The 101,035-nt window shown below is 54.7% G+C and overlaps 10 protein-coding genes across 17 annotated transcripts; 6 read left to right on the top strand and 4 right to left on the bottom strand.

Moving 5' to 3' along the window:
• Positions 1-9,393: 9,393 nt before the first annotated feature.
• On the top strand, positions 9,394-13,356 carry GRWD1 (glutamate rich WD repeat containing 1). Its single transcript, XM_090049394.1, has 7 exons — positions 9,394-9,625; positions 9,845-9,962; positions 10,338-10,488; positions 10,567-10,780; positions 10,885-11,027; positions 11,207-11,404; positions 11,549-13,356. The coding sequence occupies exons 1-7, from the start codon at positions 9,442-9,444 to the stop codon at positions 11,864-11,866; spliced, it is 1,326 nt and encodes a 441-aa protein (XP_089905520.1). The 5' UTR covers positions 9,394-9,441; the 3' UTR covers positions 11,867-13,356.
• Positions 13,357-13,429: 73 nt separating this feature from the next.
• Positions 13,430-15,705, bottom strand: TSEN34 (tRNA splicing endonuclease subunit 34). Its single transcript, XM_090049396.1, has 4 exons — positions 15,156-15,705; positions 14,852-15,011; positions 14,225-14,497; positions 13,430-13,956 (listed from the first exon to the last, which is right to left on the bottom strand). Exons 1-4 carry the CDS (start codon positions 15,399-15,401, stop codon positions 13,769-13,771), a joined length of 867 nt encoding a protein of 288 aa, XP_089905522.1. The 5' UTR covers positions 15,402-15,705; the 3' UTR covers positions 13,430-13,768.
• Positions 15,706-15,781: 76 nt separating this feature from the next.
• On the top strand, positions 15,782-21,477 carry MBOAT7 (membrane bound acylglycerophosphatidylinositol O-acyltransferase MBOAT7). 2 transcript variants are annotated; one of them, XM_090049393.1, is made up of 7 exons: positions 15,782-15,921; positions 16,167-16,296; positions 18,072-18,198; positions 18,487-18,643; positions 19,223-19,583; positions 19,750-19,926; positions 20,486-21,477. In XM_090049393.1, the coding sequence occupies exons 3-7, from the start codon at positions 18,127-18,129 to the stop codon at positions 20,883-20,885; spliced, it is 1,167 nt and encodes a 388-aa protein (XP_089905519.1). In that variant the 5' UTR covers positions 15,782-15,921; positions 16,167-16,296; positions 18,072-18,126; the 3' UTR covers positions 20,886-21,477. The 2 variants fall into 2 exon arrangements, with proteins under 2 accessions (XP_089905519.1, XP_089905518.1); XM_090049392.1 differs by lacking the exon at positions 15,782-15,921 and adding an exon at positions 15,932-16,086.
• A 61-nt stretch (positions 21,478-21,538) lies between these two features.
• Positions 21,539-30,276, top strand: TMC4 (transmembrane channel like 4). 2 transcript variants are annotated; one of them, XM_090049391.1, is made up of 16 exons: positions 21,545-22,687; positions 23,088-23,325; positions 23,589-23,725; positions 23,981-24,142; positions 24,548-24,633; positions 24,859-25,004; positions 26,204-26,351; positions 26,558-26,731; positions 26,987-27,150; positions 27,246-27,372; positions 27,489-27,586; positions 27,897-28,080; positions 28,303-28,433; positions 28,710-28,865; positions 29,143-29,221; positions 29,532-30,276. In XM_090049391.1, the coding sequence occupies exons 1-16, from the start codon at positions 22,645-22,647 to the stop codon at positions 29,580-29,582; spliced, it is 2,124 nt and encodes a 707-aa protein (XP_089905517.1). In that variant the 5' UTR covers positions 21,545-22,644; the 3' UTR covers positions 29,583-30,276. The 2 variants fall into 2 exon arrangements, 1 of the variants encoding a protein (XP_089905517.1); XR_016442629.1 differs by lacking the exon at positions 27,897-28,080 and having other exon boundaries at positions 21,539-22,687.
• An 866-nt stretch (positions 30,277-31,142) lies between these two features.
• Positions 31,143-34,569, top strand: LENG1 (leukocyte receptor cluster member 1). The gene is made up of 4 exons (XM_090049397.1): positions 31,143-31,619; positions 32,287-32,469; positions 33,342-33,613; positions 33,906-34,569. The coding sequence occupies exons 1-4, from the start codon at positions 31,488-31,490 to the stop codon at positions 34,144-34,146; spliced, it is 828 nt and encodes a 275-aa protein (XP_089905523.1). The 5' UTR covers positions 31,143-31,487; the 3' UTR covers positions 34,147-34,569.
• Positions 34,570-37,303: 2,734 nt separating this feature from the next.
• Positions 37,304-58,744, bottom strand: CNOT3 (CCR4-NOT transcription complex subunit 3). The gene is made up of 18 exons (XM_090049390.1): positions 58,584-58,744; positions 52,468-52,542; positions 52,049-52,116; positions 51,882-51,956; positions 51,074-51,163; positions 49,909-50,037; positions 48,722-48,817; positions 48,197-48,416; positions 43,025-43,158; positions 42,528-42,584; positions 41,979-42,294; positions 41,427-41,538; positions 41,154-41,349; positions 40,950-41,049; positions 40,300-40,498; positions 39,883-40,015; positions 38,602-38,727; positions 37,304-38,243 (listed from the first exon to the last, which is right to left on the bottom strand). Exons 2-18 carry the CDS (start codon positions 52,490-52,492, stop codon positions 38,145-38,147), a joined length of 2,175 nt encoding a protein of 724 aa, XP_089905516.1. The 5' UTR covers positions 52,493-52,542; positions 58,584-58,744; the 3' UTR covers positions 37,304-38,144.
• A 4,876-nt stretch (positions 58,745-63,620) lies between these two features.
• On the bottom strand, positions 63,621-73,997 carry PRPF31 (pre-mRNA processing factor 31). 3 transcript variants are annotated; one of them, XM_090048551.1, is made up of 14 exons: positions 73,860-73,997; positions 73,485-73,672; positions 73,131-73,191; positions 72,480-72,563; positions 70,570-70,667; positions 69,805-69,911; positions 69,210-69,379; positions 68,832-68,989; positions 68,631-68,720; positions 68,253-68,380; positions 67,497-67,569; positions 66,235-66,363; positions 65,322-65,420; positions 63,621-64,179 (listed from the first exon to the last, which is right to left on the bottom strand). In XM_090048551.1, exons 2-14 carry the CDS (start codon positions 73,656-73,658, stop codon positions 63,952-63,954), a joined length of 1,599 nt encoding a protein of 532 aa, XP_089904677.1. In that variant the 5' UTR covers positions 73,659-73,672; positions 73,860-73,997; the 3' UTR covers positions 63,621-63,951. The 3 variants fall into 3 exon arrangements, with proteins under 3 accessions (XP_089904677.1, XP_089904678.1, XP_089904679.1); XM_090048552.1 differs by having other exon boundaries at positions 73,856-73,966; XM_090048553.1 differs by having other exon boundaries at positions 64,037-64,357; positions 73,860-73,995.
• Positions 73,998-74,126: 129 nt separating this feature from the next.
• Positions 74,127-76,744, top strand: TFPT (TCF3 fusion partner). Of its 2 annotated transcripts, none has more exons than XM_090048555.1 (5): positions 74,127-74,510; positions 75,244-75,314; positions 75,626-75,695; positions 75,861-76,100; positions 76,290-76,744. In XM_090048555.1, the coding sequence occupies exons 1-5, from the start codon at positions 74,271-74,273 to the stop codon at positions 76,422-76,424; spliced, it is 756 nt and encodes a 251-aa protein (XP_089904681.1). In that variant the 5' UTR covers positions 74,127-74,270; the 3' UTR covers positions 76,425-76,744. The 2 variants fall into 2 exon arrangements, with proteins under 2 accessions (XP_089904681.1, XP_089904680.1); XM_090048554.1 differs by having other exon boundaries at positions 75,840-76,100.
• A 1,553-nt stretch (positions 76,745-78,297) lies between these two features.
• Positions 78,298-80,226, bottom strand: NDUFA3 (NADH:ubiquinone oxidoreductase subunit A3). 2 transcript variants are annotated; one of them, XM_090049175.1, is made up of 4 exons: positions 80,078-80,226; positions 79,902-79,976; positions 79,367-79,444; positions 78,298-78,545 (listed from the first exon to the last, which is right to left on the bottom strand). In XM_090049175.1, exons 1-4 carry the CDS (start codon positions 80,091-80,093, stop codon positions 78,454-78,456), a joined length of 261 nt encoding a protein of 86 aa, XP_089905301.1. In that variant the 5' UTR covers positions 80,094-80,226; the 3' UTR covers positions 78,298-78,453. The 2 variants fall into 2 exon arrangements, with proteins under 2 accessions (XP_089905301.1, XP_089905302.1); XM_090049176.1 differs by having other exon boundaries at positions 80,107-80,166.
• A 72-nt stretch (positions 80,227-80,298) lies between these two features.
• Positions 80,299-88,754, top strand: LOC149863747 (T-cell-interacting, activating receptor on myeloid cells protein 1-like). Of its 2 annotated transcripts, none has more exons than XM_090049173.1 (6): positions 80,299-81,233; positions 82,098-82,385; positions 84,214-84,501; positions 87,042-87,332; positions 87,708-87,843; positions 88,285-88,754. In XM_090049173.1, exons 1-5 carry the CDS (start codon positions 81,155-81,157, stop codon positions 87,836-87,838), a joined length of 1,077 nt encoding a protein of 358 aa, XP_089905299.1. In that variant the 5' UTR covers positions 80,299-81,154; the 3' UTR covers positions 87,839-87,843; positions 88,285-88,754. The 2 variants fall into 2 exon arrangements, with proteins under 2 accessions (XP_089905299.1, XP_089905300.1); XM_090049174.1 differs by having other exon boundaries at positions 80,300-81,554.
• The last annotated feature ends 12,281 nt before the right edge of the window (positions 88,755-101,035 follow it).

Genomic DNA, 101,035 nt, shown 5'->3' with positions numbered 1-101,035 from the left:
CATGTGTATGTATGCATGCACAAGACCCCCAGGCTTAGCTGTGACATGCAATGTGTGCGGTACCCCCCGCACAATCATGGCAGATCACCCCACCAGCTGCATCAGAGAATGGAACTAGCTGCATGTGCATGTGTGTGCACACACGCACACTTACATGCACACCAGCCAGGCCTTTGGTCTGGGCACCCTCAGAGTCAAGAACCTCCAAGCAGCTCCCTCCAGCCCAGGACCAAGAACCTGCCCAGAGACCCTCCCTTCCTACCATCCACAGGGGCACGTCCTCCCCACTCAGTGTCTCAGGGCACGCCATACCACGCTGCAACCTAGCGCACAGGCTTGGGCCCCGTGGATCCAGGATCCAGCAAGGCCTTGCCTCTGGTGTCTATAGCTACCTGGTGCCTACCTCTAAGATCCAGAGCAGCCAGGCAGGACCTCAGAACAGTGACTTCTCCCAGCCCCCTGCCCCTCACTGCATGGCCCTACCACTGAGGCCCCCCCCCACCACACAGCACAGCATATCCTGGCATCCACAGCCTGGGAGAGCAACCCCAGCCTGGCCTCTCACAGCACAGTGCCCCCGACCTGAGGAGAGGACCCCTCCCATCCCCCTGCACTCAGTACTCACAGCCAGGGAGAATGTCCCCCCACCCCCAGCGCCCCTATGCTGGCACACCCTTGCTTGCCTACAGCCTCCCTAGCTTCCCAGCTCTGTTGGCTCCCCTAGTGCCCCCTCCTTCACCTGGCACTGCACTGGGGGCCTGCCACCCCCGTTTGTCTCCCTTTATCAGCATCCCCCAGGGATGGCAGTGCAGGCAGCCTGACAGGAGGCGCTGGCCTCGCACCGCGCGTATCCTAATTAACAGGGTTTATTTATAACAACAAACAAACAAACATTGGCCACAGCACAGCGGGGCTGACAGGAGGCAGCTGCCTCTGGGGCATGACATGCGTGGGGTGGATATGTGGAGACCCCCATGGCCATGGATATGTGGGGACCACCCATGGCCTAGTGCCCACCTCTGCAGGGTTTAGTGGGGTTGGTTATACAGGATCTCTCTCTCTGTCTCTCTGAGTGGAGATGTAGCTGGCTCTGGGATGGGGCTGCAGGGGGGCCATGTACACAGGGCCCAATCTTGTGTACAGTCATTGAAAATGGTGATTTTCCAAGCCAGAGCTGTGGACTCGCTGGACTCCCAGGTGGCTCTAGGGGTCTTGGAAACTGCAGTCTCCTGCAGTGGGAGCTGATATGTGTGGATGGGGTAGGGGCCTTTTCCCCCTCTCAGGCACTTGCCCCAGTGCAGCCCCAGGCACTGGCTGGGGGTGGGGATGGGTCATGGCCTGTCCCCTCTAGGGGGCTCCAGCTGTGCCCAGTGGGTGCAGACATCAGTTCCTCCTTTCCTTCCTGCCCTGCCCCTCCCCTGTTCCCTCACTTTCCCATCTTCTAGTTCACTTCACTCCTGTCACATCGCATCCCCCCACAGGTGACAGCTCCACTCCCCAAGCCACCTATTCTATCTATCAACTCTGTCTCATCAGATGCTCCCCAGTGCACCAAAAAGAGCCTGCTGGCCCCAGTCCCAGGAGCTGGGGCGCAAAGGGGGCCCAGGGGGGAAAAGACAGGAGGGAGAGGTGGCATCCCCCTGTGGGCACTGTTGAGGGGAAGTTCACAGTTACTGGGTCCCCTAGGGACCTGGCAGGAGTCTGCCATTGAGGATATCATGTCCCAGCCAAGCCCCCTGCATCCCCCAGCATGGTGTCCCCTGCTGGGTCCCCACTCCACACAGCACAGCTGGTGGTAGCTATGCAATGCTGAAGACTGGGGCACTGCTGTGAGGAAGTTTGCAGCACCAAAACCACAGCAGGAGGAGAAGGAAGGGTCAGGGCTTCTGGTGTTCCTCTGCTCCAATCCACCAGGCCCCACTCCATGCCCCCCACCCCCAGATCTTCCTCTTTCATTCCTGCCCTGTCCTGTGACCCCTGTTCTGGCTCTGACCTGTTGGGGGGGAATGAACTGTTCCTGTCTCAGCCGCAGCACAGGTGCTACCTCATCCCCGGTTCAGTTTCAGCCCCAGTGTGAAGCAGCAGGACCTGTCAGCTCCAAGTGGTTAATGGGGACTGACAGGTGCCATGGCAACTGCTGGCACCTGGCAGCCAGTTTGCAGTGGGTCGGGGGACAGGTGGGAGCTCTGTGTGTGTTTGGAGATGTGGCTGGGTGGGTATTGATGTGTCTCAAGGTGTTTGTGCATCTTGGGGGTTTTCAGCATGTCTGGCTGGCTGTATGTGTATTTTGGTGTAGCAGGGATGGAGTATAGAGTCTGCATGTCTGGCCTAGAGTATCTGTATGTCAGCGTATCTGGGGGGAGTCAGCACATGTTGGCTGTATGTGCATATCAGCGTAGTAGGGACAGCGTCAACTTGAGCAGCAGGTCTGGCCAGGTGCACGCGTGCACATATGTGTGTGGGGTGTTTCTAGGCAGGTAGCAGTAGAATTGGAAGCAAGTAAGCATACACTTGCCCTGTCTGGGAGTGAGCTAGCATGTGATGAGCTGCCTGACTGTGCTGCTATATCAAGGGTGTGTCTGTGGGGTGTGCACTGATGTGCATTGACTTTGGGGCACCTTTGGGAAGTGTCAGTATTTCTGGGTAGCTGTGCGACTGCAGAGCCTGGGATCAGTGTATGCAGGACCTGACCTGGGCTCAGTCTAGATGTGTCAGTAGACTGCTGAGTGCAGGTGTGCAGAGCTGTCAGTGCAGTGGGGACCTAGTCAGTGTGTGTCTAGCCGGGTGTATCTGTATGTCAGCCTATCTAGGAGGAGCCAGCACGTGTCAGCTGTCCATGGTGTGTCTGTGTCAGTGTGCCTGGCAGGGTGTTGTGTATGCCAGTGGGGCTGACTGGCTCACAGCGGGCCTGACTGGCTCGGAGCAGGCCTGTGGGGCTGTGTGTTGGGGTATCTGAGTGCACATGTCAAGGTGTCAGCATGTGTCTGTGCCCCTGGAAACATGTGGGCCAGAAGCCAGAGCTGGTGTTTCAAGGTGTCTGGATGTAGCCAGGGCCTAAGAATCTGCCCGTGGGTCCAGGGGCCTGCCATTGGGGGTATCATGCCCCAGTCAAGCCCCCTGCAACCCCCAGCATGGTGCCTCCTGCTGGGTCCCCCCCTCCACACAGCATCTCCCCCACCACCCACTGGGTCCCTGCCCTGCTGCCTTCTGCCTGGCACTCCCTGCCCTGCCCCTGCCCAGTCCCCAACAGTACAGCCCCACCTAGTGCTCTGCCCATGCCCCAACCTGCTCCCTGCCCCCATGGTGCCCCCTGCTGGTTGTCTTCCCCGCTGTGTACAGCCTGCAGCCTTGCTGAGCTGGTAACTCAATGTCACCCCGTGGCAGGGGGGGGCTGGCGCAGTGCCGGCCGAGGGAACGTTGGTATGATGAGGCCATAAATCAAGCGCCGCAGGGCCCGGGTGTTTGTTTTGCTGTCACTCCCGGACAGAGGCGCCTGTAACAACAGTTGGCCACAAGCTGGGGATGAGGGCACTGTGACAGCTTTGTGCAACTGCAGGGGACCCCTCTCCCAGAGACCGTCTAGGCATCCACAGTCCTACCTGGGCCCTCCCATGTCCTGCATTAAGCAGGGGACAGCTCCTAACCGCTTGATATTCTGCACAGCAGTGAGAGGGACTGGGAGCCAGGACTCCTGGGTTCTGTCCCAGCTGTGGGGTGGGGGAGTGAGGACTGGTGGGTTAGTGCAAGGTGAGGCGGGTTAGGAGCCAGGAAGCATTCTCCCCCAGCTCCAGAAGAGGAGTGAGGGTCTGGTGTGCTGGACCAGAGAGGCCAGAAGCCAAGACTCCTGGGTTCTCTGTAGCTTGAGGGCAGTGGGGCCCAGTGGGCTGGCACAGGGTGTGCAAGTGTCTCTGTGTGCATCTGCTCCTTGCCAGTCTGCACCGACTGCTTGAGGCGCTGGGAGGAAGGTGACTTTGGGGTCCCTCGGGGGCTGCAGTGCTGGCAGCCCCTCCCCTGCACCACTCTGGAGAGCAACATTCATTCCCAATTATGACATCAGCCTAATGGGGGCTGGGGCCACACATGGAAAAGGTGCAGACTCACTCCCAGCAGGGGGGTGGCAGTGCGTGGTGACTCCCCCATGCCCCAGAGCCCCACCAGACACACACACCCCAACCCCATGCCCCTCAGGCAGCCTCTGGAGCAGGGCTCAGTCCTGTCCAACGGGCCCTAATCTGCCCCCTGCATGGAGGCACTGGCTGGGCGCCGGTGCCATAGACACTACTTGCCTGTGTGCCTGTCCATCCCTTCCCATATAGCCTCCTGTCTCTCCCATCCCAAGCCTATTCTGGCAATAATTCCCGCCCCCCCCCCCCCCCCCACCACCACCCAGTCCTGCTCCAAGGTGATCTTGCGCCTGTCTCTTAATGAATAATAAATTGCCAGGAACTCAAGGACTCCGGTGTCATGTCCAGCTGGCAGGGACAGATTGGGAGGGGATAGGGAGAGGCCGCAGCCCCCCCACAGGGCAACCCTCTCCAGCCACTGGGATGCAGTGTTCACCATGGGGTGGCCAGTTCTCAGTGTCTCTGCATGGAGTGGGGCAAGGCAGCCCCTGTGGGGAGCTGTGTGCCAGGGCTGAGACCCTGCAAACTCACCACATCCAGGTAACACACAATGAGCTTTATGGTACCTGCCAGTGAAGGACCAACACCCCTTAGGGACAGGCCCTTGGCCCCCTCCAGCCCCCTGAGACAGCCAGTGCCCCACCTTGAGGCTGGCTAGGGTCCAGTGCTCCCCAAAAGGAAAATGCCCCCACCTCATGTCCCAGTGTCAGAGCCCACCCTGGCTCTAGGAAGCCCCCAGCCCGGGGTCTGCCCTCCTGCAGAACTGTGTCTGTTGCCAGTCTGGCCCTGGGCACACGCGGTGGGTAATTACTTGTTCATTACCAGCCTAACAAGCTGAGCAGATGGTTAGGGAGAATCCATCACTGAGCACGGATGCTGGGGAAGGGGACAAGCAGCCACCAGGCCAGGCAGGGGGAGAACCCAGGCATCGGAGCTCCCAGTCATCACCCAGACCCCACACCTCTCCATAAGCCAGGAGAGACCCCAGGTGTCCTGATTCCCAGCTCTAATGCACCAGACCCCAGACCCCTCCCACACCTGGGGAGAAAACCCAGGAACCCTGCCTCCCCTCCCCGCAACTCTGCCAGTGCCCCCAACTCCTAGCTCATAGCCTCCTGCCAGCCCAGCTCCTGGTCCGGGTTCACAATGCCCTCATCACCCTGGGAAGAGTCCTGGGTTTTCAGGTTCTTCCCCAGCAGGGTAGAGACTCATCAGGAGTTCAACCCACCCTGGGCCAGCAGGACAGGCCTGTGTGTGTTCAGTGTGTAGCCACAGTGGGGAGCACAGAGGCCAGTTATACAAGGGCCCCATGCCCAACCCTGAGATGCAGCTGGCTCTGGGGTGGAGCATGTTGGAATCAGCTTATTCAGGGGCCCTTCACCCAGTGCTGAAATGTGGCTGGCTCTGGGGCAGGGTGTGTCAGGAGTGTTCCCCTTACCCAGCATGGGGGGTGTCTCAGCACTGAGGTAAGAGCTGAGTGGTTTCTGGTCTCGGAGCTGGAGGAACACAGCGTCTCGCAGCCTCAAACTGTCAAGACAGAGCGGAGCCGACCAGGAGGGAGAGGTAGATGGTGGTGGGGGACGGTGATAGGTGCTGATGAGATGGGGGTGCAATAGCTGTAGAGGAGAGAGAAGGCAGAGAGGAAGGCAGGGGGGCGGAGGGCAGGATGACAGCTGGCAGAGCCAGAATGGATGGATGGATGGAGGAACGGACGGACAGACACAGGGGGGAGGCAGACAGGTGAGGAGTGAGCAGAAGATAAATGAGGGAGAGAGCAGGCTGGGGGGAGGGTGGAGGAATAACTGACAGATCCAGGGACAGGCGAGGTTTGGAGATGGATGGATGGATGGATGGACAGATGCAGGGATCGATGGATGGGCAGATGGATGGATTGGGGCCATTTTGTGCCAAAGGCAAAACCCCTGTGGGAAACAGCCCCCGCTGCCCTGCCCCACCCCCTGCCCCAGCCTGTGCCCCTTTCCTGGGGCCAGATCGGGCCCAGCGCCCCTTGGAGGGGCCTGGCCATCTGCCTCCTGTCCCAGGCAGGTGGTGCTTGTCTGTGTCTCTGCCTTTCACCTTCATTTCTTCTTCACTCAAATCTAGGCCGACGCAACGCAGTCCCAGCCCCGCTGCCGGCAGCAATGCTTGGTTTAAGGCAAAGATTTGATCAGGAGTTACAAGCCCAGGGAATGTTTACGCTAAACACACACTTCTGAAGCGTGGCATGAAAGGGCAGTGGGGGACAGGGGCTGTGGGGCATGGGTGAAGGACACTGCCAGGACTCGTACCATTGTGGGCAGGGCTGCTTTGGGGTCCCTGTGTTTGACACCACAACCCCCCCGGTTACACACAGGCTCCATTCCCAGACCCCACAGGCCTCTGCGCTGTGCCCCCAGAGCTCTGGCAGGGCAGGGGCTGCCCTTGCTTGACCCTGACCCCTGGGAGTGGAGCTGGTAGAGCGAGATGGTGAGTCAACAGGGGGCTGGCAAGCACCAAGGACAGAGTTAGTGTCAGGGGCCCACTTGGGGACTGCAAAGAAAGCAGGTAACATGTCCCCACCACCCACCCCCTGTAGGGCCAATTCCCCACCCTTCCCCCATTCCTGCAAGTCGGTCAGTCCTCCCTCAAGCAGTGCAGGGACACAACCCCAGGAGGAGACCAGATGCCCCCAGCCCCCGCCTCACACTCTGCTGGAGGGGCAGGAGGGGCCCAGGTCCCCAGCCTGGTGCCAGGGGGCACCGTGCTATAGGCACAGCACAAGGAGTCGGGCACAGACATGGCAGGGAGCCTGGGCTGAGCTGGCAAGGGATGGGGATAGGATGGGGACAATCCAAAGCCACAGGCAGGGTTAAGGGGGGACAATGCAAAAGCCTGTCTGCCTCCCCCTCCCCTGCAACAAGCCTCCTCCTCTGCCCGTCTCAGTTGCTCTCTGCCCCCCCCCACAGAGCTGTCAGTTTCTGCTGACCTGCCCTCACATAAGCCCAGCAGGGTCCTGACAGATCAGCCTCCTCTCAGCCCCTCCCCAGGGAGCCCACAGACAGGCATCTCATTGAAATCCTGCTAGGACCAGTGCACCCAAGAGGAAGACTGGGGGGGCTTCCAGCAGAGTGGCTCTTAGCAGGGACCCCAAGGCTGGCAGTGCAGGGGTTCTCCGTAGGGGTGCTGCCCCCTTTGCCTGGCAGGGGTAGCAGCAAGGTGAGGTTTCTTCACCTGTAGGTGCCAGCTCTGGCAGGGCTAAGGGGTCTCTGTGGGCCCTGGTTGTGTGTGGGCTGTGCATGAGCTCCACAGACCTGCAGTCCATGGAGATGGAACCGGCTGCTGCATTTAGCTGAACTCTCAGAGCTGAGGTGGGGGTTGAGGGGATCGAATAGGGTAGAGCTTGTTTATATAGGTTCAAGCCCCTGGGAGACTGATGCCTTCATCCCTGCACTGCTGCAGGCACTGCCAGCCTGGATACAAGAGCAGTGGCAGGGCTGAGGGGGACTAGGCCTGGAGGGAGTAGCTCCTTGGGAAGGCCCTCTCCTCTCCCCAGTACTGCCTCCCTGGGGCTACCCAGAGGTCTTTCTGCCTTGGCCCAACCCTGAGTTCCCTGTGCCCACCTAGACACTGAGCTGCCCATCCTGGCCCAGACAGGGATATTTGTGCATCACCAGCGACACCTGGTGGACAGTCCCTGAAATGACCACTCTCAAGTCATCCTGCAGCCCAGGACTCCCCCCCCAAACAGCCCCTCCTGCCAATCCAGTCCTCTGCCCCCCACCACCACCCCAGGACCCCCCCAGCCCAGCTGACCCACAACCCCCTGATAGCCCAGCATTAACAGGGCTCTGAGGTAAGGACTGGGGCAGGGGCCACAGCAAAGCGCCAGGCTGCAGGGAGTGGGGTCAGGGCTCATTGGGGCATTCTCAGCAGGCAGCCCAGGGATGGGGGTGCCAGGGAGCTCAGCAGGGGGTGCTTTGGAGAACACCCTGCTAGAGTGGCTCAGTGGGGGAGCAGTGGGGCACTGCTGGGGAGGTAGGCTGGGGGGATCTGTCCTCAGGGGCCACTAAGAGGCTCTGTGCTGGGGGATTCAGCCTGGGTGCTGTGCTTGGGAGGGAGTCTGTAGGGAGCCCTATGCTGGGGGCATAGCAGGGGTCCCAGTGGAGGAAACTGTGCTGCATTGTTCCCAGCCCAGCTCAGCCCTGGCATGGGGGAGCCTTTCCCTGGCGTTTCCCTGCCTTCTGGCAGGGCCCATAAATCCCTACATGAGCACAGCCTGAAGGCCTCCAGCTGCAGCTGCTGTGCCATGAAATTCACTGTGTTCAGCCAAGCATGGGGGTCAACCCCGTGTTGGGGACTGGGTGCACGAGCCGTGAAGTGCCCGCCATGGGGAGCCCATTGCTCACATCACTTCATGTTTGGCAGGGCTAGTGCTGGCTCCAGGTACTGGCAGTGCCTTGGGAGGGCTGGCAGCCAGGGGTGCCCCCAGGCCCAGCCTTCTGGGAGCTGAGCTGCAGGGCAGGGGGCTCTGATGGGACCCTGTATTGGGCTGGTGGGGAGCCCAACAGAGAAGGGAGGGGGCTCTGCTCACACTTTGGAAGGGGAAGTCAATGAAGCCCCATCAGGTTGCTATGGAAACCAGAGGGGGCTGCAGGAGCCCTGGGAGAGCCTGGGACCCTGATGACGTCAACAGGGGCAGTGAAGTAACTTGGCCCCAAGTGATGACATCAAGCCCTGGGTTGACACAATGCCCTCTTCGTGAACCCAGCCCTGATGATGTCACCTGGGAACCTTTTTACATTACCCATCGCCTCTTGTTGCTACGGCAATGCCACTGACTTATATTAATTGCTTCTTGGCAATGGTACCATTGAAGCTTTCTTGTTGCTATGGCGATGAGCAGAGGGCAGAAAAGGCTCCCTCTAATATGGTGGCTTTCTACGCAACCACACCTGCCCGTAGTCAAGATGGCGTCTAGGGACGCCTGAAAACTACATTTCCCAAAATGGCGCTCGGCCACCCTTTCCCGTAGTCAGGATGGAGGCCTCTTCTCATTTCCCTTTTCAAAGATGGCGGCCCCAGGGCCAAGCTTTTCTCCAGGGCCTCCGGCCAGTACCTATGTCAAAATGGTGGCGGAACAGACAGCTATTGCCCACTTGTAAGATGGCGGCAGCCCCTTTCCCAGTCCTATTCAAACACGCAGGCCGCGGTTGTCCGCTTCCATCCCCAACATGGCGGACGTTGCCCCTTCTCAAGATGGCGCCTCCGCGCCTTCCGGTCTGAGGGCGGAAGTGGGGCAGACAACGTCTGCCCGGAAGCAGTGCTGCCCTGTTCCGCGATGGCGGACCCAACGTGGCTCGGCGACGACAATAGCAGCAGCACGGAGGAGATGGAGGAGGGCGGCGAACCGGAGACGCCCGCGCGGCGCGTGTATGTGCCGGGCCGCGCGCCACTGCCAGGGCAGGGCGAGGAGCTAGTCATGGACGAAGAGGCCTATGTGCTCTACCAGCGCGCGGGCACCGGTACGGAGCGGGGCTAGGCACATGCGGGGAGGGGCTTAGCACGTGGGAGCGGGGCCTCGATAAAAGGGGGTGGGGCTATGGTAGGGGCAGGGCAGGGCCGGAGTCCTGGAGATGAGGGTCAATGAGGCCCAAGGGCAGAGCTGGCTGGGAGTCACGGCCCCAAGGCAGTGGGGCAGAGGTGGCCTCGAAGCTGATCCCATCTCCCCCTCACCCCCGTAGGTGCCCCTTGCCTGAGCTTCGACGTGGTGCGGGACAGACTGGGCGAGGAGCGTGAGTGCTTCCCCCTGTCCCTACTGCTCTGTGCCGGCACGCAGGCTGAGACCGCCCAGGCCAACAGGTCAGACTGCGGGGGGGGAGGAACCGGTGCCAGAGTTGGCTCCAGCCCACACTCCCTTCTGCACCCAGCTAGGGGGCAGGGGTTGGAGCTGGGATACTGGGCTGGGACTCAGCAGAACTTATTGCACATCTAGGGCACCACGGTACATGGGGGAGAGGGTGAGGCCTGGATCAGGGGCAGCAGCTGCTGGAGACAACAGGCTGCCCACCCCATTTCCACTCCGTGCACCAGCCAGTGCTGCTGCCCCGGGGTTGGCCAAAGGTGGGAGCCACCTGGAAAAGAAAGGTCCCTGCCACCTCCCCACCCCTGGGAGCTGGTTGTCGACTGTGTTTCCTGGGTGTCTGTAGCCTCACCAAACCCCTCTCCTGTGGGCAGGCTGCTGGTGATGAAGATGCATAACCTTCATGGCACACGGAAGGTCTCTGAGTCTGAAAGCAGCGAGAGTGAAGAGGAGGAGGAGGAGGAGAAGAAACCCCAGCTGGAGCTGGCTATGGTCCCCCACTATGGAGGCATCAACCGTGTCAGGGTACTGCTGACTCCCTGCCCCACCATGTGCCTTCCTTTCAGCTGTCCCAGCCAGTGTTAATTCTTTTCTTCTTGGCAGGTGACCTCACTGGTCAGCACTGACATAGCAGCTGTGTGGTCCGAGAAGGGTCAAGTGGAGATCTATGACCTGCAGTGTCCCCTTGCAGCCCTGTCCAACCCACAGGCGATGGTCACTTTTCTGCGGGAGGAGCAGGCGAAGATCAAGCCTCTCTTTTCCTTCGCAGGACATATGACTGAAGGGTTTGCCCTGGACTGGTCTCCTAAAGTGGCAGGTGAGCAGGGGCCAGAGGTTGGGAGTACGGAGCACTGTCAGGGCTGGAAAAACCCAGTGAGGGGCATCTACAGAGCTGTAGCCACCACCTCTTCTGTTTTTTAGGCCGTCTCCTCACAGGTGATTGCAACAAGAACATTCACTTATGGACGCCCAAGGAGGGTGGGACATGGCATGTGGACCAGCGCCCTTTCACTGCACACACGGCCTCTGTAGAAGACCTGCAGTGGTCACCCACTGAAGCTACAGTAAGCAGGGACTTTAACTTAAAGCAGTGGTGAGACCAGGGTGAACAGCCTATGGGACTGATCTGGGGCAGGATACTCAACTAGATTGGCCTGTGGGCAGGGAAGGGAGTGGAAGACCAGGCTGGATGGTCGAGGGAGGCAGGTTGTGCAGTGCCCCTCACTCCTTGCACTCTGCCCAGGTGTTTGCCTCATGTTCGGCCGATGCCTCAGTGCGAATCTGGGATGTGCGGGCAGCACCGAGCCAAGCCTGCATGCTGACAGCCAGCCAGGCCCATGACAGTGACGTCAATGTGATCAGCTGGAACCGCCACGAGCCTTTTATTGTCAGTGGTGGCGATGATGGCACCATCCGCATTTGGGACCTGCGCCAGTTCCAGGTCAGCATTGTCCCCCTCATGCCTGACCCGCAGCCTAGCCCTGACCTTCCCCAAGCCTTGTCTCTCTCTCCTGACCCATAGACCACATCAGCCCAGCCCTGGCCTGCCCCTGCTTCTCTCACCCTCCTCCTCTTCCTTCTGCAGAAAGGCACTAGCGTGGCCACATTCAAGCAGCACACAGCACCTATCACCTCGGTGGAGTGGCATCCCACGGACAGTGGGGTGCTGGCAGCTGCAGGGGCTGACAACCAGGTGACACAGTGGGACCTGGCTGTGGAGCGGGACCAAGAGGCTGAGGGGGAGAGTGATGATCCGGCCTTGGCATCCATCCCCCCGCAGCTGCTATTCGTGCACCAGGGCGAGACTGACATCAAGGAACTGCACTGGCACCCACAGTGCCCCGGTGTCCTTATCACCACTGCCCTATCTGGCTTCAACATCTTCCGCACCATCAGTGTGTGACCCTGGGGAGGGGCAGCTAGGGCATAGGGGCAGCCCCACACAGCCTTGGGACTGGGCTGCTACAGCCAGGGAATGGCCAAGTGCCCCTCCATCAGCACCACGTTACCTTCTCTCCTTCCCAGGATTGTTTTGGCTGCTATTGCACAGGATACCTGCACACACACTCTTCAGCCAGCATCCACCTTGCAGATAACTCAACACCCCTTCTCCATGCAATGGTAGAAGCCACTATTGGAAATCAGTGTTGGGTCCCCCCCACCCCCACTTCCTTTTCTGTTGGTGCTGCTGGTAGATACTATTACACAGGTGGGGGGGGGTCTGTTTTTATAGTAGGTATATAACACCCTCCTTGTCGCTTTCAGGTGCCAGTCGCTACCATTATTCAGAGTGGAGTTGGGGTGGGAGGGACAGGCATAACCACATATACTGTCTGGAAAGAAGGGGTGGAGGGGGCTGTCTGGAGAGTCAGCAGCAGTTAGGAGAGGAGTATCTCTTCCCCACTCTCTTCTCTGGGCAGATGAAGTAGCCATGGATTGTACAAAGTAGCATCAGTAGTGTCTCTCCTCCCCCATGGGGAGTGGTTACTACCATTGTGTACAATAAGGGGATCAGCAAAACTGTCTTACTCCACCCCGCTTGCTTATGGATTGTGCCAGCTTCCACAGCACTGAATGGGGGAAATCTACTAGCCCAGCTGGGAGTGGAAACTTGTATTCAGCATCAGGGCTTCTGCATGGAACAGGAGCTGGGCTGCACCTCGTCCTGAAGAGCTGTGGCTTCAGGGTGATGCTGACCAGTAGTTTACCAACCATATGTTGCACATGGGTCATTCAGAATGGGGGGGAAGCAGCAGTGCAAGCCTCAGTTCCCTTCTTTATGCTGTGACGTGGGTCCTTCCAGACCTGGTTGCCACCACTCATATGGGGGTGGGGACAAACCCTCTCTCTGGTTTCAGTTTTCCCATTTAAAGAGGGAACACAATTTTATTCAAATTCCACCCCCACAGTTGCTCCAGAGCTGGTGAGAACAGGCACTACCACCTGCAGAATGGGTGTGGGGAAGGTATCCTCTTCCTGGCACTCCCTTGTCCTCTTTCCCCAAGGAAGTTGGTTTCATCCAACTCCCTTCTTGGGTACTACCATTTGGCACTTCCCTTGGATGGAGTGGGAGACTGACTCCCTTGAATGATAGGAAAGGCCCTGCTCAATGCCCATAGGAGGCATGGGCCCTAGGGCAGGACACTGGCCACATGAATGCCAATGAGGGTTCTGTGGCACAAGAGCAAGGACTGAACCTGCCTGGCCTCTGGGGAAGGGGGGTGCAGATATGCACCCCGACTCCAGCATGGTGGGAGGAGCTGTGCATGGCCCTCCAGGGAACCTTTGGAAACCAGGCCTGTCCCACTACCCATTCCCTGGCTGGAGGGCACAGACCAGCCCTGCTCAGCTACATGTCAACTGCCCTAGGGATGTAGAGAGGCTGCCTCAGGTGCTGGGGGGGGGGCGGGGGGGAGTATGGAAAGGGAGGTCACACAGGATGAGCCATGAGTGCACTGAAAGTTTTTTTTTTGGTCCAGATGTTTTAATTAAAATACAAAAATATTAATTCCCCTGGATTCCATCAGTGTAGGGGAACCCCGAGCCCTGCTGGTGCCCCTCGCTCCTGACCCCTACTCTTACTGTCAGTTCATCCCACACACCTGTCCTGTTCCCGCTTAGGAGACCAGACCCAGAGCCATTTCTTGTGGCATCAGTCCCTAACTGGCCACTGCAGATGCCACCACTGGGGTCCATGGATGGGCTTTTGGGAGGAAGGGCAGGGGCTGACTGAACCACAGCCCCAGCTTTGTCCAATCCTGGGCAGGGCTCTTTGTCCATTGGGCAGGGACACCCCCCACCCTGATCACTGCAGCCCACTCCATTGCAGGGAGGTATAAATCACGACCCCATCCTCACCAGCCGAGCACAGCAGTACTGTCTTCTTGACACTGGTGCCGAGGCGTGCAGCTGCCACAACATCACAGAGTGGGAGTGGTGCCCCTGGGGGGCAGCACAGGGCAATGTAATGGGCATGGAAGCGCATGGGGTCCCCTGGTAGGGAAGAAGTACAGAGGTTGGGGGGGGGGGCGCCTTGGCGCAGTGCCAGTCACCAGCCCCATGCCAGGAGCCTCCCTACCACCTTCCACCATTGGCTGCCTCACCCCTTCTCAGGGCCCACCACTGCCCTCTATGGGGTAATAGTGATACCTTGTCAGTCCCCTTTCTCCATCTATCCTTCAGTAGCCCCCACTCCTCTGCCCCTTCCTCAAAAGTTAGCCCCACCCCAAGCCTGGGCAGTAACCCCTGCCACAGAACTCACCTGGGTAGACAAGGAAATCCCCACCAAACTTGCTGCCACTGGTCACATAGTACCCTCTGCCCCACAGGTCCCGGAAGACGCAGTACCGGGTCTCATGCTCCTGGTGCCCAGCATGAGGCCAATGCCATGAGGGCTGGGTCCAGTCCACCTGTTCCTCTTGTCCAAGGCAGAGCCGTGCCATGGGCAGCTGCACCATCATGGACTCACGGGGGAAGACAAAAGCTGACTCCAAATGCTCCCGTTCCTCTGCAGGTCCTGGCAATGGGGCAGTGTCTGGGAACGCAGAGAGACTGAGGAGACTACGCCCAGCACAGAGATGCAGCTGCCTCTAGGGTGGCTACAGAGGGTGCTATGCAGAATACATACAATGGACATGAAAACTCATGGGGCTGAATAGGACCCCTCCTCACTTCACAGATCCCACTTGGCACTACACTAGGGCACCAAGGTCAGCACTGACTACCAGGGTGTCCCCTGCGCTTCTCCCTGCAGCATGGCACCAGCTCACTCCCCACAGCATGGTGCCCAAGACTTAGCACCCTGCCCTGTTGTCTGCACCCTCTGCTGCCCCACTCGCTGCCACGTGACCCCTGCCCCACTCCAGGCAAGTTTCCCCAGGGATCCCACCTGGCAGCTTCCCCTGCTGCTGCTGCTGCTTGCGGGCACGGCCCTGTGCGATGCGCTCTGCTAAGTTTGCCAGCTGGGCCCGGCGCTCCTGTGCAGCCAGGCACCGCTGTTCCTGGTAGCTCTCCTCCAGCCCCTGCTCATACAGCTGCCTCTCAGATGCCTGGGTTCAGGGAAAGAAGGTAGGGCCTGGATGGTAACAGCAGCTCAGCTAGTACCCCCACCCCAGGGTCAGCATCCCCTAGAGGAGTAAGGCCCCTGCCTTACCCCTACCACCAGGGGCTGGTACAGACCCTGGGTCGCTCACCTGGGCCAACTGCTCCTGGGGATGGGCATCAGTGCTCTTCACTAGCACGGCAGCCCCCATCTCAGCGAGCAGCCGGGCCTCCTCCGGGAGCAGCTGCAGGGGCAGCCCCAGCCGCACGTTCTGGCGCGGCGTCCGGGCCAACGCCCCCACCAGGGTCCCCACCAGCCGGTGCCGCTCCCGGATTTCCCGGGCGTCCTCGGAGCGCCACACCAGAGCCTGCCCCGCCAGCACGTGGATGCGGAGCATGGCCCCGGCGCCCCTGGGCAGGGCTGCAAGAAGCAAGCGGCCCCGAGATGCAGCCGGCTCCAGGGTGGGGGCAGGAACAGGGAACACAGGGCCGCCCCAGAACTGCCAAAGCAACACGTCGGGGGGAGCCCCGCCCAAGGGATCCCGTTACATCATCCCAGGGACGCGTCTTAGAAACACCCGCCCCCAAATCCCAGAAGATGCCGGGAAATCTTTTTTGAAGCACCCTCCACTACCAGGTCCTTCCCGCAAGGGGGTGTGGGGAAAACTTTCCTTAAAGGTCCACACACCCCATCCCACCCCCGGAAACCAGCTCCGCCTGGAAAGGAATTCTGGGAAACCTCTTCTTAAAGGGCTATACCCCCCACATCCGATCCCTCCCGCAAGAGGTTGTGGGAAGCCGGTTCTTAAAGAGCCGCCCGCACCCGGAGGAATCATAGGAAACCAGCTCTCAAAGGGCCACACCCACCAGCCTGCTCCGCCCGCCTGTGGCTACCCAGGCAGGGATGGGGGCTGCGTCGTGAGTGACAGCCCCGCTAGCCAATAGCAGAGTGGGGGCGCGGCTGGGGGGGCAGCAGACCCGGCCCCAGGCTCAGCGGTCGCGGCGCCATGAGCCCGGAGGAGCGCACGTATCTAGCCGCGCTGCTTGTCTCCGTGCCTGTCGGCTTCATCTTCAAGCGGGCGGGTGGGTGCGGGGCTAGTATAGGGGCAGGGGCGGGCCGGGCCGGGCCGGGCCGGGACTGAGGTGTCCGTTGCTCTCCGCAGGGCCGCGCGGGAAGCAGCTGGGCGCGGCAGGAGCGGGTCTGCTGCTGACGCTCCTCACCTGCCGCCTGCACGCGCTGCACTCGCTGCTCACTGTGCTTGGCACCGACCTGCTCCTGCGCCTCGCGCCAAGGTACGAGGGTCCAGGTGCAGCGGGGCCAGCGCCGGGCCCGGGTCTGCGGTTATGACCTTATCGGGGGAGTTGCTTCCCTCCCCCTGCCTGTAGCTCCTTCGCCTCCTCAAGCCCTCGGGGAGTTACTTCCCCCATAACAAGTACTGTGATGTAGTAACAACCCTCTCAAAAGATGGGGAGAAACCTCCGAGCAGTACGAGCGCCTACTCCGGCGCGCCTGCGTCCTGAGCTCGCTGGAACCGCGGGAGCTGGGAGCTGAAATGGGCCCGGGAGCGCGCAGGCGCAGTGCCACGTCTGGCCGGAGCCAAGGCCCAAGCGCGGTTGCTAAAACTTCCTGAGGGCCCGGGTGCAGGGCTTGAGGAAGTTGTCCTTCCCTCCGCCCTGGCTGCTGCCACAACACTGTGGCTCCTGTTTAACTCATTAGTATTCAGGGTGTTAGTTCACACTCAGGAGATCCCCAGTAGAGGCTGCCACCCCTGTTACAGAGAAAGGCAACAACCCCCTGAGCCCAACCAATCTCATCCAGGGTAAAACCCCTTCCTGACCCCAACTACAGTAGCCCTGAGTGGAGGGCATGACCCTCTGGCTGGGATCCACCAGGTTTCAGGCGCAGCAGGAGCAGGGCCCAGGCCAGTCTCAGTCCCCAGCCCTGGCTGCAGCCGACACTGGTTCTGAGAAACCCCCATGACTGCAGGCCATCTGATGTGCACAGAAAACATGGGCAGTGCCCACCAAGTAAAACTATAAGCCCTGGTTAGTCTAAGGGCACTAAGTCAAGTGATTACTGGGGCCAAATAGGGAAGAAAACAGGAACAGGGTGAAAGCCAGCCCACAGCAGCAGGAGGGGGAAGAAGTAAGAACATGAGACCTGCCACTGATGGTCTGGGGCTGAGATGCAGCTGCCTCTGGGGTGGGACATGTCAGGGCTGGTTCTACACAGACTCATCTTAGCTGCCAGTGACAGGGTCACCCCATGGGTCCATCTTGCCCAGCTTGTGTCTCACAGCAGTCACATCTCTGGGCAGAGTATCACTGGGCAACGCGGCAGCTCCTCGGACTCGTTCAGGGGCCCGTGGGTACTCTGGTGTGGTCTGCTCAGTGTCCCCCCTTGAGGCATGTGTTGTTAATGTGACCTCATGCCCAGCTTTCATTTTCCACTGGTCCCAAGGAGTCTGTTGCCATGCCTGTAGTGGCCTCCCTTTCACAAAGGAGGCTTATGGTTTGTCTTGGTGGGCCTAGGCCCATGTTCCCTGGCACATCAGATAGGCCTGTGTCACACAGGGGCAGACAGCAGGTGCTGGAAGGGAGAGCGGACCCGATGTGACCAAGGTTTTCCCACTATTCCTCTCTCACTTGCAGCCTCCAGCATTTAAGGTACAGGATGTTCTGATTCGAAGGCTGTGCCCCTCACTCCTGTACTCAATCGCTACCCATGCCCCTTTCCTCCAAGGGTTGGTTCAGTCCCTTTCTGAATCTGGCTCAGTTGCCAGCTTCCACCACCTCTGGTGGCAACAAGTTCCACACTTGAATCGCCCCCTGTCAAAGAGTTTCCTTTTGTTAGCTCCCCTTCCCCTGTCCCATAGGGCAACCAGCAAAGTCCAGGAGTGTGGGTAAAAGCAGAGGATCCTGGGGGCGGTGACATGGCCTGGGTGTGGCTGGAGGCGGTGGGAAGAAAGCAGGGGGTTGTGGGGTGGGGGAGCAGATGGCAGGAGTGAGGGGTTCTGGGGGCATGGCCAGTAACTGGGGTGACCATACCCCATCACCTCCATCCCCAGGTCATGCCACTACCTGACGCTGGGCTGGACCTTCTCCTACCTGCTCTTCTTCCGGATGGTGACAGTCTTTGGACTGCCGACTCCCACGCCCTACGCCAATGCTGTGCAGCTGCTGCTCACGCTCAAGGTGGGTTGGGGGGTGGGGGAAGGCATCCTCTAGGGCAGTGGTCTCCAAACTTTTTTGATTGTGCACCCCTAGCAGTAAAAAATTTTTGAGCACACACCCCCAATATATGTATATTTATATAAATATAAATAGAAGTTCTATTTTCTTCCCGCACCCCAGTGGATCATCTTGCACACCCCCTGGGGTGCGCACACTCCACTTCGGAGACCACTGCTCTAGGGGTCCGTGCTGCTGCACCGGGTGGCTCTAGGGAGGCACCTACTCCCTGGTTCTTTCTCGTTGTCCCAGATGGTGAGCTTGGCCCATGAGGTGCAGGAGTTCAGCCTGGCCAGGAAGCAGGAAGTGACATCGTTCTCCAAGAACCCTGTGATTGGTGTGATCCCAAGCAAGCCACAACTGATGGAGATTCTCTGCTACAGCTACTGCTATGTGGGACTCCTGACTGGTACGAGGGGCATCCCGTAGTGGGCTGGGAGCCAGGACGTCTGAGGTCCATCCCAGCTTCAGAGGGGAATGAGGTTTGGGTAGAGCAGGGGGCTGGAAGCCAGGACACCTGGGTTCTATCCAGGCTCAGGGAGCACGGAATCTACTAAGACAGAAAGCAGGATAGAGATGCGCCTTACAAAACAATTAAATAAGAGTGTAAGGTGTATTTCCACCCTGCCTTCTGCCACACTTCAGACTGATACAGCTAGTAACTTCCAGCTGCTAATGAAATCATTTTCCCACTTTCAGTCTCTTCTCTCTTATGATCCTGCTTAGGCAGGTCCCTTCCAGCCTGATTTCTTTATGATTCTACCACATGGTCCATCCCATCTCTTCCTTTCCTTTTTCTTTTTATCTCCCTTCAATTTCTTTCCTTCTTTCCTACTGTCTCTTTTCCTCATTTCCCCTCTCACCTTTCTCCTTTCTTCTTACCCTCTCTTTCTTGCCCCACAATCTACCCCCTTGCCACTAAACACACCTCACTCCTCCTGCCCCTGATAATTTCCCCTGTTTCCACCCTATGTGCTCCTCCCCCCAGGTCCTTTCTACCGTTACAGGACCCATTACGACTGGCTGCACCAGCCAAACTCCATGGCCATCCCCAGCTGGCGCCCCCTGCTGGCACGGGCACGTCTGGTGCCAGTGTTTGGGCTGCTCTTCCTGGGGGTGTCAGAGCTGTTCCCACTGGAGTATGTTCGCAGCGAGGCCTTCGAGACTCGGTCCCTGCTTTTCCGCCTCTTCTACATGACGCCTGTCTTCTTCGTCTTCCGCATGCGCTTCTATGTGGCCTGGCTGTGTGCCGAGTGCGCCTGCATTGCTGCTGCCTTTGGTGCCTACCCTACTACTGCCCGGGCCCGCTCTGGGGGTGGCCCCACAACCGACTACGCACCCCCAGAGAGGTGAGGGGCAGGGGCTTTTCCCCTCTAGGGGATGACTACCCTTACCCAGCTCCAGGGCAAGGCTCTGGTTGGCTTGAGGAGTGGAATAGGGGCAAAGAGTGTTCCCCCTCCAGGGCATTCTAGCCCTGATCCAGCTCCACAGCCAGGTGCTGTTCCCCTCCCCCAGCTCAGAGGATGGGGCACCCTGTGAGTATGACTATGAGACCATCAAAAACATTGACCCACATGGCACCGACTTCTGTGTGCGTGTCAAGGATGGGATGAGGTACTGGAACATGACGGTGCAGTGGTGGCTGGCCCAGTACATCTACAAGAGTGCCCCCTTTGGGTCCTATGTGCTGCGGTGAGTCTGGGGTGTGGAGGGGTCACAGGACTGGGGGGCCATATTGTGGGGAGGCTAAGGCCTATGGGAAGAAGGATCTTGGGGTGGGAGGGGGAAGAGGCTATGGGGGGGTCACCTCATGGAGGAGTGAATAGCTCCAAGAACGGGTATTTGTAGGGAGGCTTATGGACTGATGGGGGGTGGGGGTTTCTGGGAGGTTAAGATGGCTGCCTTGGGTGCATGGAGTTGTGGGGAGGGTCACTGAGATGGGGGTGGTTGTGATGACTGTCAGAAGGACATTAGGGGTGAGTGATCAGGGACTCTCAGATCTGCCACATCAGTAAATCAGTTACGTGCTACATGGACCAGGGGCCAACTAATTTCTGAGGGTATCTGCTAGTATTGCAGGGAGGGTGCTGAGAGCGGGGGTGGGAGAAATGAGGCATCTCAGGACTCAGGTGGTAGGGACCGTAAGGGGTAGCTCAGAGCAGAGGTGTCAGATCAAGGCCTCCAGGGGGTTGGTGCATGGAGTGGGATGCTTAGGGCTCCTCAGAACTAGCCCTGTGCCCCCCACCCCCAGGAGTGCCTGGACCATGCTGATCTCAGCCTACTGGCACGGCATCCACCCTGGCTACTACCTGAGCTTCCTGACCATCCCACTGTGCCTGGCAGCAGAGGGTGCCATGGAGGCAGCACTGCGGGGGCGCCTGTCAACCCGGGGACGCCTGGGCAGCGACTGGGTCCAGTGGTTCTTCAAGATGCGGGCCTACGATTACATGTGCATGGGTTTTGTGCTCCTCTCCTTCCAGGACACTGTGCACTACTGGCACTCTGTCTACTTTTGCATCCATGGGCTAGCCGTGGCCCTCTTGCTCCTGGCCAAGGTGCTGGGCAGGGGCCCCCGTGCCACAAGTCCCCATGGCAAGGAGGATGTGTCCAGAAAAGGCCCTTCTGCTCCAGAGTGGCAGCACCAGGAGTGAGAGGCGGTGGGCAGCTCCTGGAGGGAGAGGGTGGCAGACAGGGTCCCCTTCCATCATGAGTCTCCCCCTCTTCCCATGGGTCCCCACTCCCCCAGCTGGCTGGCTGCAGTGAGGAGATACTGCCCCTCCTATGTTGGGGTGGAGGGACACCTCTGAAAGCAGGGCCTCACTCCATGGGAGGGGCATCACCTCTCTTTGGAAGGGCTTTTGCCTCCAAACTGCTTCTCAGTTGGGAGTGAAGCTGCGCCAATACACTTTATTTCTGTCCCCTGCTTAAATGCCCATCCATCCCTCAGATGCCGATGTTAGGGGTGTCCTGGGCTGCAGCATCCACTGCTCCTGCTTCCTCCCTTTCAGGGGCGTTTGTGGGGGGGGGGAAGGGAAGGGATGCTGTGGCCTTCCCCTCCTGGCTCAAGGTTGTAGGGAGAGGGGGAGCATTTCCCAGGGTGGGGCCTGGAGGCAGCTGGCCTGTGTGTGCCTGGGGGCTGCTAAAGAGTGCCTGGGGTCTTCTGGGGCTGGGGAAGGCTGCCCCGACCTGTGATCTCCCCTTTTCCTCTTTTTTTTTTTAAACGCTTAACCTGGTTTAAATTAATGCTGCATTTTTTACAAACTGGGGTACAAGGGAGGGAAGGGAGGGTTGGGAGGGAATAGGGGGCAAGCAAGGCACAAGGCAGGGGCTTGGGTGGAGAGGAGGTAGCTGGTTGAGAGTGGGAGTGAGGGGTGCTGGGGGCCTTTCACCAGGATCCCCCCACCTTGGGGGTCTGTGTTTCCCGTGGTAGCGGTGGCTGGTCCAATAAAACACTGAGCCCCTTCTGTGGTGCTGTGAGTTATTTGCATCATGGAGTCCTTGGGAGGTTGGGATTTGGGGGCCATCTATTTGGGAAGGCTGTAGCTTTGTTTGGTCTCTGGTGTCCTGCAAGGTCAGCATAGATGTGATCTCTAGACCCCAACCTGTGGGTTGCCCCACATTCACTGTGGCTTGGCTCCCAGCATCCAGCTTCACTCCTGAGAGAAAGATTTCAGATTTTACCAGAGGGAACAAGCATAACCTGAAGTCCCAAGCAGCAAAGAGATGCCTTTGCCTCAGTAGAGGTGCTGGGTGGAGGGGGTCCAGCTAGAGGTTTCCCTGCTCCCACAGGATTAGGTTGTCCCCAGTCCAGCCCACAAACTCCAGAGTCCCTGGAATATCTTCAGGTCCCTCTCGGCTCTGCCCAGTTCCTGGCCCCAAAGTATTTCTGTCAGTTCCTCCCTGCACCCCCCTGCCCAGCCAGCACCCGTTTGTCCCGCCTCCAGGCCACAAGCCTCCTGAGTGCTCCCAGCTGTGCCAGCATGAGACAGGGTAACAGCACTACCATGGTTGTCCTGTCCCAACGCAACCCAAGCTACACTGCCCTTTTAGCCCATGCTTTCCCCACTGTAGGAGGAAACAGAAGTATGTACAACACAGACACACCTGCCTAGCATAGCAACGACTGCTAAAGCCCACAGCTGCCTGATCCCCGCCCTCCCTTAGCATCCTGGGGTGTGACCTGCTGGGGGAACAGGGTCTCAAAAGAAGCAGGGGGGCAGTCCCAGTCCCTGCCCCAGGAAGGATCCTGCTCCCTGCCCCCCCTCCCCCCATTCCTTGTCTCCAGGTGTGGCTCAGCTGACAATAATTAAGCCCTGGTTGGGCCTTGGCCCCGTGCCCAGCACTGCCCGCACTTCCTCCTTCTAGGCTCCTGGCAGGGCCAGGACAGGGACAGGACCACAGGTCTCTGACATGGACCAGCATTGGAAAGAGGAGACAGGATCCAAGTGGGCAGGTAGGGGTGGGGAAGGAAAGGGGGCTGGGAGCCTCCCTCTCCCCTTGGGTGGGGGGGGGCACTGGCTTTGATATATGACCCCCATGGTAATGGAGGCAAGACAGCCTTCCTGCCCATCCTCCACTCCTGGATTCCTGGGTCCTGCCTCCAGCAGGTGGGCAGTACCTCTCATCATCCCCCCCATCCCCTGCAACAACAAAACTCCTTGGGGACAGTAATGCAAGTCTCTGAGGACTCAGCTCTGGCAAACAGATTCAAACCCCCCAAACCAGCACCCTGGACTCCTGGGTCCAATCCCATAGCTGAACCCCAATGACTTTGGGGGGGGGGCATAGCTAGCTGTATTTTCTCTCCTCCCTCAACTCAACTACACTCTCAGCTCCTCTCCTGCCTTCTCCAGTTGAGACTTGGGGGCAGCAGCCCCCCTCAGCCCTCTTCCGCCAGCTGCCAAGCAATGCCACCCTGCGCTTTCGTGGGGACAAGGCCTCGGCCTGGGGGGCTGTGCTGGGGGAGGGGGCACCCCAGGGGATCCCCCAGGCCTGGGGGAGTGACGGCTTCAAGGAGGAAGTGGCAGCAGACATGGAGACAATCGCCCTGCAGCAGCTGCCCCTGTGCATGGCAGAGAAACGGAGACACAGGTACCTATAAGCACCCTTTGCCAGGCCAGACACCTTGGGCAGTGGTAGCCCAGCTGTGGTGGGGAAGCTGTGTGGGAAAGCTAACAGACAAGCACTGCGGGGTGGGGGCAGTTCTGGGAGCCAGAATGCCTGGGTTCTAGCCCAGCTCTGGATGGGGACTGGCATCTGGTGGGTTACAGCACCAGGGAGCGGTGGGGTGCTGGGAGCCTAGGTGGGATGTGGGGTGTAGGGCCTGCATGGGGTAACACTGCCTCCTGCCCTAGGCTGCAGGCACAGCAACAGGCTGGGCAGCACACACGCTGGCAGCAGTGGCAGGCAGGGCAGCAGCGCCTGCGGAGAAAGGTGGGCAGCATCCTGCTCCACACCCAGCTCTGGAGGAGCTCCCTGACCTGCATTCAAGGTAGGAAAAACACGTCCCCTACCCCACACGGGAGCCCCCTCCCCAAGCCACAGTGTGCCTTGTCTCCACCAAAGGCCCCAACCCCCGCACAGACCATCTTCTCCCAGCCTGGGGCACCCCCTGCTGGTCATCTCCTCCCCGCCCACACACATCATCCCCAGAGCACCCTCTGCTGGTCACCCCCTGCTCCCTCAGCCTGAGATGTCCCTGCTGGGGTGGGTGTGCTGGGAGCTACTGCCCATGTCCTCCACCCAGGCCACTTCGGGACTGGTATCGAGACCTACTTCAACTTCCTGCGCTTCCTGGTGCTGCTGAACCTGGTGGGTGCCCTTCTCATCGGGGGCTTTGTCGTGGCCCCCAGCATCACCTTTGAAGCACTCGGGCTGAACCAGACTGAGCAGGCTACCAACCTCACAAGTACATCCAAGAGGGTACCCTGGACACCTGGATCCTCTCGGAAGGGTGGCACCAGAGAGTTTATAGCAGTCTGGACACCTGGGTTTTTTCACTGGCAAGAGTGTGGGATTAAGGGCCCTGATCCTCTCCCTGGTGTGATTTGGGAGTGGAGCACCAAGGAGCCCAGCACTTGGCTTCACACCAGTGTGGTGTCAGGGACACAGCCTGAGTCCTCCCCCTAGTGAGTTCAGGAAGCAGGGATGGGATCTATCCCTAGTGTGTGAGGGACCAGAGACTGCACCATGGACTGGGAGCTTGAATGCCGGGATCCCAGCCCCATGGCACAGGCTGTGGTCTGGAATGGCAGACTGGACACCTAAGTCTTCTCTTAAGCAAAGGGGGATTTCTCTCTCTCCCTCTGCCCAGAAAACAGCCCCTGTATGGGATATGACCCCAACCCCCGGGGCCTAGTCAGCTACTTCACCTACGTCATGGACCTGCTCTCAGGCACAGTAAGTGCAGGGCCCCCAGAGCAGTCGCTGTGGCCTTCAGAGTGGGTGTAGGAAGGGAGGGTCTAGCTGTGGGCCCATTCTCTGGACCAGTCCCAACACTGCCCATTCCAGCATCAACCACCTCCCAATAGAAACTACAGTCCCCCGGATGGGAAAGACCCCCTAGCCTGCCCTTCCCCCCCAGGGAAGCCAGGCCCCAAGTCCAAGCTCAGTGCCTTCCTGCAGGGGTTCATGGAACTCACATACCTGTTCTATGGTTACTACCGAAACTCTGCGGTGGATTTCATTGGCTTCTCCTACAACATCCCCCTAGCCTACCTACTCACTGTGCTCTGCTACTTCCTGCTCTGCTTGGCCTGGATTGTCCACAGGTGAGGACCCCCTTGCTCTTGTGGGGACAGCCTTCCCACATGCCCCACCCCAGAAGTGGCTGCACCTTGGCGCTGTGTTGGAGACACTAGAGCAGGGTTAACCAAGATAAGGTCTGCAGGCCAGAACTGGAGCTGCATCTGGGCCATGGGGCTGCCCCAGAGACCACTGGCCACCAGTACACTAGAGACTCTGTGCCCCTGACACTGTCTGGCTTCAGTGAAAACTTGGTTTAGCAAGGTGTCAGCTTCTAGCAGGCCTCCCTCCCCCTTCTCCTTAGTTCAATGAGGCTTCTGCTTTTAACCAAGTTTCCTGCTTCCTGGAAGATACAACAGGCTCAGTTGGGAGCCTCCTGGGAGTTTCAAGTCTGGGAGATGATAAATTAAGCATCATGTCTATGACAAAACCCTGGGGTATCAGGGTGATTCCAGAGATACACCCTGGATTTGTATAAGCCTGCTGATCCCCCACTGTGCTGAATGGGTATGCCCAAGTCATGAATTTTCCCAGAAATCACAATGTACCACAAGCAGTTTGGTGATGTAACAGAAATACAAAAGGGTTCACTACATGGAAGAACAAATGGCATTAAAAAAAGGGAGGGGGGAAGGGATCAGATACTTTGACAACAGAGTGACGTATAAAACTGACCAAACCCTTTTCCTATGTTCAGGCTGCCACTTCACCCACATAGCATTCCCTGAAAAATCCCCTGAGGTCAACCACCCCTCAGTCACAGTCCACCGGGGTCCTCCATTCCCCCGTTGTGGCAGGGAGTCCTCTCCTTACAGTCACTGCCCTAGGAACGCTCCACACAGCCTTCCCCTGACCTACCTTCAGAGGGGCCAGAGCATCCTCTACAGCACTTCTATTAGTGGATCTGTGACATCTTCCACGGCTTGTTTCCCCTGGCAGCCATTAGGATCTGGTTGGTTCATACAGTTATTCTGTGCATAGCAGGTGCAGAAGATGGAACGGTCCTATCACACTTTGGCCGTGTAACCCCTGAGCACTTTCCCTCTGCTGCCAAATCTGATCAGCCAGCCATCAGTGATTAAAGCCTCTAGTTATACTCACCTAAGGTGGCTGCAACTCAGCCAGGCCGCAACCCCTACTGTGGCCCACCCCAGAGGCAGCTGTGCTCGTGATGGGCAAGGGTGCCTGCCCCAAGCCTCTCTCCACAGCCCCACTCTGCCCCCAGATCTGTGCATCTCCTCAAGCGTGGCCTGGTGAGTGAGGACGGGGTCCTGAGCACCTACAGCATCAAGGTCTTTGCTGGCTGGGACTTTGGCTTGACACAGCTACCTGCTGCCATCTGGAAGCACAACAGCATCCGCTATGAGCTGAAGGTGAGGCCAGGCACAGCTGGAGCAGAATGTGGGGAGGGGCTGGTGTATGGACCAGGGTCTGCAGAGCTCTGCTGTACAGACCAAGAGGTGGGGAGGGCTGGTGCATAGACCCATGGGTAGACAGTAGCTGGGGCATGTTGGAGGGGGATCCAGGGTGGCCTAGCACAGGGGCTTGGGTGATTCTGCGCCGAGCCGTATGTGTCCAGCTGGACCTGGAAGAGGAGGCTTCTCGCCGCACCATGGCCCAGCGCAGCCCAGCCCAGCGTGCCTGGCTCTATACCCTGCGCGGCCTCATCAACCTACTGGTGGTTGCCCTGCTGGTAGCGGCTTTCTACTGCATCTACCTGGCCACCGAGTACTCACAGAGGATGCTCAGCCAGGTAACACCCCACCACAATGCCTGATGCATAGCTCCCAGCCTTTCACGTCTTTAGCTCTCCCTGCCCTGCTGGTGCCCCTCACTCCCAACCCAAAGCTCCCGGCCCTGCTCTGGGCTCCCCTAGCCCACTGGTACCCCTCACTGCCATGGACAGGGCTGGTGTCCGCTACCCAGGGCACTGCAGCTGTCAGGGGGTATGGGAGGGGCCTGCTCTCGCTGAGGCCTGTAGTTACCTCCCCCCATTTCTCCCCTGCAGGAGAGTGCTCAGCCCAAGAGCAAGTCTTTCTGGGAGCTGATGGTCTCATACCTGCCCTCCATCGTCATCACGGGAGCCAACCTGGTGGTGCCTATGGCCTTTGGGGTCCTGGTGCGCCTGGAGCAATACCCATTCAGCCAAGAAATCAAATTAACCCTTGTCAGGTACCAGGGATGGGAGAAGCCCTGCCGCATCCTGCCTCATTTTGCCATTCCACGACCACTCTAACCGCCTCTGTCTTCCTCCTCTGTCTGGACAGGAGCGTCTTCCTGCGCCTTGCCAGCCTTGTGGTCCTGCTTGTCTCCCTCTGGATACAGATCACCTGCCGTGGGCAGACTGAGGCCCCTGACTGCCGCACCTGTGGCTACAACCACCAGCAGTTCCGGGTGAGGCCAGGGCGCCTGGGTTGTCTCCCAGCTGGAGAAGGGGAGTGGGTTAGAATAGAGAGGCTGGAGGGAGCAGACCTGACGGCAAGGCAATGCCATGATGTGTCTCCCCACAGTGCTGGGAGACTCGGGTGGGGCAGGAGATGTACAAGCTTCTGGTGTTTGACCTGCTGACCATGCTGCTGGTGACACTGCTGGTGGAATTCCCCCGCAAGTGAGAGGGGGTGGGACCTAGCAGGACAGAGGCTGGTGGGGGCAGGAGTGGGGGATGGGCTGTGGGCTGGAAAGGCTGTGGGGAGTGTCCAGGGTGGGGTGAAAATGACTGGGGGAGCTTGTAGGGGACAGCTGGAAGTGGGGACTGGAGAACCTTGTAAGGGATGAGCAGTCGGGTGTGGGGGGAGGCTGGGCTGGCCCAGGCTGGGCAGGGAGGGTGTAGGGGGTTCTGGGGAGTCAGGGCAAGGAGCCCATGGGGCTGACTCAGAGAACAGAGGGCCAGGCCCTGTCACCTCGTCTCCCTCCCCCAGGATCCTGGTAAGCCACGGCCCTGCATTGCTTGCCCAGCTTTGGGGGCAACAGGAGTTCCTGGTGCCCGCCAATGTGCTGGACCTGGTGTACAGCCAGACTGTGTGCTGGGTTGGTGCCCCCTTCTGCCCGCTTCTGCCCCTGCTCAACACCCTCAAGTACATCCTCCTCTTCTACCTCAAGAAGGTGTGCCCCAGATGCCTGGGTCCTCTCCTGGCCCTGGGAGGAACGGAGGGGTCTGGTGGGTTGGAGCAGGGGCAGTGGGGCCTAGAACCCTGGTGTCCTGGCTCCCATCTCAGCTGTGAGAGATGAGTGGGGCTTGGTGGGTTAGAACAGGGGGCTCCAGGAGCCAGCACCCCTGGGTTCTCTCCTCCCCTGTGGACCCATCCCTTTCTCCCCTCCCCACAGCTCACCCTTTTCTCCAACTGCCGTCCTGGCGACCGGACCTTCCGCGCCTCCAGCTCCAACTTCTTCTTCCTGCTGGTCCTGCTGCTGGGCCTGGCCATCTCCTGGGTGCCGGTGCTATACAGCATCTTTGTGTGAGTCCACCCCCCATACGGACAGTCCCACCCTGTCCCTGCTCCCCTCTCCGATCTTCCTGTGCCAGGGGAGCAGGGGTGGGTCTGTGGCATCACTCAGTGCCTGGCTTATTGCTCAGGGGCTGAGTCCTGTCACCCACCCCTACCTCTGGTTGTTACAGCCCCAGTCCTTTCCGCTCCTTGCCTAAGGGCCGAGGTCCTACTCTCTCCCATGTCCAAGGTTTCCTCTCCTCTCCCTGACCAGTCTCCCCTCTCCTTTCTCTCTCTCTCACACAGCCTCCCGCCATCCCAAGCCTGTGGCCCCTTCCGGGCTGAGCCATCTATGTGGAATGCTGCCTTGCTGGCCATTGACAGGCTGCCTGAGCTGGCCAGGGGCTTCTTCTACTTTGTGGGCTCACTGGGCTTCATCGTGCCGCTCTTCCTGCTCCTGTGGTGAGAATTTAGGCTGGGCTGAGGGGGGCTGAGAAGGCTGGGGAATCTCCCTCAGCTGAGACTGCACAGAGAGCAGGGATGCTGTGGGGATGGTGAAGGAGTCACATATGCATATGCACAGGTGCATACCCACACACATGCACAGCAGCGCCTCTCTCCCAGTCCATGGAGCTCCCTTTCCCTCCTCTCAGTACCCCCTGCCAGGCTTCTGCCCCAGCCATCACTAGATGAGAACCCTTAATTCACTCCTCCCTGCCGGTCCCCTCCACCCCCACAGCATCTTCCTGTTCTACCTGATGGCTCTCGCTGACTCCTACAGTCGCCTGGTCAAGGAGCTCAAGATGCAGCTCCAGCTGGTGAGTCACATCCTGGGGTTAGGGCAGGGTTCTGGCTGCCTGGGATGGGGATGGAGAGGGGTACTTTCCCCTCTACTGGCTCCGATCTGGGATCTAAGCCCAGGAACAGCACTAACCAGCAGGACACCCTAAAGAGTGAAGACAAAAGCTTCATCTTCTTGCTGCTGACAAGGAACCTTCCCCCATGGGCACAACTGTGCCTGCTTTGACCAGTAGCCAGGTGCCTGGACCTGGCATATCAGGGAAGGTGGGCCCCTGAGGAAACTGAAGGCAGCAGTACTGACCCAGCTGGGTTTCGCTCCCCTTGCAGGAGGGCAGAGACAAAGTCTTCCTGGTGAACCAGATCACAGAGCTGAGCTGAGGAGGCACCATTTGCTTCTCTGCTCCTCCCCACCCCCACCTCGCCGAGGGAAACTCTCCTCCAGTTGATTTCATGATGATTCTGCCCCTGCCCTGGATCTGCACTTGCCAAAGCGATTGCACTTCTCCATGCCAAACCCTGGCCCCGGTGGATGGAAGCTGCAGTCACTGGGATGGCACCAAAGTTTTTGAGGCTGTACATAGAAATCTCTCAGCTGATCCCAAGCTGCAACCATCTCTGGGGTGGAGCATGGAGACCTGCTAAGAAGCACACAGTGACACTGCTCAGTTTAGTCCTGGAACCCAAGGAAAAGGCTATAAGTCAGTGGTGCTCAACCTATGGCCTATGAAGCTCCCCACAGGTTTGGGAATTTGGCAACAGGGAAGTGATGGCAGCATTAAGGGCTGTAGCTCCAGCTGCCACCATTCCTCCTGGTGCCAAATATCTAGATCCATGGGGACCCCCCCTGGCACTGGATGATATGGATCGCACCCATGGACTGCCCCTGTGCTGGATCAGCCCCACAGACAGACCACATGTGTGGGATCCAACCCATGAACTGGCCCTGTGCCACTCATCCTACCCATCACAGAATCACCAAAAGCCATAGAAAAGTTGGGTTAGACAAGACAGGCTGAGCTCCGCTGCTGTAAGTGCCTGGAATGGCAGGGTGAATAAACAAGGTGAAATTCAACAGCTGGGAACCGGAAACAATCAAACCTCCATCCATACCCAGGTGAAGCCCATTGGCCTCCAGATATTATGGGTCTCCCCTGACAGGCCGTTAGCAGGGACTGTGGACCACAGTTCCAGGCCACAGCTCCGCTCCGCTCCTCCCCTGTGGCTCTTTGCAGAAAATGGTCCCCAGGATTTTTTTCCTTGGACTCTATACCCTGCCTTTCCTTCCCCATGGATAGCATTGCCCCAGCTTCACCAATCACGACAGCTTTCTCTCTCTCTCTCTCTCTCAACTGAAATGTTTTTCCACCCCCTACAGTTGGCCATGGGGTATGAGAGCATCCCTGGCTCTCTGTGGGCTCCTGAGCTGCTGGGGGCCGAACGTCACCAGCAGAGATGGGTGGTGGGGGAGCAGTGAGAGAAGGGGGGAAAAGGACGCTAGTGCCCTGGGGCTGCTGCAGGTTGCGCTACTGGGCTGCCATACGATGGGATATGCCATGGTGCTGCCACACTGAAACTCAGCCTTCATGCCTCTGGGAGAGAAGGACACTGAAGGGGAGGTTTGGTGGGCACAGGCACATGTGTGCACATATGTACATGACCCGGCTCTAGTAGGGAGTGAGTGATCATCCACAGCAGCGGTGTCAGGCAGGAACATAGGACCCCCCTGTCCCCTAGGCACCCACCCCAGAGCAGACGGGGGCTCAGGTAGGGGCAGGGCCAGGAAGGTGTGAAGAGGCAGAACTAGTAGGATCCAATCAGAAATTACATGGCTCTGGGTGGGGTTTTGTCTTATGGTTCCAATCAAGGGGCTCAGCGTCAGGGGGCGTGGCTCTGGTGCACCAATCAGGGATGAGGAGGCTGGGCAGGGAGGTAAGGAAGCTAATCAGACTCTAGGGAGGTCAGTTAAGTGGGTGTGAGGGGAGAAGGGGCAGTGTCCCGGTGGGAGTGACGAGGATGCAGCAGGCCGATCAGCACGCCCGGCTGCGGCAGTCACGAATTTCGTGGGGGGAGGCGGGACAAACATGCACCAATCAAGGAGCGCACAGTTCTGAGCTCCAATCAGAGCCAGGGAAGAATCGCTTGTAGCCAATCAGACACCGCGCCGAGGGGGTGGGTCTTTAGTGCACCAATGAGATAAAGAAAAGGAACACAACAAACCAATCAGTAAGCGGACTCGTGACCCAGAAGCGGAAGTGGCGAGAGAAGCCTGGCTGCGGCACAGCCATGAATATCCTCCCCAAGAAGTCGTGGCACGTGCGAAACAAAGACAATGTGGCCCGGGTGCGGCGGGACGAGGCCCAGGCTGAGGATGAGCGTCGGAGGCGGGAGGCTCGGGCCTTGCTGGCTGAGCAGGAGGTGAGTCACTGCTCAGGCGCGGAGCTCGGCCCTGGCGCAAGTCGATTGGTCACGTGACTCAGATGGCTGTTGCCTTAAACCATTTTGGAGGGGTGTTAGGAGCAGAAATCTGAGCCAAACCATTTGCCAAGGGGTCGGGGCATAGAAAATCCCTGGGGAGTAAACTATTTCCAAAGTGCGGGGAGGGGGAGAGGAGGGAGCTGGGTTGAACCACTTATGAATTGCGTGGAGGATGAAAGAAAAGTGGAAAAGGGGGGGAGGAGGAAAAAGAAGCTAGACTGTACTACTTCCAGCTGGGGGAGGAGAGGGCAAGGAAGAGATCCTTCCTCAAGAAATGCCCCCCTGGGGTTGGAGGGGGAGGCCCTTGGGCCACATTTCTTCTTCCAGCAGTGTGGGTTTCTGCTCCTCCCTTGGACAAGGAGAACCCCAGGGACCTGTGGGCTCCACCCTGCCTCCTCTGTCTTTAACTACCCTTGCCCTTAGGTGACAAATTTGTGGAATCTCAGCCCAGATCCCCACTGGCTTTATTATGCATAGTAGCAGCACCCTCCACCTGCCCTGGGGCTGGCCCCCTTCCCCAAGACCAGGCACTGAATAAGCCACAGAGTTCAGCAAGTCCTGGCCCTGAACCCCCATCCTTCCCCTAATGGCCACATCCCCCCTGCAGGCACGGACTAAGTTCCTGAGGAAGAAGGCACGGCTCTTGGCCCTGCCGGAGACCAGTGGCAGCTTGGAGCTGGCCCTGTGCAGCGAGCAGCCACATCACATTGACCTCTTCCGGGACCTGGAGGATGGCAAGGGCAGCAAAGCAGGGAACAAGGAGTATGAGGAGGAGAAGCGCAAAGAGAAGGTAATGGAAGAAGGCTTGCACATCTGAGGTCCCAGGGGACCTGATTGGACACCTGTGGGGATGGGATGCCCCCCCACTCATAAGAGCTGTCACTGACTGGGTCACCCCATAGGTCCATCATACCCAGTCCCCTGCATCATGTGGGCAGAGTGCGGATGCTGAAAGAGTGAACAGGGTATGACCAGGGCTTTTCCTGCTGTTCCTCTGTCACTTGCAGCCTCCCAGCATTTAAGGTCCAGGAAGCTCTGATTCACAGGCTATATTGTTAACTCCCAAGCTCTATAGCTACTGCTGCCCTTTTCCTCCAAGAATTTGTCCAGTCCCTTTTTTAAATCTGGCTGTCAGCTTCGGCCACATCTGGTGGCAATGGGTTCCACACTTGAGTTGCACACTGTGTGAAAAAGGTTCCTTTAAACTTACTGCCTGCCACTTACATTTTGTGACCCCTAGTTCTTGTCTTGTGAGTGACAGCAAATAATAAATCCATGTCTACTTTCTTTTGACCATTTAATATTTTGTAAATCCTTCACGTGTCCTCTCTCATGCAGCTCTTTAAGTTGAACAGGCCTAGCTCTTTAGTCCTCATATGGAAGCCCTTCCATATTACTATACCACTCTGGGGCTCTTATGGGGCAGGGATGTGACTCTACTGTCCATCCGCACTGCCCCAGTTACGGCTGTGCTTGGTAGTAGCCCCAAAGCATTTGCACCCTGCTGTATCCATCCCCTGTCCCTCAAAATCTTAAGAGCTGTATCTCTTGAGTACAGGCCTGTGGCCTTCAAGCCAGTGGAGGGAGTATCCACCCCCGTGGGCCTCAGTTGAAGGAACTACCCCTCCATTCAGACTCCTATCATACCCCTGCCATGCACAGGAGCGCCAGGAGAAGGCTGTCGGGCTGCTGACATATCTGGGACAGAGTGCAGCCGAGGCCCAGACCAACCCACCCTGGTACCAGGAGGCCCCAGACCGCAGCAAGGAGGCAGCTGACATGGTCAGGGATGAGAAGCTGAAGGGGAAGCTGGACCCCCTCAGGGAGATGGAAAAGTACCTGCGGAAGAAGAAAGGGGAACAAAAGAAACGCAAGAAAGAAAAGGAGAGGCACAAGGAGAAGGACAGGCGCAAAGAGGAAAGGAAGGGAGTGGGGTGAGTAGGACATGAGCAGGGCTGGATCCTGGTATTCTCTGTACTGGAGCAGGGCTGGGCCTGTGCTGTAGACTTCTTCCTACATATCCCAGCATACCAGCAACTTCAGGCCACAGGGACTACAGCCCACAGCCTGTCACTCCTTTCTCTTGTCCCTATGAAGGTTGGGAGGCCAAGTGGGAAGTCTTGTACCTCTTTCCCCTCCCCTCCATATCCTGCATACCGTTTCTGCTCCCAGCCAGCCCTCACTCCAGCTGCCAGGAGGATGTTAACACCTTGCTCTTTGTCCCAGGACTTCTGGCCCCACTTCCCTGGAGGAGCTGAGGCGGGAGCAGCTGCAGCGAGAGAAAGCAGAGCAAGCCAAGGCAGAAGCCCTGCTGGCAGGGATGCAGGGAGAAGGGTCAGCCGGCTGCAGGGAGGAAGAAGAGATGGACGACAGGAGACGCTGCTACAATTCCCAGTTCAACCCACAGCTGGCCCGGAAACCCCGGGGCCGGGAGGAGCAGTGCAGAATGAGTGCTTTGGAGCTCTAGACATGGAACTGCCTGAATAGGCACTATAGCAGGCCAAGGGCTCTGAGGACAGAGAATGAGGCAGCTCTGGCTCTTTGAACCACAAGGCTGTTTCTGTTTCAAGGACACAGGATGTCCTTTTTGTTACACCTCCCCTTAGCAATGCCCCCTGGACTGGCATGTGGTAGAGTGGTGCAGTCCCTCTAGTCCTCCATGGACTGTGAAGCCCCTTCTTAGTTGCATGTAGGACTTGCAGGGGTACTATGTATTAGACACAGACCTCATGTTTTAGCAGGCAATTGGAAGGAGGGAGGGGAAAATAAACCCCTTGGTGGTACAGCTGAAGCAGATGAGTTTCAGCTGCCACCTCCAAGCCCTGGCAGTACAGGAGGTGTCAGGGTTGTAGCTATAGACCTGTGCACCAATAAAGGCTGTGTCCAATTTGATTTGGTTTCTGGCTGGCATTGGAGGGAAAAATCAGGCTGGAGCAGTGAGAACCAGGAACTGGCAAGGGGGCCAGTGAATGGAGACAAGGGTCTATTTGCAGCTAGCAAAGGGGAATGGGGTTTGATGGGCCCTGCTGCTCCCTGCTGCTTAATTCCAAATGAAAGGGACCAGCCCTCCCTAGGCAGGGCAGTAGCAGGCCTCTACTCCCATCCAGAAGTCCTGAAAACCTGCTGACACTAGCCCTTCCACCCCCTGGGCAAGGCTAGTGCCTACAACCTCAGAGGACCCATGGCAAGTCCCTCAGCCAGGTGGGGCTGCAAGAACAGGCACCTGCCTGGGATGTAGCACCCCACCCCACCCCTTCATGGAACACACCAGGCAGCCACCAGGGCAAGGGAAGGGAAGAGATGCTCTGGAACATACTAGCTTGCCACCTGTCATGGGGATGCAGCATGCAACCCCCAACCCAGGAATGTACCTTGTCACCTGCAAAGTAGAGGTTGTCAAGGCCTCCTCTCCTAGCATGTACTACCTTTGTCACCTGTAGCACAGAATCCCTCAGGTATTTTCAGGACCAAAATAAGCTCTGCCCCCGACTAGGCTTGACAGCCCAGCAACTGACTGCACTCATGGAAGTGGGGTGAAGGTAGAATCTCTATTTCTCTCACAGCTTGAAGAGGCAGCAAACAGAGAACCCAGGTGTCCTGGCTCTCCTCCCCTCCCATGATCACCTCTTGGCCAAACTGGCCAGTTGTGGCCTTGGCTCCACCACGATCCGCTGGCTGGGAAATTGGCTTCGTGGTCAGACCCAGAGGGTTGTGATTGATGGCAGTCACTCATCATGGTGCCCTGTGACCAGTGGGGTCCCTCAAGGCTTTGTCCTGGGACCCATCCTGTTCAACATCTTCATTAATGATGTGGACATTAGAGTCAGGAGTGGACTGGCCAAGTTCGCCGATGACATCAAACTTTGGGGCAAAGTATCCACGCCAGAAGATAGGCGGGTGATCTAGGCTGACCTGGACAAGCTCAGCAAATGGGCAGATGAGAACCTGATGGTGTTTAACACCGAAAAATGCAAGGTTCTCCACCTTGGGAGGAAAAACCTGCAGCTTCCTTATAGGCTCGGCAGTGCTACGTGGGATAGCACTACAGAAGAAAGAGACTTGGGGGTCATCATTGACCACAAGTTGAACATGAGCCTGCAATGCGATGCTGCAGCTAGTAAAGTGACCAAAACGCTGGCTTGCATCCATAGATGCTTCTCGAGCAAATCCCGGGACGTCATTCTCCCCTTGTACTCGGCCTTGGTGAGGCCGCAGCTGGAGTACTGCGTCCAGTTTTGGGCTCAACAATTCAAAAAGGATGTGGAGAGGCTTGAGAGAGTCTAGAGGAGAGCCACATGCATAATCAGGGGTCAGGAAAACAGATCTTACCATGACAGGCTGAGAGCCATGGGACTCTTTAGCCTGGAAAAGCGCAGGCTCAGGGGTGATCTGATGGCCATCTATAAGTTTATCAAAGGTGACCACCAGGATCTGGGGGAACGTTTGTTCACCAAAGCACCCCAAGGGATGATGAGGTCAAACAGTCACAAACTCCTGCAAGACCATTTCAGGCTGGACATAAGAATTTCTTTACTGTCCGAGCCCCCAAGGTCTGGAACAGTCTGCCAGCAGAGGTGGTTCAAGCACCTACACTGAACACCTTCAAGAGTAAATTGGATGCTTATCTTGCTGGGATCCTATGACCCCAGCTGACTTCCTGCCCTTTGGGCAGGGGGCTGGACTCGATGATCAAGAAGGCCAATCTGGCAGTCAAGAAGGCCAATCGTACCCTGTCATGCATCCACAGATGCATCTCGAGCAGGTCCAGGGAGGTGATCCTCCCCCTCTATGCAGCACTGGTCAGGCCGCAGCTGGAGTACTGCGTCCAGTTCTGGGCGCCACACTTCAAGAGGGACGTGGACAATATGGAAAGAGTTCAGAGGAGGGCCACTCGTATGATCAGGGGTCAGCAGGGCAGGCCTTATGAGGAGAGGCTACGGGACCTGAACCTGTTTAGCCTCCACAAGAGAAGGTTAAGGGGGGACCTTGTGGCCTGCTACAAACTGGTCAGGGGGGGATCAGCAGGTATTGGGGGAGTCCCTGTTCCCCCGTGCGCTGCCAGGAGTGACCAGGAATAACGGTCACAAACTGGCGGAGGGTAAGTTTAGATTAGATATTAGGAGGCGCTACTTCACAGTCAGGGCGGCTAGGGCCTGGAACCAGCTTCCAGGGGAAGTGGTGCAGGCTCCTAGCCTGGGGATTTTTAAAAGGAAGTTAGATGAGCACCTTGCCGGGGTCATCTGACCCCGGTGCTCTTTCCTGCTAAGGCAGGGGGTTGAACTAGATGATCTACCTAGGTCCCTTCCGACTCTAGGTACTATGAAACTATCTCCCGAGGTCCCTTTCAGCCCTAATGTCTATGAAATCCTGACCCAGTTGATAGCACAAAGAACTCAGGCATCCTAGCCCTCCTGCTATAACCCACCAGACCCGCCCCCCTTTCCCTCCCAGAGCTGGAAGAACTCAAGTATCCTGGCTCTCAGCTGAGGGGCTGCAGCAGCCCCTGCATCTCCCAGCTCCCACCCCCCTTACCTTGCTGATGTTCTCCGTGGCGCAGAAAGAAAAGTGGCCTGTTGACTGTTACATTTTTTTTTCCTTTTCCCTGTTTCTTGCGTGAGAAGACATCATATAAAACTATTTATTCATAAATATTTTCCAAAATGAAAATAGGCTTACGAAAAATATTTTAAACACCGGCCCTGCCCGGCCCCGCCCAGGCGGATCTATCGTACGGTGCCCACAGCCTCGGAGAGGGGGAGCGTGGGGAGGAGGGAAGGAGCAGGGCAGGGAGCAGAAATCGAGGGAACAGACCCCCCCCCTGCTTTTTAAATTCCTGGCCCCCTCCATCAGGGGACCTACCAACAGAAGGGAAAAAAAAAAAAAGCAGTTGATCAGTGGTGGCAGCAAGGCCAGGGAGGGGTCAGGGTTACAGCTGCTAGAGATCAGCTCTGGTTGAAGTAAGAAGGTGACTGTTTTAGAACCAGAGGGAGGAGGGTTCCCTCTGAATGAGAATCACTCCGATTCTGGGGGCAGAAAGCCAATAAGGCTGCTGGTTTTCTGGATCTTTAATGGTTTCCTCTTTTTAAATCCAATGATTCCCCTCCCCACCTCATTCCTCCTCCGAGATCATGGTCTTGTTCACCTGCACCCCCCCACCTCCTCCCTGGGAGGGCACTACACTGATGGCTGCTCCTCTCCCCCTGCCCCGCTCCCCACTCAATGTCCCTCGTTCTTGCCTTTTTAAAACTGCATGCATTTAAAGTGTTCGGATGGCCCATTCAGGCCCCCATGCCCCCGCCCCGGGGAAGACGAGGAAGGAATTAGGGGGAGGGGGGAGGCGAAGCTGGGCCCCGCCCTTTCCCCCCTCCCCTTCCCTCCCCATGCCCAACCCTGGGCTCCGCTGTCCCAGCCGAGTAGCTCTGGAAGTCTGGCACCCCCTGGCTGCACCCAAGGGGGATGCAGGTGTCACTGCAGGTCCCGATCCTCCAGGTAGCGATACTCAAAGGTGAAGCCTTCCTTCTTCCTCTGGCCCCATTTCTCGTAGTCAAAGTAGATGTACGTGCCCTGCAGCAGCAATGAAGGGAATGCCAGGTCAGACGGACAGAAAGGCTGCAGTTATACCCAATCCCCTCTCCTCCAGTATCTCGCACTGATTTGTAACACCCAGTCTCTCTTGGGCTGCTGGACATGGTGAGTCCCAGTGGGTGGTTATGGCAGGGTCTCAGCTATGTGTACAGTGAAGCCCAGTCTGCTTTGTTATGGTAGGGTCTTCCCCTGGCTGCTGTGGGCTGGTGTCCAGTATGAGATCTTCATGTAACACAAGTGGTGGCATATTACCACTGTTTCACCCCAGAGCTAGCTGCACTGTAGTATCAGGCATAAGAGCTGTGCACACCCGCCCATGTGCCATGCAGACACTTACCTGCTCGAATTCATCTGTGATGGTCTTGGGCTCCTCATGCCGCTGAAACCACATCATGTACTTGGTGTGGAACCGCCACGACTGTTTCTTCAGGGCTTTGGCTGCCAGGTACTGTGCCTTAGTACCCTGGGGAGACACATGCCCATCACACCTCTCCAGCCACCAGGGGGCAGCACACAGGACAAATGGGAACATACCACTGGCACAAGGAGGTACCTGGAAACAACCTGGGAGGTTTGGGGAGGGGCTTGGCACATATCACTGGCGCAAGAGGATTTGGGGTAACTTGGTTGGTACCATGATAGAGAAGAAAGCTCAGAATGTACCATTTAAACCTGGAGGGGTGGGGTGGCATATACTAGCAGCCAGGGATCTGGGTTTTCTGTTTGCCATGGGAAAAAAAAAAAAAAAAAAATACGGTAAAACCTGGATTCTCTCATTAAAGAGAAACCCACATTTTCTCCTTTAGAAATGGAGAAGACCGTGGGAGACGGCAGGAGGAGCAGGAGGGCAGTCGGGAAGGGGGCATCATGTGCATGTGCGCACATACACACGCACATGGCAGCCAGGCACCCTGGAAAGCAGCTCCCACGGGTAGGCCTGAGGAATGGTTTGGCATGTAGTAATGGTGCAGGCCTAGTTTGGAATGTACCAATCTACCTGGGGGGTGCGGAATGATGTGGTATGTACCAGGCCAATAGCTTGGTAAGTCCCAAGAGCACCAGGTGAGGAGAACATACCATTAGCACTCTTCCTGGGGGTGCAATCACAGGACTATCTACACAGCCAGACAAACGTGGGCAGGGGTCACAGCACAACTTGAACCAAGTGCATGGGGTGTGGGGACTCCATAACTAACACTGGAGGGGGATCTCAGGACCCATGAGCAGCACCCTGTGTGCTTAAAGGGGGAAGAAATGTGAAACCTACTAGAGCAGCAAGTGGAGGGAACAGGGTACCACTGGGACCCTACACTACAGGGCAAGATCCCCCAGTACATACCAAGAGCCTCTAGCCAAGGGGGTATTTCCCCACAGATACCCCAGGGAACAAAGGGAGGGAGTGATTTAGCATGTCCCAGTATGAGGCAGGAGGCTAAGAGGCAGAGCATTTCATCAGCATGACAGGGCTGATGCACAAAACCAATGGGCCATGCCCATGGGGAGGGGAGGGTGCACTACCAGCAGCAGTCACCCACCTCACTACCCATCCTGAGGAGGAGCAGTGGCCAGACAGAACTGGGCTACAGAGCGCTCTGCCCATAGGGGCCCCCGGCTATACCTCCAGATAATAGAAGATGAAGAAGAGCGTCTCTGTTGAGAGGCGCTGGTAGAACTCCACAGTGTCTGAGTGCGGCGGAGGCATCTGGTGGTGGTAAGGGGGAGTCGGGCAAGGGTTCCGGGGCAGATACTGCCTGTGGGGTGGAGACAGGGGGTTACAGATCTGCCTGTGACAGGTGGGGAAGCAGCATGGCATCTTGTTGGCAGCAAAACCCAGAAATCCTGGCTCCCAGCCATTGCTCTAACTCCCAAGACCCCACTCCTCCCCAGAACTGGGACAAGACAACCCCTTTAACCCACTAGATCCCAGAGCTGGGATAAAGGCCTTGCATCCTGGCCCCTACCTCCCCACTCCCCTCAGAGTTGGACAGAACCACCACTCTGTCCCTGCCCCCATACAGCAGGAGCCAGGGCTTACCGGATCCTCTCCGAGTCCGAGGGGTGAGGCATGTGGTGCCAGGCTGCTTCCTCCATGGCCTGCTGGTAGAGCTGCTCTTTGGTGAGTGGCACTGGCCCCAGGGGACAGACCCCCAGGGAGAGCGGGATGTTCACCTCCGAGAGCTGGATCGGGGGCTGACTAGAGGCTGGCTGCGAGGTTGTGCTAGTAATCAGTATGTCTGACCACAGAGGAAAGAGAACCTGTCAAGAATTCTTGCAGGCACTTCACACAGGGGCCCCCCCAACCAGTGCTGAGATCCAACCACCTGAGCCTAGTTTATATAAAAGACCCCTCTCACCTAGCACCAAGACACAGCTACCTCTGAGGTGGGGCATGGGGGGGGGGGGGGGGGGGGGGGGGGGGGGGCTGTTCATATGGGGTTGGCCTGGTGCCAAGATGCAGACACCTCTGGAGCAAGGGGTGTTGGGTGATCATTCATGCAGGAGAATCTTTACCCAGCAGTAAGATGCAGCTGCTTCTGGGGTAAGGCATAAAGCTGGTTTTACAGAGATCCCCACTCTAGCACCTAGATGCAGCTATCTTTGGGGTAGTATGTTCATTCAGGGACTCTACATCCAGTGCAAGACTGTGGCTGTCAAGGGTTGCTGTTTTGCCCTGCACCTCCTTACCCCTTTCAGCAAGGTGAAGCGATGGCACAGGGTCCTCTATGCTGGAGCCAATGGCTGCTCTCTCGGCCATTGATTTCAGACTGCTGAGGGGCTCAGGTGCCTGGAAATGACACAGTGGGAGGGAGGGATGTCAGGTGCCTAGGGAGCCCCAGGTGCGCCCGCACCCTCCCCCTCCCCATGTGTGGAGGGCGGGGCCAGGCTCACCTTGATCTCAGGGGTAGAGCTGAAAGGGGGCGGACCGTTGAGAAGCGGCTGGCCTGGCTTGGCCTCCGAAAAGCTGGGGGTTGGGGAGCTGGGGGGATTCACCGTCATGGGGACCAAAAGGCTGGAGGTGGTAGTGGCAGCATTGCTGGAGCTGCTGCTGGTGCTGTGTGGTGGCGGGGCTCCGCCAGGCTCTTTCCTGGGCAAGAGGAGAAGGCATTAGCATCCAAGTAGGCAGGCAGGCAGCTAGCCATGGGGCCGGGTGAGGGTACTTACGCAGTGCTGCTGGGGGGATTGTGGGGTGTTGGCTGGCTGGGAAGTGTCTGGCTGCTGCTGCTGCTGCTCAGGGCTGAGTCTGATGAACTGTCGGCCACCACAGAGCTATAACCTGCACAAGGAGACATGGCTTTCAGGGTAGGGGCAGCCCAGGCTTGTACCCCATGAGCTGAGGGCAGGTGGAGGAGGAAGAGTTAAAGGCAGGGGAGCACTTTTCCCTCAGGACTAGGTTCTATTGGTCCTAGGGAATGGGGTACCAGTCTCCCCTAGAGAGATGAGGCCCTAGCCCGTGGCTACTGTCCTCACAGAGCTGGGATAAATCCAGGGCATCCTGGCTCCCAGCCTGACCTACTGGAAGTCACCAGCCTCCCCCTGCCCCTCCAAGTAAGAGACAGGTACCAGGGGTGGAAACATTGCTGGGAACACAGGCAGGCAGAAAAGCAGCCATTCCCATCTCAATATCTCCACCCTGGCCCTTAAAATGCTCTGCTACCTTCCCTTCCCTCCCCTCCCCACCCCACACCCACCCAACAATCCCACCAAGGGACTCACTCGTGGCACCGTTCTGCTTGCTAGCATTCTGCTGGGCACTGGGGGGCCGGGGCTGTGAGGCGCTGGTGCTGGCAGGTGGGGGTGCCACAGCCTGGGCGTAGGGCGTGGGGGTGCTGGGTGTGTGCCCTGTGGCCGGACTGGCCTTGTTGCCAGCACTGCTCCCACTGGACACAGCCCCATTGCTGTTGGAGCCAGGGCCATTGCCCAATGAGGACGAGGTGCTTGAACTGCTCCCCAGCTGATAGCTAGGTGTGACAGCTGGCGACTGCGGGTGGTGGTTGTTGTGGACGCTCTTTGAACCATTCTTCGCAGGTGACTGAGGGGACAGAGGAAAAGGTCAGGCTGTCCCCTGGCTACAGCTGGGAGAGAACCCCGTAGTCCTGGCTCCTAGTCCTCCTGTTCCAACCCAGCAGGCCTTGCATTTCCCATCCAAAACAAAGAGAACCCAGGAGTCCTGGGTCCCTAGTGCTAGTGCTCTGATCTATAGCCAGCACAGTGCACCGGACCCTGTATCTGCAGCCCCTAAGAGGGTCCCTCCTCAGCGCTCACCTGACTAACTTCGCTGTCTGTTGATCGCCCCCTCTTCTTGTCATCTTCCGAGTTCTCCTTGTAGGGAGGAGAGAGCAGGGCTCAGTCAGTGTTTGACCCCTAAATGCTCAGCAGGGCTAGGGAATGGCTCATGCCTGAACACAGAGGCCAGTGCAGGCACCACAAAGAAGTGTTTAAACATTTCTGATGTTTTGGCCCCAGGACCACACCTTCTCCGTCAGCTCAGCACCCCTCCCATGTCCCAGGGCCATGACCATCACTGTTCTCTGGAGCACTGGCACCCAGGCTTCAACCATGTTCAGGCTGCCATAAGGCAGTCTGGCCATGCACTAATCCACTAGACCCCACCCTCTTCCCAGAACTGGGAGAGGACCCAGGAATCTTGGCTTCCAGTCCCCTTCCCCTGCTCTAGCCTACTAGACACCCCCACTTCCCAGAGCTGGGAAAGGCTCTGAGAGTCCAAGCTCCCACTGTTTTAGCCCAAGGGAGGCCCTTACCGTCGTGCAGTTGGCAGGGCTGGGCGGAATTGGCGAGCTGGAGGTGGTGGAGGTAGGAGTGCTGCTAGACTGGTTGAAGATCTCATCCTCCATATGGCTGTGGCTGGGCGGGGAGGTGGCTACCAGAGCCTGTGCTGGAAGGGGTGATGGGGCAGGATGCAGTTAGGCAGATGCCAACCAGGCTTGGAGATTTACAGACCAGAGTTGGAAACGCTGGGCCCCTGCCACCTCTCAAAGACCCGCAGGCCTAGTCTATCCCCTCTTCCTGGGGGAGACCATGGAACACAGGGGAAACCTCCAGTCCAAAACAGATCTCCAATCAGCCATGGAGTCTCATACAAGAGTGGGGCAGACAAGTAGGAGGCCCTACAGCAAGCTCTCAGGACCTGTGCCCATCTATCAGCCTACTACTTCTCTAAAGTCTCCCAGGTTTCATTTACCCCATCTCCCTGGGACTCTATGGCTGACTGCAAGTCTGTTTGGACTTGAGGTTTCCCAAGTTATAGTCACTGGGATCCATCTATTACATTATGAGCCTGTTTTACCCATGTCCTTCCAACAATGGTGAGGCCTTATCTGAAAATATCACTGCCAGAACAGCCCCCCAACCCCAAAATGTTAATTGATCTTTTTGCTCCCCCCAAAACCCCAATTCTGTGACGAGCCCAGAAAAAAAGAATCACTTCACTTAGAGCTGGGCAAACTCGTCAGAGAGGTAATGATGGGGGATATCAGGAAGGGTCCAAACAAGGGATGATCTTTTCCTTGCAACAAGACAGCAGGTACAAAACTGCTCAAAGAAAAAGTGTCTCCCCCCTCCAAGATGTCAGCCAGCCTCAGGAGAAGCACAGGACTAGAAGGGGCTTCCTAGGGCATGAAGTCTGGGTCCATGGGCAACCATCTACCCAAGGACTCCCCAAGATCCCCACTGCAAAACCTTCCCCACAACCACAAGGTCCAGTGCCCCAAACACCAGCACCACCCTACAACTCTCAGGGGGAAAAGCTGGGGAAACTAAGGCACTACCAATGCCCTCCCTCCACTGACAGGGAAACTGTTAGGTTCCTAAATGCTCAGAAGATTCTAGGAAAGGATTATGCCCTTCATTAGAAGGCAAAACCCCCACAGCCTGTGCTGGTTTGATCTGGAAGAAGACACTCTTCCTGACCTCAAAATCTGGTGACTGGCATGACCCCAAGCAAAAAAGCAAGATCATCCAGCCAGGAGTCTCTGGGTTTTCCAAGTATTTGGCAGGAGCATGAGCACACCCCAGTCATAGCCCTCCAGCTAAAACTATGGCCAACATCCCAGTGCTGCAAAAAAGGGGGGAACCCTTGCTACCGGAAGCCAGTAGCATTCGAGAGATGGATGGGTGGGGAGAAGCGAACGCAGAAAGGAAAGCCTTCCTGGCCACAACTACAAAAAAGTCAAAGCCTCTAGGCAGGGGTTTAATCAGACTTCTTCCATGCTGCAAGAGTTACCTCCCCACCCCAACCCAGGGATGGCAGACACACACTTCTGTATCACACAGATTAAGCCAAAGATCCTTGTCCTACCACACCCTCCTTCATGAAACCTAGCTAGCGTATTCTGAAAGCAATTCAGAGATCCTGTCCCACTATTAGCTTTGGCAGACTTCCTTCACTCCTCTCCTTGTTAGAAACCTTCTAGTTGCCAGTATAGATTCACCTTTAGCCAGTTTGTAGCTTTCTTACTCAAGAAGAGATATTTGTTCCCTTAACCATCTTAGTGGCCCTGCTTTGAACCCAGTAAAGTTTATTTAAGTTAAACTGCCTTGAGCGATGGTGACTAGGCCCACACACATTATTCTAAGTGTGGTCTTATCAAGGGCTTCTGAAAATGGTACCATGACTTCCCGACCTCTACAGCACATGCAAGTATTAGGCACATACACCTAGGTTGTGTCAGCTTTTTTCATGGCTGCATTGCACTACTGGCTCATGGACCCCCTATAATTGAACAATATATACAAGTCCCTCTCTTCCTGTTTGTCTCTCCAGTCTATGTACCCCCATCTTGTAGCCAAAGTCCTTGTTGTTGGTTCCTACATATGCATAACATGACTGAGTCAAGAGTCATAGAAAAGTAGGGCTGGAAGGGGCCTCCAGAGCTCATCTAGTCCACATCACCTGTCATCCCTATCCAAATCATCCTATACAAACCATAATCTAAATTCTACATAAGACTACTATTAACTGAGACAACACAGACCCAACACTCTAACCTGCCACAGGCAAAGCAGGAGAACCATGGTAGCCAAAATCTTGCTTCTATGAAATGATAATATGAGGTTTGATCAAAAAGTTCTAAGACTTGATGTTCGGGGTACTGTTCATCAGGAATTTGTACCAAGTGGTCAAACAATCAATCAGGCCTTTTATAAAGAGGTTTTCATTCGATTGAGGGATGAAGTTAGAAGAAGCCGCCACGAGCTGTGTGAAAACGGTCGATGGTTTCTGCACTACAGTAACGCTCCTTCACACATTGCTGTCTCCGTTCAAGAATGTTTGGCTGAAAAAACAAACATTCTTGTGATACCACACCCTCTGTATTCACCTGATCTGGTCCCATGTGATTTTTTTCTATTCCCAAAAATCAAAATAAAAGCTGAATGGAAGGAGATTTGATGACATTCCAACCATCCATAAGAATGAAAAACAGAACTCAAAAAACTCACAGTTGAAAACTTCCAGCATTGCTTCCGAAAGTAGCAGGAACATTGGGACAAGTGCATATCATCTGGGGGAGATTACTTTGAAGGGGATGGCTCATAATGTTGTTTGTACACTATTCTTTAAAATAAAGGCTAAGTCCTAGAACTTGTTGATCACTCCCCCGTATATGCTCAAGAAATCCCAGGTAGAGGGCCATGCCCCTCACTACAGAGGAAGGCAAAAACTACCATAGTTCACACCAATCTGGCCATAGGATAAAAATTCCTGACTCAGTTTCATAGTTGTAAGGTCGGAAGGGACCTAAGTAGATCGAGTCTGACCCCCTGCCCTGGGCAGGAGTGAATACTGAGCTCATGATCCCAGATAATGCGATAGGTCAAACCCTAAGTGGAGGGGCAAGACCCTCTAGCCAAGAGCCTCTGGTTTTGGTCCCAGCAGAAACACTGGCACAGTGCAGGGAAAGTCCCCAGCCTTGATAGTAGCCAACACCACTGAGGAAGCCTTAAAAACACCCTGACAGGTAAAAGAAAGGGGGGAGAAGGGAGGAGCAGGGGCAAAAGACAAGCCCACAAGTATGGGAAATAGCCGCAGCAAACATAGATATAGCTACATCTAGATCATCCCTGACTAGTGGCTGTCCAGTCTCTTTTTTAACACCTCCAGTGATGGAGAGAACCCACAGCATCCTTAAGCATTCTAGTCCACTGCCTCACTGTTCTAAGTGAAGACATTTTTCTGGATATCCAGTCTAAACTTACTTTGCTGCAACTTCAAGCTACTAGTCTGCATCCTCCTCCTGCAGCAAGAAAGAGGGAAAGTAGCTTTTCTTCTTTATGGCAGCCCTTCAAGTATTTGAAGACTGCTACCATGTCCCCTCTTATGCACCTTTGCCTCAAGCTGAATATGCCTAGCTCCTTCGGCCTCTCGCTCTTCAAGAGCTCATAAGGACAGAAGAGCAAACATTCCCCATGGCCAACAGGAAGATCTGACCCTCATGATGAACTAGATGGTTTGGGCAGGGACAGCAAGGTGCAAGTATGAGGGCCCAGCTCCACCTCCAGCTCTCAGAGATCAAGCAAGACCTCACAGTTGTCCATAACTCTCAGCCCCCCTCTGGTCTGAAGAATCTGGTTGAGATGACGGTAGTGGGAGATGGTATACTGGGTCACTGCCCTGTGAGATGCTGGGCCACTGATACCTAAACCAGATGCTCACAGGGTCACCCCTGACTTAGACCCTAAAAGTTTCTGATAAGGCAGATACAACATGCTTAGGACCCCCACACCACAGCCTTACAGCTTGGCTTACTTACATGGCAGGTCTGGTCAGCCCTTCTTTCCCCGTGGGAAGAAGAGACTGTTTATTCCCTATTTAGAACACCGCAGGATATTCCACTTGCAGGCCCAGCTGAACAATAAGAAGATAGTGGGAAATTCAACAAACCCTCTATATATTTTGGGGAAGGGAGGCAGGGGACAGACTTCCCTTCCAGTTCTACCAGGAGCAGTCAGATTCCAGGGGGGGCACGAGTCCAGAGTGAATAAGTGTTGCTTCCATACTTGTGCACAGAGAACTCAGGCCACAGATGAGCTACAGGTATCTGACCCAGCCAAGCTGGTCAGAAGCATGACAAGTTGGAATCCTTCACCCACTTGAGCCAGTTAACAGGGCAGCTGTTCTGTACAGATACAAAAATGGATTTACCAATACAGCTGTGCTCAGAGTAGGAGTGATTTAACGGTAGAGTATGCTGGTATTTCTGTTCTGGTAAGGGACTGTTCCTCCAGGTCAGACTTGCACATTTTTGCCTTTCCGTACATAGGATCCCTTCCTGGGATCATCTAAACATCCAGAAACCAAACAACTTCCCTGTTCCTTCAGGGGCATTAGGAGAATCTGTCTCCCCATGCTTCTACCCAAGGCAGATTAGAGGATTTTGAACCTCGTGGCTGTGGGTGAGAGTCTGAAGTGGGGATTCTGGAGAACCCTCAGGTCAACAGCTGCCCGTGAACAAAAAGGGACTGGGCTTAGCCTGGGAGACCCCACCCAGTTCTGTGCTCTCACAGTGGCATGGCACCCCTAGCACAGAAAGAGCCTCAGCCTGCACAGGATTTCCCTCTGATGCAACTGAAGGAAAAAAAGCAATCACTTGCCAGACACCCCTGCCCTGAATAAGGATCGGAGATAGGATGGCTGGTTTGTGTTGAGCACTGGCCCTCCTACAAAGCTCCTAAGCCAGATCAACACATCCATCAAATTTAAGGAGGGGAGAAGTTGAGGAGGGGAATATTGATTCGGGGGGTGCAGGAAGGAGGGCACAGAAGGAAGATGGTGAAAATGAAGCAGCAGAGGGCACAAGGAAGTTGCTGGAGGGAAGGAGCTTGTGAAGAGTTTCAGGAATGGGCTGAGAAGGGCCCTGTCACCCCACTCCACAATGAGATATGGGCCAGCCTCATAGAGAGGAGCCAACACTTACGAATGTCTTCTAGGTCAAGGTCATCATAGAGGAACTCATTCTCCTCAAAGTCAGGGTCCTGTGAGGAGTCCACATAGTACTCCACATCATCCTTGATCTTCCGGATCGAGTCCACCATGATGGAGTCGTTGTCCAGCATGCGCAGGATGGTCTCCAGCATGCGGATGTGATACCGATGCTTCTCAATGTGACGCTTAAGGCCTTCAATCCGGTCCTGCTTCTGTTGGGCAATGGACAAACAGATAGAGGGATAAATGCCACTTCTTTGATCCAAGTCTGCCGCCCCCAGAGCAGTGGGGTCTCCACAGCACACAAGGACCAGTCAGCCTCAGGGAACACACCAGGGGGCTGAACTAACCCCCACCCTCCCCTGCTTTCCCCCACCAGACCCACCCCTCTCTCGAAGCTAGAACAGAATCCAAGACTCACTCCCTCTCAGAGCTGGGTAGAACACAGGTGCCATGACTCCTAGTTCCCCATCCTGGTCACTAACCCCAATGCCTACCCACACTCCATTCCACTCACATCCTTGTCCCCCTTCTTCTTCCGGGTCTGGACCGACAGCGACTCCACCTCGCTCTCAAACTGATCCACCTGCATGTTCAAGGTGTCGATGGTGTTCTGGGGAGAGCCACACACTGTCATTCCCACAGGAGCCTCTCGGGGGCATCACTGCACCCACTCAAGTCCTCACTGCCAACCCACTGCACATCCCAGCCCCAGATTTAAAAGGCAACAAGCTTACAGGCTTGGTGGTGCTACGCTAGCTAGCACCATGTCCAAAAGGGACCTGGAGGTCATAACTGACCATAAAATGAATATGAGCCACTAGTGTGATGCTACAGTTAGCAGAGCAAACAATGCACTGGTTGATGCATGCCAGTGTATCTCAAGCACAACTACAGAAGTTATTCTCCCACTCTACTCAGCATTGGCAAGGCCACAGTTGGAGTACTACGTCCAGTTCTGGGCACCACACTTCAAGACAGATGAGAAGCTTGAGAGAGTCCAGAGAAGAGCCACTTGAATGATTAGAGGCCTGAAGGGCAAGCCATACAAGGAAAGGCTGACAGATATGGGACTGGTCAGCCTAGAAAAGAGAAGACTTCGGGGGAATTTGGTGGCAGCTTACAAATATATCACGGGAGAGCATCAGGAGCTAGGTGAACAACTATTCACCAAAGCGCCCTAAAGGAAAACCATGAGCAACAGTCATAAACTCCTAGAAGGAGGTTTTAGACTGGATATAAGGAACAACTTCTTTATAGTTAGTGTGACCAGACTCTGAAATAGACTACCAGTAGGGGTGGTGCAGGCACCTACCCTGGAGATCTTCAAAAAGGAAACTGGGTACACACCTTGCTGGGGTTATGTGATCCCAGCAGTCTTTCCTGCCTAGAGCAGGGGGGCTGGACCCAGTGATCTCATAAGGTCCTTTAACTTCTGTGAATCTGTGAGCCGACTCCATGAAACACACTCTTTTACCCTTTGGATGGGCATGTTATACAGGGATGCCATGCCTAGCACTGAAATACAGCCCCTATAGGGTGAGACAAGGGGCTGCTCATATAGAGACTCTTTGCTGGCATGGATATGCAGCAGCTTCTGGGTGGGTGCAGCCCCATACCCTCTAGTGCTACACTGAGGCTGGCCCCAAGGGCGAAGGACAGCACCCCTCTTCAGTATCCCCCTCCCCCACAACCCATCCTCACCGTGAGCCACTGGCCAACCTCCTCCTTCTCCTTCTGTGCTGGGTCCACCTTCTGCGCCAGGCCCAGCCCCTCCTTTGAGTAGGCTTTGGTCTTTGTCTCCCGTTCCACCACCTTGAACCGCTCCATTTGCTGGAACCAGACAGAGAACAGGGAATGCTCCTTCCCAAAGGTGGGGCAGAACCCAAGCATCCTGGAACCCTTGCTCCACCACTCAGTACTACACCCTTTCCAGAGGTGGAATGAAACCCAGGTGTCCTAGCTCCCAGATTCCACCCCTGATCCACTCTAACCCAGCAGACCCCACTCCCCTCCCAGAGCTGGGTCAAAACCCAGGAGTCCTGATCCCACCATACTTACCACTACTCTATGCTGTCGCTTTCCCACCAGGGGCTCTTGCTCTGGGTGCACAGGCCCAGCAGCCTCTGCCCAGGCTCCATGCCCACCAGCCTTGCCCTGCCAGATGGTTGGCTGCCCCTTATGATGTCACACTGCCCACTGGCCAATTACAACCAAAGGGAGAAGGGCAGGTCCTCAGGCCCAAGCTGGCCCTTGTCTATTCTAGCCTAATGCCTAAGGTATGAGGAAGTCTCCCCTCTCTAGATGTTCCCAACTGCTCTAGGGCAGGACCCTAGCTCTTCACATGGTCCCTAAGCTCTCTGCAGACTGGTCTTCTCTGGACCTGTCCCTCCCTCACCCACAGCAGCCCCAACCAAGCCAGGGAGTAGCACCCAAAAGGACTGCAATATGGATGCTGTGTGAGGGCAAAAGGGCTGGCTGCAGGGTAGGGGAGAGGATCCTGGTTTTTAAAAGCAACCCAGGGACAGGAGACAAGGCATTGAAAGAAGGCTGGAGGTGGCTGCCCAGTTCTCCCAGCCCTCTCCTGCAACACTGGATCCACCCAGCAGAGGTCTCATCTCCCAGGGCTGGGTCAGCCTGCCCTCCCCTACTTAATTCTAAGAGGTCAATCAGGACCAACAGCCTCTGTGGATCTACCAACAGCTCCACCCCTGCCCAATGCAGATGCCTGTTACCAGGTGTGAAGTTACCCACAAAACCTGATGCTACTGCCCCAAGCCTGTCAGAGTGGGCCCCCCCCGCCACATTGTGGAAGGAGCTCTGCTAGCCTACAAAGGTGGGAGGGCTGTTGCCCCCATGCAACCCCTACCGTCTCAATGAGCTTCCGGTTGTCTATCAGCTGTCTCTTGTCTTTGATCTCATTTGAAGCTACCCAGGTCTTGATCTGGTCCCTCAGTCTCTACAGAGATAGAAGGGGGAGATCAGCAGAGGGATATGGAGACCCGCAGCCCTAAGGGAACCCTAACTCAGGCACTGCCTCCAACAAGAGCTCATGGGAAATGACGGAGCTCTGGATCAAGAAGCATCAAGGCCAGTGGCTCAAGTCCAAGCAGGAACACCAGATATGAGCCACTGCTGGGCTCCCCTGAACAGGGAAGAAAGCTGCTACTGCACAGGGAGGGGATCTCATGATTTCCAGACTAGAATAGGAAAAATCTTGCTGGAGAATAAGGGAAGATGGTAATAAGAGCAGAAGGAAACCAAGAGACAAAATTCTCTCAAGCTCTGGGAGAAGAATGGGGCCTAGGGAGTTACAGCAAGGGGACCAAGAGCCAGAACTCCAGGGTTATTTGTCCCAGCTCTGGGAGGTAAGTGAGTTCTAACAGGTTAGAGCACAGGTGAAGGGGAAGAGTTTGGAAGTCAGAACTTCTGGACTCTATGCCCAGCACTCAGGGGAAGGAGAAAAACAGGGGCTGGTAATTAGAGCAAGTGGGACCTGGATTCAGAACTCTTGGGTTCTATCAAGCCATACTTGTCCTGTCTTGGACTGGTGGGTGCTTCCTCAAGCACCCTGACATGGTGGTGAGCTGTATCCCACTGGCTTTGCAAAAACTGAGAGCTCAGGCTGGATGAGCGGCTCCTTGTTGGGAGCGGAGGGGAGATAGAACACTCCTTACCTGGAGCTTCTTGATCTCCTTCTTCAAGTCTGCCTCGTACTTCTCCTTTTGGTTTGCGTTGGCTGCATTGTGGAGCTGCTCCACAGAGAGAAAGAGGGTGAGATGGGAAGGGGCAGGGTGAAACAAAGGGAAGGGGAACAGGCCAGGCCTAGTGAGGTGCTTCTCACCTTCTGCCAGATGTCTTCAAACTGCTCTACTCCTTCAGAGACCTTCTTCAGGCAGCGATCGATTTCACCTGGGACAGAGAGGGAGTGGGTGTGGAGAAGGACAGGCCCCAATCAAGGCCCAGCCAAAGCTGGGCCAATTACTATCACCTGCCCCTGCCCCTCCCCACCCACTTCATTAGCCCGGTTTCCAGGCTAAAAGAGCCCAGAAAGTCCCCAAGAAGAAAGGCATTTGTACTGTGATTTGGATCAGAAAGAGAACCAAGGAGTCCTGGTTCCCAGCCTTCTTGTAACCCACTAGACCCCATTTCCTTCAAGAGCTGGATAGAGAATCCAGGCACCTGGGCTCCCAGCCACAAGACTGAGGAGTTTTTACCCCAATACTACCTCCACCCCTCCCTTCCCTGGGGCTGGGCTCTTACCTTGTAGTTTCCTTTTATCAGCCATGTTTCCTGCACTAGAGAGGGGCTCTCTTCATACTTTATAAAGCTCCGATACTAGAATAATAAAAAACAACAGGTTACCCTAAGCAGCCTGCTCTGGCTATACACCCCAGGGCAAGGCCCTGCCCCATTCATCACTCTACAAGTTCCCCCATCCTGGGCTAGCGCCCCCTACAGAGGACTGATTTTTGCCCCCTTCCCATCTGCTCTGCCCTGCCCTGGTGTTGGATCAGTGCCTCTTAGAAGGGAAAGATCCCTGCCCCATATCCCACACACTAAGCCAGTATTAAACTCAGGCCTCAGTACCTGCTGCATCATGACCACTAATTGCTTCATTACACACCAACAGGAAGAAGCAGCGACCATTTCCCCCACCCTCACCAACAGGGAGCAGTGCTGCCTACTCTCCCTCTCTCTCACGCTAGAAACCAAAACCTTGTTTACCCAAAGATAAGGCAGCTTACAAACTACCTGTGATTGTCTTGGCTTCTATGGGTGCCAGTGGGATCCATTCCCCCTCCCTGCCTACAGATCCCTGTCCCCAAGCTAGCAATGTGAGTAGGAAGCTTTGGCCATGGTAGTGGTAGCAGATGGGGAGTAACAGTAGCACACTGGCTTGCTGTGGGGCCAAATGGAGGTATGCTTGGACCACAGACTCTCTCTGCTGAGGAGCAAGAAGGGAGCTGGCAGGAGCCTGCTGTGGCTGGGAAAGAACCATAACCTCCCAGAGCCTAGGAGTTTTCATGAGGCCCCCAAGGCCGAGGTGAGTGAGACTGATTAAGAATTGGAATCTGTTTGGCTCCTGGTAGTGGGAGAGAGATGGGCTCCCTCCCTAGGGCGTAGCTCCTGCACCAGCTTGGACGCGATTCCCAGGGTTGGGAACGTCAGCTGCGTACCCCATCATGCCAGCATTCTATCCAGGCCCTGACCTGAACCACCTCTGGGCAGCTTCAGTGTCTGCCCAGAAAACAGCCCCAGTGCCCTCTATTGGCAGCCAGTCCCCTTATACCAGATTGGGGGGAGGCTGTTTCTACCTCTTTTTGCCCCCAGAGGGGTCTAGCCAGAACTGGACAAGCTGTGGACGGTTATTACCACTTCCAGTACCCCCAGGAGGGAGGGGGTTGTCAGTGACTTTCCCCACTGAGGCCAGGGGAGGAAAAGATCCCTCTTCCCTCCAGCTCCTAACAATGCTTTCTGGGCCACAGGGATCCCCAGGACATGACACTATGCATGGAAGGTCCACGACTCCTGCTTACCTGCAGACAGCTTGGCTCTGGGACTTTTGTGACCTGTGCTGAGGGCTACTGCACAGGTGAAGGTGGCACATGACTGGAAGGAAGCCGGGGGCAGAGGGCCCCTCCCCCAGCCTGAGCCCCCACTGAAGCAAGGGATTTTGGGACAGGCCCTGGCCTATAAAGCATAGGTGGTGGGCTGGGGACGTTATGGAGAGGAGCCTGTAGTGTTTCTTGGTCCCTTTGCACAAAGTCACCTGAAGGAGGTAAGTGATACTGGGCTCAAGTTACAGACCCAGAAGCTGAGGAACATGGAGGGCTGGGAAGGTATCTTCGGTCATACAGCAGGTGGAAGAAGAGTCCATGAATTCTCCAACCACTGCCTTGTGCCTTAGACCCTGCTGCCTTTCCAGGGCTAAGATGGAACCCAGGAGCCCCAGTTCCCCACACTTCTGATCCAATAAATCCCACTTCTTCCCCCCCAGCTCTAATGGTAACCACTCTAGAGAAGACGCACTTGCCTTCCACCATGTCTCCTAAAAGCTGTGCGCCACAGGCTGAGGGCACATGATTGCCCTGTATGGTCAGTCAACATTGCTCTGCCTGCAAACCCCTGGATCCCAACATGTGTGTGGACATGCAAGAATCTGTAGTAGCCAAGGCAAGTCTTACTGCCAGCTACCTAGTGCAGAGCAGACCTGTGGGCTGGGACAGGCACCACACTGGGCCCTTCTCAAGCATAGCCTGTTCAATGCCAGCTGGGCTGGCCAACTTCTCTCACCCTGGAGACAAACCCTTCCCCAAGAACATGGCCTTAGAAAGGCCAGGCCTAACCGGGCTTGGGGCTGAAGATGGGAGGGGGTTTTAGCAAATTCTGGTGAAAGGCATCTCCCTCCACTCCAACCTCTTGCATAAAGACAGGATGCAGATACTAATTCCCTCTTTCCATTTCACCCTGCTGCTCCCCAGCCTCCAAGAAGGGTCCCCAGGCTTCTAACCATCCAGACAGCATGGGAGGGTGAATGGCAGTGGACCCGGCACTTGTGGAGCTCTAACAGGAGCTACACTGACAGATGGGTGGGTGAGCTCTGATTGTTCCTCATGCCCATGCTGCACAGCTGAAGGAGACGGTATGCCCATGATGCTGAACTCTCTGGATCCAGCCCCTGGTCCCAACTAGCCTATCCAGAAGGTGGCATCAGATGCCACTAGGACAAACTGGAAAACTAAGGTGATCGCCTGCTCCCAGTCCTTCCATATAGGATGGCTCTCCTGAGTGGTTGTGGCTGCTCGTGTCACTGTCCCAGATGCAAATGGCTTTACCTGCTATGGGGAGGGAGGATCCTCAGCCGCCTTGAGAAAAAGAGCACCCATGACTTGCCAAAGCTGGCTGAGGTAAACCGGTCTTTGAGTCTCAAGGCAGCACTCCAGCCAGCAGCCTCCACCTGTCTGTTGGTGAGGTCGCAACAGTCTCTTAAACCTGGAAGGCCTCCGGGGGGGGGGGGGGGGGTGCGTGCGCAGGCAGGGGGAGTGGGGGGTTTGGTGGAGCATGTGGAAAGGACCTGGATTCCTCTGTGCAGGACTGAGCACTGCCCTCTCCTGTAACCTGGCTAGAATGGAACCGCTCTGTTATATGGACATGAATCCAGAATTGGGGCATGGGAGCAGATTTATTCCAAGATAATCATTTCCATACAGGCTGCTAGCTGGGAATTGCTCTTTGGGTCAATGTAGCCCAAGGCAGACAAGCCCTGACACTGACTGTGTGGGGTTTTTTTTTTAAGAACATCCTACTCTTAGCCTTAGCTCTTACTGCTGCTCACAACTCTTAGTCACAACCTGGGGAGAGGCTCTCTGGGGGGGCAGGCAAGTTGCCCCAGCAGGGGCTGTAAGCAGATATAAACAAAGAAATAAAACAACCGTATTGACAACCAAGCCTGCAGCCTGGACAGCACGAAAGCAGCTCTGGCCTGGTGGTCTGGCTGCAGGAGTGGAGCCTCAGCTGAGATTTTCAAGATGTGGGTAGATGCCCAGCACCCTCCTCTGACTGCTGCAATGCTCAACTGCCAGGGGGACGAGGCCCACTGCCCATCACACTGACCATGGCTGCCTCAAATGATCATTTCAAGGGGGCAGAAAAACTTCCTGTTTTCAGCAGCAAAAAACAGGTTGGCACCCCTAGAACAGCCCCAGCCTCTGCTGCTCCCTCCCCAAAGAATTATGTTTCACACAATGCCCTTTGCTCACTGAAGTAGACTCTTGCCTTGTTACTGGAGCAGGAGGAGGAGAGGGGGACAGCTCCAATCTGGCAGCTCTTTCATGTCCCTCCTTAAGCAGTGCCTAGGGCTGATATTCCTCTCAGCTGCCCATCCTTAAGCTGCTGCTTGTATTTAGAGAGTGTGGTCTCTTTGTTCTGTTTGTATGCCCCACAGCATGGGTGGGGAGTGTTGCAGATAGGCACTGGGAGCTACCAGACCCCACAGGCATACAAACACCTCTTAAATACTCACTGACTGGCCAGACAACAGTCATATATAAAAGTCTAACAGGCTTTGTGCTACACAGCTGCAGTCACCAAGAGTGGGGGCAGTGGATGCCCTGTTGTACCAGATGCTGGCACAGGGATGACAGGGAGGGCCCTGCCAGGGCCTCTCCCAGGAGTTGTGGCTGTGCACAGACCCCCAATAAGAAGGTGACTGCCTGGAAGAGCTCCAACCTCAAATACTTGCAGGTTGCTGTCCCCATTTTACCCCGAGTCTCCAGAGCTCCATCTGTGCACCTACACAATCTCCACAGCATGTCTGTCCATACCACATGTGGCCTGGTCCTTCCCACTTATGCCAAACCTGGGAATGAGGCAGTAGAGTCCAACCAGGTGCCTGCTGCTGCTGCTCTCTAGAGCTCAGTCTTCAAGGGACTAAGTGCTGGCAGGGACACCCCCAGGGCAACTTCACAGCCATGTTCCAGGAGTGATGCCCAAGAAGTAGTCAGGGCATCTTGGGGGCCCTCTCAAAGCCATCATGGAAAAAGATGAACCCACAGTGACTTGCCACAGCTGAGAAGGGAGCCCAAGTTTCCAATGCCAAGCTGCCTTTCTTGCTTCCTGGATGTCTGAGCCTTTTCTGGTGGGTACCCCATCTCCCTTCACGTAGCTTACACCAATGCTGCAACCAGCAGGCCACTTTATTACCAATGGCTTTGATTTCTAGCTGGCAAGTGCTGATGGGAGGGAAAATGCTAGGTGTGGGAGTTTCTGGGAAGGGACTGGTGTGAAAGAAGGGAGCCTGAGAAGCACAGGTGAGGGGGGACCTGAACTGGGGACAGAGAGGAAAGACACCAGCGGTTCCAATCTGTGGTACAGGTGCCACCAGCAGTACACAGACAACCTGTCAGTAGTATGCATTAACAGATTTATTATTATTTTATATGACAAAAATTTGCTGGTGGTACTTAAGGTTGTATCATTTTAAATTGGTGCTGCGCAATCTGTCAGACTTTGGGAACCGCTGATGTAGACAGTACTGCCCTCCCATCAGATCAGAGCCCTCCCATCAGATCTGGGGAGCCTTGGGACTACACAGATCTCTGTCCTTGCCTGTGCCTCAGTTTCCCCCATCTGTAAAAAGGGGTCAGTGATATGCCCTCTGCTCTGGGAACTGCTATGACGCCCTGGAAGGAAAGCACTGAACACACCCCAGTATGGATACCATCATTACTCAAAGCCTGGACACAGACAACAGAAGGGCTAGGGCTGGCCTGGGTGCATTTGCAATGGGATAATACTTTCAAAGGGAGTTTGAAGGCTGGGGCTATGCAGGCAGACATGGCTGAGAACCACAGGGAGGGGGCTGGAACTCAGATGTGGAAGACCTAGAGGCAAAAGGCCCTTCCCCCTTTCTCCACCAGCCAGTCAGTCCCTCTGACTTGGAGCCAGGTTGGGGGTGGATTCCCCCAGCACAGAAAGGCCCCAACTCATGCAGCTCATGGAAGCAGGTGACAGGGCAGTCTAAGCAAACAGGGTCCTGGCAGGTGTAGTACAAATTATTCCCATGCTCTCCCCAAGTGCCACACTGATCCCCTCCCCCTGCCTGACCTGTAGCACTGCTCCCTCCCTATGCTCCCTGCCCAGTCTGCTGCTCTTCCACCTCCTGCTAATAGGCTAAGCACAGCACCAGGGACCACCCGGGCTACAGGCTGTCCACCCCTGCTCTGAGATGCCCAAGCCAAAGACCATATTGGGGCACTTTGGCTCCTGCTTGGTCCAAGGTGGCGGGAACCGGCCAGAGGCTTTTCCCTCTAAAAGATGTCAACCTCGATGCTGCCCTAGGATGAGGGGCACAGGTGGCTCAGAAGTGGGGCAGGGCCATTCCCCTCCAGGAGCCTGTGGAGCCCACCCAGGTCCAGGACAGCAACCACCAGCCCAGCGCCCACTCTTGCTACGCCTGTCCTGAGGGCAGTTTCCTTCGTTCCACAGAGCCACGCGCCCCCTGCCCTGCCGCGGCCTCCCTCGACTCGGATCTTGGCCCTATGGATCTGCCCCACTCTCTTACAGGTCCCACTTCAGCTCCCTGCTCCCTTATGGGCCCCACACCCCAGACACCGGCCTCGCCCCCGGGAGCCGCCCGGCCGCTATCCCCAACCCCTGGGGCGCCTGCAGACGCCGCCCCCGGTCCGGTCTCCCCATGGCGCCTATGGAGCACGGATCCCCTATAGCCCCCACCTGCCCCTTCCCCAGGGTCCCTCCCAGGACGGCAATGCAGACCCCTCCCCCCTCGAAGCTCCGCCCCCTATAGGACCCTGGGCGCCTACAGACTCCCCCTATAAACCGCTCCCCCTGCGTTGGCCCCTCCCCCCGCCCCTCACCGGAGGCGCCTGCGGCGGATGCGCCGGGGGCTCCGTGCCCTGCCGTGGCACGCGGGCCAGCTATCGCGACGCGGGCGCCGATCCGTCGGGTTGCTGCCCCCTCCCCCCGCTCGCCGCCGTCTCTCGGGCTCCGCGGCATCCAAGATGGCGGCGGGCTCCCTCCGTCCGCCTCTCCGCCCCGGAGCTGGGCCCCGCCCCCCTAGCCGCACCCAATTGGGTGCCCCGCACGTCCATTAAGCCTCTTTGGTTCTCTATTGGCTTAAGGTGGGAGTGTGGGCGGTACCGGGCGGGAGACTGGTCCATGCCTTTTCCTGCCAATCAAAGGCCAGCAGCCTTCTGATTGGCTTTGATACATACCCGTCAACCAGCCTTACCATTCACCGGGTTTAGGGGGCGGGGCCCAAGCGAGACTCGCCCACACGAGGAAAGGAAACTGGGCCTGGCAACTCTAGGAGTGTGGTTTCCCCGTTGGTTTGCATAATCGCCACTCACAGCGGCCGCCCAGATGATTGGTTAACAGTTTTGGAGGCCGGGCGACACAGAGATGGCTTCTCGTGATTAGCCAAAGGCAGGAGATAGTGGTGGGACGGATAGGCTGAAGCTGTTGACGATGGGACCAATAGCAGTAGGACGCAATGAAGAGGCGGGGTTAAACACATTACTAATGCCTATTGGCTTGCAGGGATTTTCATTCTAGTCTTTATGGACCAATAAGATTAGAAAGTCAGGAAAGAGCCCGCCCCTGGCCACTCAGGGCCATATTGAGACATAGTGACCAGGCCGTAAAGGGACAGTGTGCCCCAACCTGTAGCAGGCCTGGGGCCCTGTGCAAGAACATAAGCCCTAGAGCAGAGGCACAGGGCCTGGCCCGGAGCTCAGAAGTGGCTGGGTAGCCACTTCACAGCTAGGGTCCAACACCAAGCCACCACCGGGGGTCAGCGAGCACCAGCTCCCAACCCCCAGCTCACTCTGTGGTGTCTGCTCCCAACTGCCCCACTAACTCCATGGCCTCCCTGGCTCAGGAAGAGAACTCAGGAGTCCAGATGCTCAAAGCCCCTCTCATCTGCACCTATAAAGGGACTTACAGCAAACACCCTTCCCAGGTCCTTGCAGCTAAGAGAAAGCCAAATCAATGGGAGTTACCAAGCATAGTCTGAAGCAAGTGGGGTGATGGTGGGGGGGAGGGTTCATAGATTTCATAGACATCTGGGCTGGAAGGGACCTTAGAAGATCACTGAATCCAAGCCCCCTGCCCCAGTTATATCATTACTTCCCCTCCCAACAGAGATGTAGGGGGCCATGGACTGAATTGCCTCCCAGCCCCATGCTCAGCTCACAAGTCCCACCTGGCTCGTCACAATTTATCACCTGTGGCTGGAAACAGGACCAGCACATTTTTACTGCCTGCCTTTTGTCCTGACCAAGAAGCCAGCTCTCAATGAGGACAGAAGTACTGTAGTGTTGCTGGACTGCTTACTACAGTGCACCTGCAAGGCAGAGACTGGGTTTCGCAGAATCAGAGAGAAGTCAGGCTCAAAGGAACATCCAGAAGTCATCTAATCCAACTGCCTGCCTGAGGCAGGACCATCCCTACGCAATGGTTGGCTCCCAAGAGCCTTGAAGTTTACAATCAAATGAGTGACTTGTGCCCCTCTCAGGCAGATCAGTCTCCTACAGTGACTATAAGCAGGATCCTGGTCACACGGGGTCAGACAGCTTCCAAGCTGTTAGGAGCAGAAGACGGTGCTAGGCTCCAGAGGTAGAGCTGCCAGAAGATTTTCCCCTTCCCTGCCAAAAGTCCCCCAACTTCCCCCCTCCCCAAATTCATTGCAAAAGCAGCTGGGTTCCCTTTGCTTCTGGAGGGAAGTTAAAGCAGAGATGTCTCCAGCATGCACAGAGCAGTGGTTTGCAGCCTCATTAGACTCAAGGTGCCCCTCAGAAAAAGTCAGCTCTTAGCTTTCACTTGTTTCTTGACTACAGCAAAATAACAGAGCAATGCTTCTGCTGCAGAAAACTCAGAATGTTTTGGACACTGCTGACTCCTATTTGAAACCTCTATTTTGTCAAACAGTTGTGTTTGCACACCTAACTGCTAATATTGTGTGTCACCCATTCCAGGAGCTATAGCACTCTGATTGACTATCACTGGTGTAAAGCAACACAGCTCTGTGAGCTATGCACAAAGCAAAGCAGACCCTGACAGTTGAGCTCCAGGCTCAGCAGCCACAATCAATACCCTTCCCCAGAGGGATTCAGCTACAAGGCAGAAGGAAGGCTTTCCTGGTGGTTAAAGGAGGAGAGTAGAAGCCAGGGTGTGGGGGGTTCTATCTTAGCCCTTCCAAAGCTAAGGGGGCTGGAAGCGGGGCTAGGAGCCAGGACTCCTAAGGTTCTATCCCAGTTGTCGGGACGAAGGAGTGTCCCATAGGTTAGAGCAGGGGAAGTGTCAAGCCAGAACTCCTCAGTTCCATCTCAGCTCTAGGAAATCCTCAAATATGGGCAAACAGAGAAGAGCATTTGTTCTGCTTGAAGGCCCAGGCATCCTTACTCCGGGATCACACAGCACTTCACCCAAAGAGCCCTCACTTCATTACTTGCCTGGGTGCTACCATAGCACAGCCACCAGCAGCACCTAAGAAAGGAAGCACAGCTTCACCTTCCACTCAGGAGTCTGGGGGCTGCAGCCAGCTCCACCACCAACCTGCTAGGTAGCTTTAGGAGAGTCACTTCTCCTCCCTGTATCCCATTTCCCCTCAGTGCAAAGGAAATGACAGGACCAACCTGCTGTGGGAAGCATGTTAATACCTGCTACTCTAAAAAATAGCAAGAGCAAAGCCAAAGCTGGCCTGTGACCAGGGAACCCATCAGGCCACTGTGGCTCTGGTCAGTTGTCTTCTACAGTGAATAGCCCACAGGGGAGCGAGGGGCTGGCAACATACCCAGCCACTATCAAATTACAGTGCAAATGCACAGGCCCCATTTACTGCTGCATTGCCTGAGGGCAGCCTCCAGCATGAGCCCAGACCTGGACTGGGGCTGGAGTCTCAGGAGCCTTCACAGCTACCTCAACTTCTCTGCCACCAGACTCCTACATAAGAGGAGTATACCTTCACTGCTCAGGTCTGTAGGGAGGCTGTTAGGAAAGTTAAGACAGATACAGAGTTAGGGCTAGCATCAAGGGTAACAAAAAGTCCTTTTTTAAACACATAGGGGAATGAAGGCCCTGGATAATGTGGGGGCCCTGCAGAACATGCTTGGCAATCTGGTGGTCGCAACAGAGGAGAAAGCAGACCTCTTTAACAATTTCTTCACCTCTATTTTCTCATGCAGGGACCGGAACACAGAACTTCTGGAGGGGCTGGACATGTTCAAGTCAGCAGGTCCAGATGCTCTCCACCCCAGGGTGTTGAGGGAATTGGCAGGGGTTATTGTGGGGCCCCTGGCACAGCTTTACAAGCACTTGTGGTGCACTGGCCAGGGGCCGAACGACTGGAAGAGGGCCAATTTGGTCCCCATCTTTAAAAAAAGGAAGAGGGAGGACCTGGGCAACTATAGGCCCGTTAGTCTTGCTTCAATCCTGGGGAAGCTCTTTGAGAAGATTATCAAGGAACACATCTGTGATGGGCTAGCAGCAGGGATGATGCTCAAGGGCAACCAGCATGGTTTTAATAGGGGCAGGTCATGTCAGAGAAACCTGATTGCCTTCTACGATCACGTCACAAAAAAAAAAAAAAATCATTGGACGCAGGTGTTGCGGTAAATGTAGTCTTTCTGGACTTCAGGAAGGCCTTTGACACGGTCTCCCACCCCATTCTCATTAAAAAGCTAGGTGACTACAGCACTGATGCCTACACAGTCAGGTGGATTGCAAATTGACTGAGGGGCCGCGCCTGCTTTGCCTGTTATGGAGTGGCGGATGGGTCATTTTCGACCTGGAGGAAAGTGGGCAGTACAGTCCCCCAGGGCTCAGTCCTCAGGCCCACACTGTTCAATTTATTAGCAACTTGGATGGAGTGAAGAGCAGCCTGTTTAAATTTGCAGATGACACCAAGAGTTGGGGTGAGGTAGGCACACTAGAAGGGAAGGACAGATTATAGCAGGACCTGGACAGATTAAAGGGGTGGGCAAATTAAAATAGGATGGGATTCAATACTGACAAGTGCAGGGTGCTGCACTTGGGCAGCAGGAACCAGCAGCATACCAACAGGTTGCAGAACTCCCTTCTCAAAAGCAGTGGCAGAAAGAGATCTTGAGAGTCATTATTGACTCCAGGATGAACATGGACCAACAATGCAAGAACACGGTCACTAGGGCTAACCGTACCTTGTTCTGCATTCACAGATGCAGCTCAAGCAGGTCCAAGGAGGTGATCCTCCCCTTCTATGCGATACTGGTCAGGCTGCAGCTGAAGTACTGCATCCAGTTCTGGGCGCTGCACTTCAGGAGGGATATGAACAGCATTGAGAAGGTCCAAAGGAGGGCCACTTGCATAGTCTGGGGACAGCAGGGCAGACCCTATGAGGAGAGGTTACAGGACCTTAACCTGTTTAGCCTTCACAAGAGAAGGCCAAGGGGGGACCTGGTGGCCGTCTCTAAGCTTACTGGGGGTGGGGACAAGCAGGGTTTTGGACAGACGTTGTTCCCCCAAGCGCCTCCCGGAGTAACAAGGAATAACGGCCATAAGTTGCTAGAGAGTAGACATCCGAAGGCACCACTTCAGTCAGGACGGCTAGGATCTGGAACCAACTTCAAAGGGAAGTGGTGATGGCTCCTACCCTGGGGGTCTTTAAAGAGGATGTTTGATGTTTACCTGGCTGAGGTCATTTGAGCCCAGTTCTCTGTCCTGCCCAGGGCAGGGGGTCAGACTAGAAGATCTACAAGGTCCCTTCCAACCCTACATCTATGAATCTATAAGAGGTAGGGACTCCCCATGGGTACCTACTCCTACCCCTCTCTCCATACCCCACAACCCCTCAGGGACAGGACTAAGTCAGTGTCACCCAAAAACCCCACAACCAGGCCCAAACCTCCAGGGAGCTGTATTTTTTCCAAAAATAATTTTTATTATTTTATTTTTTAACCAAGACAAGGATGAATTCATCATCATCATCATTATCATACACACTTCACCCTAAAATGTCCCTTCCCTTCCTCCTACCCCAATCCCCTGTTCAGACTCCCTGACAGGAACCTCCAGGCACACCCCTCACACAAATCTCCATGCCCTGCTGCACTCCATAACAGGCAAAGCAGCCAAGGGGCATGCACACACATGCACCCCCACACACCAACTTATTTAGGTACCAGGTTCCTGCCCTACCCTAGAAGAGGCCACAGTCTGGCACAAGCATACACACTCCAGGATCCTAAGCTACACCAGGTGCAACCAAGACCAGTGGGGTGCGCTTGCTTTGGGGCAGAGCTGCCACAAGAATAGGATGATGCTAGAGGCAGCAAATGGGGTCCAGCATTGGGAAGCTTGTACAGATGCCCCTGTGTCCAGAGCTGGAAGGGCCAGATCCTGCCTTCCAATGTAGTTGGGTGGCAGGAGTACCCCACAGGGCTCAGACACACCTCCTGCAGCAGGCTTCTCAGGGGGCTGTTGAGGGAGAAAAAGGAGGGTTTGGCTGAGTCCAAAGGGAGGGAGTTTATGAGTTGGTCATGATGCCATTTTTTTCACTCTTCACTTTTACAAATTCTGCCATGCTGGAGAAGTATTTCTGATTGGCCTCTGCAACCTTCTTCTCTGCTGCTTGGGGATTAACAATCTCTAGGCCCTAGGAGGAGGGGAAGGAAAGAATAATCAGCCAAGACTTGGATTGGCCATGCCCAAGCCCAAAAGGTGTGGAGATGTGGCTGTGTCTAAGGTGGAATATGATTATATAGGGACACCCTGACCAGCACCGAGAAGCAGCCACCTCTGGGGTAGGGCACAGGGAGCTAACAGCTACCCTGCACAGCAGTATAGGGCTAGAATTGGTCATCCGGAGGCCTCATTTTGCCATTGGCTTCAGGAAGTGGGAGAGAATCGGTGGGTCAATCCCATTTCTGATGATGGGCTGGGGCTTCAGAAGGGGCAGGAAACATGAACCCTCCTCCTCATCCGACTGAGGGGTCTGCCTATTCACCCCACTAGTTTCAGAGATTGTTTTTAGGGCTGAGCCTCAAAGCTGGTCAGGGCCCTACTTCCACCATTAAAACAGAGATGCTAATAGGTCCTAGGAACACAGGACTGGAAGAGGCCTCCCCCCAAATCCCTACTCTAGAGCCTCCCACAACCACAAGGCCTTGTGCCCCAAACATCAGTACAGGAAAAAGCTGGGACGATGAGGACATTGCCAACACCCTGCTCTGTAGTGTCAAGGAAGGTGTCTAGAATCTTCTGGGCTCTTGTTAATACACAACAACCATGCCCTGGGCTGGAGGGATGCAAAAACCGCACAGCACATGCCACTCTGACCTGGAGAAACAGACTGCCAGGTTTGGGAGTCAGAAATAGATTATGAGATTGAGTAGCAGAGACAGACTTTCCAGCTAGGAGCTTCTGGTTTTCTAGCACCAGCAGGAGCATCAGCACAATCCAGTCAAACTCTCCAGCCTGAACTGTGGTTGATGTCCAAATACTTCAAAAGGAAGGCAGGGGGGAAGAAATATCATCTTCCTTTGACAGCCCCAATCTTCTACATCCATGTGAAGAGGGTACCCACAGGGCCAGACCTATTACAGTGCCACAGCATTTACCTGCAGGGGTGTGAAGGCCACACTGGAGGCAGTGCCTGAGGAGCGGTCCCGGATGGTCGACTTCCCACCATAGACCATGCTCTGCTTTTGGAGCGTGCGCTAATGACGGACAGGAGAAAAACCAGGAGTTATGGTACTGATGCACAACTGAGGCAGGGAGAGGGGAGCAAGAACCCTACCTCAAGGTAGAGTGCAGGGCTGAAGCAAAGGAAGGTGTCAGCCAGGGGTTGTAACTGGATCCACAGCTCTCAGCTAGAGAAGCTGGGTTCTAACCGTTGTGGAGAAGGGGAAAGAGCTCAAGCCCTAGACTTTGGTGGGACTGTCTGCAGGGCCCAGTGTAAGCTGGCTCTAGGCCAGAGGACCTGCTCCAGACAGAAAAGGCCCAAATCTACAAGGAATCCGAGCCTGTCAATCCCAGGTTGCAGGGAGCCTGGGGTAGCTAATAATGGAGGGAGCTGACCAACACATTTTGATAAGGCGCAACCTCCCAGCCCCACTGTGACTTCAGCAGGGAGCTCTGTAGTAGGGAAAGGTGGCCCCCCCACCGGCACACCAGGTGAGGGAGGGGAGGTATAGTGCAGGCATGCTGCTTCTCTGCTGAGAATGAGGACTTAACATGCCTTCTCCTGGATGTAACATGGGTTTGCTCATCTGGCACTCAGATGGAAATCGCATCAAGGACAGAGCACATGTGCTGGGTCTATAGGCATCCTTCCCCCTGTGAGCGGGGGGTGTGGAAGGGGCACTCCATGCTCTGATGTTAGGACCAGAACAGGCCCAAACCTGGCTGTGCCCATGCCATAGCAGAGTGAGGGGCAGGGCCCTCCTTGCTCCAGACCCACCTCCCAACCCAGGTCTATGGTGGATCCAGTGCCTTGGCCTGAACATAGAATGCTGAGCCCTTCCCCCATACCTGCAAGGTCTTTGATATCCGGGCTTTGGTGGCCTCATTGACTTGCGTCTGCCGAACCCGGCCACTACCTGACTTGCCCAGGTGGCCCAGGCTGAAGCCCAGGTCCTCTTGGTAGGCATCTTCCTCAATCTGGAGGGGAAGCATTTCAAAGATGGATGAATGAGGGAATGTAGGCAGCAGAGTATCTTCAGGACCTGGGGTAAGGCCTCTCATCACAGAGCCCAGGCAGCCCCCAGGAGACATCCAGCTTGCTGTTAGATTGATGGTATAAGTGCCCTGCTGATGGGTGTGCTGCCACAGCCCCTCAGGGAAGCGGCTCTCAACTGAGGGGGGGTCATGGGAGGTGCTGTGGGTAGACACAGCAGATATGGAGGAAGGTTGTCCAGCCAACTCCCCCACTCCATCATCCCAAAAATATTCCCACATCTCTGCTATTCAGCACTCCCAGGGTCTCCACCTCCTGGATGCAAAGGAGCAGAGGGTCCCCAATGTAGCACTGTATTACTTGGAACACAGGTACATTGGTGGGTTGGGTACTGATGGGATGGAGACGGGACAGGCCTAGAGCCCAACTTAGTACAGTTTAAAACCATAGCACAAAGCATGCCTCCATCCCCGCATCTCACACCTCTGCCAAGAGCAGCTAATTCAGTAATGCTTCTGCAAGCTGGGGAGCCCAAAACGAGGCACCTACAACCCATGGAACAACTGGGAAAGGCTAATTGGCTGTACTGAGAAGCCAACCTGATAAACCTAAATATTATACAGCTCTGCAGCTCCTCACCCTGCAGCTCCCAAGGGAGCAACACAACTAAGAAGCTCTGTCCTAGGGGAACAGACAGACACAGTTACCCCCACCCCTGAACACCTCTGGCAGCAAAGGAATGCTGGGGCTACCACTGCAGATCCACAGGGCTGGGATGACAAAACCACAATGGTTGAGGGGCACATTCTTCCCATGTGCCTCATTAACAGATCTCTGCTGGGAAAGCACCTAGGATACCTGACCCATGCCTCTGAAAACAGGAGTTACAACATAGAGCTATTCCTATACAGGGTGTTCATCCAGGATTCTCCCAGAAAAAGCCTCCAGACGGACTTACAGACAGGGGCCTGAATACAGTAAAAACCAAAAGTAAAACTAAGATGCAACCAAGGAGTCCTGGTTCCCAGCCCCCTGCTCAAAACCCACCAGACCCTACTCGCATCCCTGAGCCATGGAGTCCCTGTGTCAAGCAGGGCTGCGTGAAGCAAGAGCTCACCTCTCCAAAGCTCATCCTGTTTGCCTGTTTCCGGATTTCTGTCAGCCCCAGGCGCTCCTTCATCTTCCGATACCTATGAGGGAAAAACCAAGTGCGGCTAGCGAAGTGCATAGAGATTGACAGCCAGATGCCAAAAGTCATCACAGCCTCACATGGAGAGAACTGTACCAGTTCTTACATCCTGTCACAAGTTCAGGTTAGACAGCACCTGGCTCCTGCTGGATGTGCACATGTTGCTGCCTTTGGCTCCTTGGCCTGGCTCCAACCAGCACAAGCTCTTTCCTGACTGCAGCAGGGTTAGGACTGGCCCAGGCTGAGAGTTGCAGGCAGCCTGTTCTCTGTGCCTGGGAGGCCCTGAGCAGTAGCAATGTGCTGTAGGTTTGGGTCCCCATCAGTGAATGGGAGCTGGGGACTTGGGCTGTCCCCTACCTGTAGCGCCTCTAGAAAGCCGTGTCCTGCTCTGGGGAGCACTGTTCCAAGCACTCTGCAGCCAGTGGGCAGACTCAGGGTGCACTTTGCTCTCTGGGACTCAGAAGCAGGACCCCCAAAGTAGCAATGTACGTGGGGAGTTGGGGTGGGGGAGAAGACGGGAGGAGTAAACTGCCTGTGCCCCCTTCCTACTAGATGTTCCATCCCTCACACACCCAAAAACTAACCAGCTGCCCGGTCCTCAGACCAGATCAAGATTGATGTCCCCAGAGGGGAAATGCCCCTGATCTATCCCCACTCCCCAAGCCAGCCAGATCACTCTCAGACCTGCGACCTCCTCGCTTCTTCCTCTGTCCATCCAGTGGGGCTGGCAGCGGTTTCACCTGTTTCACAGGGGGAGGCTCCTGCCACTTGTCAAACTTGCGCTCAATCTCCTCCTTGAGGTCATAGCCAACCTTCAAAAGGGGCAGAAATGGGAGAGCCTGGAGAATGGCCCACCAACCTCTGAGCAAGAAGGGTGTATTATACATGTGGGTATGCCTGCATGGATGTCTTGGAGCTGGAGATACAATCCAGGAGTCCCCCTGTTCTAACCCACCAAGCCCACTCCCATCCCAGAGCTGAGCTAGAACCCAGGAGTCTCAAGTCCCAGCCCCCCTGCTCTAACCCACCAGGCCCCACTCCCCTGGCTACCTTCCTCCCTACCTTCCCATCCTGGCTCTCGTGGAAGCTGTCAACACGAGCAGCAAGGGTACACTTGGCTGCAACTAGGCGAGCAGCCTTCCTTCGCAGGTCCTGAAAGAAAAGGAGAGAGAAGAGAGAGAGAGAAAAGAAGCATCTGGGTAAGGGAGTTTGGACTAGAGAGGCAAGCAGTACTGGGGGTGGGGGAAATAGATGGTTCCATACTGGGGGCAGTGACTGGACAATATCACTGTGGTAAATATAGCCTGTGTGGGGCAACACTGATGTGCTGGAGAAGCCGGAAAGGGTTTTGCGCTGGGCTCCCAGGAGCATGATGTTGCAGGCTGGCATCTTGGAGAGGTTGGTGAGGCCACCCGCAATCCCTGCAGGTGGAAAGATACTAAGTGAAACAGAGCAAGAGGAGGGCAGCAGCACAAAGTGAGGCTAGATTAGGGCTGGTGCCACCTGAAGAGGAAAGGCCTCCTTCCAACCTACTGACCCAGCCAGTACCTCTCCCTGAAGCTGAATCGAAGTCAGCACCCCCAGGAAGGAATAAGCCCCTGCCCAAATCACTCGCCCTCCTCCTGACAGGCTGCAGCTCACCCATGATCTTGGCAGCAGTGGAGGCCCCAACAATGATGGAGAGGTTGGGGGCAATGAAAGACATGCGAGACTCCACATACTCATAGATGCGGTGCTTAGACTGGTTGAGCTCCAGGGCCATATCACAGGCCTCCTCAATGCGCTCCAGCTCCTCCTCCGTTAGCTGCTGCCTACAGGGAAGAAGGACAAGGAGTGTTGACCTTGCCATGCTCCCCACACCCAGACCTGTGGCACAGTGAGGGGCCCAGACTTGGCAGAGATGCAGAGAGTCCTCACTGGACCAAATAACAGCACCCAAGAACCCTGCCCCCCTACAACCTCCTGGGATCACAGGTAGCTATGCAAAAGCTGTTGAATCCAGAGAAGTCTGCAGAGACATACATTTTGCCCTCCACCTCATCACAAAGCAGCCCCAAGCCAAAGGCCTCCAAAAGCCAAGATGGGCCTCAAGGGGAGAGCAGGACAGAAGAGTGGACACTCATGGCAGCGGCTTAATTCAATAAAACGTACCACAGAAGGAGATGCAAGGAAAGAAGGGACACAGAACGGCCCGCATCCCCCCTTGACATCCACTGGAGGGACGCAAATCACATACCCTTGAGTGGTGGAGGCGGTGACACTCACCACCATGATGGTGGCATTAGTCAGGATCTGCTGGACGTTCTCATTGTTCTTGCACTTGTCCAGGCTGTTTCCCAATTCCTACAAGGAGACAGGACCCAAGGTGACAGGTTAGTCACCTGAGCCACGCCACTCTTCCTACTCTACTGTCATCCAGCTTGGGTCTGGCAGCCTCCTGCAGGGCTCACAGACTACTACTTCCCAGAGTACACCATTCATCATCCCCAACTAGCGCCTCTACATCCTGACAGCCCTTGTCCTCCTCCAGCTGTGTACCCGCAATAGCTTTTCCCCCTCCACCAGACCTCAAGACACCTCCCACCCCAATTGGATGACTACTGCTTGCCTTCCTTCCCCACCTCTGAGATAATCAGCCAGGGGGTAGGGATGACACCACAGCCTCAGGAGGCACATGTCATGTTCAAGGCATTTCCTAGACATCCGTCATCTCTACTAGCTGCCCTCCCTTTAGGATTATCATCCTCATTGTGCACAGATGAGAAATACAACCAGAAAAAAACAGCACCATATTCTCCTCTAGAGCCAAGGATGGAACTCAGGAGTCCTAGCTCCCAGTCCCCACCCTGCTTTAAAAATTCACCAGAACCCAGACCCCACCCAGACTTGGGAACAGAAGCCAGGAGTCCTAGCTCCTCTCTGCCTACTCAAGACCTCTCTTTACTCAGTCCTTCAAGCCAAACTAAATGTAAATAGGAGCACTGGCAAGTGTCAATGGTACCTTGACAGTCCGGATGTAATCCAGGGCATTGGGAACCAGGGATTCCAGCTCTGGGAACCTCTTGGAGTATTTATCCCGAATGAACTTGTGGATAATGTCTGGAAACAAAAGGCACAGCCTCTTAATGGCGCTGGTAGGTTGGAATTGGAGAGTAGACAATACCCCTTCAAACAACTCAGGATGCCAGCACAGAAGCTGCCAAGACCTGATAAAACTTGCTCAACCAGCCTTACATACGCAGGAGAGGCAGCACTGTTAAAACACTGCAAGGAACAGCTTTCCAGTAGAAAAAGCTGGTTTGTCACAGTTGTGACAAGGGGGAAACAGGACAGCATTTAAGACATTAAATAGAAAAGCATCAGAATGAGCCGTCTTCACATGTTCCACTTTAAACTGTACAATGCAATAAAATGTTAAATTAAAATTAAATATTATATGTAGGCATCTCAAGTTACCCTGATAGGTGCAATGGGTCTGTTTATATAATTTCATCAAACTTATAAGCATAATTAACTTACATGTTAACATTAACCTTGACATTTATATTGAAATTATTTTATGAAAACTAAAGCTCATTTTAAAATCACATTACATTAACAAATTTATGTTTGTATTTCAACCTAATATGATCACGCACACATTTACTACAATTTCATGAGAATGGTTGTGACATAACTAGGTTAACATAGATGTTTAATTTGGGGAGCCATGTAGCTCAGTCAGTAGGGTACCTGGCTACAGACTGGAAGGACCTGAGTACAATCCCAGGTGAGGGCAGTGGTTTTCTACTCACTGTCTCCCCACTTCTATCTCAGCTCTGAGGCCCACCCACAGCCTCCTATCCAATGGGTACCAGGAATTAAGTCACACGACCTTCTCATGCTGAGACTAGTAAAAAAAAAAAACAAAAAAAAAACACCACTCTGTAAACTCGGTATCTTTACACATTTAACATTGACATACTTAACATCAAAGTGTCAGTCTTCATAAAAGTAAAGAACTTTAGTATATTTAAATGTGCATTACTGTTCCCATCTCAGAACATTTAATACAACACTCTCACATGCTAGATTTTGATAGTTTATCTTTACAGATGAGAGAAAATGTTAATATAGCATTGCATAAATTGGGTAATAACTTTTTGATGTTCAAGACAATTAAACAGCCCTGAATTCAAAAGCTTTTGGAGCTTTCAAAAAGTTCCAAACTCAGAACAGAAACAAATGCCAGGAAGCCTCAGTTCTATCCTCTGCCCAGCCATGAAGCACAGTGCCAGGTGAACTGCAGCATCCTCATGCCACATATTAGGCAGAGCGCAAAGACACGCAAGTCATCTGTGCAGGGAAGACACTAGTGGAGCCAATGCTCCTTAACAGCGTCACAAGCAGCAGCACAGATTCCCTTTGAGGGGAGACTAACAGTAAAGAGGGTAGAGAAAAGCACCTTTCTCCCTCTGAGATCAGCACAGGCGATGCCGCATCCCCGCCACACCAGGGGGAAAATCAAGTCATCACACAAAAGGGCACAAAGAATAGCAGCTGTTTTCCAAACAGGAAGTGCTGGGGAGAACAGGGTCTACATACTGAATTTGGGTAGAAGAGGTTGTATGCCAGGCCACAAGGCAGAGGGAAGGAATGAGAGCGAGCTAGGGCTTTCTTAGCTGACACCAGGGATCACATGCAGCCAGATCCAGGAGCCCAAAGCTGAAGCAGAGACAGAAATCCTACCCTCCACCCAGCCAAACTTCTGCAAAATGATATTATGGCATTGGCATAGACAAGACAGAGAAAATGGGAGACACCCTTTTACCCCAAGCTGGGTAGCCCATTCTCCACCTCCATCCTTCTGGAAAAGACATTTCCCCGCAAAGTCCCCATAAAACAAATGCCCAGCCCAAGGAGGACACTCACTCAGTTCATTTTCAATCTCCACCGTTAGGTTGTTAGCATCAACGATGACTCTGTACTCTGGAGCTGCCTCCACTGGCCCCATCACTGAAGGGAGAATGAGAACAAAGACAGCCATCAGCTAGCTGGCTGGCTGCAATGCTGCCAGGGGACACTGTGCTGCAGACAGTATATGGGTCACTTGGTAGTTGGCATTGCCTCAGCACTAAGGGGCAGTGTTACAAGTAGCATAGCAGGGGTTCAAAGAGAGCTCCAGACTCCCAAGGAAGAGCTTAACAGGGGTCATTTGGGCAAGGCAGGTGAAGGCACTGGGCACAGCAGGCAGCATTAAGACTTGTCAGTGCTGGCCCCTCACACCCCAGCAGGAGGGGGTACTGTACTATGCTGCAGAGAGCACAAAGCTCAGGAAGAGGCACTCTCCCCTTGCAGTTAACAGGGACCTCCAATACCCCAACAAAGCATATGAAGGAGACTGAGCTGCAGGGAGCAGACTAAGGGAGTCAAGGGACATGAGTCCCTTACCATCCCCAGTGTCCTCAAGTGGCTCTAGGAAAGCACTGGGCTGCAGGAGATTGTGTCTTTATAGTAAGAGAAAGAAGCTACAACGTATCACATGTACACACCTACATGCACGCACACATTCTCACATGGTACCTTCTGTAGCTTTGGGTTGTTTGCTGATGTACTCCTCAATCTTCTGCATGATCTCTGCAAACTGGGGAAAGGACACACAGAACTGCTCTTTGTGGCTGGAGAAAAATGGATTCAACAGGACGAGAGGGCAGCAGGCATCTGCCCTGGCTCACAGCTAGTGTGGGACCCATGATCCCAAGCCGCCAAAGAAGGGAACAGCCTAGGATCTCATTCCCATCTCCCGGGTTTGAAGTCAGCCAGTCCGTTCATCCTGCAGCTGGCACCCACTCGCCAGGAAGGACCCTACACCCCAAGCCAGCTGCTCCCCCCAGCCTAGGCCAGTACTAGAGGCAGGAAAGGAATGACCAATCTCACCATCTTGCTGTCCCAGAGCTTGGCGATACTCTTGACTGAGTCCACCGTGAGGTCCAGCTGCATCTCCTCCTGCACATCCTCAATGGCTGGCTCATCCTCCTCATCGACGAAGTTCTCCTCCTCCTCCTCAGCCGCCTCCTCCAGATCCGCCAGCAGCTCGTCCGCCAGAGACATCCTGCCGGCCTAGGCTGGGGACAGGCGACCGCGGGTGTCCCACAAAGGGCGTCTCCCGCCCGCGACCCCCAACCCACCCGCCCGGCCCTGCCCTGCCCCGCCCAGCCGCTGCCCAAGCTCCCGGGCGCGGGCGGCACCACAGGCAGCGACAGGGAAGGGGAGAGGCCGCACGCCTGACTGCGCCCCGCCCTACCTACCTACCTGCACCGCTCCAATCCCACTGCTCCCAGCGCCGATCCCCGCTGCTCACGCGTCACTTCCACCAAGACCCGTGTTAATGACGCGACAGCAATTACTCATTAGTGTGCGCCCCAAATATTCCTAGTGTGATGTCATCGGTGTGCGCTCCCGTCCCTCGACTCCCCCTTGCGTCATCAGTACGTGCCCAGTTCCCTGGCTTATACGTCATCAGAGCGCGCCTAACCCGACCAGCGCGCACCCATCCAACACCGCTCGTCCTGCATCATTAGTGCGCGCCCACCCTCTAACAACCCCCTCTTGCATTTTTCACTGGGCGCCGCCCCTGACGCGCCACGTGCGCCATCAGTGCGCGCCTGGTCCGTCTGCCCCTTCGTGTCATCAGTGGGCCCCCGTCCCCCGAGCCGACGCACCATGGCCGGGGTTGGTTTTGAGGAGTTCTCGGCGCCACCGGGCTCGGAGCTGGCGCTTCCGCCGCTCTTCGGGGGCAACATCCTGGAAAGCGAGCTGGAGACCGAGGTTGAGTTCGTGGACGGTGGCCTGAGCGGGGACGCACTGCCCGAGGACGAGGAGGAAGAGGCGCTGCAGCGGCAGCGCGAGCTGGCTCGCAGGAAGGTGCAGGCGCTCGGCCGCCGCTGTCGGGAGATCGAGCAGGTGCGGCTGGGTCCGTCTTGGGGCAGCAGCTGCCCCCCCTCACACCATCTTGTCTCGATGCCCAGGACCTCCTGCTTTCCAGGCCTGGCCCCAGGAAGCTGAGTGCTCGTAGCACCTCACAGAGCCATGGCAGAGAAGCCGGGCTGAGCCGGATCCCTGTGGTCACACCTGCTCCAGCCCTGGCCTGGGGTAACCTCAACCCTGTCTGTGCCACCCCCTACACACACCCATAGCTTGACCTCTCAGCAGAGGGAAGATATAACACCAGGCATTACACCCAAACCTGCCACAGGTCAAGCAGGGGAACCACAGCAGCCAACATCCTGCTGTGGTAAAAGGTGCGCTCTTAAGATCCCAGGTAGAGGCTGCGTCACTGCTACAAAGGAAGGTAACAATCTCCCAGTCTCCTAGCAGAAAGGCAGGGAGAGGGCAATCGGCAAAGCCCAGAAGCCAGAGAAATCCCCACAACAGAACACAGGCATAGATACACCTCAGTTATTCCCTACCAGTCATTGTCCCAGCCTCTTTCTGAGGTTGGTGAGAAATGGGCACCTACTGTTCTCCATGACCTGTATCACTGGAGGCAGCTGCGTTCCAGACCCCACAGATAAGAGTCCATCGGGTTTCCTACACCAGAGCCATCCCTGCTAGGCCAGAGGGCAGTGGCCAGGGAGGCAGGTCCAGATCAAAAGGTAGCTGAAGGCCTCATGCATGCCTGTGTCCTTGACTCCAGGTCAATGAGAGGGTGTTGAACAGACTCCACCATGTGCAGAAGATAACACGGCGCCTCAAGCAGGAGAGGAGGTGAGGGTGCAGCCAGCTCCCAGCTTCAGAGGAGGCAGGTCCCTCCCTGCCTGTGCCCACTGCTATGGGGTCTGCATGGTGCCAGAAAAGGCCTGTGACAGCTACAGCTCATGGGGAACACACTCGTATCCTTTTTGCTAACTGCTGGTTCTTTGACCTGTTTGTGAACAAGTACACTTAGCAGCTCTGGGCCTAGGCAGTGCCCAGCCCAACAGGGCCCTGATTTCTGCCAGTCTGTGTCCAAACAGTGGCCACTGCAGGAAGGCCCTGGTTTTGGTGACTCTCTCACAACTGCTCTACATCCCCTGCAGGTACCTCATGAAAATCCTGGATTCTTATGGAGATGACTACAGACAGAGCCAGCTCACCATCGTCCTCGAGGTAGGCAATGCCTTTACCCACAGTATGGGGTGGGGAGGGCTCTCAGAGTTGTTTCATCCCCAGGCATTATGCATGATTGTTGGCTTTGTGCATTATCATCCCATCACTGGAAGGAATACTCTCCCTCCCTCTTACTTCAAACAGCCCCCCTTTCTCTGCACCCAGGATGAAGGCAGCCACAGCACAGATGTGCCAACCCCTGGAAACACAGAGAATGAGCCTCCTGAAAAAGAGACCCCCCGGCGATTTCCTGGCCCCCCACCTACTGGCCTGGAGCCTGAAAGCCCCTCACCTGCAGAGGCCCCCAGCGGGAAGAAGCGGCGGCGACATGGCCGTGAGGACAAGGAGCAGAGGGGCCGGCGGACAGCCCCCTCCCTTCTCACCATGGATGACTTTCCTGTCCAGGTACTGGCTTGGTTCCCTGCCTTTGCTCCCACAGTTGAATCCTGCTGCTGGGGCATAAGGGGTACAGAGAATGGCCTGTTGGGAGGCAGCTAAATGGACCTGGGGGTTTGTCAGGTCTTACTGGGGGGGAATATGGTGCTGCATGGGCCCATAGAAGCTACTTCTTTGAAACACATCTTCCTCTTCAAGGTCAAAGCAGAGGATGACTTTCCATGCAGCCAAGACGACGTCCTTGCCCCCAGCTGGAACCAGCCCAGCCCTCCTGACAAAATGCTTCACTATCCCAAGTTCTCCAGCCCTGGGGGCTGCTCTGATTTTGACTGAGTCTCCCTGGAAGTGACTGGGCTGTTGGCATCACCCCATGGAGGACTAAAGGAGGATTAGTGCAGGGAACTGGCATCCCTTCCTACAAGCCTGGATATTAACTCCTCCTGTACCAGTAACTCTGCTTTGGTTGACGGTTAAGGGATAGGAAGAGAGCAACAGACTGTGCAGCCAGCTGGGAGAAGGTGGGGACAGCTCATAGGTCAGTCACCACCTGGACTCACAGAGATTCTGAATCTGCAGTTACTTTAGGCATAGAAGTCTGTGGCAGAAGGAGCTGGTGTCTGTTTAATCCCAGTACAATAAAGAGATGGACAATGGCTGTGACTGGACAATGGCTTAAAAACATGTAATGCTCCCTCCGATCTAGCTCATTATAGTAGGCTTTAATCTACCACTGCCTTCCCCAAGCTGGGAGTCCAGCTGGACATGTCCTGAAGAGGAATACTGTGGTCTTGTTTCAGGACACAGGACATTTGGTTGGAGTCAGGCTTCTAGTATTCCCACTTGCTCAAGAGAAGGGAAAGGAAGACAGTAGTAAGAGCAGGGACAGGGCTACTGAAAGCTGGGTTATCTGTTTTCTCTCCAGCTCGCAAGTGGGATCTAAGAGTCAGGACTCCTTGGTTCCATGCATGGCTCTATGGTCTTTCTGGTCCTTTTGTTTTGGTGTGGCAGCTCTGTGCCTGATGGGACTCTTGTTTAAGATTTGAAGCCCTCCTGTGGCACCACTGTCTTTGGAGATGGGACAGGAGAGAGGGAAGGGAGAAGAATGGAAGCCAGCCAAGCTGGGTGCTAGTCCCAGCTCCCTGCAGGGATAAAACCACAGTAAAAATCCACATAGAGAAGGTGGACTGGAAGAGACCTCCAGAGGTCATCTAGGCCAGTGTTTCTCAACCTGTGGGCTATGACCCAAGTGCGGGTCACAAAAATATATGAAAGAGTTGCAAACAAACTTTAAAAATGGATCAACAAAATTGAGAAAAGTGTGGGAAACTGGCTTTTCCCTTGCAGGCTGATGGACTTCCAGCCTGCAAGGGGCTGCTTGGGCCCTTTCTCCCACCCTACCTCTCACACCCACCTTCTTCCCCACACACTGGGGAGCAGGGGACAGTGGGTCAGGAGTGAGGGGGTACTGGATCTGGACAGGCCATTGATATTTACAAATTGGTCCTGGTACAAAAAAGGTTTAGAACCACTGATCTAAGCCATCCCCTTACCTGAAGCAGGATCATCCACACCATCCTGTACAAATGCATTGTCCAACCTCTTAACAAAACTCTGCATCAGAGCTGACTGCAACCACAAGATGTAACACCCTAGTCCAGTGGTGCTCAACCTTCTAGCCCCACAGGTCAGATGAGTAACTTGAGGGCCAGATAGAGAGCTCTCACATGCTGGGATTGAGCCCAGTGCTGCCACCTCCTGCCCTGTACACTAGGATCAGGCCCTGGCACCATCCTCTCCTACTGGGATAAGGCTCCAGGAGCCTGGTGTCACCCCTCCCACATTCTGGGATTGGGCTACAGGGACCCAGTACTACCACCACCCACTGCTGTATGATAGGATTGGGCTATGGGAGCCCAGCAATGTCCCCTCCCATCCCCAGTACATAGCGTCTAAGTCCCCACAGATCTGCAAATTTGGCAACAAGAATGGTGCCATCACTCCCTTGCCACCACATTTCCAGACCCCTTGGGAGCCCTATAGGTTGGCTCTGGCCCGTGGGCTCAGCACCCTTATCCAAATCTAAAAATCAAGGGACCTGATTTTAACCTCTGCTGCTGTAGAGGTTGTAGGAAGAATGCCACAGCCCCAGCTGCAGAAGACAACAAGGGGCTGCTACAGTCCCCCTTCACTCACACAATACATGCTCTTCCTGGAAGTCAAATATTTATTAATCAGTGAACAAGAAGGACAAACCAAACCATTATTCATGACCAGCAAGGGGGCAGCAGACAGCACTGATGTGATGCTCTGGCTGTACAACCAACTTCACCAAGGGGGCATCAATTCACCCTTACTGGGCACCTCACATATTCTTCAGCCACTCCAAGCTGGGCCCTTCCTTGTCACAGGGGTGAGAAGGGATGTCTGGCATATTCCCATCATCTCGCACTGGCACTGAGGACCAAAGGAGCAAGTAGGGGAAGCTGAGAATAGGGGCAGGATTTGGGAGAGGCTGGGAGGAAGGGGGGCAAAAGCAGCCACTTGAATGCACAGCTGCAGGAGGATTTAAGGGGTAGCAACCCTGCTGAGTCAACTCCAGGGTTCAAGGGGTACTTGCCCCAGCAGTCAGTGCTATGCCCCTGCCCTAGCACCTTGGGGGCAGGAGACTGTCCACCATGCAACTAGGGTTGTCCCAGCTCACCAGGCCTGGGGGGCTCTGTACTATGTAGGGGAGGGACCTCAGTACCCAGTATCCTTCCCTTGATGCTTCTCCATTGCACTAGGTTGCAGGAAGGTGTTTGTGGGGGGAGGGAGTATATGCTTGCAGCTGTATGCAAGGGTGTAAGTGGGGGGAATAAGCGGGGAGGAGGAAATCAGTATGTGGTCTGTCACCCCAGCAGTCAGTACTGACCCCAGTACCCAGCACTGGGGGTGCTGTGCGGGATGCAGCAGACTGTGGGGGGTGGGGATGGGACAGGACTGAAGGAGGTACTTCACCCTGGCAAATCAGCCATGCAGTGAGGGGGTAATGGCTGGGCTTGGCTGGACTTCGGCAACATCAAGATTTCTGGGCTCCTGAAGTCATTTCTGCCCATGGCATCAGTCATTGAGCAGGAGCTGCTCAGACTGTCCCGGGGCAGAAGACAGTTAAGTGAGGCAACCATGAGGTTGGGAAGGACTCGGCCAGCTAGGGAGCAAGACAGACCTGAGGCCCCACAGAAGAAACACCCCCAGCCCCCCACAGACCTTTCCACAGGGGCCCCAGGTCCCCTTACCTGGATAGACATAGGGTGTGGCTCGGTTGGCCATTTCCGAGTACTTGACGTAGGGGCTGACAAAGGGCAGCACAATAGCTAGAAAGGAAAAACCCCAGGGCTGTGCTGAGGCCCAGTCTTCCACACAGCCACTCTCACCCCTCTTTTCAAACTCCAGGCATCCCAGTAGGCTCACAGGCGGGGGGGGGGGGGGTGCCAGCCCTCAACTTCCCCATGGGTCTCAAGCACATGAAGGACTGAAGCCACCCTTGGGGCCACGCCTCATCATAGGGGCCTCAGGGCTGCAGCCGGGACCGGACAGTCCCCGAGTGCTGTGACCAGACCTCGACGCCGAGGCTGCCGGTGCCCGCGGTCAGCCCTGGTAGGGTCAGGCAGGGGAAGCGGGGCCGCTCGGAGAGGGCAGCGGGGTGGGGGCGGCGCTGGGAGAACCCGGGCGCCCTGCACGCATTCCCACTGCGACCGGGGCCGGGACGGGCCCTTCCGGGAGGCCGGGGGCGCGGGTCCCCGCAAGCCCGGCTCGGCCCGCGCCGCTCACCCACGCTGCTGATGCCGGCGGAGACGACGAGGACGGGCTGCTTGGCCCACGCCATCTTCAGGAAGGAGACGATCTCTGCGGGCAGAGCGCAAAGGGTTAACGCGGCCCTGGGAACGTCTCAAACCGCAGGCGCCCCGGCCCCGGCCCCGGCCCCGGCCCCGCGCCCGGACACGCACTGTCCAGCACCACCATCTCTCCGGCTAACCCCGGCGCCCTCACGTCCTTGGTCCGGCCGCTTGGAAGCAGGGCCTGGAGACAAGCCCCGCCCCCGCCAGGCCCCGCCCACCACGCGGCGTCCGGGGAGTTCCCTCCCAGGCCGGGGAAGGGGCGGGGCGATCCCATTGCCTTAGCAACCCTCCCTCCGCCCCTTCCCGGGGGTATGGTTCCTCCCCCGCCGGCTCCCGTGAGTCAGCGCAGCGGGGATTTCGGCGCTCGGACCGCCTAGGGGTTCCCCGTGGGCCCGGCCTGGACGCTTGAGGCTCCTATGATGAGGCGTGGCCCTCGCGGGGCACCGGCGGCCTCGGCCTCCAAGGCTGGGTGCGGGGCTCGGGGCCATACGGTGTCGGCCATGTGACGAGACACATGGCCGGCTCCGTGCCTCAGTTTCCCCCTCTCCAGGCAGAGCGATCCGTCCTTTGCTAGCAGGGCCCTGGGACCCCCTGGGCCACGGGGCTGCAAGGGACCTCGGAGGTCGCCCAGCCCAAACCCCCACCCAAGGTAGGACGGTCCCTGTGCCAGGGCCAGCTTCCAGCCTCTTACCCTGATGCGACCCCAGACCTAACACCAGCACCTGCCGCGGCCTCGCCCTCACGTCTGCGCTGCCTCTGGCAGAACATGGACCTGGTTCCAGTCAGGATCTGTGAAGGACGCCTGGGTTCTCTTCCAGCCCCCGCCATCCAGCTCCGCAGCCACAACTGCTCTCCCAGAGAGCCCAGGTGGCTGGGCATCCCCTGTTCTAGCCCACCAGCCCCTGCCAGGACTCACCGTTGCACACAGCACATGCCAGGCAATCTCCTTACTGAGGTCTGGGTGCAGGACTTGGGGACCATCAAGTCCTGGCTGCAGCCCCTAGGCCTGATGTAATGACAAGACTGGCTCCCTCCATGCCTCAGTTTCTCCCCCTCAGGCAGGACAATCCATCCTTGCCAGCTGAGCCTGGGAGACCGAGGCTACAGGGACCCTCTAAGAATTAAAAAGCAGTGGAAGAAGGGGCCTCCATTGGATCACCCAGCCCAGCCCCTGCCTGAGGCAGGATGGCCCCTACCTCAGCCATCCTGTACAAACCCATTGTCCAACCTCTCAGCAAAGCCACCCAATCCACCCTGGCACAACGTAAGTCCTGCCACCTCAGGGGCCCAATTTCAGTTAGGATCTGTGCAGCCCCAGACATGAGGGCCCTGATCTTAATGCCCTGCCACTGACAGCAATGTAGCCTCCCTTCCCTCCCAGCCCCTGCAGTGGGTCAGTTCCCAGCCACCCCACTTCCCCTGTCAGATGGGGAAGTTTTCCATGGAGGTTGATGGCTCATTTCCTGGAGCCGGGTGCAGACAGCGTCCCGGGTGCTGCAGAGCCATCCTATCCCTCCAGTTCCCCTTTGCTGGCTCCTGTTGCCCACCATGCCGTTAACACTGCCTCTCCTGCTCTTGACTGTCTGTGAGTTCTCCGAGTCCCTGACTCGTGGCTGAAAAGCGGGTTAGAGCAGGGAAGCTGGAAGCCAGGACTCCTGGGTTTTATCCCAGCTCCCGGAGAGGAGTGGAGTGTGGTGGGCTAGAGTTGAGAGACAAGCAAGGGTAAGGGGGCTGAAAGCCAGCATGCCTGGGTGCTATCTCTACTCTGGATTCAGAGGAGCTAAAGTGGGGGCTGGGGGTGGGGCTGGGAGCTAGGACTCCTGGGTTCTGTACCTCTGGGGCAGAACCCAGGAGGGTCTGGTGGGCAAGAATAGGCTGCTGACTTTGAGCTCAGCCACCTCCCCGCAACCCACTGTGGGGCAGGGGAAGCCAGGTTGTGGTAGATGCCACAGGGCAACTGTAAATACTGTAGAAGGTGGTCGGAGGGGGACTGGGAGGCATGGGGAGATCTGTGAGAAAGGGTGGAAGGCGTGGAAGTGCAGAGGAGGGAACTTGTGGGGAGGGCAGGGGGTTCTGAGGGCATCCCTCCCCTGTGCCATGCCCACTCTCTTGCCCATTCTCCCTCCAGCCCTGCCTAAGCCATCCATTTTCTGGGACCAGGCCCCAGGGGCCGAGGGTGGGTACCAGCTCCACTGCTCGGCCCCAAGGGATTTCACAGGTGCCTGGTTCATCCTGCACCGGGACAGTACCCCAGGCACTGTGGCTGAGGAGCAGGCCCCAGCAGAGGGATCAGAGGTCACATTCTTCCTGCCTTACATCAGCCCAGGTGAACAGTACCGCTGTAGCTATCGGGCCTGGGACGCAGCAGGGGAGCAGATGGAATCCCTGCTCAGTGACCCCACTAACATCACCAGTGGTGAGTCCCATGGGCGTCACCTTGGGGGCAGGGAGGTCTCAGTGCCCAACCCAGATGCCAGAGTGGATGGGCCCCTCTGTGGGTGGACCTAGGGTTTTCAAAAGGGGGGTGCAGATGGTGTGGCACATCATCACATGGGACACATCACATGTTTTTCTCCAGTTAGAGAGAAGCTAGATACTTTACTAATATGCGGAGGGGCTAGCACCATACAAGTATAACCACTGGAACAGGCACGGATCTGTTAGATTATATATAACGACTAACCAATTGCCCGTCAAGAATGATGGGGGAAGGGGGCTGAGATGGAGTGCCACCAACTAACACCCCACGTTGCTGCTGTTCTGCCTCTTGCAGGGACCAGCGCGGCTGGCCTCGGCTCCCCCACCCTCTCTCCGATCCTCGGCGCAGCTTCAGAATCAAACCTGCACCTCAAGCTGTGGACAAGCAAAACTCGTGACATGGGTGACACTGTTTGTGTTAAGGCACAGCAAAGTGAAAGCTGCAAGGATAATAGCCCCTGCTGTGGCCACAAAGCCCACCAGCTGTTGAAGAGATAGGTGCAGGGGTTCTGAGTTCTGGGGCCCTGCACCCCTAGCTGGTGACACACAAAACTTGTGACATGGGTGCTGGTGCAACTGACTGTCTCTGTCTTGGGGCAGTTGATTGTCTGTATTGATTATTTCCTCTCCTTAGTCTGTGGTTTTGTAGGTGTTAATTGTTGCTAATTAACTGGTTGCATTAGCTAGCAATTGTGTATTGAGCTGGTCTGAGTGAATCATGATTGATTGGTAACTGGTAACACAGTAGCTTAGCAACTAGGCCTGCAGTAGTTTCCCCCCCTCCACTTCCCCCATGCCCCAGCCCCAATACAGACACAGTTGCACAAGCACCCATGTCACGAGTTTTACCTGTCAGCAGCTAGGGGTGCAGGGCCCCAGAACCCCCCTGCACCGATCTTCTTGACAGCTGTTAGGCTTTGTGGCCTCAGCAGGGGCCACCACCCCTGAAGTTTTCAGCGCACTGCACCTTAACACATACAGGGTCATCTGTGTCACGAGTTTTGCCTGTCAGGAGCTTGAGGTGCAGTTCCCCCCAAACCCCTGCACCAATCTTCTTGAAACTTGGCAGGCTTTGTGGCCTTACCGGGGCAACCACCCCTGCAGTTTTCACCCCCATGTTGTAACACATAGACGTGATATGAGTTTTCTTTCATGAATTTGGGGTGCAGTTCCCCCTGAACCCCTGCATCTATCACCTTGACACTTTGCAGACTTCATGCTCTCAGCTGAGGCTATCATCCCTGCAAATGTCATCCAATTCAGACAAAAAAACAACAGTTATAGATATTTCATTGATTCCCCATTATACCCTATGACTGGATCTCCGAAGCAGCTCCAAAGTGCTTCGGAAGCTCCAAACTGCTTTGGAAAGCCTAATGAAGCCAGCACTTTGATCCAAGCATGCTGCTTCAGACGCCGAAGTGTCCAAAGCTTCTCCGGATCTGAAGCACAGTCCAAAGCCTTGCACAGCCCTAATAAGCAGGAATCAGGGAGATGACAATGAGCCATGGAGTCAATTGACTTTCTCTGCTCTGTCTGAGTAGAAATGCTGCTGCCCCTCCAAGGCTGTTGTTTTTAAAGTTTGGGTGGAGCAGGAAGCAAGGGGGATGTGACTAGCATTGCACCACTCTGGACCTGCCCCAGAACTCATGGGGTTGATCTGGGTGCAGCAGGAAGCGGATGGGGCATTGGGTTGGGTGGGCCTGTGGGTCTCTGGACTCATCACATGATCCTTCCTGACTCCCTCCTCCCCATCCTGAGTGCAGACCGCTTCCCCAAGCCCTCCATTGCTGTCAGGCCTGGCACAGAGGTTCTGCCCGGCCAGGCATGGACAATCCAGTGCTGGGCCCCATATCCAGGCATGAGTTTCGTCCTGTACCGGCAGCGGGAGTTCTGGAGGGAAGAGGCACCCCAGGGTGAGCCCCCCACAGCTGAGTTCCACCTGAGTGAAGCAAGTGCTGCTGACGCAGGGAGATACACGTGCTACTACCACACTACGGCTGAGCCCTTCATCTGGTCCAATGCAAGTGACCCCGTGGAACTGAGAGTCACAGGTAGGGGCTTGGCAATGGGGCAGGGGCCTTTCCCCTGCAGGGGATGTTGGCCCTATTCCAGCCCCAGGGCTGGGGAACTAGCTGGCTCAGAGGGTAGGAATGAGGCAGGAGCCTTTCCCCTCTCTGAACCTTTTTTCTCAGTTCATTTCCAACGTTTCAGACACACGACACATAAAGCCTGTGTTCTTTCCATCCCCTTCTGCCTCTCCGCACTGCCCTCTCTTCTTCCTTCCTTCCCCCCTTTCCTAGTTTTGTATTTAAATTACTACTTCTGTTGAATATCCTGCTTCCTGCTTGTCCTTCCATAGCATCTGATTAAATGAGCCATATCTCATGAAAGCTTGTGCACCTCTGATTCACTTGGTCTATAACATTTTACTCAAAGGTCCCCTTCATTAGACTCAGGCCCCCCTCGGAAGATGCTGACTCTTTGTTTTGCTCATTTTTGCTACAAAAAAATAAATAGAACAGTTCTGCTGCTGCAAAGAATTCAGAAAGATGCCAACAGGGCAGAATGTTTTTAACACCATGGATTCCTATTTGGTACCTCTGGGTTTATCTTGTGAATGATATTTTTGCACACCTAACAGTGCATTGTGCAGCACCCCACAGCACCTTTGAAAGGATGTCAAGGCACCGCAGAGTGACACAGCACTTTGGTTGAGAATCACTGGTCTGTAAGGCCCCCAGTGCACATTACACTTAGGACATGATTTACTAATGAATCACATCTTAAGTTGTTACCCGGCCATATGTTAATGCAGTTAATAGTGTCAGAAAATGAGGAATAAGCCATAAAATTATTATACAAAAAATGTGTAGTAACTTTGTTGTTGGTTCCTATCACACCATTAAATGAACATGCAGCCAGGCTGGGACTCCCAGCTGTGGGGTGAGCTTCTGTGGCTGGGAGGCCATTCAGCTGATGGACCTCCCAGCCTGGGATTGTGATCCCAGGCTCCCCCTACACTAACAGTAAGGTGTGACGGGAGCTAATGCTGTATCCTACAATCAGGCCTCTTGCTATGCACATGTGGCATGGAAGGAAGTGCAGTTGTAGGATCCCATCATACCTTTACCTGCACATCTGCCAGGGGTCCTCTTTACCTTGTCTTCTGCTTGGTGTGACTTGGTGGGTGATGCTAGTTACAGCCCAGTCCAGGGTATTGCTATGGAAGAGCTTTGCCACCAGATGGCAGGGAAGCCTTGAGAAAGGTTATATGAGGATGAAGCTGGCTGGCAGACCTGTAGACCCATGTAGTTGGCTCCTGTATAGAGTTACTTCTACTTCCCAAAGCATAGTATTATCCCAGAGTGCAGTGTTGTAGCCCAGGGCAGGGCTGTACATTGTGCGATCACTCGACACTTATACCAGAGTGCAGGCAGATTACCCCAAAATAAAGTATCTCCTGTCTGTGTCCCAGGAGGCAGGTATATCACTAAGAGAGATGGGGGAAGATTATGAATTGGTTGTACATGGTGATGGAAGATTGGCTAGGTCAAGGAGGGGATGCTTGAGTTACATGAGAATGGATGGAAGAACTTATTTGACACTGGTAAGGCCACACCTAGAAGACATATCCAGTTTTGGTGCCCCCACTATAGAAAGGATGTGGACAAATTGGAGAGAGTCCAATGAAGGGCAACAAAAATGATCAGGGAGCTGGGGCACATGACTTATGAAGAGAGTCTGAGGGAACTGGGCATATTTAGTATGCAGAAGAGAAGACTGAGGTGGGATTTAATAGTCTTCAGCTACTTGAAGGGGAGTTTCAAAGAGAATGGAGCTGGACTGTTCTCAGTGGTAGCAGATGACAGAAAAAACAGGAATAATCTCAAGTTGCAACACAGGAAGTTTAGGTTAGATATTAGGAAAAACTTTCTCACTGGGGGAAAGGGTAGTAAAACACTGGAACAGGTTACCCAGAGAGGTTGTGGACTCTCCATCCTTGGAGGTTTTTTAACAGCTGAGTAGAACAAAGCCTTGGTTAGGATGATATAGTTGGGGATGGTCCTGCTTTGAGCAGGAGCTTGGACTAGATGACCTCCTGAGGTCCCTTCCAACCCTCATTTTCTGTGATTCTAACAGGTGGAGGGGGTGTAAGAGGGGTGTGTATGGGAATACATTAATGGTGCTTGGCGAAGGAAAGCTGTGTTTAAGGTTGGTTGGATGAATGGATTGCAGGGGAGGAGGGCTGTGGATGGGAACATGGAGATTAATGGCTACATGGGAGGAGAGATGGGTGGATACATGGAGGGATTATGTATGATGCTTGCATGGATTCCTTAGGGCCCACTCCCAGAGCCTGGAGTAAGGACTGTTGGCTAACTGCTTTCCAGTGTATTGTGGGAGCCCTGCATTTCCTTCCTATCCCTTAGCCCTCAGCACCATGGCCATGGAAAACCTCCCAGTGCTTGTGGGGTTGAGCTATGGTTCCACTGCAGGCTAGTGACCCCACTAAGGTATCAGGTCTGGCTGGCCACAGCAGCAGCAGAGGGTACAGTCATGGTGTGGTGGTCACAGTGTCTTACTATTCCAGATGTTCCCAGCGCCCAGGAGAAGCTTGTGGACACAGCCGGGAAGCTCCGGGTGAACTGCTCCATGCCCTTTACTGACTCTGTAAGGGGCTGGTTCTACCTCTACCGTGATGGAGATCTGCTGCCCCTGGCCTGGATCACAGCTTTCCCAGTGGATAATGCTCCAGCTGGCTTCAGTCTCCCTGAGGAGGAGGCTCTGAGCCCTGGGGGGGTCTTCATCTGCCGCTATGGGATGGATGAGCCTGAGGCCAGAGCCAACATGACTCTCAATGATACAGACACGTGGACCCAAGGTGAGTAGAGGATGGGGCAGTTGAATCCAGCAACTCAAGGATTAATCTGTGTGGCACTGTATGAACAGGATGGGCTAACATGCTGGTGGAGTCTTAGGAGAGGGACTCAGATAGAAAGGGGGTTATTCCCATTTCTGAGAAGGGTGAGTGAGGGATGGTAGTGGTTAGAGCAGAGGGCTGGGAGCCAGGACACCTGGGTTCTATAGCAGCTCTGGGAGGGGAGTGGGATCTGGTGGGTTAACAGCAGGGCTCTAGGAGCCAGGACACCTAGATTCCACATCAGGAAACCTGCATGTGGACTGGTTCCTTTGGAGGACCTGTGTGTTCTCTAATCGTGGGTGCTATTCTGTGTCCCATTTCCTATACCCTCTTCAGGTTCACACATCCAGGACACTGACTACACCAAGGCCAACGTGGTGCGGCTGGGGCTGGGGGCAGTCATTCTCCTGCTGGCCCTGCTCTTTGTGACCCATGCCTGCTGGGAGGAGAGATGCCCAGAGAGCTGAGCCTGGTAAGCAGGTCCTCAGAGACAGTTATGCTGAGGACTCCAGTATCCTCAAAGAGCTAGGATAAAACCCAGGTGTCCTGACAGGCCCCCCCAGACAGCTGGATTTTTGTTTTTGCTCCCTGCCATGGGTTGGGCACTGAGACCACACTGTCTTCTGTCTCTTACTGGATCCCTGATCCTCTCCCCCACCTCTTTGAAGAGCCCATGGAGGTAGGAGAGGGGCTGTCCCTTTCATGCTTCTAGCTCTCCTCTTCTGCTACCCCCAGTACTGCATGCAGTCTGGGATGTAGGTGGGAAGGAGACAAGAGCTGACACCCATTGATCATGGACAGCTGGACCCCCTCTTAGGGAAGCTATACGTGTGGTGGAGGAGGGGGAGATGAGGGGGATGTCTCTTGTTTCCATGCTGGCCCCCATGACTGTGTTCTTTCTCTCTCCCTGCAGAGGTTCATAGACCTGGCAATGCAGCTGACAAAAGGAGAAGACTGCTCACCCCAGACAGCCCTCTGCCAGGGTCCCCACCCCCTAAGGCCCAGAGGAGTCACCTCTGGGGCTCCTATCAGTCTGAGCTCCACAAGATATCCCTGCTAGGGTGTCCTCAGTCTGAGCTACTGCAGCTCCCTCCCCACTCCACTACTGTCATTCTCTTCAGTTCAGGTTTCTGTGGCCCTGTCTCCCCAGACTCTGCTGCAACTTGGCTGCTGCTGCCCAAGTCTGTCTCGGATGAAGGCTCAGGGCAGAAGGCCTGGAGTCACCAGCCCTCCACAGCTTAAGACCTGCAGGTCTCCCAGCTAGGAGAGGATAAGCCTGGAGAGAGGAAAGGAAAGCCGTACTTGCATGGTACTTCTCACTGCCCCTGTGTTGCATGGACAAGGGACAGGGCTTTAATAAAGACAAGGGGATGCCTCAGGGTATATGCATGTGTCTCATGTTTCACTCTGCCCTCTTCCCCAATCTGGTGTCCTCAGTATGCTCAGGCCCTGGCTGAGATCAGGGTCCCTGTAATACTGGGTGCAACACAGACCCTAGATGAGGCCTTCACTTCCTGATACAGGTGGGGGGCCACAGCAGCAGCAGAGGAGAGAAGGCAGGTGGACCAACAGCACTCACTTCCTAAGGGTGAGGAGTGGGGTTCCCTCTTGTAAAGAGCCTGAGAGGAAAGCCCCCCATCTCTCTGTGGCCTAAATCTGTGCTAGTCTTGCTAAAGACTCAGCAATCAGGCCAGAAATTATCTACATGCCTCCTTCATGAAAAGATCTCATGGTGTTTCAAATGAGGTGGTGACATTGGGGTGGAGATTGGCATGGGGTGGATTGGAACTTCCTTGGAGTCCGAGCCAATGACCAATTCCATGGATGGGCATCTCTCCTTCCAGTGCCAGGGGCCATCTTTCACACTTTCACATGCAGAAACCTTCAAGCAGAGCTCAATCAGGCCCTTCTTTAATCCATGTTGGTCTCCCAGTGGATAGAAGATCTCAGAGTGCCACTCCCCAGTTTTCATCCAGAAGCTGTCATAAGATGGCGTAAACCCCATATGGGTAAGAGACAGCCTAGGGATCCTTCACCCCAAACATTAGTGAGCTCCTGAAATCTTCACCTCCCAAATAGAAAGTGAGCCGCACTAGGTGAACCTCGAGACCCCACCTCAGCCCTGCACTGGCTATGTGCACCTTTGCCCCTGAACATCATTCCAAATTGAGGGTCAGCTCTCCCAACACTGAGTTCACTCCCAAGCTTAACTTTGAAATTGAACCGCCTTATCAGAATTCACCCAGCATTTGTTCAGTCCACTGAATCTGAAATTGGCTTACACCAAACTTGGCCCCAACCATTCATTCCCAACTCAGTCCCTTGCCCTCAGAAGGAGACCTCCACTGTCCCTCATGATTCCTTCACTAGGAACATGGATATTAATGGCTATATGGGAGGAGGGATGGGTGGATGCATGGAGGGATTATGTACAATGCCTGCATGGATTCCTTAGGACCCACCCTCAGAGCCTGAAGTGAGGGCTGTTGGCTCTGCTGGTGTGAGAGGCAGCACTCACATCTTGGCACTTTCAGAGATTGACCCTGTGCTGGGTCTGGCCCAGTGCCCAGTCCCATGAGGACTAAGGCCCTACTAAGACTGGAGGGGGATGCAGCTAGTCAGGGCAGCTGAGATCTTGGATTGTTCTGAACATGACAGATCAAGTCAGGACTCAGGAGGAAGCTGGCAGACACAGGGGGAAGCTGAGGACACTGGGCCTTCCTCAGTCGAGGTCGCTTCCCACAGTTCCTCAATCAGGGACCAATTCAGGCCAGGGCTGGAGGTATTGGTGGTGGTGGTGCTGTGCTCATCATGGTTGAACTCCTTATCCTGTTCCTACACAAGTAATCAGACAGCAAGGCGTGTGCCCATCAGGGGACCCGAGGCCAGGGAAAACATCCAGGGAGGAGAGCTGAGACCAGGGCATGTGCCCATGCAGGGGATCTGAGACACAAAAATGGGATTCTGTTGCTGTGGGTTGTGACCCTCTCCAGTCTTCACCCCAAATTAAAGCCAGCCCTTCCAACCCCCACATCCAGACTCACCTGTCCAAGAGGTTACATCCTCAACACGCACCTGCCCCAAGATCCTGGGGGAATTAGGAAGCATAGGGCCCTTGGACGCAAGGAGGGGAGCAGACTGAGAGGATGAAAATACAAAGATGGGGCGGAGGGGAAAGCAACTGAAAAGGGGAAAGGCTTGATGGAGAAGACAGGGGTAGGGAGCAGGGAGCAAGGCCTAGAGGCCTGAAGAAAAGGCTGCAGGGAGGGGAACCCATGGGGAAAAGCCTGTACGGTTGAAACAGTTGCCCTGGTGAAGTGTCTGGGGACTCGCTCTTCAGGCAAGGATCAATATCATGTTCAGGAGGCAAACAAGGACTTGTCCCTCTATCCTGCTACCTCTGCACTTCTCTGTGTGCCCCATAGAGCACCTCAGGGGAATGGCTAGGGAGCTTCTGGCTCTGAGAGGAATGGAGCCAGAAGTAGCCTAAAAACAGCAGCCCGAGGCTGTCCCTCCTCTCTCAGGGCTGTGGAGAGAACCTAGGAGTCCTGGGACCCATTGCTCTGATCTCTGATGCAAGGACTGGAGGTACCTTACTACGTGTGCCCCAAACACAAACACAACCTCTGCCTCCTGTCTCCAGTATATCATCTGCTCACTAAGGTGATGCAAAAAATTGCGGTCCGTTTCTTGGAGGCCACTAAAATCACAGACACACACTCATTAGATGGCACAAAAGGTGTATTTGCAAATAGGGTCAGAGCAGAGTCAAAAACTCAGATTACTCTGAACCCACCAAGGAATTTTGCAGGCTGTATTTATCTTTTTCCTCCTGGGCACATGTGCAGAAACAGGAACTCTTACAGCTTATTTCCGTTTCATACAAACATACATGTGGTTACATCACTACATCCATCGCATGTATAGTATAATTAACTATTTAAGTATGCAGGGCAGAGAGGTAAATATGCATCAGCTAATTGAGCATGCTCAGAGAGCACTATAGGTCACTAAGAGTTTAAACCCCCCCCCTTTCAAGGACACAGTCAGTTGAATTCCAGCTTCTGTAATCTGCATGAGAAAGGCTAGGGAGAAGCTGGGGGAGAGTCTGCGATTTAGTATAAGAAAAGCTGTGGCAAGGCTGGCCAAGGAAAAAAGTCCTTGGCAGTGTTTCTTTCTTATCAGGTGCAAGATGCAAGCTGTGCATTTCTAACAATACTCCATTTCTATCAATATTCCCCCCTCTAGATGCTTTCTGCTTCCCATTTTTATTTAGGCAGATTAAGATAATTATGAGGAATTTTTTTGAGTACCATGACTTTTGCTACAGTCTGCGCTTTGAGGGGGACTGCTGCAACTTGCATCCCTTCAACTGTGGTGGTTATCAATCTTTTTGAAGCAGGTGTCTTCATCATACGGGGATGATTGTGGAGTGGATGGGTTACATTTCATCCATGTGGAGTTTGGGAGCTTAACAGCAGTAGAATTCCATTGACCTGCATACTTGCTGCAATTAAGGGCATAACAGGTAGTGCATGTTTGGACCCATTTCAATGTCTATGTCCCAAACTTTTCCCTGTACTATTATTGCTAATACAGTACTCTCCTAATGCCACTTGGGAAAGATTCTAGTTGCGGTTTTTATCTCATTCTTGACTAGTACTCTTAACATCCGCCTTATTACTTACCAATCATTTTGGGGCCAAAGGAAAAGCCCTCCAAGGCCACTGTTCTCCGGCCTCTCGGAGTCCCCCACAGGCCCAGCAGTTGGTAAGATTGAAGGTACCTGCAATTTTTTCCATCATGTCAACATACAAATTTGTCCCTGGGGGAGCAATTGGGGGAAGCGGGGATATAGGCTGGCGGCTAGGGCTGCTCAATCTTGCTTTTCTTACTACATAGATAACAACAAAGCATATTAAGATTCCCACCATATTCTCCCTTTCTTGAGATCAAATACAGCCTAAACTTTTTCTTTTTACTTTCTTGTCTAATTTTCTGAACTTTGATTAAGCCGTCTCAGGCGCACTTGGAGATCACCAGTAGGTTTACAGCTCCACTTGCTGGCTTCTTGTTCCGAGGACGACTCAGCTTCCGGAGTGAGTTTGTCCTGGGAGTTGGTGTCTTCTGACGCTCGTGGATGTTGTTTCACACGGGTATGGTGTATCCAACGGTCATGGCCAGCGATCTTTACAGCGGTGTGGGTTGTTAGAAGTACCTGGAAAGGGCCACTCCACCTCTCAGTCAAAGGTTCCTTTTTCCACCGCTGCACCAAGACCCAGTCTCCCGGGCAGAAGTCATGTACTGGTACGTCTAAAGGCAGACGCTGAAAGGAGGCTGCACGCCTGTGAAGAGAAGATAAGACAGACTGCAAAGCAATAACATACATATGAAGCTCGCTATTACCTAATTCAAAAGTTACATTTTCTCGCATCCCAGGGGGTAAGACTCGAGGGGGTTTGCCAAACATAATTTTATATGGGGTTAATTTAATGCCGCATCGGGGAGTGTTTCGAATGCAAGTAAGAGCTAGCGGCAATGCTTGAGGCCACTTAAGGCGTGCTTTAATACAGATTTTGGTGAGTAGAGTTTTTAAGGTCCTATTCATGTGTTCCATTTGTTCTGAACTCTGTGGTTTCTATGGTGTGTGTAGTTTTCAAGTGATCTTGAGAGCTTGTGTGACTTCTTGAATTACCTTTCCCACAAAGTGTTGTCCTTGATCCGACTCGATGGATTCAGGCAGAGAATACCGGGGAATGATCTCCTGCAACAAATACTTTGCTACTGTAGCCGCAGTGGCAGTCTTGGTGGGCCATGCCTCGACCCAACCAGAGAGCTGGTCTACCATGACAAGTAAAAACCCATGATGTCCGGACCGTGGGAGCTCGGCAAAATCAATCTGCCATGCTTGTCCAGGGTATGCTGCCCAGGGTCTACTTCCCATTGGCACAGGGGGTTTCCTTCGAGGGTTTACTTTCTGGCATGTGATGCACCTGGTAGCAATATGCTGAGCTTCTACATATAGCCCTGGGGCTACTGCTTGGCGGATCACTAGATCACCCATAGCCAAGCCTCCCATATGGGTTCTTGCATGGAGCTGTTGTAGCACCTCCCGAAGCAATGGCCTGGGTATCATGACCTTTCCTCCTGGTACTATCCACCACCCCTGGGAGTTCTTTTTTGCACAACTTTCTGTGCAAATTTATCTTCTTCAGGGGAATACTGCGGGACTAAATCCCGGACGTATGGCCATATGGCATGGGACAAGGCCCGCCTGGATACTTCCTCCGCTTCTCCACCAATAAATACGGCTTCCTCTGCTGCCGCATCAGCCTTTGTGTTTTCAAGCTTATGCTTTTTCTCAGCAGCCTTCCCATGGGCCCGCACATGAATGACTGCTACCTCTTTAGGTTGGTGGAGTGCCTCTAGTAGCTTGATAATCTGGGGGCCGTTAGTAATTTTATTCCTAGAAGCCGTAATGAAACCTCTTTCTTTCCACAATAGTCCGTGCGCGTGGACCGTAGAAAAAGCATAGCGAGAATCAGTGTGTATATTAACTCGCTGGCCTGTCTCCAGCTGTAATGCTCGGGCGAGCGCAGCGAGTTCCGCGGTCTGTGCCGACCATGAGCTCGGCAATGACTCCCTCCATACTACCTTATTCAAGGTTACCACTGCAAATCCTGTTCGTCTTTTTCCATCGATGACAGAGCTGGAGCCATCTACGAAGTATTCAGCATCTGGGTCTTCAGTTGGGTCCTCAGCAAGATCAGGCCGCACCTGCGTGGTTTGATTCAGGACCTCAAGGCAGTCATGCGTCGGTTTCCCTGGCTCCGGCAGCAAGGTTGCAGGGTTCAAGGCTGTAGTAGGTTTGAAAGTAAGTCCTGGATTAGAGAGTAAAAATATCTCATACCGTGATTGTCTGGAGGGGTTGAGAAACTTTCCTCCCTCAGTCCCTAGAATCTGGGGAACTCCATGTGGGGTGTGTATTTTCATATCTGCACCCATGACTATCTTCTGGGCTTCTTCAATAACTACTGCTGTGGCTGCCACAGCCCGAAGACAGGCTGGCCACCCGAGTGCAACTGGATCTAGAACCTTTGAGTAATATCCCACGGGTCTCCAGGTTGGGCCTGATGGCTGTGTCAGCACCCCTGATGCAACCCCTCGATTTTCATGAACATACAGTCGATATAGCTTTTTACTATTTGGGATGGTCAGGGCAGGGGGGTGGGTTAATGCTGCCTTAAGCAGATCAAAGGCATGCTGCATTTCTTTATTTCATTTTTATTTAGTGAGACTCTCCTTAGTCAGTGAGTCATACAGTGATCTAGCCTTCCCACCATAATCTGGTATCCATAGTCGACAGAACCCAGTTAGCCCTAGGAATGCCCGCAGCTCCTTGGGTGACTTAGGTGAGGTTAGACCTTGGGTTGCCTGTATGCAATCTGCACTCAGGGCTCTGACTCCTTTTGAGAGCTTATATCCCAAAAATGTAACTTGAGGCTGACATATTTGGGCTTTCTCTTTAGAGACTTTATATCCTTTTTCCCCTAGAGTGTTTTTAACAGTGACCTGGTGGCTTCCTCGCAGAGTTGCAAGTTTGGGCTTGCAACTAGCAGGTCATCCACATATTGGAGGACAGTCACTGCGGGGTGTGATCCCTTCCACTCCTCCAAGTCCTTCTGAAGGGCAAGTCCGAAAATATGGGGGGCTGCTATGAATCCTTGTGGAAGAACTGTCCACATGAGTTGGGCTTTATGGAAAGTATCTGGATCCTCCCATTCAAAAGCAAACAATTTTTGACTCTCTCAGTGAAGGGGAATGGAGAAGAAAGCATCTTTCAAATTTAGCACTGAAAATATTTCAGCTTCCCCCGGTACTTGTGTCAAAATCATGTGTGGGTTTGGGACTACAAGATGGTCTGAAAGGACCTTCTTATTTACTGCTCGCAGGTCTTGGACCAGTCTGTATGAGACTTCATCTGCCTTCAGCACTCCAAGAATGGGGGTATTATATGGTGAGGACCCTTCCACTAGCCATCCGCACCTCTTGTATTTCTCTATTAACGGCTTGAGTCCAGCTCTGGCCGCTTGGCTGAGTGGATACTGCTTTACCCGAACAGGCTCCTCCCCATTCTTGAGTATGATCCTTACTGGGGAGACCGACTTAGCTCGTGCAGCAGTTCCATCAGCCCATACCGAAGGGTCTACTCCAGTCATGTGATCTTCAGAACTTACTACAGGGCATCGGTCCTCCAGGAGAGCCATCTGATAGTTCGAGGTCTGCTTGACAGGTAGCTGGACCACCATCTGGTCATCTTTGAAAAATATCTCAGCTTGCAATTTTGTGAGTAGGTCCCGCCCAAGTAGGGCAACCGGGCAACTTGGAGAATATACAAAGGAGTGCTCAAGCAAATGGTCCCCCACTTTGGTGAAGAGTGGCTTACAAACAGGGAGTCGGGATTGCGTTCCCTCAATCCCTTCCACAAGTACATGCTGTTCACTAGTTCCTGCACAGGGGTTTTTTTCTGGAATCATTGAAAATGTAGCCCCAGTATCCACCAAGGAAAGTTTTTGCCACCAACCCTAATGGTTACCATGGGATCTTCTCGGGCTCCAACCCGAAGGGTAGTGGTCTTAGATCCCCGTCCCCTTTATTCCGTGTCCTCACCCTTTTCCTCTGCCCGCATGAGGTGACCTCTTGGTTCACCCTCTCTCTTCTCCTTTAACTTTTTGCATCCCAGCCTTTCCAGGGTTACCTCCAGTTATAGCAGCTGCCAGCGCTGCCATCTGTCGTTGAGCCTTTTTATCCTCCTTGCGCTCCTGCATATGCTCACGATTCCCATATACCTTATATGCAATTTCCACCAGCTCTGAAATCGGTTTCCCAGCACCTCCCTCAGTTTTCTGTAGCTTCCTACGAATATCAGCAGCGGATTGACCAATAAACATAAGATTTACCACGCGTTGATTATCTGGGGCTTCTGGATCTAGGTCCGAAAACCTGCGGAACGCCTCATACAGCCTCCCAAGGAAAGCTGAGGGATCCTCTTCTCTTCCCTGTCTCACTTCATACAATTTAGACAGATTAGTAACCCGAGGCACTGCCTTCTCCATTGCTTCCACTATAATCCCCAGATACCGTCCACTTAGCTCTCTTTCTTCTGCAGTATGATTATCCCATCTCGGTTCTTCAACAGGGCAAGTATCACGCAAGGTACGACCAGCAGCTCCCTCCGCTTCTACCCTGGCTGCTGCAATGCGCTCTGCCGTCCCTAACACTAATCTCCTCTTCTCCGGGGTCAGGAGGGTTTGAAGCATTATCTGGACATCAGCCCAAGTGGGTCGATGGGTTTGCCCAATAGATCGAAACAGGTCCCTCATCTTTTCAGGGTCTTCACGAAAAGAGGGGCTCTGATTCTTCCAGTTAAATAAATCTGAAGTACTAAATGGGGTGTAGACAAAAGTTGCATTGCCCCCCTCTCCGATAACCTCTCACATCGGGCAATTCAGCACCGGCTGTGATTCTACAGTTTTGTGCAAATAATAGCCTTTATTCCCTGATTCAGATGGGGCACTTGGCTGAGGCTCACGCTCTGTATTATTAGGTATGCTTTGATACGCCGGTGGTGGTTTCCCTAAGGGAGGGAGCGGTGGTGCAGAGGGACTGGATCCCGAGGAGGTGTCCGATTCATCCTCGCTACCTGACAGGGTGACCGGAGAGCGGGTCCGATACTCAGCCAATTCAGAATTCCCCCCCTCATTAGACTCAGGGAGTACAGGCGGTCCTCCTTGAGTCTTTCCTTTAACAACCATCACATGAGACTTTACCAAGCATTTCTTAATCTAAGGTGGCTGATTTTGAACCACCCACAACCAACAATCGATACAAGGAAATTGATTCCAATATCCGTTCTGCATAACTATTTCATGGATAGCTATCACTTCTTTTACTACAAAGGATTCTTTCAGGGTCCAGTGGACCCCAAATGTTAGCCACTCGAGTTGACAAAACTTAATTAAATCACCCTTTTTCATCTTCACTCTATAATCTGTCTGCTTTTCAAATTTACTGAAATTTTGTAATATATAACCTAAAGGGGCATCTGAGTTTTCTACACGGGAGCGACCCGCACCCATTGCCCACAAAAGTGCGTCCAACGCACACCAAATACCAAAAGATCCTAGTTATAGACAGTTCTCATATACCAGGCCGAAAATTTCCCAGTATTAAACCAAATCGAACGCGTCTTTGTTCCCGGATCTAGACCAAATTGGGCAAGGGAATTCATATACTCACTCAGATACCATCAGAATGCCGGAATGTGTGTCTGGCGTCCTCAGAAACCAAAAATTTTGCACAGAAGCCTTTAACTTCCCGGATATCCCGACTCACGTCTCAAACCCCCCGGGCGAGCCCAAAAAGGCAGCTCGGTGTGCACTCCCCGTGGTGGCAGAGACGATCTTGTCACTGAATTCCGGGGTAGTCCAAGAAAACTCCTGGCTGGCTCGCCAAATTTGATGCAAAAAAATTGCGGTCCATTTCTTGGAGGCCACTAAGATCACATACACACACTCATTAGATGGCACAAAAGGTGTATTTGCAAATAGGGTCAGAGCAGAGTCAAAAACTCAGATTACTCTGAACCCACCAAGGAATTTTGCAGGCTGTATTTATCTTTTTCCTCCTGGGCACGTGTGCAGAAACAGGAACTCTTACAGCTTATTTCCGTTTCATACAAACATACATGTGGTTACATCACTACATCCATCGCATGTATAGTATAATTAACTATTTAAGTATGCAGGGCAGAGAGGTAAATATGCATCAGCTAATTGAGCATGCTCAGAGAGCACTATAGGTCACTAAGAGTTTAAACCCCCCCCCTTTCAAGGACACAGTCAGTTGAATTCCAGCTTCTGTAATCTGCATGAGAAAGGCTAGGGAGAAGCTGGGGGAGAGTCTGCGATTTAGTATAAGAAAAGCTGTGGCAAGGCTGGCCAAGGAAAAAAGTCCTTGGCAGTGTTTCTTTCTTATCAGGTGCAAGATGCAAGCTGTGCATTTCTAACAATACTCCATTTCTAACAAAGGGATGTGGTTTGGTAGTGGTCACAGGTTATTTTGAGCAATGTAAATGGTGTCTTGAGGTAAGAGTGAAAAGCTAAGACACAAATGCAAGTAATATACCTAGCTTCCTGTCTCCAGCCCTTCCTCGGTACCTTGGGCAACAACGCAGTAGAGCTGGGGATGGTGTCACTGGCAGAAGGACTGAAAGGTTAGTAGAGTCTCCAGGCCAGAAAGCACACCCTGGTTCATAGGTAGCCTGATCCAGAGCAGCTTCTGGTTTTCTGGTTTCCAGTTTCACAGACAGCCCTTTCTCCTCCATACAGATCTCTCACTTTGAGGTCAACAGCTCCATTTGTTGCTAAGCAAACAAATCCTAATTACACAGGGTGAAATGCTTCCTTTCTAACTATACTTGATTCTCCCTCAATACAATTCATCCATGAGATCTCCTCAAGTCCCCCTCAGCCCTACATTTCTCCCACTGTAGAAATCTGGGTGAATCTGAGAAGGATTTTGAGGATAGAGGAGCAAACTCCAGAACTCTGGTTGCACATTGGCCTAACCCTCGCATGTCCTGCGAGTTCTGTGCTTTGCACCTTTAATGCTTGACTCCTACATAATCTTCCATCATCCAGCTCTCCACCACCACAGCAAACTGACTGGAATCTGCCCTACAGTCCCCAGTTTGAGAGTTTTGCCGATTTAAAATATATCAGTGTCACTACAGCATCCTGGTGCTATTTATGCACGATAAGCCTCATCTTTTTGCCCGTTCGGGATCTGAAAAAAGAGGAAACACTTAAAGTCAAATTTGCCGCCACTGTGATTCTTTTATTAGCCAGGGCTTGTCATTGGAATCTGATGCCTGGTCACTGAATGGAATTAATCAGAACAGAAGTAGCCTAAAAACAGCAGGCTGAGGCCACCCCTCCTCCCAGGCTGTGGAGAGAATCCAAGAGTCCTGGGACCCATTGCTCTGAGAAGTAGCCCTCAGAAAGCTGGACAGCTGCAGAGAAATTTGTGCTTGCATGAACAAAACCACAGAAGGTTATTGTCGAACACTGCTGTGGCCACAAAGCATAACACGCTGAGCCCTTTTCATCTTGTTTGACTGGAGAGAATAAGTTTTATTCAAAGGTCTGTTTCTTGCTTGACAAACTAGACCTAAATTATATTATAGGTATTCATGGTTTAGGTAGAACTGCTCATGCCCTCATAGCCTTAAGGACAAACTGTTTTCCATGCTGAGCTTCTGCAAAGCACAGAAATGGGACTTCTCTGATCTTTGCATGTTCCCGTCAGCCTCAGCCTCTCCCTCCACAGACCTCCCGAGTCCACAGAGACAGGCTCTTTTCCCCACCCCCCTCCTTCTAGACTCTTTTGGAGCCAGGCCCCATGTCCTGGTATCAGGCCGCAGCCAGGTTTCCATGGCACTCTAGTGTAGCAAACGATACATTCTGGGGCTTCAGCAGCTACATGCAAACTAGGGGATTTGAGTGAATCAAGTATTAATAATAAAACTATCGAACACTACAGTGTCCCTTGTATTTGCTCCATGGATATTTTCCCATTAGTTCTGCGCTGGTTTTAGGAGTGTTCCCCAAGTTGTTTCAGGAGACCTGGAGTAAGGGAGAGCTGGGACATTATCATCAGTGAAAAGCAGGGGGCAGCCTTGGAGGGCAAGAGAATAGACTGGTCTCACAGCAGGAGAGGGAAGGCAATCAATTTTTCTCTCTTACCCTACAAAGGCATTACTTAGCTAGGAAGCTTGCACCCTGGGCAATGGTCATTCTTTCACTCCCCCAAGCCAGCCCCTGTGGCCAATGCCCTAGTCACCCACCCCTAGCTATGCTACTGCTGGCCTGCTACCCCTTGCACCAGCAGGTGGCAAGCAGCATGTGTAAGCCCATCACTTCATGTTTATGTTAGTCTGGCCTGCAGTAAATGCCTTACAGAGCTGGATTTAAATTAACACAGTTGCCTCCACTGAGATACAAAAGGAGCAGGTCCCTTCTCTCCAAGATGGTGTTTTCATTTTTAGTCTCTGCAGGCACAAGCCAGTTTTCTTTGCAACTATAAAGAGACAGGAGACTTATTCCTAAAAACAAACTACAAGCCACATACATTAGGAATAATTTTGGGCTCCAAGGTCTCTGTGCACCCAGCCCTCGCTAGGCACTGATCTATTTTTAAAAGGGGAATTGCACAATGTTTCCCTGAGCTGTAGAGTGCTGCCAGGATGCTAGATTAGATTCAGCACATTTCTTTTAAAACTGTGTCAGCCCAGCAGAAGACTTTTCTGCTCCTTAAGCACCTTCCAAGATCAAGAGCTGAGCCTGATGGAAGTTTAGGTTTACCACTTAAACAGGCACAGAAGATGTGGCTGGGAGCCATTTTCCTAATCCAGGTAGACACAGAAAATCACAACATAGTAGCGAAATGATCAGCAGTTTAAAGGTCTTTAAATCCTTGAAGTGAACTCAACCTTCCCATCACAGCACACCTTTTTCCCCCCCAAGGGATAAGAGCCTCTCATAGCAAAAGCCTTTAACTAACTTATCTCCATAGAAAGCCTTGTAACTTAAGAGATACATCAA

This window comes from Crocodylus siamensis, chromosome 5, assembly GCF_052110815.1.
Source record: "Crocodylus siamensis isolate JL-2025a chromosome 5, ASM5211081v1, whole genome shotgun sequence".
NCBI lineage: Eukaryota > Metazoa > Chordata > Crocodylia > Crocodylidae > Crocodylus > Crocodylus siamensis.
The sequence above is the reverse complement of the archived record's forward strand: the minus strand, read 5'-3'. Positions and strand labels throughout refer to the sequence as shown.

Excerpts from the sequence above, each read along its gene's own strand:
- CNOT3 (XM_090049390.1), bottom strand. The coding sequence starts at position 52,492 with ATGGCTGATAAAAGGAAACTACAAG. Across the intron at positions 48,417-48,721 it reads AGAAGAAGGGGGACAAGGAT|AAGCAGGACCGGATTGAAGG; the intron begins GTGAGTGGAATG and ends ATTGCCCAACAG. Across the intron at positions 42,585-43,024 it reads GCCCTGCCAACTGCACGACG|GAGAACTCGGAAGATGACAA; the intron begins GTAAGGGCCTCC and ends CCTCCCTACAAG.
- TFPT (XM_090048554.1), top strand. The coding sequence starts at position 74,271 with ATGGCCGGGGTTGGTTTTGAGGAGTTCTCGGCGCCACCGGGCTCGGAG. Across the intron at positions 74,511-75,243 it reads GCTGTCGGGAGATCGAGCAG|GTCAATGAGAGGGTGTTGAA; the intron begins GTGCGGCTGGGT and ends CCTTGACTCCAG. Across the intron at positions 75,315-75,625 it reads CGCCTCAAGCAGGAGAGGAG|GTACCTCATGAAAATCCTGG; the intron begins GTGAGGGTGCAG and ends CATCCCCTGCAG.
- MBOAT7 (XM_090049392.1), top strand. The coding sequence starts at position 16,011 with ATGAGCCCGGAGGAGCGCACGTATCTAGCCGCGCTGCTTGTCTCCGTG. Across the intron at positions 16,297-18,071 it reads CTCCTGCGCCTCGCGCCAAG|GTCATGCCACTACCTGACGC; the intron begins GTACGAGGGTCC and ends CTCCATCCCCAG. Across the intron at positions 19,584-19,749 it reads GACTACGCACCCCCAGAGAG|CTCAGAGGATGGGGCACCCT; the intron begins GTGAGGGGCAGG and ends CCCCTCCCCCAG.
- GRWD1 (XM_090049394.1), top strand. The coding sequence starts at position 9,442 with ATGGCGGACCCAACGTGGCTCGGCGACGACAATAGCAGCAGCACGGAG. Across the intron at positions 9,626-9,844 it reads CTACCAGCGCGCGGGCACCG|GTGCCCCTTGCCTGAGCTTC; the intron begins GTACGGAGCGGG and ends TCACCCCCGTAG. Across the intron at positions 11,405-11,548 it reads GGGACCTGCGCCAGTTCCAG|AAAGGCACTAGCGTGGCCAC; the intron begins GTCAGCATTGTC and ends TTCCTTCTGCAG.
- PRPF31 (XM_090048551.1), bottom strand. The coding sequence starts at position 73,658 with ATGTCTCTGGCGGACGAGCTGCTGGCGGATCTGGAGGAGGCGGCTGAG. Across the intron at positions 68,721-68,831 it reads TTGTCCAGTCACTGCCCCCA|GACCTGCGAAGGAAGGCTGC; the intron begins GTATGGAACCAT and ends CTTTTCTTTCAG. Across the intron at positions 65,421-66,234 it reads GGATATCAAAGACCTTGCAG|CGCACGCTCCAAAAGCAGAG; the intron begins GTATGGGGGAAG and ends GTCCGTCATTAG.
- NDUFA3 (XM_090049175.1), bottom strand. Across the intron at positions 79,445-79,901 it reads CGCCGGCATCAGCAGCGTGG|CTATTGTGCTGCCCTTTGTC; the intron begins GTGAGCGGCGCG and ends TTTCCTTTCTAG. Across the intron at positions 78,546-79,366 it reads CACACCCTATGTCTATCCAG|TGCCAGTGCGAGATGATGGG; the intron begins GTAAGGGGACCT and ends TTTGGTCCTCAG.
- TSEN34 (XM_090049396.1), bottom strand. The coding sequence starts at position 15,401 with ATGCTCCGCATCCACGTGCTGGCGGGGCAGGCTCTGGTGTGGCGCTCC. Across the intron at positions 15,012-15,155 it reads CCCAGGAGCAGTTGGCCCAG|GCATCTGAGAGGCAGCTGTA; the intron begins GTGAGCGACCCA and ends CCCTGAACCCAG. Across the intron at positions 13,957-14,224 it reads GGATTTCCTTGTCTACCCAG|GGGACCCCATGCGCTTCCAT; the intron begins GTGAGTTCTGTG and ends CTTCCCTACCAG.
- TMC4 (XM_090049391.1), top strand. The coding sequence starts at position 22,645 with ATGGACCAGCATTGGAAAGAGGAGACAGGATCCAAGTGGGCAG. Across the intron at positions 23,326-23,588 it reads GCAGAGAAACGGAGACACAG|GCTGCAGGCACAGCAACAGG; the intron begins GTACCTATAAGC and ends CTCCTGCCCTAG. Across the intron at positions 28,434-28,709 it reads GTGCTATACAGCATCTTTGT|CCTCCCGCCATCCCAAGCCT; the intron begins GTGAGTCCACCC and ends TCTCTCACACAG.
- LOC149863747 (XM_090049173.1), top strand. The coding sequence starts at position 81,155 with ATGGCCCCTACCTCAGCCATCCTGTACAAACCCATTGTCCAACCTCTC. Across the intron at positions 81,234-82,097 it reads CCAATCCACCCTGGCACAAC|CCCTGCCTAAGCCATCCATT; the intron begins GTAAGTCCTGCC and ends TTCTCCCTCCAG. Across the intron at positions 82,386-84,213 it reads CCCCACTAACATCACCAGTG|ACCGCTTCCCCAAGCCCTCC; the intron begins GTGAGTCCCATG and ends TCCTGAGTGCAG.
- LENG1 (XM_090049397.1), top strand. The coding sequence starts at position 31,488 with ATGAATATCCTCCCCAAGAAGTCGTGGCACGTGCGAAACAAAGACAAT. Across the intron at positions 31,620-32,286 it reads CCTTGCTGGCTGAGCAGGAG|GCACGGACTAAGTTCCTGAG; the intron begins GTGAGTCACTGC and ends TCCCCCCTGCAG. Across the intron at positions 33,614-33,905 it reads GAGGAAAGGAAGGGAGTGGG|GACTTCTGGCCCCACTTCCC; the intron begins GTGAGTAGGACA and ends TCTTTGTCCCAG.